Raw genomic sequence first — 136,865 nt, 5'->3', positions numbered from 1 at the left:
TTTTGGGAGGGTTGGACGGAGACAGGCAGTTCGCTTTGTTGAGGGGGAATGGCTCCCTGCTTCCATCTTGAGTCCACTTTCTGGAATGTTGCACATCAAGCACCCAGTCTATTTTGGAAGTCTCCAGTCCCTCTGGGTCCATGGGTCTGTATCCCACCGCTGCCACCATGTATGAAGTGGCTGCTCCTGACTGCAGCTCTCCCAGCTCATCCTGAGCATTTTGGAGGGTTGGACAGAGAGAGGCCTTCTTTTGTGGTTGTTGAGGGAGAGTGGCTCCCTGCTTCCATCTTGGGTCCACCTTCTGGAACGTTGCACATACAAGCACCCACTCGAAACACTGTGTCCTTGAAGTAGTCCAAGCAGTGAGCAGCAGTGGCGTAGGAGGTTAAGAGCTCATGTATCTAATCTGGAGGAACCGGGTTTGATTCCCAGCTCTGCCGCCTGAGCTGTGGAGGCTTCTCTGGGGAATTCAGATCGGTCTGTACACTCCCACACACACCAGCTGGGTGACCTTGGGCTAGTCACAGCTTCTCGGAGCTCTCTCAGTTTATTCAAGGAGATATATCAAACCTCATCCAGCACAAAGGATAACAATTAAAACTATTTAAAAGGGCACGCTCAAGGAAAATTGCCTCAAACAAGACACCAACCAAGAGAAGAAAAACAGGCTCTGCTAAATGCATCCTTCTTGCCTGCTCACTTCCCTCTCCCAGCTGTTCATAAGATTTTTTTTTCAAATGCCCAGCTATGGCCAAGCCACAGTTAGCAGCCAATTACCAGCTATCATCACTTAAACGAGAAATCTACTAAGTTAGCACCCTTCAGTTTAAAGGAATCAGTTCAACGGGTAAAAACAATTTCTTCATACTGGAAAGCACCCAGAGCAAATAGCTGGAGGTAGTGTAACTTCAACTTGTGGGTTCTGTGGGGCAGAACATGGAATGAGTTTGCAACAACAATTTTTTAAAAAACAAAATGGTTTACTTTCTTAACACATAACATATAACATCCACATTGAACATCACACTTCAAGGTCCTGTTCAGGTTGCATTTTCAAGTCCTTATATTTACAGTCTACTGATACTGCCAAGTCCAATTCTTCTTTGCAAGTGGGTTGGCTCCTGAAGACTCCAAGGGCTTGGTGAACAGGATTCAACATGAGGAAGGTTTCCAGGAGAACTGTCACCCATTACAAACACAAAAAGAAACCCTTAACAAGGTGTTAAGGGCTTATACAACCAAGGTCCGAGTCTGGTAGCCTTGTCTCCTCCAACTACATGAGGTCTGCTGCAGCCTCTTGCTGCTTTGAGTCTCCACCCCTTTCTGGGTCAACCCATTCTGAGCATGGGGGTTACAGTAGCATCACTTGTGCAGACCCTCAAATCAAGAAGGAAGAGAAGGATTCGCTGCTCCAAAGGCAGCACTGAGGGCCAGCTTAGGCTGCCCGGTCCACAAGGGGATGCCTGGGGGATCCTGTGAGGGGGCTTGCATGGCGCCAGCCCAGGCAAGTAAGCCAAGATGCAGACCAGCAAACAAAGTACTTCATTGCCCAGTGGAAATCGCACAAGAATGAGTATCTGCACGAACTGATCCTTGGTTGTCATTCCTGAACGCACAACATGTGTTGCAGCTAAGGGGATGTTCTGCGATTCATATCTTGTCTCTACCACTGGAGAGCCTTAGTGAAAGCATGCAGTCCTCTGCCCCATCTGCCATGGCTAGATTACTGTAATTTGCTCTACATGGGGCTTCCCTTGAGGTTGATCTGGAAGCTGCAACTGGTCCAGAAGGCAGCGGCGAGGTCCTCGCAGGGACCTCCGCAAGATCGTACATCTCTCCCATGCTTTGCCAGCTGCCCTGGTTATCGGTTGAGCTCTCGATCAAGTTCAGGGTTTGAATGTTTTAAAACCTTAAGTGGCCTGGAGCCCCCATATCTGCGGGACCTGCATCTCCCAATAGCTCCCCCCGGAGAGCGTTGCGCTCTTCTGGAAGTAACCTTAGAACATAAGAACATAAGAACAAGCCAGCTGGATCAGACCAGAGTCCATCTAGTCCAGCTCTCTGCTACTTGCAGTGGCCCACCAGGTGCCTTTGGGAGCTCACGTGCAGGAGGTGAAAGCAATGGCCTTCTGCGGCTGCTGCTCCTGAGCACCTGGTCTGCTAAGGCATTTGCAATCTCAGATCAGAGAGGATCAAGATTTTTAGACATAAATCGACTTCTCCTCCATAAATCTGTCCAAGCCCTTTTTAAAGCTATCCAGGTTAGTGGCCATCACCACCTCCTGTGGCAGCATATTCCAAACACCAATCACACGTTGCGTGAAGAAGTGTTTCCTTTGATTAGTCCTAATTCTTCCCCCCAGCATTTTCAATGAATGCCCCCTGGTTCTAGTATTGTGAGAAACCACCTTGTGGTGGTCTCCGGCCTCAGGGGAATCCAGCTAGCTTCTAGCAGGACCAGGACATTTTTGGGCCGGCCCCCTGCCTGGTGGAAAGCTCTGCCCTCTGAGATCAGGGCCATGCAGGATATGGTACAGTCCTTCAAAGCCTATAAGATAGAGATGTTCCACCAGCCTTATGGTCAAGGCAGCCACGGTCCTAACAGCTCACCTGACCCCACTTCCTTCTTCCTCCCTCCTTCCTTTCCCCTTCTGTTTTCATTGATTAGTCTGGGATTAGAGAGAAGAATACTAGAATTGACTTAGGTTTATTAATCTGTTATCCCTCGCTGGTAACGGAGAGTGAAATGCTGCCAAAGGGGGTTTTTTTTGTAAGTCATAAAGTTTTAATTATCCATTGGGAAGGATTTTGAATTTTATTAATGTTGATTTTATGTATTATGTATTGACTATGTGTAAGCCACCCTGAGCCCAGCCTTTGGTTGGGGTAGGCTGGGGCTGTAAATTTAAATAAGGTAAAGTAATACTGGGGTGCTGTGTGGTTTCCGGGCTGCATGGCCGTGTTCCAGTAGCATTTTCTCCTGACGTTTCACCTGCATCTGTGGCTGGCATCTTCAGGAAACGTCAGGAGAAAATGCTACTGGAACATGGCCATACAGCCCAGAAACCCCACACATCCCAGTGATTCCGGCTGTGAAAACCTTCACCAATACCTATTTACATTGTTTGTGTGATTTCCAGAAAGTCTTATTTGCGCCCAGAGGGCTGGATGGAGTCAGTTTTAGTTTGACAGTTCCTGTGCTCTTAATAATGGTACTAATAATAATGATGATAATAATAGTAAGAATATTATTATTACTATTATTAATACTAATATTATTATTGCTATTACTGCAATTGCTACTATTATTGTCGTTGTTGTTGTCAAGTATAAGCAATAGGATGGGGCATCCAATGAATAATACAATAGGGTCTGGGTTTCTGTAATATCAAACTTTATTAGTAGTTAAAATGCTTACAAAAAAGCAAAGGAAAAGATCAAAAACTATTTAAAAGTATTCTTAACATAATAATAATAATAATAATAATAACAACAACAACAACAACAACAACAACAACAACAACAACAACAGTTTGGATTTATACCCCCACCTTTCTGTCCTATAAGGAGATGCAGTATGGCTTACAAACTCATTTCCCTTCCTCTTCCCATAACAGACACCATGTGAGGTATGTGGGACTCAGAGAGTTCTGAGAGAACTGTGGCCGGCCAAAGGTCATCCAGCAGGCTTCATGTGGAGGAGTGAGGAAACAAACCGGATTCATCAGATTAGAGACTGACACTTAGGTGGAGGAGCAGGGAATCAAACCTGGTTCTCCATTTTAGAGTCCACCTGCTCTGAACCACCACACCACGCCAGCTCTACAATGTCATCTATATTGATTGTGAATAGTAAAAACAGTAAAAAGTCTTATAATAACAATCCACTAATTTTCAAAACCACTAACCGTCATTTTACTTTTTTTTTCTGTTTTACCCAAGTGGTTTCCAGTTGTCCAAAAAACTGCCTTGGAGGACTGGCGGAGGGATTTGGCCCCAGCAGGGGCTGTCAATTCAAGTTTGGAAAATTCCTGGAAATTTTCGAGGGCAAACCCCGCACAGGGCATGATTGGGAGAGGGGCATGATGTAGTGGTTAAGAGCAGGTCCACTCTAATCTGGGGGAACCAGGTTTGACTCCCTACTCTGTCACTTGAGCTGTGGAGGCTTATCTGGTGAACTAGATTAGCCTGTGCACTCCAACACACGCCAGCTGGGTGACCTTGGGCTAGTCACAGTTCTTCGGAGCTCTCTCAGCCCCACCCACCTCACAGGGTGTTTGTTGGGCAGGGGAAGGAGATTGTCAGCCCCTTTGAGTTTCCTTACAGGATAGAAAAGGGGGATATAAATCCAAACTCCTCCTCCTCCTCTTCTCCTTCTCCTTCTCCTTCTCCTTCTCCTTCTCCTTCTCCTTCTCCTTCTCCTCCTCCTCCTCCTCCTCCTCCTCCTCCTCCTCCTCATCATCATCATCATCCTCATCATCATCAGGGTGCCATAGAGCCAATTTCCTCCAGTGGAGCTGAACTCTCGTCATCTGGAGATAATTCCAGGCCCCACCAGGAGATTGGCACCCCTCCTTTACACCCCTGTAGCCGAGGGGAGGGGGAGCATCAGCCTCATGGACCCTAATGGAGTGATGCTGATTTGCACACAGGCGCATACTTCCTGGCGGCTGAGCGCCTGGAAGAGGCGGCTTTACAGGAACAGCCCTTTGCCAGCCCGCTTTGCTAGGAAATGCTCAGATTTTCTTCAATAATTAATGGGAGCCGAGCCCAGCCGCTGCTCCAGCGGGTGGGGGGGGGGGGAGTGCAGAGGCATTACCAGCAGTGGGCCTGCCTCCTCGCCTCCGTCTCTCCGCCGCCCCGTGCTCGCCTCGAAAGGCCAATGCTTTGGGGAACTGGGAATAGAATTAAACGCAGGTGCGTCTGCCTGGCTCATGGAGCCGAAGAATTACGGGGTTTTGGAGGCAGGAAGTGTCCAGCTTTTTCGGAGCTCTTTCCTGAGAAGTCGCAAAGAGGGAGGATTTTTAAATGTTCTCGGGTTTTTTGGCAAGAGGTTCTGGAATCGCTGCCAGAGAATCCGTCAGGACTGCCTGTTCCCCATTGCTCTTAAGCATGGTTAGCAGAGGTGTAGGGTTTTAGATGACCCATATTTATTCTTTTAGAAGCGCTCGCCGCAAGCCTAGGAGACAGAACCATATTTTTTTTAATGCCATGTGTTAGATTTGGGCAGAGAGGCATGCCCAAGTATCAAAAAGGTCAAGAAATAGCTAAAGGGATCACTAAATATAAAACTGCTAAGTATCAAAAACACGTGTGTGTTTATTACAAATTAAAATCATCTATATTTACAATAGCCTGCCTTATGTAATGAATATCACAAACACGGCCATACAACCCGGAAAACCCACAACAGGCTAATATCACAATTACAATACACAGAAAAGGCCTTTGGAACTGTATTGTCGAAGGCTTTCACGGCCGGAATCACTTGGGTGCTGTGTGGTTTCCGGGCTGTATGGCCGTGTTCTAGCAGCATTCTCTCCTGACGTTTGGCTTCATCTGTGGCTGGCATCTTCAGAGGATCTTTGGAACTTTGGAACTGTTTTTGACCCTTAAAACCAGATGTTTTCAGCCTACTGGCCTGCCTCAGTGGCACATAATTCATTTGCTCCAGACGAATAGAATTTACTATACTGTGGCACTGTAGGATTTTGCCATAGCAGAATTGGCATGAATGGCACATTGCATCATACTCTTTAAGAGGACATGATTTTTTGTGGAAGACCTGGGTGCCAATTTTAAACAATGCTCTAACAACCATAAAATTTCTTATAATTGTAATTTGTAGTCTGGTAGCTAAACACTGCATTACTGTATTAATTTTGACCACTGAGGAAATCCAGTGGACCAAAACGTGTGTGTTTTTAAGGGTCAATCAATCAATCAATCAATCAATCAATCAATCAATCAATCAATCAATCAATCAATCAATATGACTTTTATTAGCATAGTATAACAACAAATATATAAAGTTTTTAAGGGTCAAAAAAATGCCTACTAGGACCCTCCTGTGTAACCGTAATTATGAATGGGCCTTTAACAAGTATAGATGATTTTAATTTATCATAAATATATGTTTTTGATACTTAGCAGTTTTGTATTTAGTGGCCCCTTTAACTATTTCTGATCCTTTTGGGCACTTTATTCTAGTTTCGTAGAAAAGGGTTACGTTTGTTCCCCCTTCTTTGTTTGTGAGAGGCTAGATTTGAACACAGCTCCAATCGTAGGTCCTAACCTTTTCTTTCTGTGCTGGCTCCTGACACTTCTGAGGGGAGCTGGAAGGGGCTCGAAGCAGCAGCTCGGCCAACCCCGTGGAAAGAAAAAGAACGAAACAGTGTTTTTACAAAGAGCAGGATTCGAACTCAGTTGCACCTTAGCAACCAACAAGACTTCCAGGCAGTGGTGGGATCCAAACATTTTAGTAACAGGTTCCCATGGTGGTGGGATTCAAACTGTGGCATAGCGCCAATGGGGCTGGGCGGGGCACGACGGGGGTATGGCCAGGCATTCCGGGGGCGGGGCATTCCTGGGCGGGGCTGTGGCAAGGACGCAGCCGCTGCGCCGGTCCTTGGGCAGGAAACACATGCACGCAGGCGCAGGCTGCCACACATGCCGGTGCACCTCCTGCTAGACTGCTTCAAGTTCTGCGCGCTATTGCTGAGAGGAGGGGCATAACTAAGGCAAAAATCACGTGGCAAAATCACCAATTAGTAACCCCCTCTCAACACATGCAAATAATTAGTAACCTACTCTCGGGAACCTGTGAGAACCTGCTGGATCCCACCTCTGCTTCCAGGGTTTAAGCTTTCGAGAGTCAACGTTCCCTTTGTCAGACACGAGATGGAATGTGATGAAGTGAACTTTGGCTCACGAAAACTCATCAGCCGAAAATCTTGTTGGTCTTGGCCGCTCCACAGTCCCAGGCACCAAGTGTTTAGATCAGAATCGAAGCATCTCACTTTCTCCTGGCCACAAAGAGTCATGATTCAGGAGCAGAGTATCTGCTCGGCATGCAGGAGATTTCAGCTTCAGTCCCTGACGTCTCCGGTTACAAAAACCTGGCAAGAGGTGATGGGAAGGACCTCCACCCGAGACCCTGGATTGCTGCTGCTAACCTGAGCAGACAATACTGACCCCAGTGGGTCGACTCAGTAGGAGGCATCTTCAAGAGGGACCCACCTAGATTTATTCACTTCGGAAGGGGCCACAGCTCTGGGGCAGAGCAACTTCTTGGCGTGCGGTGCAGATTGTCTGTGATTCAATCCTTCCGTCCACAGTTTCCCATCCCTTGTCTCTGTGTGCAGAGAATGCACTTCTTGCGCCTGATGAAGTGGACCCATGTAAGTTTCTGATTCAGTGTGGCTCAGCGGAAGAGCATCTTCATGCCATACCAACAGTCCAGGTTCAATTCCCAGCAGGTCCAGTGACAAGGACCAGACAGTGGCAGATGTGAGAGGCATGGTGTAGTGGTTAAGAGCAGGTGGATTCTAATCTGCAGAACCGGGTTTGATTCCCCACTCCTCCACCTGAGTGGCAGAGGCTTATCTGGAGAGAAAGGTGGGGTATAAATCCAAACTCCTCCCCCCCTCCTCCTCCTCCTCCTTCTGACCCTGGAGAGCAGCTGCCAGTCAGAGTAAGCGATACTGACCTTGGTGGGCCATGGTTTGATTCAGTGTAAGGCAGGGGTAGGAAACCTTTAACACTCAAAGAGCCATTTGGACCCGTTTTCCATGGGAAAAGAAAACACTTGGAGCCGCAAATAATTTTTGACATTTAAAATAAAGATAACACTATATACATAGGGGTTTTTTTACCTTTACCCCGGGCTCAATTCTGAGAACACCGCTTGATGGATGCTCTCAGCCTGCTGCTGCCTGCAGGGCGGGCAAGGATGAAGCCGGCGGCTCGGCCTCGCCGGCCGCCGAGAAAGCACCCGCCCCGCTCCAATGGGGCAAGCGAGAGGGGAAGCCCGCGGCACGGCCCAGCCGACTGTGGGCAGTTGGAGCTCCCGTCCTGCTTCCTGCAGGGCGGGCAAGGATGGGGCCGGCGGCTCGGCTCGTGGAGCCACAGTGCAAGGGCAGAAGAGCCGCATGCGGCTCTCGAGCCACAGGTTCCCTACCCCTGCTGTAAGGCAACTTGTGTTGTGCTGAATTAGAGGGGCGAACAGTCTGTATTTCGCGCATTGCTGTGGGTCAAGGGAGGGACGAGACAGTATATAATAAAAAAAAGCTCTGTCCCAACGTAAGTTAAAAGGAGAACTGGGAATTAATCTGCCATTTCCTGGACTGTCTTTGTTCTAGGCTTCTCTACTTGTGTTCTAGTGCTTTGGGACAGAACTCGGTAGGCACTAGTACCCAAGCGGAGTATTCTAGAACAACCCGGGGAAGGGGATCATTTTTAGTGTAAACAATGCTCCGTCTACTTTTGTCTTTCTTTCCCCAGAGTTGCTGCGGTCCCCATTTTAACAGAACACAAATGTTGCTCTGCTTGATCAGACCAGCGGTCCATCTAGTACGGCATCCTACCCCAGGGGCGTACCACCCGGGGGGACCTATGGGGTCAAATGGCTCCAGGCAGAGGCCATTTAGTCACATGGGGGGGCAGAAAATCCTCTTGTGTATCATGGACCATTGTTGTGCTCAGATTTGTGAGCTGGGGCATGTTCTATCACAGTGATAGCGAACCTTTTCCAGACCAAGTGCCCAAATTGCAACCCCAAACCCACTTATTTATTGCAAAGTGCCAACACGTCAATTTAACCTGAATTCTGAGGTTTTAGTTTAGAAAAAACGGTTGGCTCCGAGACGTGCTTTACTCGGGAGTAAGCTTGGTGGTAGTTGGTGGCTTTGCTTTGAAGCAACCATGCAACTCTTCCAATAGGTGAATCAGTGGGGTTTAACATGAAACTCAGTGGGGTTTAACAGCACTTAACAGGGTTACCTACACTGCTTCCCCAAAACTAGGTCTTTGGTTTAATGCTAATAACCGAGCCCAGCAGCCCAGGCCAGCCTAGATGTGTGTGTGTGTGTGGGGGGGGGACTCTGTTTGGCTTGGCGTGCCCACACAGAGGGCTCTGAGTGCCACCTCTGGCACCCGTGCCATAGGTTCGCCACAACTGTTCTATAATATGATGGTGACTTTCAGATGAATTGGTGCAAAAACAAAAGTTGTTTGGTTGTGGTAGGGGAGGGCGGCAACCTATAGAGGGTGTGTGTGGAAAACTCAGATTTTGCACCGGGTTGCATTTTTCCTAGATTCGCCTCTGTCCTACCCTGTTGTTGAGATGTAGGATGTGTGGATCCTCATGGAAAGATCCCAAAGGCCTCTCTCATAAAGCCATTTTTCCATGTCATAAATTAGCCAAAGGTTTGAAGTCCAATTTCTCAATAACAAAGAATGATAGACCACTGATAGACTTTTTCCCCGCGTATCTGCCTAATTCCTGTTTAAAGCCCTTTTGTGTTTGCGGCCGTGACATCTGCTGGCAGTGAATTCCTCCGTTTAATTATTTGTTGAGTAAAGTATTTCCTTTGGTTGGTCTTGAACCTGTTGTCCATCACCTTCATTGGAGATGCCCAAGTTTGGTGTTATAGGAATGGGTGAGAGAAAATTCTCTTCACTTTCTCCACCTCCGTAATTGTATAAACCTCTATAATCTGTATCACTATTTCTCTGAATGGAAAAGCCCCAAACTATTTAACTTTTGTATTGTCGAAGGCTTTCACGGCCGGAATCACTGGGGCGCTGTGTGGTTTCCGGGCTGTCTGGCCGTGTTCTAGCAGCATTCTCTCCTGACGTTTCGCCTGCATCTGTGGCTGGCATCTTCAGAGGATCTGATGCTGTTGGAGCTAAGCAAAGTGAGAATGTTTCTCTTGCTCGCGAAGCTCTTCTTCCAATATGCTGTGTTCATACACCCTCCTCATAGATTTTCAATGTTCAATGCTGTGCTCTTGGGAACAATTTCTCCCCGCCAAGAATATTCATGTATTGTCGAAGGCTTTTTTTATTTAACTTTTCTTTGTGGAAAAGGTATTCTAACCCCGTTGGCATCTTGACTGCTTTTTTCTGGTGCTACAATGTCCTTTTTGAGAGAGGCTGACCGGAACTGTACACATAGTCTCATCGGGGGAGTGGGGCGAATCTGCTGATAGGGGCAGTGCAGGGCGAATTCGCCCCTCTACTAGCGTAAGTGCAGATTTGCCCTCCCTGGAACACTTTTCCCAGTGGAGGGGCGAATCCATGGGCGGCAGCTGCAGCCCTCCCCAGCAGTAAGATAACTGTGATCTGTAACTGTGATCTGTGAACGGTAAGATAAATACCTCCCCAGCGGTCAATGTGGCACCAATGCCCCTGCACCCCAGGTGTAGCGCAGGTAGTCTGGGGGCATGGCCAAGGGAGGAGCCAATGTTAGCTGGCTGCCTCCTGGCCTTTGTGGTTGTTGCTCTGGTGTCCGGGGCTTCAAACTTATGTCACTATAAAGGTGGCATAAGTCCACGGAGTCCAGTGGAGGCTTCCTGGCGGTGTGGAGGCTTTTTTGCATTTTAAGGCTCCCCATGCTGTTGAAAATCCTCTTTTGGAGCAGGGGGCCGGTGTAGCTGTTACGCCACGGGTGAGCACCCAGCCCATTGGATGGGGCTGCCCATGTTAGGTGTCAAACTCGCGCCCCTCCAGATGTTATGGACTACAGTTCCCATCATCCCCTGCCAGCACAAGCAATTGCTCATTTTTAATTGCTCGGACTTGGCATGATAGAACTGCCATATAGTCCATACATCTGAGGGACGCTGGATTAGTTTCAGTTTCATGGCACTAATGACAATGTCACCGCCTGGCCTGGATGGCTCCGGACCTAGCCTGATAAGAACGAAGACATAAGCCCGGCTGAACAAGCCAGCTGGATCAGTCACCATGACTAAGAGTCCAGGCTCTACTGTTATTAGCCCGCACTCCCAGTGGCACTTCCAGGGCTTGCACTCCTATGTGGGCCTAGCCAGGCAGGTGGTGAAATGGCTATGCAGCTCTTTTGTTGCTCCCCGAGCTGTTACCTTTGTGCCCTGTTAAACTGTTAAGGCATTTGCAATCTCAGATCAAATGAGCTCATCCAATGTCTGAATTGGCCCTGATCAATACCTGGATAGGGGGGACCAGCAAGGAATCCCAAAGTTGTTTCGCTGAGGCAGCCAATGGCAAACCACCTCTGCTCACCTCTTGCCATGGAAGCCCGACAAGGTCTTCGTAAGTTGCCTTCTGCTAAATGGCCCTTTTCACCACCTACAATATTGGCCATTTTCTTTTCAAGCTCTTTCCTAATTATTGCTAAAAAACGTAAAAACATAGGAGATGCTCTTCTGTATCAGACCAATTATCTGTTTGCAAGGCACATATTGACTCAGTACTAAGGCGGCCAGCATGAGGCCAGGGAGCTAAAATCCAGCGAGCAGATGGGCTGCTTTGATTTTCTTGAGATCTGGTGTCCAGTTGCTGGGCAGAGTCTTCGCTCGGCTCTGATTCAGTTCAGATCCGAACTCGGATCCCTCACCTTCACCTCCAGTACTGTTTACCTTTTGTGTATGTGTGTGTAGACGAGTTAATCCTACCTGTGTGAGATTCCTGTTCCACAACAGGCATGGCAAAATCGTGCGGTTTCTGCTATGCCCCGGTTGGAGTGACTCTTTCAGCAGAGAAAATCCAAATTCTTGGGCCTTTCAGTTTGCTCTGAAATCATTTTTCCCCTCCACTTTCTGGTGCCTCCGACTTTTAAAGGGTGAAATCTGAGACCGTAATAAATCCAGCAGCCTCCAAACATTTAACTGGTGCGTCTCAGGGTGATAAAATCGGGGTCACGTTTCTTGCATTTTGTCACCCCGCTGTTCTCCATGCAAATCTCTTGCAGCATTTCTCCCCTTTAAAATCCTCCCCCACCCCACTTCTCATTTCCCAGAAGGGCGTAGAGTTCAAACCGGTTATTTTCCTTTTGTTCCGTGCCCAGAGAATTCAGATGCAAAATGCTTTGACCACGTATAAACAATATCCGAAATCCATTTCTTTATTTACAGATGAAAACTTCTAAGTGCCTTAATGGACATTATTAATACAGGGATTCTGGAAATACCTCCAAATCTCCACTTTGGAGCTTTAAGGTGAAGTGGGGAACATGTGATTGATGTTACAGGAGTTCTGCAGTTTCCGAAGAGAAATCCATTCCACTCGCATGTATGTTTGCAAAATATCCTTGGCCAAAATAGCACTCAAAACATGCCAGCCCCTAAGGAAAAATATAGGATTTCTATACATTTTTGCGTTTTATTTTTTAGTGTATACTCCGTTCCACATAAAGATATTAATTCGGTCAGTTGAAGTGCAGCCGTTGAAAAAGTTGTATGCTTCTGCATTGGAATATAATCCCGAACGAATGTAAGAATTATCATTCATCTTCACACACTGCCTTTGTCAAAACCATTACTTTTTGCATTATTGAACATGGTGCTTTAATACAAGAGCATTTATGCCAAAATGTATTTTTACTTTCAGACAGATGGGGGAGCAGGAATAGGCAGGCGCTAGGACCCAGATGGAGCGTTCTACTACAAAGAAGGTCCAACATGCTTTATTTTGTGATCGAGGAAAATACCACTCTACTATCATCTTTCTGTGGAACAGAGTGTAGCAACACATTTATGTAAATGGCTGGAGAGTATCATATAACGAGAGTTGACCATCTCTGGTTGGGGCCTGCTGCTCTCCCACTTCAACTCCAGACTACAGGGCTCAATTCCTCTGGAGCCAATGGCCTTGTTGGAAGGTGGACTCTATGGCAGTACAGTGGTACCTCGAAAATCGACGCCTTCGATAGTCGTCGATTTCAGTAATCAACGATTGCCAGGCACCGATTTCCGCACTCAAAAATCGTCGGCCGCCTCGATTTTCGGCGGCCGCTTGAGGGTATTTGTAAAGCCGGTGTTGTAGCGTGTGACGCATAAAAATGGCATTACGCGACATTCGCATAGGAACGGAGTTGCAAACGGCGTTCGCTAATCTCCCGACAGATTAGCGGCGATTTTCGAGGTACCACTGTATACCTGATTGAAACCCCTCCCACTAGTGGTGGGCGTAAGGTGTTGCTGGGCCTGTTTGGCTTGGGGGGCAGGGTTTTTTTTGCCAGGCAATGGCCAATTGAAGTGTAGGATGCACAGGGCTTTAGTCCCTGTGTGTCCTGCATGCTAATTGGCTACGGGTTCGTTGTTGGACGTTCGAACCCTTAGCCAGTTATGTGTAGGGATATCAACAGGCTGATTGTGTTAAAAGGCTTGTGAGTTCCTTCTTAAGCAGTGGTGGGATCCAAAAATTTTAGTAACAGGTTCCCTCGCCAGCCCCCCCTCAGCAAAGGGGGCAGAGGCGTACCTAGGCAAACCTGAGCCCTGGGCAAAACCTGAGTTGGATTGCCCCCCCCATGGGCAGCCACCCCACCACGACCCCCCCCCCCATTTTTTTTTTGCACCAGGTCATTTCTAAATCATCATCCCATTATAGAAAATGCCCCAACTCACAAATCTGAACACAGCAATGGTGAAACACACAGGTTCTTTGATAGAGACTGGTGAGATACGAAAGGTACGAAAGGCTGAGAATCCATGGAATTGCAGTATTCCTGAAAGGGATTAACCCAGGTTCAAGGAGTTACATTTATTAGTCGCATAAGTGCATATATGGAACCTTCACGTTCAAAGAGCAGGACATGCCTCTCGGGGAGGCGGGGGTGGGAGATCGGAAAAGCGGACCCAGTTAGTAACCCCCTCTCAGCACACACAAATAATTAGTAACCCACTCTCGGGAACTGGTGAGAACCTGCTGGATCCCACCTCTGTTCTTAAGGTGTATATATTCTGAGTGATGCAGTTTGCTGAAGGAAATAAAACTTCTACAACAACATTCTCAAACATCATTATTTATAACTCTGTGACTAAACTGAACGAACCAAGTTATGATCTATGTGGAGGAGTGTGTTGGATATGCCGCAACTGGATACCAAACTTTTCTTGAGTGTTTTAAATTTCACTTGAGATCTTTGGTAAGCTGTTTGTTACAAACATTTGTTTTTTTCGCAGCCATGCAGGCTTTGAATAAATTGTTTGTGCTTTTCCGTCATCTGGCAAAGACTGTCCTGACTTCTCCTTCAGTTCTTTGTGCATGTTTTTGGAGTTGCTTCTGCAGTTTTTCGAGCATGGGGTGTTGCCCCCGGGCGCCATTTCCCCCCCGGTACGCCTCTGTTCAGATGGCGCCGTTCTGCCTGGCGCCCATTAGCATAAAGAAGAGTTTGGATTTATACCCCGCTTTTCTGTCCTGTAAGGAATCTCAAAGGCCCCTTCCGCACACGCAAAATAATGCATTTTCAAACCACTTTCACAACTGTTTGCAAATGGATTTTGCCATTCCGCACAGCTTCAAAGAGCACTGAAAGCAGTTTGAAAGTGCATTATTCTGCATGAGCGGAATGAGCCAAAGCTTCTTACAAACTTGTTTCCCCTTCCTCTCCCCACAACAAACACCTTCTGAGGTAGGTGGGGCTGAGAAAATCCTGAGAGAACTCTTGACTAGCCCAAGGGCACCCAGCAGGCTTCATGTGGAGGAGCAGGGGAACAAATCCAGTTCACCAGATAAGAGTCCGCTGCTCACGTGGAGGAGCGGGGAATCAAACTCGGTCCTCCAGATTAGAGTCCACCATTCTTAACCACTACACCACTGGCTCTCGTACCATCTGCTGGGAAGTTCTGCACTCTCTTCCACTGTGGCTTGTACAAAACGGAGATCATCGTGGTAGGGACCCAGTTAGTCCTGGGGCTTCCCTTTCCACTGGAGATGGTGTCAGAGGACATGATGGGAGCAGCTATCCCCTGTTTCGACAAGGCTTGGGTAGGAACATTTCGCATTAGGTTGTGCTTCAAACAACAATCCCCTCTATCTATCATCTATCTATCTATCATCTATCATCTCTCATCTATCTATCTATATCCATCTCATCTATCATCTACCCACTCACCCACTCTCAATCTACCTACCTACCTACCTACCTACCTACCTACCTACCTACCTACCTACCTACCTACCTACCTACCGATTGATTGATTGATTGATTGATTGATTGATTGATTGATTGATTGGTTGGTTTTTTATACCGCCCTACCCCCGAAGGGTATACCCCGGGCGGTGCACAACATAATTTCTACATATAGCATATACAAACAAAACCCCATTAGATTAAATTAAATTTAAATTTCAAAAAATTTAGAGAATTATTTTCTCACAAACAGCCGGCATGCCTTCCACATCTTCCATGCACCCACCTATCCTATGAGCTTTATCGCTGGACAGATGGGGAAACAAAACATCATGGTTGTATGTGGGAAGGTAATTTACCTAGGAGATTACACTGAGTGGGAATAGGATCTCTTCTTTCTCTTCTCAGGTGGGCTGAAGGCTGGGAAGAGAATTCACTTCATGTTTTTAAAGAAGACCTACTTCCCATCTTCTTTCTCCCGTCCACTTTTAACTGAAAGATGGTGGTTATAGCAACCGGTTTAGAAAGTCTGAAGGATTTATTGATTGATTAATTTTGTTATACTTATGCCCCACCCAATTTGTGGCCTAAGTCGGGCTGGGGGGCGGGGGCGCGCTTACAGACAGGATTAAAACAGCCACAATTTCAGCAATGTAAATTAATTCTAAAATCTAGTCCCTATATAGATGGTGAACGATTTAATAAAAATCACATCTTAAAATTGATACCACCCCATGGTGTAATGGTTAAGAGCAGGTGCGCTCTAACCTAGAGAACTGGGTTTGATTACCCGCTTGAGATGTGGAGGCTTATCTGGTGTACCAGATTAATTTGTGCACTCCAACACATGCCAGCTGGGTGACCTTGGGCTAGTGACAGTTCTTCGGATCTCTCTTAGTCCCACCCACCTCACAAGGGTTTGTTGGGGAGGAGGGAAGGGAAAGGCAATGGTAAGCCCCTTTGAGTCTCCTTACAGGAGGGAAAGGGGGGATATAAATCCAAACTCTTACTCCTACTCTTGTTGTTGTTGTTGTTGTTGTTGTTGTTGTTGTTCTTCTTCTTCTTCTTCTTCTTCTTCTTCTTCTTCTTCTCCTCCTTTTCCTTCTCCTTCTCCTTCTCCTTCTCCTTCTCCTTCTTCTCCTTCTTCTCCTTCTTCTTCTTCTTCTTCTTCTTCTTCTTCTTCTTCTTATTATTATTATTATTATTATTATTATTATTATTATTATTATTATTATTATTATTATTATTATTATCGGGTGGAGGGGGAGGGGTTATCAGCTCTGGACTGGATAAATCTTGGAGATTTGGGGGAAGACCTTGGGTAGGGGTGGGGTTTGGGGAAGGAAAGGACCTCAGTAGAGTTAACTGCCAAAGAGTCCACCTTTCAAAGTGGCCATTTCCTACAAGCGAACGGATGGATCTCTGTATTCTGGAGATCAATTGTAAGTCTGGGAGATCTCCAGAGGTGACGTGGGTTTTCTGGGTTGCGTGGCTGTGGTCTGGTAGTTTTTATTGCTGACATTTCGCCCACATCTCTGGCAAGGTACGTCACAGCGAGATGTGATTCTCCCCGTTCCTCTCACTGTGCTACGGAGAGAAACGCATCTCGTGGTGAGAAGCCCCGGAAGATGCCGGCCATAGATGCGGGCTAAACATTAGGATCAAGAACTACCAGATCACGGCCTCACTGCCTGGAAAACCCACCACAGCTGTGAAAGCCTTCGAAGATAAGTGGTTTGCTGAAGTTGTCAACCTCCAGACCGCAGGGAATCAATAACCGCTCCCCCCCACACACACAACCACACCATTTCTTCTACAGCCAAAACATGATTTGAAATCTAGAAAATCAAATCTTCATAATTATGAAATGTTGCAGTTGGTTTTCTGACTTGGTCATGGAGTTACCAGTTTTGGGGATGGGGTTGTGTGTTTGTATTGGTGCTCATAAACCAGCCAATGGCCGTGCATAAAATTGGGACCGTGCGAAGAGCTGAGCAGGTCATTCATCATCTCTCTTTTGACGGATTAATTGACTGTTTTTGAGGACGTTTGCATATGGCCCAAAGCTCAGGAGCTGCCCTTCTGAGAGACTGAAGGAGCGACAAGATCGCTTATGGTTACGTAAACAAAAGCTACCCGCTATGGCTAGACATGAGTGGTGAAGTTAATGCTCTCATTTCCTGCCGACAGCTTAGAATAGTTGAATCATAGAGTTGGAAGAGACCCCCAAGGGCCATCAAGTCCAACCCGCTGCAATGCAGGGACATACAATCAAAGCACTACTGACAGATGGCCATCCAGCCTCTCTTGAAAAACCTCCAAAGAAGGAGACTCCATCACCCTCCGAGGTTGTGCATTCCACTGCCATACAGCCCTTACTGTCAGGAAGTTTTTACTGATGTTTAGGTGGAATCTCTGTTCCTGCACCTTGAACCCATGACTCCTGGTCCTGGTCTCTGGAGCAGCAGAAAACAAGCTTGCTCCCTCACCAACATGACATCTCTTCTGCCCAAGATAATCCTGATCAATTGCCATTTTGGGGACAGGCTGGATTGGTCAGTAATCCTGGAGCTTTTTCACCTTTGTTTGGGCATAGAGCAGAGGTCGGGGGCGGGGGGAGGTAGGCAATTGTGAATTTCTCTCGTTAAGCAAGGGGTCGGACTAGATGACCCTTGAGTTCCCTTCCAGCTCTGTGTTTCTAGGTTTGTAAAATAACATGAATTCTATTATCAAGCAGTAACACATGGCAGGATCCAATCAAATTGAAACACAGCTGAGTCTGCAATCCTGTGCATGCACCATCATATGTAGTGGGATTTGCTTCTGTGTAAGCATTTGTAGGATTGCATTGCCTGAGGAGCCAGTATTTGAATATTTTCCACTGTTAAAAGCATCACCAAAAGTCATAATGGTGCCTGAGATGCTAGAAGAAGAAGAAGATCTTGGATTGATACCCCACCTTTCTCTCCTGTAAGGACACTCAAGGTGGCCTACAAGCTCCTTTCCCTTCCTCTCCCCACAACAGACACCTTGTTGAAGAAGAATTAGGACTAATAAAAGGAAACACTTCTTCGCACAACGTGTGATTGGTGTTTGGAATCTGCTGCCACAGGAGGTGGTGATGGCCACTCACCTGGATAGCTTTAAAAGGGGCTTGGACAGATTTATGGAGGAGAAGTCGATTTATGGCTACCAATCTTGATCCTCTTTGATCTGAGATTGCAAATGCCTTAACAGACCAGGTGATCGGGAGCAACAGCTGCAGAAGGCCATTGCGTTCACATCCTGCACGTGAGCTCCCAAAGGCACCTGGTGGGCCACTGTGAGTAACAGAAAGCTGGACTAGATGGACTCTGGTCTGATCCAGCTGGCTTGTTCTTATGTTCTTATGTTCTTATGTTCTTGTGAGGCAATTGGGGCTGAGAGAGTTCAGAGAGAACTGTGACTAGCCCAAGGTCACCCAGCAGGAATATAAAAGTGAGGAAACACACCTGGTTCACCCGGTACGCCTCCACCACTCAGGTGGAGGAGTGGGGAATCAAACCCGGTTCTCCAGATTAGAATTCACCTGCTCTTAACCACTATGCCATGCCGGTTCATGTTTTCCAAAGGAAGTATGCTTCTTTTAAGGAAGAGGAAAGAAAATAGCTGGACTTCAGCTGGATTAATTTGCATCCTGTATAAAATAATGGGGACAAAATGGGTGATATTTGGTGTTCCTCTGCCCCCGATTGCAGCTCCAAAGCGTGTTTTGGTCACGCTTGGACAGAAAGAGTCTGTTTTCATTTCAACCCAAAAAGATTTTTTTCTCAGTAAGTGAAGATGGAGTCCAGCTCTTGGATCTTGCTAACGGTTGCCTCCCTCCGCCTCGTCCAACTGTCTAACTGCAGAATTGTTGGGATCTGGCAAAGTCTCAGCTTGGATATATTCATATCTGGGTGGAGTGGGTGTGCTGTGGTGTTCAACGAGATGTCTGAGTGGTGAAGTGAGCACCGGGGCTTTGGGGGAATGCGTGTTTTGAAGCCAGAAGCATTGCAAAAATTCTTCAGAAGTGTCCTCAGCCGAGCTGTTCTGTTCCCCAAGCAAAAACTGTTTCTGGTGCCTTCTGCCCCGGTCAGAACAGAGTGGGAGAGTCACAAGCAAGGTTTAGCAGTTCAAATAAAAGGTTTAATATTTAGAAGAATGGAGACCCTAATTCCTCCCAGGGTCTGCCTAACATAGAGCACTTGCTTGACTGGACAGTAGAAGCTGTAGACTTTTGTTCTTTCTTTGGCTGCTTCCAGGAAAGTCCGTTTCTTTAAGTCCCTCGAGTCTTCATCTGGCTACTATTCTCTTTAAACCTCAACTTTATGCTCTCTTTACACCTCTGACATGACAAAATGCTGCTGCCTCCCAACTCCCGAGGCACCGTGTACTGAACTGAACAGACTGAACGGGGGGATTACCGGGTAAGAAAAAAAGACTGCCTCTTGGGAACCCTCTTAAAGGGACAGGGGCTAACTAAAATTCCCTCCCTTTGGAGACTATACAGAGGACTAAACCCATGCTAGCTATAGGGGTAACTGATACTTTACAGTGAAAATAATAAAGGCTTCTCGCCAGGTTTAATGTTATGCCTTCCTTGTTACATGGCAGATTTAATAAGCGAGAAAAGGCTAAAAGATTGTGCCCATGTAACGATGGCTCAGTTGAATCTCTGGCCCACCAATTACTACACTGTCTCAGATTCAAGGAAATCAGATCCACGTATGTGAATCTTACTCCTTTACATTTAACCCCATTTCCCCGATTTAATTAGATTACACTACTTGTTGGACAACCCTGATCCTTCTCTCTGTACGATAGTGGCAGACTTTCTCCTGGAAATTACTAAACGCCAGTAGATTTCCTTCGACCTGTATTGTATATGCTTTTTAATCTGTTTTAATCTGTTTTTTATTACTGTTGTACTGTTGTCTATGCCAATAAAGGCTTGCTTCTTGAAAAAAAATAAAGGCTTCTCTGGGGGCATGATACGAGCCGTTTCCAGCGAAGTGGTTTGTTTGTTTGGTTCAGTCCCCGTTACCCTGTTCAGGGCGGGTGCCAGCATACCCCAACATGGGGCAGCTGCCATATCCAATGGCTTCTGGTGGGATCCACAGCCACTGACCCCCTCCCACACACCCCCTTCCCTGCCGCCTGCTTGTACCCAGAAATCTTTGAGGAGGGTTTTCAAGTGGGAAGAGAACACAGAGGCGGATGATGGAAATGCAGGTGGAAGGAAGACCCCAGGGTGTGGGCGGGGAGGGGGGCTGCTGGTGGGCTGCTAGGAACCAGAACCCTTCAAAACCTGGAACCATCTCTGGCCCTCTTCAGATATTATAGTGAATGTGTATGCATGCTGTGTACAGCAGACGGTGAATTTTCCTTGCAAAACCCCCAGGTTACATGTGCGCAGTTGAACAGGTGAATGAAGCCCTGCGTGTATCCCAGTGCGTATCCAGTTTTAATTTGTGAAGTGAATGTGCATGGGGGTGGTGTCGTGGTTAAAAGCAGGTGGATTCTATTCTGGAGAACCAGGTTTGATTCCCCACTCCTCCACCTGAGTGGCGGAGGCTTATCTGGCGAACCCGGTGTGTTTCCACACTCCTGCCTGCCTGCCGGGTGGCCTTGGGCTAGTTGCAGTTCTCTCAGAACTCTCTCACCCTCACCTGCCTCCCAAAGTGTCTGTTATAAACCACCTTGAGCCTCCTCACAGGAGAGAAAGGTGAGGTTAAATCCAAACTACTACTCCTGCTACTCCTGCTCTTCTTCTTCTTCTTCTTCTTCTTCTTCTTCTTCTTCTTCTTCTTCTTCTTCTTCTTCTTCTTCTTCTTCTTCTTCTTCTTCTTCTTCTTCTTCTTCTTCTTCTTCTTCTTCTCCTTCTCCTTCTCCTTCTCCTTCTCCTTCTCCTTCTCCTTCTCCTTCTCCTTCTCCTTCTCCTTCTCCTCCTCCTCCTCCTCCTCCTCCTCCTCCTCCTCCTCCTCTTCCTCCTCCTCCTCTTTTGTACAAATAGGTGTATATACTTACATGCAGGTTGCACTTGCTTTCACTGTAAAATATGAACGGGGCTTACAACTTTTTGAAGAAGGCCACGCTGGTTTCCAGATTGTTTGTAGGCCTGATTCAGGGTGCTGGTTCCAAACCCGAAAGCTTTCAATGTTCTGGATCCTGAATATCGTGGCGGTGACAGACAGGGACATCAAGTGGCAACCAATTGATGGGATCCCCATAGAGTTTTCAAGGCAAGAAACATTTAAGGTGGTTTGCCGTTGCCTGCCTTTGGGTAGCAGCCCTGAACTGCCGTGGTCTTCCATCCAAATACTAACTAGGGCAAACCCTATTTCCGTGGTGGCAAACCTTTGGCACTCCAGATGTTATGGACTACAATTCCCATCAGCCCCTTCCAGCATGGCCAATTAAGAAGAGGAGTTTGGATACTGCCTTTCTCTCTGGATGGAGTCTCAAAGCAGCTTACAAACTCCTTTCCCTTCCTCTCCCCATAGTACAGTGGTGGCGAACCTTTGGCACTCCAGATGTTATGGACTACAATTCCCATCAGCCCCTGCCAGCATGGCCAATTGGCCAATTCCCATCAGCCCCTGCCAGCATGGCCAAGATCCCGCAGGGCCCTGACAGCTGGAGGGAGAGCGTTCCACCAGGCCGGGGCCAGAGCTGTAAAGGCTCTGGCCCGGGTGGAGGCCAGCCGCATCATTGAGGGGCTAGGGATCACCAGCAAATTGGCCTCTGCCGAACGCAGACACCGATTCGGAACATATGGGGTTGCTGTTCGTAGTGTGTACTCCTCTGGCTTTTATGTTTTGCTGCAACTTTTGTTCCCGTTTTATCATTTGTTTTATAGCTTTAGATTTTTACAGTGTGTGCATTTTAAATAGCTTTAAAAAAAGGAAAGGAAAGGAAAAACTCTTAAGTGTAAATTGCCTTGGGGATAATTTTGACAGAAAGGTGCTATACAGATATTGCAAACAAGTAAAATAAACGGATGAAAAGCCTTGTTACTAAACAGTCAGCGTGGTGAGGATTCCAGAAATCCCAAATGAACGCTTTAGAAAATAAGCATTTTTCACCCCCTTCTTCAAAACTCAGGCCCACAGAATCTGATTCTTATTCTTAGGAAGATAGTTTCAAAGAGTAGATCGTTGCGCTGCCGCCAGACGGCTCGATTTGACCTCAGAAACACTTTAGAGGATTTTCAAAGTATGAGCTTTCAAGAGTTGCTTCTTCCTTCAGGAAATACCCTGAAATTCCTGTTGGTCTCCCGAGTGCTGCTTGGCTCAAATCTAGCTGTTCCTAGGAAAAGTTTTTCAGCCCCACTGAAGAAGAAGGAGGAGGAGGAGGAGGAGGAGGAGGAGGAGGAGGAGTTTGGATTTATACCCCCACCTTTCTCTCCTGTAAGGAGACTCAAGGTGTCTTCCAAGCTCCTTTCCCTTCCTTTCCCCACAACAGACACCTTGTGAGGTAGGTGGGGCTGAGAGAGTTCTGAGAGAACTGTGACTAGCCCAAGGCCACCCAGCAGGAATGTAGGAGTGCGGAAACACATCTGATCCGCCAGATAACTCTCTGCCACTCAGGTGGAAGAGTGGGGAATCAAACTCCGTGCTCCAGGTTAGAATCCACCTGCTCTTAACCACTACACCATGGAATGCTGGTACAAGGCACAGAATTTAGCCTTAGGAGTGGTTTGCCTTCCATTCTTTTTCAACAGGCTAAGTTTCTAGTCCTCATTATCGACACATGTGCCATCGAATCACAACCGACTTGTGGCAACCCAAGCAAGGGTCTTTCAAGGCAAGTGAGAAGCAGAGGTGGTTTGCCATTGCCTTCTTCTGCAGAGTCTTCCTTGGTGGCCTCCCTTCCTTGGTGGCCTCCCTTCTTAGCTTCCAAGAGCTGGTGGGTCGGGCTCTACCACGCTGCCTTCCCTCCCCTTGGTTGCTGCCTGGAGTCTACAGGGGGAAAAACAAACCAGTTCCAGTTGTTGTGTGTTTGGGAGCATGCATGAAAGAGTGTGTGTGTTCAATGGTGGGAGCCGCACAGTGTACGAAAAAAGGATGCAAGCATGGAGCGATTGTCTCCATCCAAGTGAATGGAGCTGATGTTGCTGGCTGGGAGACTCCTGCAACTGCAGAAAACTGCTGCTCTGGGATGAGGATTTATGCCCGTGGTGGATAGCCAATTGGCCATGCTGGCAGGGGCTGATGGGAATTGTAGTCCATAACATCTGGAGTGCCAAAGGTTCACCACCACTGATCTAAGCCCTGTTGCTGGCCCTCCAGAATTTATAGGTTGGCTACTTTGTAAGACAGGATGGTGGACTAGATGGATCCCAACTGCTCTGATCCAGCAGGGCTTTTCTGATGTTCTGGTGCGCGTACTGGGAGCAAGAGCCGAAGCGGCAGGGATAATCCTTCTGCAGTTGGCACAGAAGACCAACAGGTGGCATCGTTTTATCAACCGTGCCCGGGAACGTCGCGTTTTAGACAAAACCAGGAAGTTTGGGGCCAAGCTTTGTGTGGGCAGGCGAAAGAGGGAGCCGCACGACGTCTAGGCAGAGCCACGTGTGCAGGGGTCCCTTCCCAATGCTGCTGAGAACACTGAAATGCCCCTTGACATTGAGAGCAGCAGTGGCGTAGGAGGTTAAGAGCTCGTGTATCAAATCTGGAGGAACCGGGTTTGAGTCCCAGCTCTGCCGCCTGAGCTGTGGAGGCTGATCTGGGGAATTCAGATTAGCCTGTACACTCCCACACTCGCCAGCTGGGTGACCTTGGGCTAGTCACAGCTTTTCGGAGCTCTCTCAGCCCCACCCACCTCCCAGGGTGTTTGTTGTGAGGGGGGGAAGGGCCAGGAGATTGTAAGCCCCTTTGAGTCTCCTGCAAGAGAGAAAGGGGGGATATAAATCCAAACTCTTCTTCTTCTCCTTCTTGCAGTGAGATGCATTCTTTTGCATCCTGCAGGAGGTACGGTGCAGCTCCACCCCTTGCGCATGAGACGATTTTGCAGGAGGGCGCATCTTTCAGAGCGCACGGACCCCTCTTTAGGGTGTCTGAAAGCATGAAGAGAGCACCAAGAGACCATGACTGTGAGCCAGTGCTCTCTCAGAAGTGGTTTTTGCTTTACATTCTCATTTTCAAACTTGTGGTGTTTTTGATTATTATTTTTTTAGATTTTTTTCATCTGTCTATCAATTGCCATCTATTGGCTGGCAGAATGAGATTGATCATCAATTTAAAAATAGACTTTTTGAGCAGAAATACTAATACCTTTTGAGCAAGGCACAGAGTTCCTGTTCACCTTTGTACTTTGGGATTATTCCCCGGAAGTTCTGTGTTGCCTTGTTGTGCCTGAACTAACTTTTTAATCGTAAACTCAGATGGGCGTTTTCAATAGCAAGATGCAATTCTTTTCCATCGTCACGACTTCAAGGCCGGTTCTCAAACGTCCCTCGGCACGATTGACATTGATCTTTCTGCCCTTCTTACACTGACTCCCTTGAACACATCTTGCTCTTCTGCCCTAAGTACAGAGGCGTAGCTCCAAGGGGAAAGAGGGGTGCGCAACGCACCAGGTGCGTGCCCCTGTGGGGTGTGGCAAGGGCATTCGGGGGCAGGGTGGGGGCAGAGGAGGCACCGAGCACTTTCTCCCCTTGCTACGCCTCTGCCGAAGTACAACAGCTTTAGGCCCGACTTCTCTGCCTTAACCTTGGTCGGGTTCTTGGACCTTCCTACTGATGCAAAAATGATTTTTTTTGCTCAACAATCCTGAGGCTGAAATAACTGAAACTGTAGCCAAATTTCTGCTGCGCATTTTAGATTAGGTTCCCTTGGCTTCTGTTCACATCACTCGCTCTGTTCTTGACTGGATTTACCTCTGTCCCTTGTCCCTGTGTTGTATATACCTAATAAAGGTATCTGGATCTGTTGACTGCCAGCGGATTCACCCTTCTTTGGTCAACAGATTTGATAAGATGTTGTAAATAGTGGCTTTAATGTATAGCTTTTTGTTTGTACAATAAGCCACCTTGAGTTCCATAAGGTAGAGAGGCAAACGATCAGTGTTTTTAATAATAAAAATAAAGTAAAGTAATAAAAATAAAGTAACGTCAACCTGCCACCAATTTTGAGCAACCTCAGCAAGGGAATTTCAAGTCGAGTGAGAAGCGGTGGTGGTTTGCCATTTCCTTCCTCTGCAGACTTTTCCTGGGTGGTCTCCCAATTACGTACTGACCTTACTTAGTTTCCGTGATCTGATGAGATCTGCCTTCCCTCCCAACAATCATAAATACATAATTTTAAATGTTGTATGAATTCCATATATATCGTTGTGCAATGCCGCTGTGTGTCCCAACTGAGGCTAAAGCAGTACCACGTTTTCATAAACGATCCCTAGTTTCTCAGGATGACTTTAGAGCCAAAGATTCAATTCCTCTTAGAGGACCCAGACCTTCTTTGCGTTTATCCTGTTTCTCGTTCCTTAGACACCGAAGAGAAGAGTTGAAGCGAGATGTTTTCACATATGGGTCTTATTTAAGTTTTATGGGGTTTTGGGGGAGGGGGAGAAATGGGGCCTATGGTTTTTGGTATGGGTTTAATGTGAGATGTATTGATTTATTGTAGAACAAAACTTGAGTCCTCAAAGACTAACATTTTCCAGGGTTTAAGCTTTCATGAGTCAAAACTTACTCCACGAATTACATTTTTCAGGAAGTTGATGAAAAATTATTGTCGAAGGCTTTCACAGCTGGAATCAACTGGCTGTTGTGGGTTTTCCAGGCTGTGTGGCCACGGACTGGTCGTTTTGGCCTCAAATATTTCACCGGCATCAATGGCTGGCACTTTCAGAGGCATGCCGTGGAGAGATACACTTCTTAGCAAGTAACAGAAACGCAAAGCACAAAGGAGTTCTTTGCTTTTCTGTTACTTGCTAGTTACATTGCACTCTAGATTGATACACTGAGATACACTTCTTAACCATGACATACCTCTGAAGATGCCATCCATAGATGCCGGTGAAACGTTAGAAGCAACAAGTACCAGGCCACGGCTACGCAGCCCAGAATAACCACAGCCGCCAGCCAATGAAGGAGGCTAAAGTATTCAAAACCAGGTTGCAGAATAAGTAAGTCAGAGACGAAGTTTGCGTGGAGTTGACTGCAAGTTCTTTATCGTTATTAGTTGCCAAATTTATTTTAATGAGGATGTTTTTTCCTGTTCTTGATATCATGTTGTTATTGTAAAAGCGGAATTCCTCCAGCCTGGAAGTTTTTTATGAGGCACAACTTAAAACTGGCAGCTCCCTAGCTCGAGGCGTTTGATTTCTGAAATGACTGCAAACATGATATTAGAAAATCTGTTCTTGTAAATGTTGCATTTTCGGTACACATTGAGATTTTTAAAATATATGATTATTTGCTTTTCCACCATAGAGTGCAGGATGCTACATGTGTCCAGATTGACTCTTTAATGGGATTAACTTTTGTTTGTTGCATGAAGTGAATACAGCTGTTTTATTTATTGTATTGTCGAAGGCTTTCATGGTTGAGAATCATTGGGGTTGTGGAGTTTTCAGGCTGTATGGTTGTAGCTTTAAGAGCATTCTCTCTCCCGATACGTTTCGCCTGCATCTGTGGCTGGCATCTGTTGCATCAGATCCTCTGAAGATGCCAGCCACAGATGCAGGCGAAACGTCAGGAGAGAATGCTGCTAGAACACGGCCATACAGCCCGGAAACCGCACAGCCCCCCAGTTTTATTTATTGCTTAACAAAGACACACGAGGCCAGTGTGGTTATAATATAACTTAATTTTGGATTCAGCATTTTCGGCTTTTGCACACTTTAGAAATCCATGTTTTGTTGTGATTCATTAGCTAGTAATGGAAAAGGCTAGCCTGATCTCATCAAATCTTGGAGGCTAAGCGTGGTTGGCCCTGATTGGAGGCAGCCAAGGAAGTCCCAGGTGCCAGAAATGGCAAACCACCTATGTTTGTCTTGTACTTTGAAAACTATATGGGGTCACCATATGTTGGCTGTGACTTCCCCACACTTTCCAGCCCCCATGAAGGATGCCCTCTCACTGGTATCCAATGATGTCAGCTTTTCATCCAGGTCATCAGACCTGACGTGAAATATCGTGTACAGTTCTGGGCACCGCAATTCAAGAAGGATTTTGACAAACTGGCATGGGTCCAGAGGAGGGCAACCAAAATGGTCAAAGGTCTGGAATCCATGTCCTAGAAGGAGAGACGTGGGGAGCTGGGGATGTTTAGTTTGGTGAAGAGAAGGTTAAGAGGTGACATGATAGCCATGTTTAGACATTTGAAGGGGTGTCTTCTTGAAGATGGAGCAAGCTTGTTTTCTGCTGCTCCAGAGACTAGGACCAGGAGTGATGGGCTCAAGGTAAAGAGATTCCACCTCAACATCAGGAAAAACTTCCTGACAGTCAGGGCTGTTCAACAGTGGAATGCACTGCCTTGGAGCGTGGTGGAGTTTCCTTCTTTGGAGGTTTTTCAAGAAAGGCTGGATAGCCATCTTTCAGGAGTGCTTTGATTGTATGTTCCTGCGTTGTAGGAGCCCCTGATATTCTTGGGGTCTCTTCCAACTCTATGGTTCTAATGGTTCAACTTTGAAAAATGTTGTGAAGTCTTTTTTGTTCTGCTGCTAGAGTTTAACCTGGCTACCCACCTGAAACAACTTGTATTCATGGTAGCTCTGTGCAAGAGAACCAGTTCTCTGCCATCCCGCACCAATGAAACTCTTTATATTGGTGCAACACAATAGTGTTCCTCCTGCTCTACATGCAGGTTGAGAGGCCGTGGTTTGGAGTCCGTGCACAAGGCCTCCAGTTCCATCCTTGGCATCAGATACCAGGGGAACCCTTCTGCCTGTTTGTATGGTAGACAGGATTTCTCACCCCTGCCTGAGAAACCATACTTGCCAAAACGTCTGAGGCCACTAGGGCAGTAGTGGCGAACCTTTGGCACTCCAGATGTTATGGACTACAATTCCCATCAGCCCCTGCCAGCATGACCAATTGGCCATGCTGGCAGGGGCTGATGGGAATTGTAGTCCATAACATCTGGAGTGCCAAAGGTTCGCCACCAATTGGCCATGCTGGAGTGCCAAAGGTTCGCCACCATCTGGAGTGCCAAAGGTTCGCCACCAATTGGCCATGCTGGCAGGGGCTGATGGGAATTGCAGTCCATAACATCTGGAGTGCCAAAGGTTCGCCACCAATTGGCCATGCTGGCAGGGGCTGATGGGAATTGCAGTCCATAACATCTGGAGTGCCAAAGGTTCGCCACCATGGCACTAGGGTCTGGGTGTCTTCTCTGGCATCTATCTGGTCAGCTGTAGAGAGTGAAGCATCTATGGGTTGGAGGGTGCCTATTCTTCTATTTGGGGCAGAATCTCCTATTCTGTAGATTTCCTGGAAGGGACCCTGGAATCCTTTTGTGTCCCGCCCCACTAGATATTTCCTTTACCCTCAGATTTATCACACGAGCACATGAAGTTTCCTTGTAATGAATCAGACCTATAGGCCATCAAGGCTAGTGTTTATGTATTTAATTATATTATTTATAGTCTGCCTTTCACACTGGGCCTCAAGGCCGATTGCGCAGAGCGAGTCAATAAAATCAGCAATCAGCAAGATGGGACCGGCCTCCCATGGAATGGCATTTCAGTCTTTATTGAGCCTCTGACTGCTTCCAGACTACTCATTGTTGATAGGAGCTGCGCTGGCTGTAGAGCAAGTTTTGCTTAGCTCTTACCTCCCCAGGTATGGAGGGCCTTGAATTTGACAGGTGGACTGGAAGGGCCTTGATTTTAGACCCACTAGTTCTGGAATTCCCCAGAATCAGCAGTCTGAGTGAGCCGTTTGCTCTTGGAAACCGCCTTCCCCTTCTCTTTGTTGATCTGCAGTGGCGTAGGAGGCCAAGAGTTTGTGGCTCCACCTGAGGGAATTGGAGCCATTCCCAGCTAAAATGCCGCCTGAGCTGTGGAGGCTTTTCTGGGGAATTCAGATTAGTTTGGGCACTCCCTGACATGCCAGCTGGGAGATCTTGGGCTAGTCACAGCTTCTCGGAGCTCTCTCAGTTCCTTTACCTCATTAGGGTGTTTGTTGTGAGGTGGGAAGGGCAAGGAGATTGTAAGCCCCTTTGAGTCTCCTGCAGGAGAGAAAGGGGGGGGATATAAATCCAAGCTCCTCCTCCTCCTCCTCCTCCTCCTCCTCTTCCTCCTCTTCTTCTTCTTCTTCTTCTTCTTCTTCTTCTTCTTCTTCTTCTTCTTCTTCTTCTTCTTCTTCTTCTTCTTCTTCTTCTTCTTCTTCTTCTTCTTCTGTGTGTTAGCCCCCCCCCTGATTTTTTCCTTTCTTGTCTCCTTTTTTAAATAACAACTGGATCTGCATTACATGAAGAACAAGATCTTCAATGCAGATCCATTACTGTGAATTTCCTTTTCTGTTCCTGTAATGTTTTGTGGATAAAATAAAAATTATTTTGAGGGGAAAAAACACAAGATGGGACATTCAGTAAACAATGAAATAGGGCTCAGGTTGCAGAGCCCGCCAGAAGTCTAAAAAACAGAACTGAAGTAAAGCATGAGTATTATCGAGGTACATTCAACCAAGCAAAACTACACTATCGAATCCAACAAAATATACACAGTAGTATAGACCACAGTGCCCAGTAATTTCCCCAAGTAATTCTGTCTGTCGTTTAGTACACTGCTTGTGTAGCAAAGCCTTCTGGAATAATTTTGCATTGTTTTGGGAAAGCCAAAAGAATGGGAGCCTTTCGGTCCTTCTCAGGGACACCATTTTACACTTGGGGCCACAACAAAGAAGAAGAAGAAGAAGAAGAAGAAGAAGAAGAAGAAGAAGAAGAAGAAGAAGAAGAAGAAGAAGAAGAAGAAGAAGAAGAAGAAGAAGAAGAAGAAGAAGAAGAAAGAAGAAAGAAGAAAGAAGAAAGAAGAAGAAGAGCAGGAGGAGGAGGAGGAGGAGGAGTAGGAGTTTGGATTTATATCCCCCCCTTTCTCTCCTGCAGGAGACTCAAAGGGGCTTACAATCTCCTTGCCCTTCCCCCCCTCACAACAAACACCCTGTGAGGTGGGTGGGGCTGAGAGAGCTCAGAAGAGCTGTGACTAGCCCAAGGTCGCCCAGCTGGCTTGTGTGGGAGTGTACAGGTTAATCTGAATTCCCCAGATAAGCCTCCACAGCTCAGGTGGCAGAGCTGGGAATCAAACCCGGTTCCTCCAGATTAGATACATGAGCTCTTAACCTCCTACGCCACTGCTGCTCCTGCTTCCCCAGCAACAATATTGGGTCCATTAAAACCCTCAGGCCCGTAACTGGGTCAGCAAAGGTCAGCTGAAACCACCAAAAGTGGGATGCATAGTGTCCTTCAAGACATTCCATTGGAAGTAGCATTGTCTGCTCTGACAGACAGCTGCTCTCCAGGGTCCTGGGCTGTGGTCTTCCACATTACCTTCTGCTGTCCTTGATCTCTTTAACTGGCGATGCCGGGATTGAACCAGGGACCAAGCAAACGCTCTACCACTGAGCCACAGCCCCTGCCTATTACATTATAGCCTATTTAGACTTCTTCATAAACATGGACGAAGCGCAAATAGTCAAACCTCTGTCGCTAAGGCTACTTGACATTGAAAATCAATTGCTTTCTACTCAAAACATGAAGGGCATTTTACCGGAGGGCTCCAACCCTCTTCCCTTCAGTAAAGGGCTACCAAGGTACTTTTACAATATATCTTCACCATATCTCCGACGTACCCTAATGCTAGCCCGAATAAACGCCCTACCTTCAGCAGTCCTGAGCGGCAGATTTCTCCAGATCCCATACCAACAAAGAACGTGTCCCTGCTCACAAAAAAAAAAGCCATCGAAACAATCGAGCACATCCTCCTAGACAATATATAGACCCATACACTGAGAACTATGCCAATTCACCAGACAAGGTTAAATCCTTCTTTCTGCTTTGTGATCAGTCTCCTCAGAGATCCCTAGACGTTGCCAAATTCCTGGCGCTGGCACAGCAGATTCGCCACAGATTTTAGTTTATTTATTTATTTATTGTTTTAACTGCTGGAAATGTTCGAACCTACTTATTTTAACTTGATTCTTCTCAACCTCCCTGTTGTATTTTAAACTTATGCCAATAAAAAGGTTGATGATGATGACATTATAGCCTCCAGTGTTACTACTATCATTCAGATACGTCAGGGGTACACGGATGAAAGTCCTTTGAGAAACTGGTGATATGACTTTAAGGATGTATTGACCTGTAATTGGGAAGTCACGGCCACCCACACAGCTTGACACACGCCACTGCCGCTGTGCCTTTTGAGCTCTAATCCTGACCATCTGGTCAGCATTCCTGAGCTCAGGGTTCAATCTTGATGACATTAGAGGAGGCTTATAAAATGTTCTTGCTTTGATAGGCCTTCCACGAGGAGTTATCTTTTTTAGCCTGATTTGACCCTGTTGCCATTGATGGATGTGTCCAGATTTGTTTGGTTTTGTGACCCAACTGCTTTTGAGCGCATGGATTTTTTCCCCAGTGTGTGACTTGTCCAGGGTGGTGCTTATTTACTTATTATTTTGATGTATTGTTGAAGGCTTTCATGGCCGGAATCACTGGGGTGTTGTGGGGTTTCCGGGCTGTATGGCCATGTTCCAGTAGCATTTTCTCTTGCTGTTTTGCTGCATCTGTGACTGGCATCTTCAGAGGATCCTCCATAGTTGCAGACGAAACATCAGGAGAAAATGCTCTCACAATACTAGAACCAGGGGGCATTCATTGAAAATGCTGGGGGGAAGAATGAGGACTAATAAAAGGAAACACTTCTCCACGCAACGTGTGATTGGTGTTTGGAATATGCTGCCACAGGAGGTGGTGATGGCCACTAACCTGGATAGCTTTAAAAGGGGCTTGGACAGATTTATGGAGGAGAAGTCAATCTATGGCTACCAATCTTGATCCTCCTTGATCTCAGATTGCAAATGCCTTAACAGACCAGGTGATCGGGAGCATCAGCAGCAGCAGAAGGCCATTGCTTTCACCTCCTGCATGTGAGCTCCCAAAGGCACCTGGTGGGCCACTGCAAGTAGCAGAATGCTGGACTAGATGGACTCTGGTCTGATCCAGCAGGCTAGTTCTTATGTTCTTATGTTCTTATGCTACTGGAACACGGCCATACAGCCTACTTATTATTTATTAACAAATTTAAACCCTGCTTTTCCACATGGTTCAAAGTGGCTTACAATAAAAGTTTAAAAAACGTTTCCGGTTAGAAATGTCTTTCGCATGTCTTCTGTTTGCTCTGGGTTTCTGGTTACCAGCAATGTTTTGGGGAGGGTGGGGGGTTCCCATTTTAAGTCAGAGTGTACCCCCTCCCTTCCCTCTCTAACAGTCTCTTTCTTACTCTCATTCCCTCCCAGTGGCATCGGACTGGCTCGGGCCCACTTTGAGAAGCAGCCGCCTTCCAACCTCCGGAAGTCCAACTTCTTCCACTTTGTGTTGGCCATGTATGACCGACACGGGCAGCCGGTGGAAATTGAGAGGACGTCCTTCATTGACTTCGTAGAAAAGGACAGAGTAAGTGGCAGGCCCAGGCATGGCTGCTCTCTCTTCCTTCTAAAGTTGTGAAGTCCTGGAGATTTGGAAGGTGGGGGGCAGAGACTGCAGAGTGGAGAGACCTCAGTGGAGTATAATACCATAGAGTCCGTCCTTCAAAGCAGTGGTTTTTTCCAGGGGAACCGATCTGTGTCCGGGGAAACTGATTTGTGGAGACCAGTTGTCATTCCAGGAGATCTCTTGGCCCTATCTGGGAGTCTTAGTAAACCACAAACTGAACGTGAGTCAGCAGTGTGATGCAGCAGCCAAAAAAACCAATGCGATTCTGGGCTGTATCAATAGGAGTATAGTGCCTAGATCGAGGGATGTAATTGTACCTCTCTATTCTGCATTGGTTAAACCTCACCTGGAATATTGTGTACAGTTCTAAGCATCACAATTCAGGAAGGATATTGACAAACTGGAACGGGTCCAGAGGAAGGCAACCAAAATGGTAAAAGGTCTAGAGTCTGTGCCCTACGAGGAGAGACTTAGGGAGCTGGGGATGTTTAGTTTGGTGAAGAGAAGGTTAAGAAGTGACATGAGAGCCATGTTTAGATATTTGAAGGGATGTCATGTTGGTGAGGGAGCAAGCTTGTTTTCTGCTGCTCCAGAGACTTTTGGACCAGGAGTCATGAGTTCAAGATGAAGGAAAAGAGATTCCACCTAAACATCAGGAACAACTTTCTGACTGTCAGGGCTGTTCGACAGAGGAATTCACTGCCTCCGAGTGTGGTGGAATCTCCTTCTTTGGAATTTTTTCAAGAGAGGCTGGATGGCCATCTGTCAGGAGTGCTTTGATTATGTGTTCCCGCATTGCAGGGAGTTGGACTTGACGGCCCTCGGGGTCTCTTCCAACTCTATGATTCTATCTGGAGGTGAGCAGTCTGACTTCCCTTCCCCTAACAGCTCCCTGGGCCAAGTCAGATGTGTTTGGCCCCTGAGGTGGATCTTGTTGAGTAAACATCGATGGGGTCTGTGGCAGCTTCATGGGCAAAGGCAATTAAATAATGGCTCGCTGCCAGGATCCACTTGCGTTCTGTTTTCAGTCACATTCCTGTGGAACCCCAGAAGTCAGCTGAAGAGAGGAGCATAAAAGAATTGTGTTCTGGATTCTTTTATATAGAAGGAGGAGGAGGAGGAGGAGGAGGAGTTTGGATTTATATCCCCCCTTTCTCTCCTGTAAGGAGACTCAAAGGGGCTCACAAACTCCTTTCCCTTCTCCCCTCACAACAAACACCCTGTGAGGTGGGTGGGGCTGAGAGAGCTCCGAGAAGCTGTGACTAGCCCAAGGTCACCCAGCTGGAGTGTGTGGGAGTGCACAGGCTAATCTGAATTCCCCAGATAACCCTCCACAGCTCAAGCGGCTGAGCTGGGAATCAAACCCGGTTTCTCCAGATCAGAGTGCACCTGCTCTTAGCCACTACGCCACTGTATGCTTTTTAAATTTGTGTTCTGTATCTTGTTCGTTTAAGGGAGATGTATACATCTCATTTCAGTTTTGCCAAAAATATTTAACAACAACAAAGTTGCTGGAGACTTTGGTTCAGAGTTAAGAAACTATTCAGTACTACAGCTAGTACAGAGATACCTTAAAAATACTACTACTACTACTACAGCTAGTACAGAGATACCTTAAAAATGTTGGTGCAGATTTTTCATGCTTTCTATCTACTGGTGCACCTTCCCCCACAATGTTTCAATTAAAGTGGACCCCCCGCCCCGGAGATTGGCAACCCAAAATAAAGCCCAGGATCACTAGGAAGAGATCCCACACAGCCACTGGGGCTGCTCTTGCCTGTCTTGAAGCTGTTACAAAACCCAGACACCCTGGAAGTCAGAAAGTGAAAGGAAACAAAAATTCATCAGCGTGGCGTAGTGGCTAAGAACAGGTGTGCTCTAATTGGGAGAACTGGGTTTGATTCCCCACTCTGCCACTTGAGCTATGGAGGCTTATCTGGGGAACTAGATTAGCTTGTGCACTCCAGCACATGCCAGCTGGGTGACCTTGGGCTAGTCACAGTTCTTCAGAGCTCTCTCACCCCTACCCACATCACAGGGTGTTGGGGGGGGGGGGGAGAGAAAGGAGATTGTAAGCCCTTTTGAGTCTCGTTACTGGAGAGAAAGGGAGGATATAAATCCAAACTCTTCTTCTTCGTTTAGATGCAAGAAAACAGGGAAGGAAGAATGATTTTTGCACGTCTAGTAAAACGAACTAGAGGATTGTAAGGCCCTTTGATTCTCCTTACAGGAGAGAAATGGGGGCTTATAAATCTAATAAATAAAATAATATAAATATAAATCCAAACTCCTCCTCCTCCTCTCCTCCTCCTCCTCCTCCTCCTCCTCCTCCTCCTCCTCCTCCTCCTCCTCTTCTCCTCCTCCTCCTCCTCCTCCTCCTCCTCCTCCTCCTCTTCTTCTTCTTCTTCTTCTTCTTCTTCTTCTTCTTCTTCTTCTTGGCTAGCATTTCTTTCCATACAAGCATTCACAGATCACAGTTTGCTTAATCAGATAGATCGGTGGTTTCCCAGCCCAGGAGTCTGCACCAGAACATTTGAGGGTATGTGAGAAAAATTGCATAATGGGCCTGCTAATACAGGGGTACGATTTTAGGGAAATGGGTCGCGAAGGGGTACGCGAGTGAAAAAAATCGCCATTGCCTGCCTCTGCACAGCAACCCAAAATTTCCTGGGAGGTCTCCCATCCATGTACTATCCTGGGCTGACCGTGCTTGGTTTCCTAGATCTGACGAGATCAGCTAGGCTGCGTTACCCAGGTCACCCCCCCCCCCCCCCCGCGACTGCCCTATACCTGATCAGAGCATCCGTCTCTCCAGCTGAGACCCGCCTGCTCTGCCGCTCCCAGGGGCCAGGCAGAGAAGAGATTTCCCCAACAGCTGCTAATTCGTTTTCGGGAGAAGCCGGGGTCTCAGCCAGGACCATCTGCAGGCAGAGCTTGCGCGTTCCTGCTGAGCTACGGTGCATCTCGAGGGGGCAGAGAGTGGAGCGGATGTCTCTGCAAACAGCTGGACCGCCAGGAAAAAAAATTCAGATGCAAACTGTGCCAGAGGTGGCTGCCTTAGGCTGGAAATATGAGGCGGGGCTCTGCTTTGCCCCTGAAGCGGCCGGCCTCGTCCCTCGGTCAGGCGGTGGAATCTGGAGGCAGAGAAAAGAGGTTATATGACAGAAGCTGGCAAGGGGCAGGCCGCAGCTGTCAGGTTCTGGGTTCGAGCCTTGATATCCTGCAAGCATTTTTGAGGCCGCCTAATCCGGCCAACAAAAAATCCCTGCAGCTTTGGGGGAAAGGCATTAAAACGGGGCTGCTGTTAACTATGGCACCGCAATTTAAGGAGGATATTGACAAGCTGGAATGGGTCCAGAGGAGGGCAACCCAAATGGTCAACGGTCTGGAATCCGTGCCCTATGAAGAGAGGCTCAGGGAGCTGGGGATGTTTGGTCTGGAGAAGAGAAGGTTAAGGGGGGACATGATAGCCATGCTTAAATATTTGAAGGGATGTCCTGTCGAAGAGGGAGCAACCTTGTTTTCTGCTGCTCCAGAGATGAGGACGTGGGGTAATGGATTCAAACTATAAGAAAAGAGGTTCCACCTAAACATTAGGAAAAACTTCCTGACTGTCAGGGCTGTTCGACAGTGGAATGCGCTGCCTCGAAGTGTGGTGGAGTCTCCTCCTTTGGAGGTTTTTAAAAAAAGGCTGGATCAGCATATGTCGGGAGTGCTTTGAGAAAATGTTGACAGAGAGACATTTTTCTCTCTTTCTCACAATACTAGAACCAGGGGGCATTCATTGAAAATGCTGGGGGGGAAAAAGAATGAGGACTAATAAAAGGAAACACTTCTTCACGCAACGTGTGATTGGTGTTTGGAAGATGCTGCCACAGGAGGTGGTGATGGCCACTAACCTGGATAGCTTTAAAAGGGGCTTGGACAGATTTATGGAGGAGAAGTCGATCTCTGGCTACCAATCTTGATCCTCTTTGATCTGAGTTTGCAAATGCCTTAACAGTCCAGGTGCTCGGGAGCAACAGCCGCAGGAGGCCGTTGCTTTCACCTCCTGCAGGTGAGCTCCCAAAGGCACCTGGTGGGCCACTGCGAGTAGCAGAGAGCTGGACTAGATGGACTCTGGTCTGATCCAGCTGGCTTGTTCTTATGTTCTTATGACTGCGTGTTCCTGCATGGCAGGGGGTTGGACCTGATGGCCCTTGGGGGTCCCTTCCAACTCTATGGTTCTATGATCTGGCTTGAGATACTCTCAGTGTATCTCTTGAGCTTTTGTTGAACGTATGGGAGCGGATGAAGCTGCCAGACGCTGAATCGAGCCCTTGGTCAATCAAGGACAGTATTGCCTGCTCAGGCTGGCAGCCGCTCCCCAGGGCCTCTACAGGAGGATTCTCTCCCATCACCTGCTGCCCAGAGACGCCGGGGATTGCTGCCTGCAGGCCGAGGAGATGAGCTACCCCCCAGCCACGGCAGCTCCCTGTCATTATCGCCGTCTGCCTCTGGGGCTGCTTATCGAGGTTACAGGACCGGAAAGAGATTTTAAATCAATTGAAAAATAAGATATCCGGTGGGGGGAGGGGGTTCCGATTGCAGGGAGACAGAAAAAGCCTCAGACGAGGGGAAACTGCTGCCGCCAGATGACCGCAGTCTGGGTGGACCGGCCACCCAGTGCTGATGCAGCCACTGAGGAGGACGGGGAATTCCAGCTGACCTCACAGCTGTCTGATGAGCGGAAGCAGAAGGCAGGATGCATTTTCCTTGGGTGCCAGCACTGAGCCGGCACACCGGAGCTCCGCCAGTCTGGGAGTCTGATCCTAGAGGGCCAGCTCAGCATGCGCAGACATGACGCTCAGCCAGCCGTTGGCCACGTGGTCGTCAGGTCGGAAGCAGGCTCCGTTTCCAGACCAGTACATCCGCAAAGCCAGCGTGGCGTAGTGGTGAAGAGCAGGTGGATACTAATCTGGAGAACCGGGTTTGATTCCCCACTCCTCCACCTGAGTGGCAGAGGCTTATCTGGTGAAGCAGATGTGTTTCTGCACTCCTACATTCCTGCTGGGTGACCTTGGGCTGGTCACAGTTCTGTTAGAACTCTCTCAGCCCCACCTACCTCACCAGGTGTCTGTTGTGGGGAGAGGAAGGGAAAGGAGCTCGTAAGCCACCTTGAGTCTTCTTACAGGGGAGACAGGTGGGGTATAACTCCAAACTCCTCCTCCTCTTTCTTCTTTCTCGCGGAAGAAAATCAGAGCATACTTGGAGTAAATAAATAAACAAAACAAAACATAGCTGTGGGCAGAGACAAGGATTTTAATGCTGAGAATGGCTTTAGAGAAGAAGAAGTTGGATTTATACCCTCCTTTCCCTCCTGTAAGGAGATTCAAAGGGTTCTTCCTCCTCCTCCTCCTCCTCCTCCTCCTCCTCCTCCTCCTCCTCTTCTTTTTCTTCTTCTTTTTCTTCTTCTTCTTCTTCTTCTTCTTCTTCTTCTTCTTCTTCTTCTTCTTCTTCTTCTTCTTCTTCTTCTTCTTCTTCTTCTTCTTCTTCTTCTTCTTCTTCTTCTTCTTCTCCGCCGTGAACTCAACATGGGTGGCCTTAAGCCAGCCTTCCCTCACTCAATCTCATTCTTCCCCCCAGTCTGCAACAGGGAGATGATGAGACTGACCCCCGTCCACTTATAGGGCCTTTGTGAGGATTGCAGACATAATATATGGGGAAAGGGCCATTTCTCTCTCCCTGTCCGTCCTTCTGTCTGCTTGCCCCATTTCTATCCTATCCTTCGTCAAGGAGCTCAGAGTGGTATACATCATTTTCCTTTCCTCCATGTTATCATCACAACAATCCTGCAAGGTAGATGTGGCTGAGAGAGTGAGGGGCCCTAAGGTCGCCCAAGTCGAACCGGGTTTAAAACCAGACTTGCCGCTCTTCTAGTCCCAACAAAATGCCATGACAGTGCTATCCATGTAATTATTATTACCAAATTACTACTATTTCTATATACCCCCGAACCCTTCAGGGGAGGGTGGCCAATAAACCCAATAAATAAATAAAATAAAATAAAATAGTACTACTACTACTACTATTATTATTGATACTGATGATGATAATACATCCCAGATAGAATTTCAGGACAAAGTTCTCCATCTTGTTGCTCTCCTCTTTCAGGAGCAGAATGGCGAAAAGACCAACAACGGAATCCATTACAGGCTTCAGCTGCTGTACAGTAACGGTGAGGACCAAGTGGGGGTGGTTTAAGACGAAGCCGTGCCACATCTAGAAAGCCTTCCTTATTTCAGAGTATTAAGAACACTCTGGGACCATCTGAAATCATATCAAGCAACAGAACACCATCCGAGTTGTACTTCGAGAAGCTCCTCATATCTGTATATAAAACAGCTTCTTTGCCACAGTACCAATATTCTCTCCTATTACCCTGAGGTGTTCAATAAAATCCCACTGTTTTATTTGTGGAACGTACAAAAAAAGGAAGAGTCTCTAGCATGGCCATTTATCTGAAGTTAAACAGAGTGAGCGTACGAGAGGGGGGGGCTTCTCAGTTCCCCAGTCTGGTTTAGATATACATTTATTTTAAATAAGTACAGGGTGCAGCAGTATAGAGGAAACCCCCAGAAGGAGTGCATGTGTGTATGTATATGTGTGAGTGTTTGTGTGTGTGTGTGTATGCGTGTATGCATGTATATGTGTCTGAGATACATTTGTAAATGTATTTGTATATATATGTGTGTGTATGTTATGTGCGTAGGTTTATATATATGTTTGTGTATATATTTGCGTGTGCGTGTGTGTGTGTGTGTGTGTGTGTGTGTGTATCTATGTATATGTATCCAGCAGTGGCGTAGGAGGTTAAGAGCTCGTGTATCTAATCTGGAGGAACCGGGTTTGATTCCCAGCTCTGCCGCCTGAGCTGTGGAGGCTTATCTGGGGAATTCAGATTGGCCTGTGCACTCCCACACACGCCAGCTGGGTGACCTTGGGCTAGTCACAGCTCTTCTGAGCTCTCTCAGCCCCACCCACCTCACAGGGTGTTTGTTGTGAGGGGGGAAGGGCATGGAGATTGTCAGCCCCTTTGAGTCTCCTGCAGGAGAGAAAGGGGGGATATAAATCCAAACTCTTCTATGTCTGTTTGTGTGTGTGTGTGTGTGTGTGTGTGTGTGTGTTTGTGTGTGCATATATGTGTGTATGTATATACATGTATATGTTATGTGTGTGGGTTAATATACACACACACACATACATACATGTATGTTTGTTTGTGTATATATTTGCATGTATATGTGTGTGTGTATATGTATATTTTTTGTATCTATGTATGTGTGTGTTTTATATGTATGTACGTACGTGTGTGGAGAGAGAGAGAAGGGGGGGGTACCCTTGGGTAGAAGGGAGATGGAAGAGATTTTATCCCTCGTGATCCCCTGCCTTTGCAATTCATCTAGAGCAGGGGTAGGGAACCTGCGGCTCTCCAGATGTTCAGGAACTACAATTCCCATCAGCCCCTACCAGCATGGCCAATTGGCCATGCTGACAGAGGCTGATGGGAATTGTAGTTCCTGAACTATCTTGAGAAACCCCGCAGGTTCCCTACCCCTGGTCTAGAGAGCAGGTAATCGACAGGTTCTCCAGAGGCTCAGATACAGGACCACAAGTTCCTTTGATCATCCCCTGCCAACATGATGCTGGCAGGGGATGGTGGGAACTGTAGTCCATAACATCTGGAGGGCTGCAAGTTTGACATCTGTGGTCTAGAGGACCATGAACCAGGAGGCATTGTCCCGTTTCCTCCCCTGCCTCATGCACAGAGTGTTGGGAAGAGATTAGGTCGCGGGACAGTCACTCTCTCTCCTTCAAGCACTTCTCGGATCATCTCTAAGTTTCTTCTGTCTCCCACTTCCCTTCCTCCACCCAGGGCTTCGGACGGAGCAAGACCTCTACGTCCGGGTTGATGCGAATTCCAGTAATGTCCAAGCAGGTAACAGCGTCCAGTGCTGGGGAGAGATGGCAGGGTGTGTCTCTGTGTGTGAACATTTGGGATCGGGCACATTACATTTGAGTAGGGTTGCCAACCGCCACCGAAGACCCGGAGACCTCTGGGGGTTGCAGCTGGACCTCCGGGCAGCAGAGATCAGACTCGCCTGGGGGAAATGGCAGCTGTGGAGGGTGAACGTGTGGCATAAGACCTGAGGCTGGTTCCCCCCTCCACAAACTGTGCCCCCCCCCAACCTCACCCCTAAATCTTGAGGAATTCCCCAATGTAGTTTGCAGTTCTACCGCACAGGTTCATTTCTTTTGTGAAGGTTTGCCTTTCCTGTGGGGAGAAGGAGAGAGAGATAGCTAACCCTTATCTCTCTGTTATTTATTGCTGGAACAGCCCCCCCCCCCCCTACACACTTCGCACACTATTATGGATATCTGTAAATTTTCCCTGGTGGTGTTAAAAACCTTTCCTGTAAGGGGACTCAAGGTGGCTTACAAGCTCCTTTCCGATTCCCTCTCCTGATAGTTGTGTTCAGGAGGAGAAAGGTTTCCCACCAGGGGGATTCCAGACTGCCCCACCTGGACTTCATTGGCCTAGATCAGTGATGGCCAACCTTTTCGAGACCGAGTGCCCAAATTGCAACCCAAAACCCACTTATTTATTGCAAAGTGCCAACATGGCAATTTAACCTGAATACTGGAGGTTTTAGTCCTGTGTAAGCAGCCTCGCCGCCTGTCTGCCCTGGCGCTTGCTCCAGTGCCTCCCATCCCACCTCTGCCTCCACTCCCACTCCGCTTGAGCAGGGGCCAGCCTGCTCTTAGCCTCCAGCAAGTCCCACGCCAAGCGACTGCTCTGTGCCCAGCTCTGTAGCATCTCTCCAGCCTCTCCTCTGTCTCTGCCCCCACTTTCGGGCAGCAGCCATCCGGAGCACAGGCACCAGGCCTGCCAGCCAAGTCCTCTCTGCTCTCCGCAGGGCGTCGTGCCTAAGCAGCCCAAGCCAGCCTAGATGTGTGTGTGTGTGGGTGGGGGCCGATTGATTGCTGCCCCACCGCATGATGAACCCTGTCTTGTAGCCAAGCTGCCCACAGAGAGGGTTCTCCTGAAGGTGTCACCTCTGGCACTTTCGGTGCCATGTGGGTTCGGCCATCACTGGCCTAGATCTCAGCAGAGCTGTGGAGAATTCCCCCTTTAAAATCGGCTCTTGGAGGAAGCGTCCCTCATGAGGAAGTTGGGGAACAGGTTGTCAGGGAGAAGGAACAGCGGCCATGAGATTATGGAGGTTTCTCTTGAGACCCATGCAAAGGAGGGTGTTTTCACATCCATGTAGGCAGAGCCCCGGTGATCAGCCCTCTCCTCCCAGGGACTGGGAAAATGTTCCACCACCATTAGCACAAGTCACTGGGGACGTTTGTGGCGGCTCAAGGGAGGCGCTTTGTTGCCTCTGGGTTGCCATTAGCACCCCAACACCTGCTTAGCACTTAAGTGCTGCAAGGTGCCAGGCCCTTAGTTAGAGACACAGAGTCCTTCTCCTTTACTCGGAAAACGTGCCCCCAACAGCGTGGCACCAAGAAACTTCCAGTTTTATCACCATCACATATTATGGTGATTTTTAAAAAATTGCACATATTATTTCCTTAAATTTTCTGCAAACAACCCTAACCCTTTCCCTGTCCACTCAGTTTTTCTGATATTGCCCACCAGAGAGTAGCCTGCTCATGGGACTGCCAACCTCCAGGTGGGGCCTGGAGCTCTCCTGCTATCTGATAGCAGTGCCCGTCTCAGACTGTGGCCTTCCCCATCGCCTGGTCCTTTCTAAGTGGAGATATCGCGATTGCAACTGGGGCCTTTTGCGTAAGAAGCAGATGCTCCACCATTGAGCTGAAGCCCCTCCCATAGATGAACACACAAAGTTGCCTTCTACTGAGTCAGACCGTTGGCTCATCAAGGTCAGCATTGTCAGGCTCTGGCTGGCAGCTGCTCTCCAAAGTTTCAGGCTGAGGTCTGTGTTGGAATTTCCAGCCGTGCTTGCATGCAGCAGCAGCAGCACAAGCAGCAGGGAATTCTGGGAAGCTGCATGAACATTCTAAAGCATAGGGGTCAAACTCACGGCCCTCCAGATGTTATGGACTACAGTTCCCATCATTGCTGCCAGGGGATGATGAGAACTGTAGTTCATAACATCTGGAGGGGTGCGAGTTTGACACCTGTGTTCTCTCAGTCATCATTCCCTGACTGAGAGAAAGGAGGTTTCTTATTTATTTATTAAATATATATATCAGATTTAATATACTGCCCCATCCCCAAAGGGCTCTGGGCGATGTACAACCAATAAAACAATCACATTAAATCATTATCAATAAAACAGCATTTTTAAATACCAGCCAAACACAATTAACAACCAGCCCCAACCTCCGTTTTAAAATCGGATGATGACATAAACAACGGACTCATCGGGCGGTCGGCATAATATGGACACGCCCCCAAGGTGGGATATGGGGCGCAGGGGACGGCACCAAACTCTTCTCTGTGTCCTGCTAACCAGTGCTATGTAAAAGTGACTTTGACTAAAGATACCGTATAAGCTTACTATCACAACCAAACTGTAACAAACGAGCCCTGAATGTAACAATATATATATGGTACTTTGTTGATATGTATATATGGTTTGGTTCTGGTGGGTTTTCCGGGCTATGTGGCCATGGTCTGGTGGATCTTGTTCCTAACGTTTCACCTGCATCTGTGGCCGGCATCTTCAGAGGTGTATCACAGAGAGAAGTGTGACTGGACATAGCGTGTAACAGACTTCTCTCTGTGATACACCTCTGAAGATGTCAGTGCGGTAAACCCTATGTTATGGCCAATTCAGATTATTTTTCCATCCCAAAGAAAATTCACCCATCACCTTCTTCCTGTGCTCCCCGAAACAACAGTTAGGGTGGTATGGCTGGAGAGGCAGCTCTGAGAGAGAAATCCCAGGTAGGGTTGTACCTCCACCGTGAGAATCTGGCCTCTGTCTCACATGCACGGGCCGAGAGTCAATGCCAAATGCTAGGGCTGTTCAACAGTGGAATTCACTGCCTCAGAGAGTTGTGGAGTCTCTTTCTTTGGAGGATTTCAAACACAGGCTGGATGAACATCTGCCGGGAGTTCTTTGATTGTGGGTTACTGCATTGCAGGGGGTTGGACTTGATGGCCCTTGGGGTCTCTTCCAACTCTTATGATTCTATGAAATGCTATAAAAAGTCTGGACCTTCTTCAATGGTCCCTGCCCTTCAAATTCTTTCTTTTTCCTCTACTCCGTCTTCAGGCTATCATCTACGAGGGGCAGGATAAGAACCCAGAGATGTGCCGTGTGCTTCTGACACATGAAATCATGTGCAGGTGAGCTGTCCTGAGCAATGCCAGGGGTTATTGAATGTTATTTGAATTTACCTTCACAGAGTACCCCTATGAAGCCAATATAAATTATATCTACAACCTGTGAGGCTGATGAAGCCATCGAAAAATGCGGATTAGGTGCAATGCGTTTTCCTCTTTGTGTTTAAAAGAATATGGACTTAAGAACATAAGAACATAAGAACAAGCCAGCTGGATCAGACCAGAGTCCATCTAGTCCAGCTCTCTGCTACTCTCGCAGTGGCCCACCAGGTGCCTTTGGGAGCTCACATGCAGGAGGTGAAAGCAATGGCCTTCTGCGGCTGTTGCTCCCGATCACCTGATTTGTTAAGGCATTTGCAATCTCAGATCAAGGAGGATCGAGATTGGTAGCCATAGATCGACTTCTCCATAAATCTGTCCAAGCCCTTTTAAAAGCTATCCAGGTGAGTGGCCATCACCACCTCCTGTGGCAGCATATTCCAAACACCCACCACCCGTTGTGTGAAGAAGTGTTTCCTTTTATTAGTCCTAATTCTTCCCCCCAGCATTTTCAATGACGTTCTCTTTATATTCTTACATTTAGTGGTTCACCAGCTTTAGAGTTATTATGCAGGATGTGAAAGCAATGGCCTTTACAAAGGCTCTGAGCATGCCTGAAAGATATTTGTAATCTGAGATCAAGGAGGATTGATTGGTGGAAGAGTAATCGACTTCTCCTCCATAATTCTGTTCAAGCTCCTTTCTAAAGTTGAGTCTGATATAAGGGAGCCATCTCATTCTTTCGTGGCAGCATATTCCAAACACCAATCACACGCTGCGTGAAGAAGTGTTTCCTTTATTGGTGTTTGGAATATGCTTGCCACAGGAGGTGGTGATGGCCACTAACCTGGATAGCTTTAAAAAGGGCTTGGACAGATTGATGGAGGAGAAGTCAATTTATGGCTACCAATCTTGATCCTCCTTGATCTCAGATTGCAAATGCCTTAGCAGACCAGGTGCTCAGGAGCAGCAGCAGCAGCAGAAGGCCATTGCTTTCACATCCTGCATGCGAGCTCCCAAAGGCACCTGGTGGTGGGCCACTGCGAGTAGCAGAATGCTGGACTAGATGGACTCTGGTCTGATCCAGCAGGCTAGTTCTTATGTTCTTATGTTCTTATGTTCTTATTAGCCCTAATTCTTCCCCCCAGCATTTTCAATGGATGCCCCCTGGTTCTAGTATTGTGAGAAAGAGAGAAAGACAGACTTATGCCTGTGCACAGTTTTGGACTTATCATTGAATACGTACAGAATACTTACCTGAGTGGATTCATATAAAATGTTGATGAACCAAGGTGGACTGAATATATTTATGTATATACATGGTTTCCCATTGATTGACTACTTCCCTTAAGGATGTTGAACTGATGGGAGAGTATGAACTAAATACTTACCTGAATTAATACGGATGACCCTGAATCTATTTGTTATAGTTAGGAAAAGAGATTCCACCTAAACATCAGGAAAAACTTCCTGACTGTCAGGGCTAGTGGAATGCACTGCCTCTGAGAGTGGTGGAGACTCCTTCTTTGGAGGGTGTTAAACAGAGGCTGGTCAGGAGTGCTCTGACGGTGTGTTCCTGCATTGCTGGGGGTTCGACTTGATGGCCCTTGGGGTCTTTTCCAACTCTATGATTCTATGTCGAAGTGCTGGGAAGGATGCAAAGAAAGAAAGGGAGGGAAGTTGCTCTTGCCGGGAGGGGCTGTGGCTTGGTAGAAGAGCCTTCGTTTTGCATGCAGGGAGGCCTTTCACTGCTACCTTTCACTGCTACCTGACTGGAAATGCCAGGGACCAAACCAATGACTTTCTGCATGCCCAGCAACTCACTGCCTCCGAGGGTGGTGGGGTCTCCTTCTTGGGAGGTTTTTAAAGAGAGGCTGGATGGACATCTGTTTGGAGTGCTTTGATTGTGTCTTCCTGCATTGGGCTTGATGGCCCTGGGAGTCTCTTCCAACCCTAGGATTCTCTGTTTCTCTGATTCTACCATTGAGCCACAGCCTCTCAGGTTTTCATCAGTGACCGAGTGAAGAAGTATTCCCTTTTGTCCACACTGAATCGATTGCCCATCAACTTCACTGGGCACCCCCAAGTTCTAGTCTCCCCCCCACCCCTTTCGCCCATTCTCGCTCTGAAGTGGCAAGCGGAAATTGTCGCAGACACAGAGCAAGGGGAAGTAAGAGTGGGAAGCCGGCTCCTCTTTCTGTTTAAAACAGAGCGCTGGTCTGCCCAGTTTTATAGGTCAGCACGGCCCCAAGAACGCCAGCTGGCCAGAGACGGGCCTGAGGTGCCACCTGCACCAGCCACGAACCACCTGGCGTGGCGAGATGAATCCGCCAAGGCCCAGAATGCAGCAGGTCAATCAGCGGAGCCGGAGCTGAGGCGAGCCAGTGGCTGGGAATCGGAGCTCGGCTGCTCCACGTTCCCTGGTGTCCCATTATCGCTTGCCTTGTTTACGACACAGGCGCTTGGTGTTTGTGCAAATTAGCCCGGCTGCCTGGGAGCAAACTTTCATGGCTAATTGCTCTCCAGAAACCGCACTAACGATCCCGGGGGCTAAGGGAATAGATAGCAGGGTGGGGGGGGAGGTGGGGGGGCACCCACCTCCCCAGCTCGGATTTGTTTGTGCAACCTGGGGCAGAATCACAGCTCCTGGGAGGATCGGAGAGCTCTCCGTTGTTTATCAGACGCGTTATTAATTATGTTTAATGCAATCCGTCTGGGAGGAGGGATGTCAAGCACTGTGAAGCCCGAGTCCTCGAGCCCGTTTTGCCAGACGTGCAAAAATCATTCATCCTTCCCTGCTTTCTTGCATCTAGAAGAAGAAGAAGAAGAAGAGTTTGGATTTATATTCTCCCTTCCTCTCCAGTAAGGAGCCTCAAAAGGACTTGCAATCTCCTTTCTCTTCCCCCACTCCCCCAAACACCCCGTGAGGTGGGTGGGGCTGAGAGAACTCCGAAGAACTGGGCCTAGCCCAAGGTCACCCAGCTGGCGTGTGTCAGAGTGCACAAGCTAATCTAGTTCCCCAGATAAGCCTCCACAGCTCAAGCGGCAGAGCGGGGAATCAAACCCAGTCCTCCGGATTAGAGCGCACCTGCTCTTAACCACGACGCCACTGCTGCTCCTATATGAGGATGCTGCTTATCCCACACCATGGTAATGCCTTTTCATTCAAAGTCACACTATGCTCAGCGCCTTTCATGCGCCGACGCTCTTGTAGTGAGTCTGGAAAACCTCAGTGTCCTTTCTGTGAGCCAGAAACCAACTTGGGTGAACCCACAGCCTGTCTCAGCACAAGGCAGCTTCATGCGTAAAGATAGTTTGCGTTTCAGAGGGTTCCTTCCGGTTCTCGACTTGCCACCCTTTTTGGCAGGATTCACCTGTTAATAACAGCTGCATGACAGAAAGGAACTCAACTGGTGTTTTTTCTTCCTGGTGTGGAGGTACTGAGGCTCCCCCGGTGGGATTTTACCCACAGCAAAAGCATCAGCTAGTGAGTGTAAGGACGTGCCCTTTGAACATGCTCGATGGCTGTCTGGAGGGGAACCAAAGGAGGACGAAGACCTCATTACATTATGAATAAAAATAAAAACACAATTGGTGTGGTGGGAACTAGTGAAGAACAATTGGACCAGACCCACCACACTCTGACTATTGGCCTAATGCAGACCTGGGCATTATACGGCCCGTGGGCCACATCTGGCCTGCCGGATGACCCTGACTGGCCCCCTCTGTCGCTGGGGAGCGAGGCTTTTCTCCGCAGAAGCCGGGTTGCCTTGGCTGCCGGCTTCTGCGGGGCTTTCAAGAGCGCCTCGCCCCCCTGCCTTTTGGCCCGGCCCTCCACAATATTTTCTGTTTCTTATGTGGTCCCATGGAAAAAATAATTGCCCACCCCTGGTCTAATGCCAATAATACAATAAATAAAAGTGTATACATTGAATCAAAACAAAGTGTAAGCCATTAAAGAAGCACTAATATATTACCATCAAGAATCCACATCCCAATAGAGTGAACCAAATCAAAGGAGGACACAACTGTGTGTCAGGGTAAGCGTCATAAGCATGTAGACCAGTTCAGAGGTTTCGTGGTCAGATTTCTGCTTCATCAGTGTCATTGTTGTCGCTTACCAAAAATGGGTACACAAATTCCAGACATTCTGCATCGCGTTAAATGAGAGATTCTCTGGTTTAAAGTGTCCCTTCGGTCTAGAAGAAGAAGAAGAAGAGTTTGGATTTATATCCCCCCCTTTCTCTCCTGCAGGAGACTCAAAGGGGCTGACAATCTCTTTGCCCTTCCCCGCTCACAACAAACACCCTGTGAGGTGGGTGGGGCTGAGAGAGCTCCGAGAAGCTGTGACTAGCCCAAGGTCACCCAGCTGGCATGTGTGGGAGTGGACAGGCTAATCTGAATTCCCCAGAGAAGCCCTCACAGCTCAGGCGGCAGAGCGGGGAATCAAACCCGGTTCCTCCAGATTAGATACATGAGCTCTTAACCTCCTACGCCAGCGTTTCCCAACTGGGGCTCCACGGTACCCTGGGGTACCGGGAGCATGCTGCTGCCCCCCCCCCCCCCCCCCCCCCACACCCCCTGCCTGGCCCCACTTACACTATCTATGATCCTATGAACTTTGCAGAATTAGGGCGGGCAACCTGGAAAAGGGGAATGACGTCAGGGGGAAAAGATGATGTGACTCATGGCTTTGCTATATGAACTGTTCCAGGGGGGTGGAGGCACAGCTAACTTGCTTTGAATTAATGAGAAACTTTTTTCATTCTCCAAGGGGGGCACGAGGGAGAGCGAGTAAGAAGCTGAAAGCACAAGAAAACAGATGCACGTTGCTTTTCTTGGCCTGGAGCTCTGGGGTGGCTGAGAGTTCCCTTGTTTTCTGTAATAATGCCTGCTTAGCATGTTGGCTCTGGGAGCTTGCCATGAACTCGGAAGCCCCGGGTTCAAAGGTCACCCCTGCCTTGAACGCAGTAGGTGGTCCTAGAGGGTACCGTGTTCTCTCAACCACAACGCTTCCCTCTGCAACACATGAGCATAAAATCTGGCTGGCCTCATAGGACTGATGTCAGAATTGTTGTATGAAGGTACTGTGGTGTAGTGGTTAGAGCACAGGTGTCAAACTCGTGGCCCTCCAGATGTTATGGACTACAGTCCCCATCATCCCCTGCCAGCATGATGCTGGCAGGGGATGATGGGAACTGTAGTCCATAACATCTGGAGGGCCGCGAGTTTGACACCTATGGGTTAGAGTGTCAGAGTAAAATCTAGGAGAACCGGGTTTGGATCCGCACTTTGCCATGAAAGTTTACTGGGTGACCTCAAGCCAGTCAGAGACTTTCGGTGTAATGTACCTTGCAGGGTTGTTGTTAGAATAGAATGGAGGACAGCCAAGCAACCTGCTTTAGGTCCATACTGGAGAGAAAGGCAGGCTAAAATGAGAATAAACAATGAATTAATTGAGAAGGGAACATCAGCCCAATACTTTGAGCCCAGGTTGAAAGGTTGCTCCTGAAATGAAGGCAGGGAACCTAAGAACATAAGAACTAGCCTGCTGGATCAGACCAGAGTCCATCTAGTCCAGCTCTCTGCTACTCGCAGTGGCCCACCAGGTGCCTTGGGGAGCTCACACGCAGGAGGTGAAAGCAATGGCCTTCTGCGGCTGTTGCTCCTGAGCGCCTGGACTGTTAAGGCATCTGCAATCTCAGATCAAGGAGGATCAAGATTGGTAGCCAGAGATCGACTTCTCCTCCATAAATCTGTCCAAGCCCCTTTTAAAGCTATCCAGGTTAGTGGCCATCACCACCTCCTGTGGCAGCATATTCCAAACACCAATCACACGTTGCGTGAAGAAGTGTTTCCTTTTATTAGTCCTAATTCTTCCCCCCAGCATTTTCAATGGATGCCCCCTGGTTCTAGTATTGTGAGAAAGAGAGAAAAATTTCTCTCTGTCCACATTTTCTACCCCATGCATCATTTTATAGACTTCAATCATGTCCCCCCTCAGACGTCTCCTCTCCAAACTAAAGAGTCCCAAACGCTGCAGCCTCTCCTCATAAGGAAGGGGAGTACTTTGCCACATTCTTTTGGTGGGACAGCCAAACTGCTTACAGGAAGTAAATCTCTCAGTGGAATCTATGGGCCTTACTTCTGAGTAAAAGGCTTTTAGGTAGGTCAGTTGTGTTATATCCAGGGATATTACACTGAGACTTCAAACCAGTGTGGTGTCAAGCAGAGCAGCTGCACTCTAATCTGGAGAACTGGGTTTGATCTCCCCACTCTGCCACTTGAGCTGTGGAGGTTTATCTGGTGAACCTGATTAGCTTGTGCTACTCCAACACATGCCAGCTGGGTGACCTTGGGCTAGTCACAGTTCTTCGAGTTTCCTCTCAGTCCCACCCACCTTACAGGATGTTGCCAGTGTGTGTGTGGGGATAGGAAAGGAGATTGTCATCCCTTTGAGTCTCCCCTTATAGGAGAGAAAAGGAGGATATAAATCCAACACTTCTTCTTCTTCTTTCAGCCAGCTGCATCCTTGAAGCCCAGATCTTTGTTGCTGTTGCTGACTCTGTCTTTCTCCCTTTCAGTCATTGTTACACAAGAAAAAGTTAGCGGCAATCGCAACGAGATCTCTGACCCCGCCATCATCGACAGGTAAGGTCCCAGACCTCATTCTCTTCAAGCCCTGGGATTTTGCAACTGTGGTGCTAAAAGTTGAGCTTGGTCGAAAGTACTCTGGAAAGCCAGACACAAAGAAGGAGTTACCTAGACTGACTATGGTTCAGTAGCCAAAACACATGTCCAGCCTTCAGAAACTTCTGGGTCCAGTCCCTGGGGTCTCTGTGGAAGTGGGAACGTACAGAACTCACCTGAAGCTTCATGGGCGATTCCAAGCATGAGTAAAATAGATTTGACCCAGAAGGGTACTAACCTTTGGTCAAAGCCATTGTTGTTCCCCACTGCAACCAGCTTGATCCCAGCCTCGAGGGTTGAATCAGTCATCCTCTGCCTCTTGGTCTGGCTCCAATTAAGCTGTTCTACGACCATTCTCATAAAACTGTTTATCCTGAATTTGCAATAGATAGCCTGAATCCATCTCCATCAGTTTCCTACCAGCATGGCCAATTGGCCATGCTGACAGAGGCTGATGGGAATTGTAGTTCCTGAACATCTGGAGAGCCGCAGGTTCCCTACCCCTGGTCTATCCCCACACACATTATTAAAAAAACTGCCACAGGAATGGAGGGACAAAGGTCGTGTTTTTTGATTGGCCGCTTACATTGGTACGCGGAAATTGTGCGCAGTTTGTGCGACCAGCCATCGCTTCGAACGCAAGAAAGTAGAGGGGGAAAAAAATTAGGCGTGATTTTCGCCGCGGCGGTTCTCCAGCTGTACGCATGCCCGAACACTTAGCTGTGATTGGCTGAATGAGGGACTCCTGGCACCAGAGATTCCGCACTTTACTGGAATCGAGCTGAGTTCGAGCGTGGTTCCCTGAAAAAGTAGTAGTTCCCAACTGGAGTAGGAAATTGGACCGTTACACAGGGTGAAGCTGGTACAAAACCACGTCGATCCCAGTGGTTGTGCGGAGCACTTAGGTCGAACGCAGCTCGAACTTAGGTTGATAACGCAAGTGCGGAATCGACCTATGAAGGTCCTGCTTAGAACAGGTAACTCTGGACTTGCATTCTGATACGAGACAAGGCTGGCTTCTCTGGAAGTCTGGCTCAGCCTTCTGGATTTCTCAGTTTTCCGCACCTGAGTTTTCACTCTTTATCTCCTGAAGGGCCAGAAACTTGTGCGATTTTCATTTTAAATTTTATTAAGAACATAAGAACATAAGCAAGAGTCTGCTGGATCAGACCAGAGTCCATCTAGTCCAGCTCTCTGCTACTCACAGTGGCCCACCAGGTGCCATTGGGAGCTCACATGCAGGATGTGAAAGCAATGGCCTACTGCTGCTGCTGCTCCTGAGCACCTGGTCTGCTAAGGCATTTGCAATCTGAGATCAAGGAGGATCAAGATTGGTAGCCATAGATCGACTTCTCCTCCATAAATCTGTCCAAGACTGTTCATCCCTTGCCTTAGCAGGACTTCCCCTCTTTTTTCTTCATTGCTGAGTTTTCTCAACAGTCTCTGGTGAGGAACTTTGTCAAAAGCCTTTTGGAAATCCAAGTAGACAATGTCCACTGGTCCCCCCTTATCCACATGCCTGTTTACACCCTCAAACAACTCTAGTAAGTTTGTAAGACAGGACTTGCCTCTGCAAAAGCGGGATCTTGGTGAGTTCCGCAGGGCTGTAAGACCGTGTTGTTCCACCGGGCCTTTGGAGTGTCCAGTCGCTGATGTGGTGCCCCCTCTCTGCTTTTGCGCTGTTACACCAGGGTGCCCCTCATATTGAGGGGCCCGCCGTTCCTCCTTTTGGGGGTAGGTTTTAAATGGGGGTTTTTTGGACGCCTCTTGCTTATTTATTTATTTATTTAATTATTAACCGCTGTTTTATATGAAGTTTTAGAATGTTTTATTGATTGTTAATTGGATGGAGCCTATGTTTATTGTGTTGTACGATTTGCTCCTTGTTCAATATTGTTTGAATTTTATGTTGTACACCGCCCGGAGCCCTTCGGGGATCGGGCGGTATAGAAATTTAAGAAATAAATAAAATAAAATAAATAAACAAGGAAGTCTAGGGTTGCTGTGCAGAGGAAGAGACAGCAAAGAAGGAGAGAAGGAGAGTTTGGATTTATACCCCACCTTTCTCTCCTGAAAGGAGACTCAAGGTGGCTCACAAGCTCCTTTCCCTTCCTCTCCCCACAACAGACACCTGGTGAGGCAGGCGGGGCTGAGAGAGTTCCAAAGAACTGTGACTAGGTCACCCAACAGGAATGTAGAAGTGCGGAAACACATCTGGTTCACCAGATAAGTCTCCAGAGCTCAAGTGGCAGGGCGGGGAATCAAACCCGGTTCTCCAGATTAGAGTGCACCTGCTCTTAACCACTACACCACACTGGCTCTCACCACCTCTGTCCATCCCTTGCCTTAAAAAATCTCTGAGGCTGTTGTATATCAGCCTAATGGCATTTTCCACCACCTCCAACTCTGGACAGAAGGTGGACCAAAATTCTGGCCTTCTAGAAGGGGTCTGGAGTTGTTTCTGGGTTGCATGGAGGAGGTAACACAACAACCCAATCTCCAAGTCTGAATCGAAACTATTTGTCTGCCTCTTTCCTGCTCCCTTTGTCGGCATTGTGTGTGTGTGTTTGCGCGTATGTGTGTGCACACATGTGAGTGCGAGTCACTTCCCCCATCTTTTGGACAATAGGGCCAACAGGATGAAAGTGGTCCTCCCGTTTCAGCACATCCCGGTGGCAGTCGGGGTGCCTTGATAACACATTGACATTTCCCGGGCTTTTGTCCGCAGCGATAGCATCGGCGCGGCTGCAAGAGGGGCCCGGTACGGCGGGAAGGCGGCCTGTCACTCAGCCCACCAGAGAGACAGCCGGTGGCCAATGGAAAAGAATAGAGATTGACAAGCCAGTGCGGAGATTAGGAGGAGAAGAATCAAACCCATTACAGCCTGTCTGGCCAGCCGCCATTGTGCGCTCCGATCTCTCCGCCGCTCCTTCGGCCACATCACAGGCACAAAGACGCAGGCGGGCAGGCGGGCACGCGCGCACGTTCCACCCCGGGCAGGGCCCAGGACAACAGAATCATCCCTCTGGAAGTTAAGCTTTGCTTGATTTGGTTACGGAGCAGGGACCCGGTCTGTAACAAACCAGGGGGCCATTGAGACTCTCTGCCACATGATGGGCTTGGACATGCTCAGACCTGTGGGTCAGTTTGGGCCAAATCATAACTGTGCCACAGACGGAGGGTCGAGCAGACCATAGGGGTATCACACCAGGGAACTGAAGCAAGCAGGCTAAGTGTGTGCTTACATTTTGTATTGTACCTCACCAGCGTGGTATAGTGGTTAAGAGCAGGTGGATTCTAATCTGGAGAACTGGGTTTGATTCCCCACTCCTCCACCTGAGTGGCAGAGGCTTATCTGGTGAACCAGGTGTGTTTCAGCACTCCTACATTGCTGCTGGGTGACCTTGTGCTAGTCACAGTTCTCTCAGAACTCTCTGAGCCCCATTTACCTCACAAGGTGTCTGTTGTGGGGAGAGGAAGGGAAAGGAGCTTGTAAGCCACCTGGAGTCTGCTTACAGGAGAGAAAGGTGGGATATAAATCCAAACTACTTCTGATGGCTTTCACGACTGGAATTACCTGGTTGTGGGTTTTCCAGGCTGCATAGCTGTGGTCTGGTAGTTTTTGCTTCTAACATTTAGCCCATATCTGTGGCTGGCATCTTCAGTGGCATGCACCACACTGTGCCACCGAGAGAAACACATTTTACTGTGACGTGCCTCCAAAGATGCCAGCCGTAGATATGGGCTAAACGTTAGGAGCAAAAACTACCAGGCCACGGTCGCATTATCCGGAAAACCCGTGACAGCCAATGGTATGCCTTTTCTCTCAAGGGCGGGGGCATGATCCCCAGTCCTAAGATTGTGTCTGATCTGAAGAGGAAGCAAACCGGAGGATTGTCGAGCTTCCTCCCTTAACGCTTGGAACCAATTGCCCCGGGATGTTGGTTCTACTGCCCCCCACCGAATCTGAGGCTGCCTGTCTCCATCTTCTCTATTTTGGTTGGGCCTGATCCACTGATAACATCGCGGGCCCTACCTACTTCCTCCCTTCCTTAGCCTTGGTTCGGGCGCCTGTTTCAACAATTTTGTTTAACATATTTCTGTTGTTTTAATTTATTGCTGCATGGGTTTTAAGGGATTTGAATTTTATATTGTTGATTTGCTGTTCGCTAGAACAGCCGTGTTGTGAGCCGCCTCGAGCCCTTCGGGGATGAGGCGGCCTATAAGTAAGTAAGTAAGTAAGTAAGTAAGTAAGTAAGTAAGTAAGTAAGTTAGTTAGTTAGTTAGTTAGTTAGTTAGTTAGTTTGTTTGTTTGTTTGTTTGTTTGTTTGTTTGTTTGTTAAATGAATGAATGAATGAATGAATGAATGAATGAATGAATGAATGAATGAATGAATGAATGAATGAATGAATGAATGAATATCCCACTGTCAACAATTACGTAAGATTTATTTATTGAAATGTCAAAGTTAATGGAGTGAACACTCAGGGAGTTAAGAGTCATGCAGCCCAAAGTTTGGCTGGTCATTTCAGACCCCTACAACATTGCGAGCCTTCTTTTCCACGGCCTTGTTTGTGTGCCTCTCCTGTGTGCCCCGTCCTTCTCCATTTTTCCTCCCCCTGGCAGGTTTTCTGCCCATTTCCCTCCACCCCCTGCAGAGCAGGCCTACTCCCGACCTTCCTTCCGAAGGCCCTGTTAAGAATATCCTAACAGCCCAGCTGAATCTGACCTGTAGAGAAGAAAAAGAAGAGTTGGATTTATATCCCACCTTTCTCTCCTGTAAGGAGACTCAAAGGGGCTGACAATCTCCTTTCCCTCCCATGCAAAAACCACCCCTGGGTGTGAGGGGTGGGAGTGGGAGGACTGAGGAGGAGGCTCCGAGAAGCTGTGACTAGCCCAAGGTCTACCAGCTGGCATGTGTTGGAGTGCACAAACCAATCTGGTTCCCCAGATAACCCTCCACAGCTCAAGTGGCAGAGCAGGGAATCAAACCCGGTTCTCCAGATTAGAGCACGCCTTCTCTTAACCACTATACCACGCTGGCTCAAAGTCCCGGTGGATTTTTGCTTCCTTTCACTTTCCAAGGTGTCTGGGTTTTGTAACAGCTTCAAGACAGGCAAGACTAGCCACAGTGGCTCTGTGGGGTCTCTTCCTAGTGATCCTGGGCTTTATTTTGGGTTGCCAAAGAACCGTGACTAGCCCAAGGTCACCCAGCTGCCATGCGTAGGAGTGCACAGGCTAACCTAGTTCACCAGATAAACCCCCACAGCTCAAGATAAACCTTCACAGCATAGGCTGCTCCTTTGGCTGGTAGAGGCTCCGCCGGCTGAAGGAGCAGCCTGGTGGGGCAGGCCCAAGGGGATGGGTGTGGGGTGCGATTCTGCCCCCCCCCATCCCCCACGCGACCAGCTGGCCTCTGGTCTGTGTGTACCATTCTCAGAGGGCAAGTACTGATCATTTCAGAGTGGAACTGTGCTGAATTCAGTAGGGCAGCCGCTTTGATTTGAACCCGGGAGAACTCTAGCAAGATTTTCAGGGTATGATCTTTTGAGAGTGTTGGATAAGGGGAGCTTTGGGTCTCAAAAGTTTACCCACCAAACGTCTCGTTCATCTCTACCGCGCCACTGGACTCCAGTCTAGCGTCTGCAGGTGGTTGCTTGGTGGTGGCAGGCAGAATTATTTTTCCCGTGGAAACTGCCTCAAAAGCCTACGGCTGACAGACCGGTGGGCTTTTAAATCTATAAATAAAACATGATCACAAGGTCAGAACTGCGGTCGCCCCAACGGCCAGACGTCGGGGATTTGCAGTTGAAGGGGAAGCCGTGCGGTCCGAGAGTCTGTTGGCAAAGCTCAACAGAGTGTAAGGACATTAGAGCAGCATGTCAGATCAAACCGGGGGTCCATCTAGGCCGGCGTCTTGTTTTCAACAGTGGACAGTCAGAAATGAGAGGGAAGCCCGTAAGAGAGGTCGCTGCTTCCCGGTTTCTGATAATGAGAACTTCCAGGGCTCTGAAGCTGGAGATCCTATTTGGCTACTGTATCTATCAGCCTATGGAGGAGGAGGAGGAGGAGGAGGAGGAGGAGGAGGACATAAGAACATAAGAACTGGCCTGCTGGATCAGATCAGAGTCCATCTAGTCCAGCACTCTGCTACTCGCAGTGGCCCACCAGGTGCCTTTGGGAGCTCACATGCAGGAGGTGAAAGCAATGGCCTTCTGCTGCTGCTGCTCTTGAGCACCTGGTCTGCTAAGGCATTTGCAATCTCAGATCAAAGAGGATCAAGACTGGTAGCCATAGATCAACTTCTCCTCCATAAATCTGTCCAAGCCCTTTTTAAAGCCATCCAAGTTAGTGGCCATCACCACCTCCTGTGGCAGGAGGAGGAGTTTGGATTTATATCCCCCCTTTCTCTCCTGCAGTCTCGATGGAGGAGTCGGCGTTTCTACTACCCTAGCCTTTCCCTTCTTGGACTGCCCTCCCTGTTCTGTCTACCTGTTGGAGGTAGTGATGCAACTCACCAGGAGGGCAAACTGGTCTGCCTGTGTTCTCAGTGGCAGTGGAGGAAAGTGTTTTCAAGTCACAGATGACCTGCGGTGACCCCATAAGGTTTTGAAAGCAAGAGATGGGCAGAGGTGGTTTGCCGCTGCCTGCCTCTGCAGAGGTGGTTTGCCACTGCACTGCTGTCAAGCCCCAGCTCTGTGGACCAATTCAGACTCTGCAACTGGGTTTAGAAGCCTTTGTTGATAGACAGCGGTCGGCCAGAGGAAAGAAGCCAGTTCTGAGAACTGCCTCGAATAACCCAAGAATATCAAACCCCCTTTTGCCTTTTCCCCTCCCAAATCCACACCTCCATCCCACACTGCCCAGAGCCAGTGGTGTAGGTAGGGAAAATGGAGCCCGGGGCAAACTCTGAGTTTTCGCCCCCCCCCATGGGCCCCCATGCCCTACCTCCCTGTCCCTCACTTACCTTACCTGGCGGCAGGGCCTGGTGGGGCGGGGCTAGGCAGGGCCATGCTCAGCGGCCTCCACCAGCCTTGGTGGGGCCGTGCAGGGCAGGGTACCTGGCAGCAGCCTCTGCCAGGCCGGGCATGGTGAGGGGGGGAGGAGGAAGGGTGTGGGGGTGATTTCCCCCCCATATGACCCCAATGGCATCCACCTGGGGTGCCTGTCCCCGCCCCGCCCCGTGGTAGCTACGCCACTGCCCACAGCTCTACAGAAAGGAATGCAAGACAGACTCAAGGTCAGGAACACAGAGATAAAGTTGCCACTTGGCCCCAGGCACGTTGACCTTGTCACCCTAGCCAAAAGCAAAAGTAAGTTTCCGTCACCATATCTGTCTCTCCCACCCACCCACCCACCCCTCCGGTGTAGTCCTGATGGATGCCTGACAACTACCTGCCTCTGTCCGGGCCTTCCATAGTTGTCTCCCATCCAAGGACTAACCAGAACCGACCTTGCTCAGCTTCCGAGGTCAGACAAGAGTGGACTCGGCTGCGTTCTTCTTGCACCAAGCCTGGCCCTCGATGATGGCCTGTCCGTGGGTTGTGGTCCAGCAACATCTCTCAGCATTCATTCCTTCGTGGGTAGCCACGGTGGAAGATGGGGGGTCCCTTGGCCCACACCCTCCTCTCCCTCATCCTGCCTTCGTCCCCCTTCGGTCCCGAGATCTCCCCCTTCGTTCCTCGACGCCCAGCCCCACTGGTTTAGAGAGCCCGATAAGTGCCCTATCAACATGTTAATCAAATTACTTAGGAGCTAAAATTGACGCTTTTCATTAATTATACAAGATTATTCTAATTGCAAATTCAAATTTATGCGCTCGGAACAGAAGGTGTTCAGCAGCGTGGCTGGGAATTTGCATATTAAATGGGGAGAGTGGTGCATTATGGATGCTAATGTATGCACATTGTCTTTATTTTTAACTCCCCGGGCCTGCATGCACGGCTGCCGCTTAAGGAGGTGAAGGCGTCCGACGTGTGTTTATTATTATATCTTTCTCTTGTCTCTTTGGCGAAGTCAGAGGCACCAGAGGGGAGGGCAGGGGCTTGAGAGGGGTGGGGGGGGAAGGGGTTGTTAGATCACTGTCAATCTCGTATTGGGGAGGGGTACGCACTTATCTCTCTCTTTTCTTCTTCACCCTCTCTCTGGCTATATATACATACATATATATACCTTTCCTCCGCCCTTTCTCCATTCCTTCCTTTCCTTGATTACCACCTGCAAGGAGATCAGGAAACCCACCCAACCGGCATGTGAAGTCAGCCGCTCTCGTTCCTCGAGATGGTTTTACTTGTGCGATTAATCTCCAAAGTTGTGCTTTGTATTGTCGAAGGCTTTCATGGCCGGAATCACTAGTGTGTTGTAGGTTTTTCAGGTTGTAAGGCCGTGTTGCAGTCCTTAGGAGAAAAGGCTACTGGAACACGGCCAGACAACCCGGAAAACCCACAACACACTAAAGTTGTGCTTATTTGTTTGGGGGGCGGGGGCAGAAAAAGAGTTTGGCTCAAGTATTCATTTTTGTTCGGGTTCTATCCATCCCTCTGCACGTTTTCGTGTCACCTTTTCTCCAGATGCTTAGAGCAAGGGGCACCATTCTCCATTTTCTTCTCAATGATGCGGCTGGCCTCCACTCGGGCCAGGACCTTTACAGCCCTGGCCCCTGCCTGGTGGAACACCCTTCCTCCAGCTGTCCGGGCCCTGCGGGATCTTGGTGAGTTCCGCAGGGCCTGTAAGACGGAGTTGGTTGAAAGTGCCCCCCCCCCCCTTTCATCCCCATGGAAATTTGGGTTCATTATCATCTACAGAACCCACCCTTTCTTCTCTCCTCTTGGGAGGGTTTAAGAAGGATTTTAACAGGCATTGTTACATATTAATTGCTGCATCTTAATTTATATTATTGTATTTGATTTTATGTTTATTTGTATTTGAATTTTATGTTTTTCACCGCCCAGAGCCCTTCAGGGATTGGGCGGTAAATAAGTTTGAAAAATAAAATAAAATAAAATAACAACTCTGCAAGAAAAGTTATGGAGTGTGTGTGTGTGTGTGTGTGTGTGTGTGTGTGCTCTCTGTGTGTGTGTGTGTGTGTGTGTGTGTGTGAGAGAGAGAGAGAGAGAGAGAGAGAGTGGCCCAAAAGCCGCCCAACACATTTTCTGTCTGTGTGAACCAACCTCTCCACACTCCTAATCTGACATGCTAACCATTAGACCACACTGCCCCTGTGCTTGGGATTTGGGCTGCGTTTTCTGCATATAAAAACAGCTTGTGGGTCTGCTTGTTTTCCTGCAAATTTGCCGCGTTTCTGCAGTTTCAGAATTCTGCCCAGTCTTCCAAAGGCTGTGCAGCATTTTCATTTCCTTCAAAGAGGCTTCTAGTCCTCATGGGGGCAACCTTTAGTTTCGAATGGCTCGATCTGAGAGCCAGCGTGGCATAGTGTTTAAGAGAGGCTGAGAGCCAGCATAGTGTGGTGGTTAAGAGCAGGTGAACTCTAATCTGGAGAACGGGTTTGATTCCCCACTCCTCCACCTGAGCGGGGGACTCTTATCTGGTGAACCAGATTTGCTTCCCCACTCCTACATTCCCGCTGGGTGACCTTGGGCCAGTCACAGTTCTCTCAGGACTCTCTCAGCCCCACCTACCAAGAGAATACCTTGTGAGGAGAGGAAGGGAAAGGAGTTTGGAAGCCACCTTGAGTGAGTCTCCTTAGAGGAGAGAAAGGGGGGTATAAATCCAGACTCTTCTTCTTCTTTTCATCCTCTTCTCTATGAATATGTGCCAGTGAGGCTGGGCTACGTTAGATCAACGCTGCCTCTGCATTAGCACCCGCGGTGGTGACTAACTGCTTAAAACAGGCAGAAGCCAAAAGGTAGGAGGGAACCAAGAGGTGGACAAAAGGCCCCTTCCGCACACGCAAAATAATGCGTTTTCAAACCACTTTCACAACTGTTTGCAAGTGGATTTTGCTATTCTGCACAGCTTCAAAGAGCACTGAAAGCAATTTGAAAGTGCATTATTCTGCATGTGCGGAATGAACCATTGACAAGGGATAAGCAGGCAGGAGACAGGCCGGTGGAGAGAACTGATGTGTTTAGGGACAGCCAAAGGCTTGTGGAAATGAGTGCCGGAAGGGACCGGGCAGGGCAAATAGAAGGAGCCGGGAGGGAAGAAAACAGGCTGGTTTCCTGCCATGAATCCCCGTCCCTTTTTATCAGCTTGTTATTTGTCTTCCTGCCAGGATACCCAAAGCGGCGTCCAGTCAGACTTAAACATAGCAAAGGGCGCGTGAAAAGGGAGCAGCGCAGCGCAAGGAGATGCGCTAAAAATGGTTCAGGCCTCCCTGAACCATTTTTATACATCTCGCTAACCATGCTAACATACTCCGCCCGCTTTGCTATGTTTAAGTCTGACTGGACGCCGCTTTGGGTACCCCTCAAATACGGCGCATCGGCCATTCAGCTTTATTTCTTGCAGGGCTTGTGTGGAACCTGGGCCCGGGGGCACCAGAGCAGGCAGCCTAGGCAGTGGCGTATCTACCTAGAGACAAGGGGTACCCCTTGTGCCCGGGCGCCACTCTTCTGGTCTCGTGGGGGGCGCAAAATCGCCCCCCCCCACATGACCAGGAAGTCCTGCTGCCTCGTCGTTTGCAGTGCCTCGACCCCATCTGTGTCAGTTGAGGCACGCAAAAACGACGAGGCAGCAGGACTTCCTGCTGCCTCCAAGCGGCCTCAGCCCCACCTTGGACAGAAGAGACTGGAGGTCAGAAGAGACTGCAGGCTGCCGGTTGGGAGCCCAGCTGGCAGGGGGAGTCTGTGGGGGAGGTGGCCACCCTAGACCTTGCCCATGTTGACATGGGCGGGGTCGAGGGCAGTGGGGGGTGTGGAGCCTGGGGTCATCAGGGGGCGGAGCTGGGGTGGGGGGCAGAGCCTGGGGGGCATCCTGGAGACCATTTGTCTCCGGGCACCATTTACCCTGGGTACGCCTCTGAGCCTAGGAGTTCTGGTCCATTCCAGGATAGCTCACGTGTGCCGCTCTCATAGGCAACACACAGGCTCCCACAAACTCAGCTTTAAGCGTGCCTCCAGAGACCCCCAATCCAGGGGCGTAGCATTACAAAAGGGCCCCCGGGACCACCCCCTGCTCCACGGGGAGATTGGGGGTGGGCCATTTCATGCTGGTCTCGGCTTCCACAGTGCAATGCTAGAGCCAGTCAGCTCCTGGTACTGGCCTCAGGCCCCTTCCGCACATGCAGAATAATGCACTTCCAATCCACTTTCACGATTGTTTGCAAGGGGATTTTGCTACTCCGCACAGTAAAATCCAGCTTCAACGTGCATTGAAAGTGGATTGAAATTGGACTGAAAGTGCATCATTCTGCGTGTGCGGAAGGGGCCTCAGGGAAAGTTGGAGTTCTCCACGTGGAGATCGGGGGTGGGGCAAGTTGGCTGGCCCCCCCTCCCAAGCTCCACATGGAGATCTGGGGCTAGGGCAGTGGTGGCGAACCTATGCCATGGGTGCCAGAGGTGGCACCCAGAACCCTCCCTGTGGGCACGCGCAAACAGAGTGCCCCCCACACACACATCTAGGCTGGCCTGGGCCACTGGGCTCGATTATTAGCATTAAACCTAAGACCTAGTTTTGGGGAAGCAGTGTAGATAGCCCTGTTAAGTGCTGTCAAACCCCACTGATTTTCATGCGAAGAACGAAAGCGCGATCCTTTACCTGGGAGTAAGCTCGGTTGCTGGCAATGGGGCTTGCTTCTGAGTAAACCCTCCATTGGAAGAGCTGCACGGTTGCTTCGAAGCAAAGCCACCGACTACCACCAAGCTTACTCCTGAGTAACGCACGCCTTGGAGCCAACTGTTTTTTTCGAAACTGAAACCTCAGCATTCAGGTTAAATTGCCGTGTTGGCACTTTACGGTAAATAAGTGGGCTTTGGGTTGCAGTTTGGGCACTCGGTCTCGAAAAGGTTCGCCCTCACTGGGCTAGGGGGAGGGGCGAGCCCCACTTGCCAGCACTCAACTGTGCCCCTGCCCCACACTCAACAGGAAGTATTGGGCTGGGACACAGTTGCAAGTGGGGGGGGCACAACCCTGCAATGCACCCCCAAGGAAAGGTGTCTGGGGCTCCAGCCCCCATCGCTATGCCACTCCCCCCGTCCCCCTTCTTTTAAAAGGGTGAAACATCACACAAATTGGGCCTCAGGTTTGCCACTTCCAAGAGTAGGGCCGAGGGGGGGGGGCAGGATTTGGGGAGAGACCTCAGCGGGGTAAAATGACCTAGAGCCCACCTTCCAAAAACAGGAGGTTAAGAGCTTGTGTATCTAATCTGGAGGAACCGGGCTTGATTCCCAGCTCTGCCGCCTGAGCTGTGGAGGCTTCTCTGGGGAATTCAGATTGGCCTGTACACTCCCACACACGCCAGCTGGGTGACCTTGGGCTAGTCACAGCTTCTCGGAGCTCTCTCAGCCCCACCCACCTCGCAGGGTGTTTGTTGTGAGGGGGGAAGGGCAAGGAGATTGTCAGCCCCTTTGAGTCTCCTGCAGGAGAGAAAGGGGGGATATAAATCCAAACTCTTCTTCTTCTTCTTTCCTCTGCAATCTGGAGATCAGTTTCAGAGGACGGCCACGTGGGCCTGTAGTCGAACAGCGAGATTTGAACCCAGTAGCACCTTACAGACCAGTGAGATTTCCGGGGGGGGGGGGGCGGTATGAGCTTTTGAGAGTCAAAACTCCCATCCTCAGAAATCGGCTGTAATTCCAAGAAGTCTCCAGGCCCCGCCTGGAGGCTGGCAACCCAGTGCTTTGAGCCTTTGTGCCTCTTGGCTCTGCAGCCATGCAAGGCAGGGGGTCCGCGCCTGATTGGAGCGAATTCTGCCTCTCTCCTCCTCCTCCTCCTTCCCGGCCTCTCTGGAGTGCGCACGGCTCGGCTGCCACCCATCAATTATGGATGCTAGGATGACAATTATAGGACCCTACACAAGCGTCCTAAATATTTCATCAGCTCGGAAAGCTGCTGGGGAAAGGGTTGCACTCTCCGGCTGCGGTCCGTTTTTTCGGGGGCTGCCGCCGGTCTTCTCTCCCCCTCCCCTTCTTTCCATCTCCTTCCTAGAGATCCTTGGGCGTGGGGCGAGTGTCCTGGGCCAGCCCCTGGGTCGCGCCCCCCCCCCCCAGATTACTGTGCCAAAAACCAAAGGGTGTGTCCTGGGACCAGAGGCGTATCTAGGGGAAATGTAGCCTGGTGCAAAATCTGAGTTTTCCGTCCACCCCCCCTGTAGGGACGGCCGCCTTCCCCCGCCACAACCAAACAATGTTTTTTTCCACCAGCTCATGTCTTCCGGGAGGAAGGAGGAGGGGTGCGGGAGGCGATTTTCTGGCTCCCCCCATGTGACTAATTGGCCGCAGCCCAGGGACATTTGACCCCGTATGTTCCCCTGGGCGGTACGCCCCTACCTGGGGCACCTGAGAGTGATACCCACCACCTGAGTCCCTTTATAGTGTTCGAGGGATACCAGGAGGTCCAGTGATCATCCATTGTGAAGGGCCAACGTCCTGTGGGATCGTGCCTTGTAGAATAAGGTTGCCATCCTCCAGGTGGGGACTGGAGTTCTCTGGGATTAGAACTGCTGTCCCGGTGACAGAATTGCCCTGGAGAAGATGGCTGCTTTGGAAGCTGGGCGCTCTAGCATTACACCCGTTGTAGCCCTCCCCTCAGGCTGCACCCCCAAAGTCTCTTGATACTTCCCAAGCCAGAACTGTCAACTCTTGACAATGGGGAAGGCTCTCTATTCCCTCTACCTTGTGAAGAAGAAGAAGAAGAAGAAGAAGAAGAAGAAGAAGAAGAAGAAGAAGAAGAAGAAGAAGAAGAAGAAGAAGAAGAAGAAGAAGAAGAAGAAGAAGAAGAAGAAGAAGAAGAAGAAGAAGAAGAAGAAGAAGAAGAAGAAGAAGAAGAAGAAGAAGAAGAAGAAGAAGAAGAAGAGGAGGAGGACGAGGAGGACGAGGACGAGGACGAGGACGAGGACGAGGAGTTGTTTGGATTTATATCCCCCCCTTTCTCTCCTGCAGGAGACTCAAAGGGGCTTACAATCTCCTTGCCCTTCCCCCCTCACAACAAACACCATGTGAGGTAGGTGGGGCTGAGAGAGCTCCGAGAAGCTGTGACTAGCCCAAGGTCACCCAGCTGGCGTGTGTGGGAGTGTACAGGCCAATCTGAATTCCCCAGAGAAGCCTCCACAGCTCAGGCGGCAGAGCTGGGAATCAAACCCGGTTCCTCCAGATTAGATACACCAGCTCTTAACCTCCTACGCCGCTGCTTCTCTTCCAGAGCCTCACAGGGGTGAGGCTCTGGAAGAGGCATGGGGGGTGGAATGGCACGTGGTGCTAACAGAGGCACGGGGGCGGTGTGGAATGGCACGTGGGGCCACACCTGCTCCGGCCACCACCACCACCCTGTGCCTCCCCACCCCCGGAGGATCCTTTGGTACCCCTGTGAGGCTCTGGATTGCAGCTGGAACTTGTATTAGGCTGGAGCAGTTCATCCCAGTCTCCTGGCTCCCCCCCTCCCCCCCCCCCCCGCGCCATCTCCCCCTTCCCTTGGGCTCACATATCTCCAGGGTTAGAATTCCCTGATTGATCGGTCTCTGCAGCAATATAGCCCATTAGCTGCCTCAAATGCAGCTGGGGATCAGTTACCGATCAATACCCTCTTAAGCGGAGAAGGCTGCTTTCTCTTAAAGGGGCCCGCACGGCGGCCGGGGATGCGAATAAAGGAAGAAGGCGTCTCGGTAGCTCCGGCCTCGTGCCCAGGATTTGGGAGGGTGCACAAAGACCTGGAAATGTGTGTCTGACTCAACCATCGAGCAAGCTTGCGCATCTGTCCTTGTAGTTGTATTGTGTGTAGTTCTGGGCACCGCAGTTCAAGAAGGATATTGACAAGCTGGAACGGGTCCAGAGGAGGGCGACCAAAATGGTCAAAGGTCTGGAATCCATGCCCTACAATGAAGAGAGACTTGGGCAGCTGGAAATGTTTAGTCTGGAGAAGAGAAGGTTGAGAGGGGACATGATAGCCATGTTTAGATATCTGAAGGGATGTCAGGTTGGTGAGGGAGAAAGCTTGCTTTCTGCTGCTCCAGAGACTAGGACCAGGAGTGATGGGTTCAAGGTGAAGGAAAAGAGATTCCACCTAAACATCAGGAAGAACTTCCTGATGGTCAGGGCTGTTCGACAGTGGAATTCACTGCCTTGGAGTGTGGCGAAGTCCAGAGGTGGGATCCAGCAGGTTCTCACCAGTTCCCAAGAGTGGGTTACTAATTATTTGTGTGTGCTGAGAGGGGGTTACTAATTGGGTCTGCTTTTCTGTTAGAAATTCCATTACGTCCAAAAATCATAAAGTCCTGTTGTTTCCTATGTGGCTGGTTAGCGAAGGTAGAAAACGGGATCATTCTCCCTGTTGGGCTGTTATAAAAACATGTTTTAGAAATATGGTAAAGTTCCTTGTTTAAGGAAAGTATCCTTCTTTTGATTTCTAGAAACAACATTAAGTATTTGGAAGTATTAAGTATTTGACAGGCAGTCGATTAGAGGAGACGATTGGCAGTAGACGATAGGACTTGCTACATTGAGTTTAAATTATGGACAGAAAGATACCAGCTGGAAATTAGGAACTTTTTTTTACAGTAAGAGTTTTTTACAGTAACAGAGAAATTATTGATGCCCCGCCCCCGGAATGCCCGGCCACTCCCCCGTCGTGCCCCGCCCAGCCCCATTGGCACTACGCTACTGTTTGAAACAGGTGGGAACCTGTTACTAAAATGTTTGGATCCCACCACTGGTGAAGTCCCCTTCTTTGGAGATTGTAAAGAGAGACTGGGATGACCATCTGTCAGGAGTGTTTTGATTGCATGTTCCTGCCTGGCAGGGGGTTGGACTTGATGGCCCTTGGGGGTCTCTTCCAACTCTATGATTCTGTGAAAAGGAGGTGGCTTCAAATGCTTTAGCAGACCAAAGTCTGCGTGGCTGATGTTTGCTTTGTGAAAATGCCTGGAAAATCTGATCTGGGATCTTGTCACTTCTCCTCCACATTAGCCTGCCGCTTCTAGACTGAATCTGTGGTGCAGGATCCGGCCCTCTCAATAACTGCATTGTTCTCTTGTGTCTCCCCCTAGATTTTTCCTCAAGTTCTTCCTCAAATGCAACCAGAACTGCTTAAAGAATGCCGGGAACCCCCGAGACATGCGGCGATTCCAGGTGAGACTCCAGCCGCTCAGAACCGGCCACGCTCCTGTCTCATTCCTTGTGGCCTTCCTGTGTCTTGAAGCTCGCTTCCATGCGTCAGATCTGTTTTGTTCTTCCTTGGAGATCAGCAGATCTCCGGGGAAGGGGAAGAAGGGCAGGCCCAGAGTGTGGTTTTGGTGCAGGGGCATTTTGAGTGTTCCCCAATACAAAATTGAAGAGGGGAGGCGAACTCTGAAGGGCAAAGGGCCTAGAGTTTTGGGGTCAGAACCTGCTTTCTGAATATACAGCTATCAGTCTGTAACATATTCCTCAATATCTCTCTATCTGTCCACCTATCTGTCTATGGCCCCTTCCGCACATGCAGAACAATGCACTTTCAATCCACTTACACAATTGCTTGCAAGTGGATTTTGCCATTCCACACTGTGAAATCCAGCTGCAAAGTGCTTTGAAAGTGGATTGAAAGTGCATTATTCTGCATGTGCGGAAGGGGCCTATATCTACCTGTCTGTCTGTGTATGCCCATTTATCTGTATCTCCACAATAGGCTTTTTCTATCTGTCTGTCTGTCTGTCTGTCTGTCTGTCTGTCTACTCATGTACCCGTTTGTCCGTCTGCCTGCCTGTCTGAGTTTGTCTGTGATATTTGTGTGGTTTTCTCTATGTCCTTTTTCGGCCCTGGGATTATACCTATGCATCTACCTTTCTATATAGCTATGTGACTATTTCTGTCAGTCTGCCTGTGTATATCTCCTTTCTCTACCCCCACCCCACAGAATTCAATCTGTATGTCTATAAATCTGCATAAGTGTTTCTGTCTGTCTATCACATTTTTATCCCACCTTTCCTCCTTCCAAGAAGCCCAGTCTGCTTGCCTCTGTTTCGTTCTTTGTGAGCCCATCAAGACTGAGATAGGGCAGCGGGCCTGAGACCACCCAGTGAATTTCAAAAAGCGGTGTGAGAGACTTGAACTCAGGCCTCCTTTCCAGTCCTAGTCTGACTCTCCGCCCACTATACCACACTGCTTCTCTGGCATCTGGAATCGAATCCAGAGACAAACTGCCTGTTGATGCAGCTGCTAGAGGTATAACTTGGAACCACCTGGCCCTCACCCGTTAACAGACAGACCTATTCTATGCACAGGGCAGTCCAAAGCAGACCTCAAACGCTGAATTGTTTGGCCAGTGGGCCGCCTTGCCATCTGAGCTCTCCAAACCAAATTAAAAGAGACGCTATGTTTTGGGTATATTTTGGGTATACAGTTTGCCCAGTCACGGCAGCGTGATATTGAGTACAGTGAAGGCCCTTTCCTCACGGGCAGCTGGGGTACGTGAGTCCGGTGTGGCCCCGGGCCCTTCTCACGGCTCCAGGCGGGCGGCCCTGGAGCCAATGCAGCTGGCCAATGGAGGCGCATCTGTTGTTATTGTACCCGCCTCTCCCAGCTGCATAGCAACGCAGCCATCCGTGGACAAGCCCCGCAGCTATACAGCCGCAGAAGGCCATTGCTTTCACCTCCTGCAGGTGAGCTCCCAAAGGCACCTGGTGGGCCACTGCGAGTAGCAGAGAGCTGGACTAGATGGACTCTGGTCTGATCCAGCTGGCTTGTTCTTATGTTCTTATGTTGGGGAGGGCAAAACAAATAAGGCGTGGCCGAGTAGCGCACCTCCAACCCGGCCTTTCTAAAAAGAATAGCTGACAGCACGATTCCCGTTTACGCCGGGTTGGGGCAGAAAAAACCGGGGCAGACCCGATGCAGGGGTGGGAACTATGCGAAGTTCCTGCCCACAACGGGTTACATCCTGTTGTTATCCCATGTTAGAGGGCCTGTGCGGAAAGGGCCAAAATCTTTCCTCCAAAGAAGTAAATTGCAAAAAAGGGAAAACTTACATTTATTCAAGTAGATTCTGTTCACATTCTTGTTGCAGTTGAAAGAAACATAGCAATCCTAATCTAAAGAATGCATTTTGCTATACAAGTAGCCAGCTAATCCGGTGTTATGTGAGTGCAAGTATGAAATATTTGCATCTATAGGAGAGACCTGTTAAAGTGTCTGACTCCAAGCAGGTCTGTGTGGAAAGTGAGACAAAGGACAATGGCTACTGAGAGAGGAGGAGGAGGGGTCAGAGGGCAGCTCCCAGGTATGGACAAGGAGAGGAACATCCCACCAAGAGATAACACTTGTAAACATAGAGAGATTTAGCCCCCGCCCCAAAGTGTCCAGGCATGCTGAGTTGCTCTCACTCCAACACTGGGTTCCTCTGATTCCATCTTTTGACTCTTGTTTTCACCATCTGGTGGTATCCAGGGACTTTTTGCACAGCGGGAGGTCTCCATTTTGCATGTCCATCCAGGTGTGACCGAACCCGATTCCAAAATTGTCGCTGAGCTGAATTTATTTATTTAGAGGATTTTTTTGTAAGCCGCCTTTCTCTGAGACTGGACTCGGAGCGTATTGCAAAGATAATTGAGAAATGCAATTTTAAAAAAAGAAATCTATCGAAACAAACCGAAGACGATGATGAAAAAATTAAGCGTCGTCGTCAAAAATGTACCTGGCAGAATCTCTGCAAGACAGACGCTTTCCTAGCCACTTCAGGAAAACTGTTGTGTAAGACAGGAGTGAGTGTGGGAAAAGCCCTTGACCTAGCTGGACCTAAGTAGCCGACACAGTTTCTGGTCCCAAATCATCTCCTTTCTGGTGCTATTGAAAGATTGTTTGATTGATTATATTTACCGCACTTACACCCTGGTTTTCTTCCCAGTGGGAATCCAAAGTGGCTTATATCTTCCTCGTCTTCTCCATTTTATCCTCTCCACAACCCAGTGAGGTAGGCAGAGAGAGGGTGACTGGCTTGTGGTCACCCTGTGAGCATGCCTGGCAGTGTGGATTCGAACCTGGGTCTCCCTGATCCTAATCTGATCCTGTAACCTGCATTTTTCCCCAGTGGGGGCTCGAGCAGCTTACGTCATCCTCATCTCGATTTTATTCTCATAATAACCCTGCAAGGAAGGCTAGATGCAAAGTGTGTTCCTGGCGCAAGGACACCCGGCAACCCATGGCAGAGTAGCAGATTCGAACTTGGGTCAGCGGGGTCTTAGTCCTGAACTCTAACCACTATGCAACGCTCTCATCTAAAACCTAATTGGTAAGGTAGGGGGATCTGCCTGGGCCAGACCCTGTCTGTATTCTTTTGTACAGCCTCCATGACCCTGCGGTTGTTCAGAGTCCGCAGAGGCCATCCCCAAGGGGGCCACGGCTCCCACTGTCCTCCGAGCCCCTTCTGCCTGCTCCATCATCGGGGTGGGGGTGCTCCGCTGCTCTTCCAGCCGCCCGCCCGCCCGCCTGGCACCCGCGCTATGCAAATCGGCATGGCTGTTAATCATGTAAAAATGTCACAATTACCATATCGTTATGAGTGGAAACTGATGATGAAGCCACGTGGCAGTCGGCACGGCTTGATGCCTGCGGAGGCTCCTCCTTGCCCACCATCCAAATGGGGACTCTTCCACCGCAGGGTTGCCAGCCTCCAGGAGGGGCCTGGAGTTCTCCTGGAATCCCAACTGACCTCCAGAAGACAGAGATCAGGCCCCCCTGGGAGAAAATAATAATAATAAAACTGCAAAGATTGTCATGCCCTTATATAAAGCCGTGGTGCGACCGCACTTGGAGTCCTGTGTCCAGTTCTGGTCGCCGCATCTCAAAAAGGATATCGAGGAGATAGAAAAAGTGCAGAGAAGGGCAACGAGGACGATTGAGGGACTGGAGCACCTTCCTTATGAGGAGAGGCTGCAGCATTTGGGACTCTTTAGTTTGGAGAGGAGACAGCTGAGGGGGGATATGATTGAAGTCTATAAAATGATGCATGGGGTAGAAAATGTTGATAGAGAGAAATTTTTCTCTCTTTCTCACAATACTAGAACCGGGGGGCATTAATTGAAAATACTGGGGGGAAGAATTAGGACTAATAAAAGGAAACACTTCTTCACGCAACGTGTGATTGGTGTTTGGAATATGCTGCCACGGGAGGTGGTGATGGCCACTAACCTGGATAACTTTAAAATGGGCTTGGACAGGTTTATGGAAGAGAAGTCGATCTATGGCAGGGGTAGGGAACCTGCGGCTCTCCAGATGTTCAGGAACTACAACTCCCATCAGCCTCTGTCAGCATGGCCAATTGGCCATGCTGGTAGGGGCTGATGGGAATTGTAGTTCCTGAACATCTGGAGAGCCGCAGGTTCCCTACCCCTGGGATAGACGGAACATGGTCGTAGAACAGCAGCCAATTGGAACGGAGCGGCAAAGAGGCAGAGGATGATTCCGCCCTCCGAGCTGGGATCAAGCTGGTTGCAGTGGGGAACAACAATGGCTTTGACCAAGGTTAGTACCCTTCTGGGTCAAATCTATTTTACTCATGTGCGGAATCGCCCATAGAGAAGCTTCAGGTGAGTTCTGTGCCCGTTCCCACTTCCTGAGACCCCCAGGGACTGGACCCAGAAGTTTCTGAAGGCTGGACATGTGTTTTTGGCTACTGAACCATAGTCAGTCTAGGTAACTCCTTCTTTGTGTCTGGCTTTCAGAGTACTTTCGACAAGCTCAACTTTTAGCACCACAGTTGCAAAAATCCCAGGGCTTGAGAGAATGAGGTCTGGGACCCCTTACCTGTCGATGATGACGGGGTCAGAAGGCGTCTCGTTGCGATTGCCGCAGCTTTTCTTGTCGCAACAGCGGCTGAAAGGGGGAGAAAGACAGAGTCAGCAACAGCAACAAAAGATCTGGGCTTCAAGGATCGCTGGCTGAAAAGAAGAAGAAGAAGTGTTGGATTTATATCCTCCTTTCTCTCCTGTAAGGAGACTCAAAGGGGATGACAATCTCCTTTCCCTATCCCCCCCCCCCCACACACACACACAACAAACATCCTGTAAGGTGGGTGGGACTGAGAGAGCTCCGAAGAACTGTGACTAGCCCAAAGTCACCCAGCTGGCATGTGTTGGAGCGCACAAGCTAATCAGGTTCACCAGATAAACCTCCACAGCTCAAGTGGCAGAGTGGGGAATCAAACCCAGTTCTCCAGATTAGAGTGCAGCTGCTCTTAACCACGACACCACACTGGTTTGAAGTCTCAGTGTAATATCCCTGGATATAACACAACAACTGACCTACCTAAAAGCCTTTTACTCAGAAGTAAGGCCCATAGATTCCACTGAGATTTACTTCCTGTAAGCAGTTTGGCTGTCTAAAGAATGTGGCAAAGTACTCCCTTCCTTATGAGGAGAGGCTGCAGCGTTTGGGACTCTTTAGTTTGGAGAGGAGACGTCTGAGGGGGGACATGATTGAAGTCTATAAAATGATGCATGGGGTAGAAAATGTGGACAGAGAGAAATTTTTCTCTCTTTCTCACAATACTAGAACCAGGGGGCATCCATTGAAAATGCTGGGGGGAAGAATTAGGACTAATAAAAGGAAACACTTCTTCACGCAACGTGTGATTGGTGTTTGGAATATGCTGCCACAGGAGGTGGTGATGGCCACTAACCTGGATAGCTTTAAAAGGGGCTTGGACAGATTTATGGAGGAGAAGTCTGAAGTCCCTTTCCCAAGACCTGGCGTCCCTGCCCAAATCTCCCGGAATTTCCCAACCGAGAGCTGGCCACCCTACAAGCGAGTCCATGCCCTTGGGCATCCAGCGCAGGTTTCTATGACGAGAGTTGACAGGAGAACAGCACGTGGACTGAAATGTGGGCTTTACTCACCATTATGCTCCTTTGGTGTCCCGTTCTCCAATATCAACTTGCCAGCGTGGTCTGGTGGTTAAGAGCAGGTGCACTCTAAACTGGGGGACCGGGTTTGATTCCCCGTTCTGCCACTTGAGCTGTGGTGGAGGCTTATCTGGGGAACCAGATTAATTTGCGCATGCCAACACACACCAGCTGGGTGACCTTGGGCTAGTCACAGTTCTTTGGAGCTCTCTCAGCCCCACCCACCTCACAGGGTGTTTGTTGGGTTGGGGGGGAGGGAAAGGAGGTTGTAAGCCCTTTGAGTCTCCTTACGGAAGAGAAAGGGAGAGGGGGATATAAATCTCTTCTCTTCTTCTTCTTCTTCTTCTTCTTCTTCTTCTTCTTCTTCTTCTTCTTCTTCTTCTTCTTCTTCTTCTTCTTCTTCTTCTTCTTCTTCTTCTTCTTCTTCTTCTTCTTCTTCTTCTTCTTCTTCACGTCACAGCCATTTCTATTGCGGGCATCCCTGATTGGTGTGTCTCTTTTACATGATTTTAAAGCAAATGTATGCCATTTACGTCCGTTAGATGCTTAAATAAGTTTGCATACATTTAACGTGCAAAAAAAATCAGCATAAAAGAACAGGGGAAAGGGCTGTTTGATTGGTGCAAAGGAGTGAGCTTGGATCGGGGGATTTTCGAGTCGAAAGTACAGCAGGAGGAGAAAGTCACAACGAGCTCTCGTACTTTTCATCCACGAAAAGTGATCTGTTTCGGGCACAGGAAACAGGGCTACCAACTCCTAGCTGGGAAATTTGTGGACATTTAGAAGTGGAGCCTGAGGAGGACAGAGTTTGAGGAGAGGAGGAATGTTGGTGGGATATTATTTGTTTGTTTGTTTGTTTGTTTGTTTGTTTGTTTGTTTGTTTGTTTGTTTGTTTGTTTGTTTGTTTGTTTGTTTGTTTGTTTGTTTGTTTAATACGGCAAAGGTCACAGCTGTGCCATGAACCGTAACTAGAAGAAGAAGAGGAGCAGTTTGGATTTATACCCCTTCCCCTTTCCTGTAAGGAGATTCAAAGGGACTGACAATCTCCTTTCCCTTCCCTCCTCACAACAAACACCCTGTGAGGTAGGTGGGGCTGAGAGAGTTCCAAAGGACTGTTACTAGCCCAAGGTCACCCAGCTGGCGTGTGTGGGAGTGCACAAACTAATCTGGTTCACTGGATAAGCCTCCACAGCTCAAGTGGCTGAGCGGAGAATCAATCCCGGTTCTCCAGATTGGAGCGCACCTGCTCTTAACCACTACACCATGCACAAAGGGCCTCAGTTGTCCGGAGATCAGTTGTAATTCCAGGAGATCTCCAGGTTGGTCCCCCTGATTTAGAAACTCCCTCATTTGCAAAGTGGCAGCTTTCGCTCTTTTGATTTCCTCACTGTCGTAGGATCGCAACCTCCATGGGGCCTGAGTGCTTTCTAGGGGGAGGGGGGGTTCCTGAGGTTTCCTCTGCACAGCCCTGTTTGTGGCTCTCGGTCAGTGTTCAGCGCTGGACCGGCCTCGCTTCAGAAACAGAACTGTGCTTTGTGCTTCTTCCACAAACTTTGTAAAGTACCCGGTGCGTTGATGGCAGCGCCGAATGAATCAATAATGCATTAAAATTCACACGTTGCCCTCTCAAAGCAGATCCACATAGCATCAAACCCTCCCGCCGTTCATTAGCTGTTGGGAGAAGGGAGAAAGCACTCTTGCTTCCAACAGCCAGTACCAAGGGGCTTCGCATGAAAGAAAGGGCCCTCCCCCGGCACTCTCGTGGGCCACAGAGGGGGAGAGTTCTTGAAACATTAATGTGAGCCCATCGCTCTCTTCTGAAGCAGCCACACTTGACCACAACTAAGCTCCCCTGAGTAGACCTGCAGAGGATTTCTCTTCCCTCCATCCCTGGCTGCTTTCTTTCTTATTTTCTTTCTTTCTTCCATTCTTTCTTTCTTTCTTTTTTCCTTCTTTTGCATATGAGAGGGTTCAAAATCTTTATTCTCTTCCCTCCATACTGGGCAGCCAGCCTTCTTTCTTATTTTCTTTCTTTCTTTCCTTCTTTCGCATATGAGAGTGTTCAAAATCTTTATTCTCTTCCCTCCATTCTGGGCAGCCTTCTTTCTTTCTTTCTTTCTTTCTTTCTTTCTTTCTTTCTTTCTTTCTTTCTTTCTTTCTTTCTTTCTTTCTTTCTTTCTTTCTTTCTTTCTTTCTTTCTTTCTTTCTTTCTTTCTATCTTTCTTTCTTTCCTTCTTTCGCATATGAGAGTGTTCAAAATCTTTATTCTCTTCCCTCCATACTGGGCAGCCTTCTTTCTTTCTTTCTTTCTTTCTTTCTTTCTTTCTTTCTTTCTTTCTTTCTTTCTTTCTTTCTTTCTTTCTTTCTTTCTTTCTTTCTTTCTTTCTGCACATGAGAGTGTTCAAAATCATTCTTCTCTTCCCTCCATCCCAGGCTGCCGCATTTCTTTCTTTCTCTTCCCTCCATCCCAGGCTGCCGCATTTCTTTCTTTCTCTTTCCTCCATCCCGGGCTTCTTTCTTTTCTTTCTTCCTTTCTTTCTGTATATGAGAATGTTCAAAATCTTCCTTCCTTGCTTGCTAAGAAAAGACTGCTGCTCAGGCACCAAACACTCTCTGTAGAGCATGAGTAGGGTGTTGGATCAGATTAATAGCCCATAGAGCCCAGTGTCCTGTTTCATGTAGCTTCCAGATGGATTGGGCCCACCGCAAACCTAAAAGCAGGGCACAAAGGCTTTGCCCTGTTCTCCCCTGACCCCCCACTCCTGACATTTTTATTGAGAGGGTCCCTGCCTATAGACATGGAGGTTACATTCAATTAAGCCCACTAAACGTGTAGTTCTTAACGGCATTCTTCCACCCTCCTCATCTCTATGATCCTGACCTTGTTTATCCCCTTGTTTACACCAGCATGGTGTAGTGGTTAAGAGAAGGTGGATTCTAATCTGGAGAACCGGGTTTGATTCCCCACTCCTCCACCTGAGTAACAGAGGCTTATCTGGTAAACCAGATGTGTTTCCGCACTCCGACATTCCTGCTGGGGGGCCTTAGGCTAGTCTCAATTCTCTTTGAACTCTCTCAGCCCCACCAGAAAGATGGGGTATAAATCCAGACTTTCTTCTTCTTTTGTCTGATTTTTTATGAAAAAGACATGCCAGCAGGAAATTTCCTCTGACTAGTGTAACATGTAGTTTAGTCCCTTGCCTTACTAGAAGAAAGGAATATAAAAGCAGCCCAGACCTTGAAGGGCAGCATTATAGAACCATAGAGTTGGAAGAGACCCCCAAGGGCCACCAAGTCCAACCCCCTGCCATGCAGGAACACACAATCAAAGCACTCCTGACAGATGGCCATCCAGCCTCTCTTTAAAAACCTCCAAAGAAGAAGAAGAAGAAGAAGAGTTTGGATTTATATCCCCCCTTTCTGTCCTGCAGGAGACTCAAAGGGGCTGACAATCTCCTTGCCCTTCCCCCCTCACAACAAACACCCTGTGAGGTGGGTGGGGCTGAGAGAGCTCCGAGAAGCTGTGACTAGCCCAAGGTCACCCAGCTGGCGTGTGTGGGAGTGCCCAGGCTAATCTGAATTCCCCAGAGAAGCCTCCACAGCTCAAGCGGCAGAGCTGGGAATCAAACCCGGTTCCTCCAGATCAGAGTGCACCTGCTCTTAGCCACTGCTCTTAGCCACTATGCCACTGCTGCTCCACAGAGACCCCACCACAGTCCTAGGAAGTGCATTCCACTGTCGAACAGCCTGTCAGGAAGTTTTTCCTGAAGTTCAGGTGGTTAAGAGCACCTGGTCATGAATTATCAAAGAAGTTTTGGGGCAGAGACCGCCTTGTAGCACAGTACCGGGACCCCCTCTCCAACAGGTGGAGCAACCTGAGCTACACAGCATGAAAGAGTTACATCCTCCATCTCCTCTCTCTTCAGGTTGTGGTGTCAACGACAGTCAATGTGGACGGCCACGTCCTCGCTGTGTCTGACAACATGTTTGTCCACAACAACTCCAAGCACGGGCGTCGAGCACGGAGGTTGGATCCCACAGAAGGTAGGTTCCTTTCAGGGACGCAAGACCAGATTGGGTCCCATCCAGCCAGACGCCTCTGGGGCTTTTCCGCATCATATGTTGCTGGCATCAGATTGAATATTCCTGTGCTTGGAGGTTCCATTTATCTATTTTAGCTAATAGCTGTTAATAAGCTGATCCTCCTTGAATTTTCATATCCCACAAACGCTTTGGCTGGATCAAGGAACAGTCTGTTTAGTCCAGCCTTCTCTCCCTCCAGGTAACTGTGGAAACTCATAAGCCATGGATAATAGACTTTTTTTCCTTTATAGTTCAGTTTATTAGATTTAATATGCCGCCCCAGAGGTTTTCTGTCCTCTACATGGCCACCCGGCATTCCAAAGTCTTACCGAAAGCCTCAGTATCTCGTAGCGAACCATTAAAAATCCCCCCTTTCTCTTTTATAGCAAACCCCAGGCTACAGTCGTTAATTGGTTTAATCAGCAAATTAATCAGCTAAAATTAGTTGCTTAGTCAGCTGAGACCAATTTTAGAGCAGGAAATTGCAAATCCATGGGAGGAGGAGGAGGAGGAGGAAGGACCACCTTCGTTTGTGTTTGGGGCAGGTTTTGGTGTTACTGTGATGTAGAACAAAGAAGGGAAATGTTTCTTTTGGCCAGCGAGGAAGAGCTGAGAGGTACAGCATTGGCACCATCATCTTTAAAGGTGCCGTTGTTAAGCTTCTGGAAGCCGAAAGAACTAATTGAATGCCTTGAAGGTAGACAAAGAAATTGGTGGATCCTTCTGGTTATGAATTTGTTTTTTTATTTTTATAATTTAGATTTACTAAACCGCCCACCCCCGAAGGGCTCCGGGCTATGTACAATAAAATACTTCAGCTAAAATACATCATAAAATTTTAAAAGCCACAGCAACCCCCAACTTAGACTTAAATTATCACTTTCATTCCCTCTACTTTAGCCACGCAGCTTGACGATTGATCTCTGTTCAAAGCAATGAGAATTTTAGTAGCGCGGGGACAAAAATTCAGTGCAATCTCTGTGGGTTGGTGCAACTGTTGTTACGATTGAGCAGCTACTGGGACCTCTGCTGTCCTTTTAGTGCGGAAAACACTCATCTCCCTGTTTGTTGAAAAAGGGGCAGCAAACGTTAGACTACCATTCCCGCTTGCAGAAAGCTAGCACTTCATGGAGGAGGTTTCTGACCAGCTGTTTCCATGCATATCCCTGCCCAGGGACTTTGGTGATGAGCAAATAATAAATTTACAGAAAAAAATACATAAATAAAGAGCTGATTGGCTAGCCCCCCCTGTTCACTCCATTGCAGACAGGTATCCAGCCAGCAACCACATATGTGCCTCCTGACTGAATGTGCCTGTTTCAGTGGCTCTCTCCTGATTCTTGGGGTTCATCTTTTTGTCTCAGTGCTTTTAGGGGTTAACAGAAAGCCAAGTTACGCACCCAGAAACCTCACCTAGTCTTCTCCTGAGACTTCTGTCCAGAGAAACCGGCTTTATTTATAGTAAATATATATAGAAAAATCTTTATAGGAAAATACAGTGCATATTTATAGGAAAAATATCTATCTTATTTCTTTTTCTAAATCAGTTCTATCCGTAACCATGTGATTATTATCTAGAAAACTGATTGGTTCCTAAGGATGAAATATCCGAGGCATGTACAAATAAGCCAAATGAATTACATCTTTACATCTGATATGGCAAGATAAGGCCAACCCTCAACTCCTGACATCTACTAAAGAGCAATTCAGCTGACTTTTCTGTAACTGCTTTACTTAACTGTCCAAGGTGAAAGTGGAAAAGGGATTGAGATCTTGGCTAGCTTGCAAGCTCAGCAAGAAAAAGTGAGGCCTCTTTCGCACATGCCGAATAATGCACTTTCAATCCACTTCCAGTGCACTTTGAAACTGGATTTTACTGTGGCCCCTTCCACACATGCCGAATAATGCACTTTCAATCCACTTCCAATGCACTTTGCAGCTGGATTTTACTGTGGCCCCTTCCACACATGCAGAATAATGCACTTTCAATCCACTTCCAATGCACTTTGCAGCTGGATTTTACTGTGGGCCCTTCCACACATGCAGAATAATGCATTTTCAATCCACTTCCAATGCACTTTGAAACTGGATTTTACTGTGGCCCCTTCCACACATGCAGAATAATGCATTTTCAATCCACTTTCAATGCACTTTGAAACTGGATTTTACTGTGGCCCCTTCCACACATGCAGAATAATGCACTTTCAATCCACTCCCAATGCACTTTGAAACTGGATTTTACTGTGGCCCCTTCCACACATGCAGAATAATGCACTTTCAATCCACTTTCAATGCACTTTGCAGCTGGATTTTACTGTGTGGAATATCAAAATCCACTTGCAAACTACGGTGAAAGTGGATTGAAAGCGCGTTATTCTTCATGTGCGGAAGGGGCCCCAGTGATGCCATCACTAACCTTTAGTAGCATTCCATGGCGCTCTGGACCCTAGAGTTTTGCTCTGGTCTCCCACTGCAAAGTGAGGAAGGAGGGGATGGTCAGTGGCTCGGTGGAAGAGCATCTGCTTGACATGCAGAAGGTCCTAGGTTCAATCCCTGGCATCTCCAGCTGGAAGGACCAGGCAGTCAGAGATGTGAAAGACCTGAGGCCCTGTAGAGTGGCTGCCATTGCTGGCCTCAATCTGTAGGTTTGCCTCCCGCTGCCTGATTAATTCTGTGCCGCTCTGAAGCTATCACAATGCCTGTTTTGTATCTCGTTCCCTCCATTGTACATCAGTCCTCTGTTTCCCCAACTCTTCCTCCCCCACCATCCGTGTCTGGTGGATCCCATTCTCTTCCTGTTGTGCTCGCTCACCCCGGTCCCTGATTCTCTGCCTTGTCTCTCCCCTTCCCATCTAAAGCCGCCACCCCCTGTATCAAAGCCATCAGCCCCAGTGAAGGATGGACCACGGGAGGCGCCACTGTCATCGTGATCGGGGACAACTTCTTTGACGGGCTGCAGGTGGTCTTCGGGACCATGCTGGTGTGGAGCGAGGTGGGTCTTTAGGGACTTGTCCGGACTAATGCGCTTGGCCTTCTCTGTAGGGCAGGTGTCCGCAACCTTTGGAGCCTGTGGGCAGCTTTGGGATTTCTCACCGAAGATGTTGGGTGCAGGCTCAAAACGGCTGCCCCAGAAGGAAGCTCTGCCACAAAATGGCCACTGCAGGAGGTGGAGCCAACCACAAAATATCACAGAGTTACATTTTACATAATTACAGTAGTAACTCTTCAACATTTCAGTGAGAACTTCTGTGTAACAGGGTGCCTTTTAAAATGACTATGCTGTTTTACAATATTTTCTTTGATACACACATCTTGCCTTCATGCACAAAGTAGAAGAAGAAGAGTTTGGCTTTATACCCCACCTTTCTCTCCTGTAAGGAGACTCAAGGTGGCTTATGAGTTCCTTTCCCTTCCTCTCCCCACAACAGACACCTTGTGAGGCAGGTGAGGCTGAGAGAGTTCTGACAGAACTGTGACTAACCCAGGGTCACCCAGCAGGAATGTAGGAGTCCAGAAACACATCTGGTTCACCAGATAAGCCACTGCCACTCAGGTGGAGGAGTGGGGAATCAAACCTGGTTTTCCAGATTAGAATCCACCTGCTCTTAGCCGCTACACCACGCTGGCTCTCCAGTGAAGATCCTTGTGTTATGGTGGCAGCTGCTGCCAAAGAAACATTCTTCAAAATCTGCAAGATCCAACCTGCAGTGGCCAATCAAAAGCCATACTGGGCAAAGGGCCCACCCAGCCCCGCCCACTGTCTGAAAACACTTGGTGGGTGCCAGGGATGGTGTTGGGTGGCATGGGGCCCACGCGCTCTACCTGGGAGACACCCCCCCCCCCCCACAGTAGGGAATCAGTGAATTGTATCAGGGAGGCTAAGAATCACCGCATCCCAATCGAAGCGCAGTTCTCCGGATTCTTTGGGAGAAACTGTAGCAGATGAACTATTGAATTATTGATTGCCTTTTTAACCTCCTTTTGAGCTGAAGCCTCTTCCAGCCAGGAATATAAATATAATTAAAATGGGCTTAGGGAGGCCGCTCTTTGTGCCTGGGTCCGGGCGCCACAGAGGGGTGCATCTCTATGTCTTCTGCTCGCTCTGGTCCCAGGAATGACAGCTAGTGACTGCAGAGGGGGGCTGGTCTCCACGGAGGGAATGCAATCACTCCCCTGATCGAACGGCAATTTGATCGCCGGTTGCGAGCGGCGTCCTCAATCACTCGGAAAAAAAATGCACCCCGCGCATTAGGTTTACCATAGAAATAAGGCCAAGGTGCATGAGTCCCTCAGAGCAGCTGGAGAGGGCCATTTGGTGAAGGGGTGGGGGGGTGAGTTAGTCCCTGGTAGTAGGATCATTTCCATCCCTGGATGGAACGGTAGGATCATTTCCATCCCTAGATGGCACGGTGGAGGGTCAGAACAACAAACTTTGCGCTGTTCAGAGGCAGCAATTTGCTTGTTGCCAGGGGCTAGTGGGAGCCATCTTGCCAATTGCAAAACCATGATATTGGTTTCTAGTTTACTTCCAGGTATCCCAAACTGCTGATTTTACAGCACTTCATGGCCTAGGACAGCGATGGCGAACCTTTTTGAGACCGAGTGCCCAAATTGCAGCCCCAAACCCACTTATTTATCGCAAAGTGCCAACATGGCAATTTAACCTGAATATTGAGAAGTAAGCTTGGTGGTAGTCAATGGCTTTGCTTTGAAGCAACCGTGCAACTCTTCCAACGGGTGAATCACAACCCTAGGAGGGCTTACTCAGAAGCAAGCCCCATTGCCAGCAATCGAGCTTACTCCCAGGTAAAGGATTGTGCTCTAGTTTAACAGCGCTTAACAGGGTTACCTACACTACTTCCCCAAAACTAGGTCTTAGGTTTAATGCTAATAATCGAACCCAGCCTAGATGTGTGGAGGGGGCACTCTGTTTGCGTGTGCCCACAGAGAGGGCTCTGAGTGCCACCTCTGGCACCCGTGCCATAGGTTCACCATCACTGGCCTAGGATCTGCACCTATCCCTCCTGTTTCTCCCCATCTTCCCTCGGTCCTGGTTACGGTTTTCCATCTTTCAACTTCTGGCGATTCCCCTGTTTAGGAAGAGCTAGATTCGAGTCTAGTTCGCACTTTTGAGACTAATAAGATGTTCAGAGTGTCGGCTTTCAAGTGTCCGTGCATCGTTGTCTGCTTTGACTCTTGAAAGCTCTGACCCAAAAAGTTTTCAGGTGGTCCCAGACACAAATCGGGCTCTTCTGCTGTAGACCAACATGGTGGTGTCAGGGGGATTTTATAGGGTGATTGAGATGCATTCCTAACCCAATGTAACTGCTAAAAGATATATGTATTTAATTTATTTATTTATTTAGACTTCCTTGGTGGTCTCCCGTCCAAATACTGGCCTGAGCCAACCCTGCTTAGGTTTTAAGAACTGTCAAGATTGGGATAGTATGTGCTATCATGGTCTCCTCCTTCTCCCATGCTGCCTCCTGGTTGCTTCCCCTCTGGCATACTTCCTTCTAACGACTGTCTTCCCGGTCCCCTTCTCTGACAGCTCATCACGCCGCACGCAATCCGGGTGCAGACCCCCCCGCGGCACATCCCTGGTGTGGTCGAGGTGACGCTCTCCTACAAGTCCAAGCAGTTTTGCAAAGGCGCACCGGGACGCTTCGTTTACACTGGTAAGGGAACGCGGGGCAGAGGGGCGCGCGCGTTATTTATGCATTTATTTTGATTTAGCTTATTTATACTCTGCTTTTCAGAAGGCGTAGGGCAGTGGTGGCGAACCTATGGCACGGGTGCCAGAGGTGGCACTCAGAGCCCTTTCTGTGGGCACGCGTGCACAGAGTCCGTCATGTGGAGGGGAGGAAAATCACACACACACCCCACACACACACACACATCTAGGCTGGTCTGGGCGCAATCATTTACCTGGGAGTAAGCTCGATTGCTGGCAATGGGACTTGCTTCTGAGTAAACCCTCTGAGGGTCGTGATTCACCCATTCGAAGTGTTGCACGGGTGCTTCACCAAGCTTACTCCTGAGTAACGCGTTTGTAAACTAAAACCTTAATATTCAGATTAAATTGCTGTGTTGGCACTTTGCGATAATTATGTGGGTTTGGGGTTTCAATTTGGGCACTCGGTCTCAAAAAGGTTCGCCATCACTGGCGTAGGGTGTATAGAAGGTATAGCACCATTTGCATGCTCTCATTGTGTGCTGGAGCAGGACCCAGGTTCTGTGATCTTTCAGCTGTGCTTACTGGGGGAGGAGGGAGAGAGCTCCCTCTTCCCTTCCCCCACCCCCACCCGCCGTTCTCCATTTCCAGCTCATGAATTATCTATGCATATCGATCTGCAGCAGAGAAGCTGGGTGGGGAAAAACAGGGAAGAGGGCAATTGATAGAGACCCTCCCCCCTTGGCTACCTCTTCCTTCTCCCAACTCTGCCCACCCTTCATACTCATCCTTTGCCTCCAAATCTCCACAGATCCCACCTTTCCCAGTTGCTGGCCCTAAGGTTGGCCAGCTCAGGGAGGGGGGTGGGGATCAGAGGTGGGATCCAACCAGTTCTCACCACTAATTTTTTCTAAGTGCCAATTACTAATTTTTTGGTCACTAATTTTTTCTAAGTGCCAAGAAGGGGTTACTAAAGCAACCTCCCTGCCCAATAGGGACTGGAGGGGCGTGTGTGTGGCGGCACCACTGTTTGAATCCCACCACCATCGGAACCTGTTATTAAAATGTTTGGATCCCACCACTGGGGGGATACCTGTAGATTTGGTTGTTGAGGAGACCTGAGAAGGTAAGGTTTGGGAAGGGGCAAGACCTCAGCAGACACATTGCCCTAGACTCCCATCCTCCAAAGCAGCCATTTTCTCCAGAGAAGATGATCTCTAACCTCTGGGGTCAATTGAAACATCAATCTCAAGGTCCCATCTGGAGGTTGGCAACCCTAGAAGTGAAATAAAGATGTGCAGCTAAGGTATTCTTCCTCACCTCTTAATAACCTCTAAAGTAGGCAGCACAAATTAACAACAACAACAGCAGCAGCAACAACAACAACAACAACAATAATAATAATAATAATAATAATAATAATAATAATAATAATAATAAAACACAATGAAAATTACAAGCATTCCCTGATGCACACTATTTCAGACCTCACACTCCCCCTCCTCACATTCCTCTTCCTCCACCCATCCCTACACAGCCCCAACCACATCACCACGAAACTGCGGAGTTCAGCATCGCCACATCTCTAGAATAGAAGCTGTCTCTGAGCCTATTTGTCCTTGTTTTTATAATCCTACATCGTCTGCCAGATGGTAACATTTCAAAAAGAGAGTATGCTGGATGAGATGGGTCCTTCAAAATATTCTGAACTTTCTTTAGGCAGCAGGAATTATAAAGTTCTTCCAAAGAGGGGAGAGGGCAGCCAATAATCCTCTGGGCAGTAGCAATCACCCTATGGTGATCCTATCTGCCACTGTGCAACTGGTGAACCATGAACACTTTCTATGGCACAGCAGTAGAAGGTCACCAGCAGGTTTTCATTCATTTGTTGTTTCCTCAAAAGTCTCTGCTGGGCCTTCTTAACCACCGCGGAAGTCTGAATGCCCCAATTACATATTGGGGATGAACCAAACTGTTGCTCAGGTGATCCCTGCAAACTTCTGTGGTACCTTCCCCAAGTACAGGCCCATGAACAGAAATGTCTGGGGTGGGGTGGGGGGAGCATCAGCTTAGAGGTCCCCATAAGACCTCAACAACTTAAAGGCCCCTTACGGACATGCAGAATAGCGCACTTTCAATCCACTTTCACAATAGTTTGCAAGTGGATTTTGCTATTCCACACAGTAAAATCCAGCTGCAGAGTGCATTGAAAGTGGATTGAAAGTGCCTTATTCCGCATGTACGGAAGGGGCCAAAGTCCGGTCTTCTAGTACTGGGAAGTCATCCACTTATACTAGAGAGTGGTCGAATGCTTTTTAATATTTTTCCTTCCCACCTAGGCAAGCTTTGTTCTCTGGATCAGGCCAAACCACTCTCTCTTCCCAGCAGCCTCCAAGAAGTCCAACACTGGCCTATGGTTCTCACTGGTAGACTTACCCTGAGCCCGGAAGCTCTGTTTAGCTTTTTCAGCCCAGTGAGAATTCACAGAGCCGTTCGTCCCAAACGCTTCTGGTAGAGTCTGTGTGTACCTAAGTGCTGGAAAGTCGCAGCTAATTTACGTCAACCATATCAACAGACTTTCAAGGCAAGTTGGAAGCAGAGAGGGTTTGCCTTCGCTGTCCTCTGCGCAGGCTTCCTTGGTGATCTCCCTTCCAAAGGAGGGGGGTGGCTCAGTGGCAGAGCATCTGCTTGGTATGCGGAAGGTCCCAGGTTCAATCACAGGCACCTCCAGTTAAAAGGACCAGGGACAGTGAAAGAACTTTGCCTAAGATCCTGGGAAACAGCTGCCAGTCAGAGTAGACAATACTAACCATGATGGACCAAGGGACGGAATCAGTAAATGGCAGCTGCATGTGTCCACACCGCCCCCGCTTCCTTCTGGGATCTAACAAGGTTAGGCTGCACCACCCTGTCTTCCCCGTTGTGGATTATAGCTTCTGAATTAAAATTGAGGATTTTTCCTACAGAGACAGTGTGGCGTAGTGGTTAAGACCAGGTGCACTCTAATCAGGAGAACTGGGTTTGATTCCCCGCTCTGCCACTTGAGCTGTGGAGGCTTATCTGGGGAATTCAGCAGCAGTGGCGTAGGAGGTATTAGTTGTGAGGGGGGAAGGGCAAGGAGATTGTCAGCCCCTTTGAGTCTCCTGCAGGAGAGAAAGGGGGGATATAAATCCAAACTCTTCTTCTTCTTCTTCGTCTTATTTGAGGAACTAGACTAGCCTGTGCACTCCAACACATGCCAGCTGGGTGACCTTGGGCTAGTCACAGCTCTTCAGAGTTAAACCAGCCCCACCCACCTCACAGGGTGTTTGTTGTGGGAGTGGGGAAGGGATAGGAGATTGTAAACCCCTTTGAATCTCCTTACAGGAGAGAAAGGGGGATATACATCCAAACTCCTCCTCCTCCTCCTCCTCCTCCTCCTCCTCCTCCTCCTCCTCCTCCTCCTCTTCTTCTTCTTCTTCTTCTTCTTCTTCTTCTTCTTCTTCTTCTTCTTCTTCTTCTTCTTCTCCTATTTTACAAAAGCAGAGTATTCAGAGAAGAATGCTTTTGAATCGGGCATGAATACACATCAGTGCAGAGACCAGCCATTTAAATCCCTCTATACCTCTGGGATGACGGCAGCCGGTCTTTGCACTCACACCCCACCGCCTTCATGCCCCAGTGCAGAGGCATGACATTCAGCCGACGGAGAACAGTCCCGCTGGTCAGAACATCTCTGCCCCATCCTCCTCCGTCCCTGGAGCACAACCTCGTGGCAGGATCCGTGTCCCTTTCCCCCCTTCGTGCACAAATAATCCTGTGTGCCGTGGCCTGTGAAAGGCCTACTGGTGGGGGAACAGGGAGAAAATCAATACCCATTACTGGCGCACGAACGGCTGCCCAGAACTGGGGTTTGCAGCATATGTTTACGCTAAATCAGGCAATCTATCTTCATCTCAGCGCCGTAATGAAGCGCCAATCTGGGGGTGGGGGGGGGAGGGAGGGAGGGACCCCATGCTTGCTAGATGACAGGCAGGTTAGGGGGCATCCCGGATCGACTGTTTAGGAGGGAGGTGGGGCAGGGAGAAGTACGGTGGGGGGGGGGGGGAGAAGCGGAAGAGAGAGGTATGTGCCGGGGATGGCTAATGCTGTTATCTAGATGCCAGGTGGGAGGCCGCCGGCCCTACTTCGGCCTCTTTGCCGGGTGGGGCTGTCTGGGGGGCTTTGGGCTTCTTTGATTTAAAGAAAGAGAATTGAGAAAAAGAAGACGAAGAGGGTCTTGTCTGCTGAGTGGCTGGAGATTGAAGCAATTTGATTTAGCACTTTGCAGGAGCGTGTCAGGGGGCAGTTTCACGTCCCAACCTGGATTTCTCAAAACAAGGAAACGGAATCTTCCTGCTGCCTTAAATGCTACCAACATTTTATTCTGGCATAAATTGGTGGGGACTAACCCTGCTCCTACCCTGTTTCCCCGAATATAAGACATCCCCGGAAAATAAGACGTAGTAAAGGTTTTGCTGAAGTGTGAAATATAAGGCATCCCTCCAAAGTAGGGTGGTGAGAACCACAAAGGATTGCGAAGAGCTCCAAGCAGACCTTGATAAATTAGGTGAGTGGGCCCAGAAATGGCAAATGCAGTTCAATGTAGCAAAATGTAAAGTGATGCATATAGGGGCAAAAAATCCAAACTTCACATACACGCTACAGGGGTCAGTGCTATCAGTCACAGACCAGGAAAGGGATTTGGGAGTCTTAGCTGATAGTTCCATGGGAAAGTCAACTCAATGCATGGCAGCTGTAAAAAAGGCAAACTCTATGCTGGGGATAATTAGGAAAGGAATTGAGAATAAAACTGCAAAGATTGTCATGCCCTTATATAAAGCAGTGGTGCGACCGCACTTGGAGTACTGTGTCCAGTTCTGGTCACCGCATCTCAAAAAGGATATTGAGGAGGTAGAAAAAGTGCAGAGAAGGGCAACAAGGATGATTGAGGGACTGGAGCACCTTCCCTATGAGGAGAGGCTGCAGCGTTTGGGACTCTTTAGTTTGGAGAGGAGGCGGCTGAGGGGGGATATGATTGAAGTCTACAAAATTATGCATGGGGTAGAAAATGTTGACAGAGAGAAATTTTTCTCTCTTTCTCACAATACTAGAACCAGGGGGCATCCATTGAAAATGCTGGGGGGAAGAATTAGGACTAATAAAAGGAAACACTTCTTCACGCAATGTGTGATTGGTGTTTGGAAGATGCTGCCACAGGAAGTGGTGATGGCCACTAACCTGGATAGCTTTGAAAGCGGCTTGGACAGATTTATGGAGGAGAAGTCGATTTATGGCTACCAATCTTGATCCTCTTTGATCTGAGATTGCAAATGCCTTAGCAGACCAGGTGATCGGGAGCAACAGCTGCAGAAGGCCGTTGCGTTCACATCCTACATGTGAGCTCCCAAACGCACCTGGTGGGCCACTGCGAGTAGCAGAGAGCTGGACTAGATGGACTTTGGTCTGATCCAGCTGGCTTGTTCTTATGTTCTTATGTTCTTAAAGTAAGACGTGGCAAAGTTTTTGTTTGGAAGCATGTCCGAAGAACAGAACACAGAAAAATAAGACATCCCCTGAAAATAAGACATAGCGCATCTTTGGAAGCAAAAATTAATATAAGACACTGTCTTATTTTCGGGGAAACACGGTAGCTCATGTAAACATATGCTGGAATAAAATGTTGGTAACCTATAAGGGATCACTTACTTATCCAGGGAGTCCCTTGCTGGTTTCTCGATGTGAATAAATTTGCCTTTATTTCTTATGTCCTGCTTTCTCCCCACAACTGGGCCTCAAAGCGACTTAGAACATCCCCTCTATTTTCTCACAAGAGTCATGTGGGATAGACCAGGCTAACAGTTTCTGCCAGGCCCAAGGTCACCCAGCAAGCTTCCATGATAGAAGTGGAGATTCGAACCCAGGGTCCTCTGAACCCTAATGTTCCATAGACATTGAATGGTGACTCAAGGCACCACCCCAGACTGTGTGGATTGTCTCATCTGATACCTAAAGGGACGGGGCAGTATAAAAGTCTAATCAATTCAGTTACCCTCTTGTCCTTTCCCTATCCAACATACTAATAAAGGACTAACAGGACAAATAAAAGGAAACACTTCTTCACGCAATGTGTGATTGGTGTTTGGAATATGCTGCCACAGGAGGTGGTGATGGCCACTAACCTGGATAGCTTTAAAAGGGGCTTGGACAGATTTATGGAGGAGAAGTCAATCTATGGCTACCAATCTAGATCCTACTTGATATCAGATTGCAAATGCCTTAGCAGACCAGGTGCTCAGGAGCAGCAGCAGCAGAAGGCCATTGCTTTCACCTCCTGCATGTGAGCTCCCAAAGGCACCTGGTGGGCCACTGCGTGTAGCAGAATGCTGGACTAGATGGACTCTGGTCTGATCCAGCAGGCATGTTCTTATGTTCTTATGTTCTTAATTATATATATATTTCCGTTGCTCCTTCACTAAAACTCACATGTACCCACAAGAAGTAGACTAGACTGAGGGTATATTCCTTCTCCCTGTTTCCAGAGAATTCTTGGAAGGCTGATTCTGTGAGCAGGGCTGGGGGGCTTTGCAGGGGCGTACTGCCCACTGGGACATGTGGTGTCACATGTCCCCAAGCGCATGTCATCTAATCACGTATGGGGGTTCCGGGCCTGGGCCATACTCGCTGGCTCTGGGCGGTAGACCTGGGCGCCTTTGCCAACCTGGCGCTCCGCCGTGAGATCGACAGACAGCTCGATCTCTGCCCCCACCCCTGTATCTTGGGAAAACGGAGGAAAACTCAGAATTTTTGCCCCGGGCTCCATTTTCCCTAGATACGCCTCTGGGGCTTTGTCAGAGAACAGCCATAACAATTCCACGTGAAACCATTTTAAGGGTGAAGAACAACAGTCCTCAGAGAGACAACTGGGTTAGTAAACTAAAGGAGGGAATGGAAACGGAGGGTGGGAGGGAAGGAGCAGCAGTGGCATAGGAGGTTAAGAGCTTGCGTATCTAATCTGGAGGAACCGGGTTTGATTCCCAGCTCTGCCGCCTGAGCTGTGGAGGCTTATCTGGGGAACTCAGATTAGCCTGTACACTCCCACACACACCAGCTGGGTGACCTTGGGCTAGTCACAGCTTCTCGGAGCTCTCTCAGCCCCACCTACCTCACAGGGTGTTTGTTGTGAGGGGGGAAGGGCAAGGAGATTGTAAACCCGTTTGAGTCTCCTGCAGGAGAGAAAGGGGGGATATAAATCCGAACTCCTCCTCCTCCTCCTCCTCCTCCTCCTCCTCCTCCTCCTCCTCCTCTTCTTCTTCTTCTTCTTCTTCTTCTTCCCTGCTGCGTCCCAATTCTACCTTCTCTCCACGACTCTGGCTCTGAGTCCGTCAGGTGAAATGAAGTTAAGTTGCCCCTTGACCCAGGATGGTTCGGATACATGCGCGCATCACTGCTTGTGCATCATTTCTTTTATTTATTTCACTTATTTAAAACATTCAGGGTCCCCAGGGCAGCCCGCTAAAAAAGTTAAAACATTCAAACCCAAACCACATTAAAATGTGCAACATATAAAAACACACAAACAAACCATACCCGAACTAGGGAGGAGGGCCAATAACATATATTAGGGTTGTGTCAAAGGAAACAGAACCCTCTTCACCTGGCTGGCGGAAGACACTGATAGCCAGAGATGAATGAATCTCCCTGGGGCATGCACGTAGATAAGGGCGGGGGGGGGGGGGGGGTCTCGGGTTTGGAAAAAAAAAACCATTCATGTCCGAAGCTCCACCCACCCGTTTGTGGGTTTTTTAAACGCTTTAGTGCTTTTCGGTTTGTGGCCTGCAGGGGGCGCATTGTTTGGGCTAGCAGCAGCACCAAACTTTCAGGGATTGTTTGGGGGAATCTCCTGATGATACTACTGGGTATGGTGAACTCCCAAAGGGGGTGCCCCCATCCTCCATTGTTTCCAATGGGAACTAATAGAAGATGGGGACTACACCTTTGAGGGTCCATAACTTTGGACCCCCTGAACCAAACTTCACCAAACCTGGGATGCATTATCAGGAGAGTCTCTTATTGATACCACCCAGGTTTTGTGAAGTTTGGTCCAGGGAGTCCAAAGCTATGGACTCCCAAAAGGGGTGCCCCCATCCCCCATTGTTTCCAATGGGAGCTTAGGAGATGGGGCTACACCTTTGAGGGTCCATAACTTTGGACCCCCTGAACCAAACTTCACCAAACCTGGATGGTATTGTTAGGAGAGGCTCCTAAAGGTACCCTGAAAGTTTGGTGCTTCTAGCTTAACCATTGTACCCCTGACAGCAGGCACCCCCCAGATTTCCCCAGATTCTCCTTTTAAATCCACCCCCCTTGGGCCAGGGGCGGGGCTTGGGGAGGCGTGGCCATGCCCTGGGGCCGGTGGGAGTGTGGCCCCACCCCGACCCCCCCCTAAAAAAATCTATATCTACGTCCCTGCCCTGGGGAGGGAATTCCAATGTTGCAGCCATGGAGCGATAAAGATGCTGTCTGAGGTTTGAATTTCAAGGAAGTAATAGTGGCTAACTCGGGCACGATTTCATCAGATCTCAGAAGCTAACAGGCTAGGCTTGGTCAGTATTTGGACGGCAGACCACCGAGGAAGTGCAGGGTTGCCTCACAGAGGCAAGTGATGGAAAACCACCTCTGAATGACTCTTGCCTTGAAAATCCTACGGAGTCGCCATAAGCTGACCGCGACTTGGTGGCACTTTTCACACAACCGTAGCGTCGGGAGGACGACATGGAGGGTGCGTCCGCATCGGGCAGAAAAAGATGCTCCCCTCCACAAAGGAAGCCGCAGCAAGTAGGGCAGAGATGAGCAGAGAGGGGGGGAACTCATCTGAGAGGAAGCACTTTTAAACTTCAGTCTGCAGATATCCTAGGTAGCCTTTCCCCACTCGAAGCGATCCCCCCTATGCCGCGTGCTGCTCTCAGTGCGCGGCATCCCTGGCGCACGCCCGGGCATCCCCACGACCCCACGCTTTGTGCGGGGTCATCAAAAGGTGCCGTTTTCTCCAGCGCCAGGAATGCCGCGCGCTGAGGGGGCGCGACCGCGGCAGCGTCGGGGCGGCTTTGCTGTGGCCGCCCCTGTCGTGGGGAGTGCCCAAGGACCCCTTGCTACTTGAAGAGAGTAGCACGGGGCTTAAGGTAAGTGGGGAAAGGCCCCTAATGTCCCATGCACACTTTGAGAGACTTCCCTTATATGTAGCCTTCTGGGACTTTATCAGCTTATGCAGAATGGTCCCTTAGACCTAGCCCATATATCCCAGGTTAGATAAATGTGCATCCTAGAATATTCCCCGGCATTCTCTGTTTCACAGAGGGATTGCTGGGTAGAAAGATTCCTGCAGAAAGCACCCTACCATGGAAGGTGCTGGTCTTGCCCCTGAGAACAGATGTGGACTCCAGAATTTGGATCTACAGGTCTCAGCAGAAACTTAGCAACATAGTAATGTAAAGCAGGAAGGGACCTTGTGGATCATCTAGTCTAACCCCCCTACACAACACAGAGAATTCAATATTCTCGCTCTCCCAATGACCCCTGCTTGAAAAAAATCTCCAGGATCCCTGGCCAATTGGCCTGGAGGAAAGTTCCTTCCTGGGCCCAAAGTGGTGATTAGCATCACCCCGGGCATGTAAGAGAGTGGAAATAATGAAAGGAAAGGAAATCAGTTGGCCCCTGGGCTACACGCCACATTTTAATCTTGCAGAGTTCTCTGTGTTTTCAAACAAATTCAAAATCTGGCATCAGGAGTTGGAGCAGATTTCTACGATATGTATAAATTGCATGTGTGATATAGAGCTCCCCCCCCCCCCAACCGCTGCAATTTATCCTGCTTCTTATGAGCTTTAATGAAAGTACTTCTCAGATCTGGGCTCCGGTACTCTTGGGTGTATTTTTATAATCCTGAGCAGTAGAGACCATTTTAATGAGGTATGGCAATCTACCGAATTGGCCGTGATCGGTTCTTGGGTAGTGGTAGAGAAACATACAGAGTCCTGCTTATTAGAGGCGCATGTCAGAAGGCGGACGAAATCTTATAGCTGCTGTAAAGGGTTTTGCTACAAACACCACCTCATTTTGGCCTGCTACAATTCCCATCCACTAGACCAGTGATGGCGAACCTTTTCGAGACCGAGTGCCCAAATTGCAACCCCAAACCCGCTTATTTATCGCAAAGTGCCAACACGGCAATTTAACCTGAATACTGAGGTTTTAGTTTAGAAAAAACAGTTGGCTCTGAGGCGTGCGTTACTCGAGAGTAAGCTTGGTGGTAGTCGGTGGCTTGGCTTTGAAGCAACTGCGCAACTCTTCCAACGGGTGAATCACGACCCTAGGAGGGTTTACTCAGAAGCAAGCCCCATTGCCAGCAACTGAGCTTACTCCCAGGGAAAGGATCGCGCTTTAGTTCTTCGCATGAAAATCAGTGGGGTTTATCAGCGCTTAACAGGGTTACCTACACTGCTTCCCCAAAACTAGGGTCTTACGCTTAATGTGGTTAATAATCGAAGCTCTGAAGCTGCCTCCAGGCCTGAACGCCTAGGATGGAGTGGGGGGCCACTCAGTGCAAGTGGGGCCTTCCACAGAGAGGGCTCTGAGTGCCACCTCTGGCACCCGTGCCATAGGTTCGCCACCACTGCACTAGACCCAGGGGTGGCCAACCTATGATGCGCCAGATGTTCATGGACTACAGTTCCCATCAGCCCCTGCCAGCATGGCCAATAACCTCTTCTTTCTCTCCACCCCTAGCTCTGAATGAGCCAACTATTGACTACGGGTTCCAGCGCTTGCAGAAGGTGATCCCACGGCACCCAGGGGACCCTGAACGCTTACCCAAGGTAGGGATCTGTCCGCTCTTTCCAGATTTTGGCAGCCATCGTGACAAGCAACATCTGCTTTGCAAGAAGTCATTTGTAAGTCAGTTCAGGTTGGCCTGATGAAAAATGAAGGGCTCTAGTCCGTTTTGCTGTTGCTTTTCGCCTATATTTAAAGAGCTGTTCAGAAGGAGCACACATTTTCATTCCGGAAACACTCAGAATGTGTGGATTTCAGAGGGGAGAAAAACGAGGTCCGCTTTTTAAAATTATAAACCATAAAAACATAGGAACCCTGCTGGGTCAGAACTGTGGTCCATCTAGGCCCCTTCCACACATGCAGAATAAAACGCTTTCAATGCACTTTGCAGCTGGATTTTATGGTGCGGAATAGCAAAATCTAGCTGCAAACAGTTGTGAAAGTGGATTGAAAGGGCATTGTTCTGCATGTGCGGAAGGGGCCCTAGTCTGCCATCCCATCTTACACAACTCCTCTGGAAGTCCTTCGAAAGGGCCCAGAGGGGCACTGGGATTCACAGGTACACTGAATGTGGAGGTTCGTTTTAGTCACTCACAATGGCTCGGTGCGGCTGATGGACCTGCCCTCTGTTGGTCTGTCTAATCCTATTTTTAAAGCTGTCTCTAAGAACATCAACATAAGTGCCTACAAATATAAGCCGCATGACCCCAGTTGATAGTGGTTTGGTTGTGCACTTGTGTCGATGTATTTATTTGTTAAAGGCATTTGTATACCACTTTTCCCTAGTTCTGGCTCAAAACCATTCTTTGTTGTTGTTGTTTTTAAAAAAGAACAGTTTGGATTTATATCCCGCCTTTCTCTCCTGTAAGGAGACTCAAAGGGGCTGACAATCTCATTTTCTTCCTCCTCCACCATAATAAACACCCTGTAAGGTAGGTGGGGCTGAGAGAGCTCCGAAGAACTGTGACTAGCCCAAGGTCACCCAGCTGGCGTGTGTTGGAGTGCACAAGCTAAACTGAATTCCCCAGATAAGCCCCCACAGCTCAAGTGGCAGAGCGGGGAATCGAACCCAGTTCCTCCAGATTAGAGTGCGCCTGCTCTTAACCACTACACCACACAACAAATGCATGTAGGCATCTCTTTATGGGGGTTCCTTTAGAGAGGGCCCCTGTAGAGCACTTGATTTCCATGTAGAAGACCTCCAGTGGAAAAGATCTCAGGCAAAAAGGCTTGGGCAGCTACTGCCAACTTGTCTAGAAGCAACTTAGCCACCAAGAACTAAATGTGCTGAGGATCTGGGGCCAGCTTTGGGTGACGGGCAGCCACTTCGACAGCTTTTGAGAAGGCTAGAGACCCGGTGCCAGATTAAGAAGGTCCGGTTTGAAATCCCACTCAGCCATAAATCTCACTTGACCTCGCCATTCCCTCTCAGGCTAGCCTACCTCACAGGGTTGCTGTGGGATTAAAATGAAGGATGGGAATACCTCATCCGCCATCAGTAGATGCATTTGCATTTATTTAGTCGCATCCTGCTTTTCTTCCCATCGTTGTGAGTCAGCGCAGTTTTTGACTGTTGTTCCTCCTTCCTTCAATTTCTCACAACGACAACCAATAAGGTAGGCCAGGATGAAGGAGGAGGAGGAGGAGGAGGAGAAGAAGGGGAGGAGGAAGAGGAGGAGGAGAAGGAGAAGGAGAAGGAGAAGAAGAAGAAGAAGAAGAAGAAGAAGAAGAAGAAGAAGAAGAAGAAGAAGAAGAAGAAGAAGAAGAAGAAGAAGAAGAAGAAGAAGAAGAAGAAGAAGAAGAAGAAGAAGAAGAAGTTTGGATTTATATCCCCCCTTTCTCTCCTGCAGGAGACTCAAAGGGGCTGACAATCTCTTTGCCCTTCCCCCCTCACAACAAACACCCTGTGAGGTGGGTGGGGCTGAGTGAGCTCCGAGAAGCTGTGACTAGCCCAAGGTCACCCAGCTGGCGTGTGTGGGAGTGCACAGGCTAATCTGAATTCCCCAGATAAGCCTCCACAGCTCAGGCGGCAGAGCTGGGAATCAAACCCGGTTCCTCCAGATTAGCTACACAAGCTCTTAACCTCCTACGCTACACCACACTGTCTGCCAAACATAGCGTCAATCGAGCCGCCATGTTTCGGGGCACTTTGTTTTTGGGGAACAGCAGCAGAAACCACCACAGAGGAGTGGCTTCACCACAGATAGGATCGGGTGTGCCGGACAAAACAGACCCCTGGCGAGAACTGCCACCAGGGTCTGCGCACCAGGCTGGGCCTCTCCGGGGACCGGACTAATGATGACGGACACAGGCCTCAGATGTGAAGGGCAGGAGGGGATTGGCCCCTCATGCCAGACAGCGACAGGCGTCTCTCTCGATCGCTGGCACGCCAACCCCTCCATTAGTCCTGCGTCAGTTCGGACGATCTGTTCCTTTGTTTCCCTCGCTCCCGCCGTCTTTGGCAAAGAGCAGCAAACGTCTCCAGGCCGAGAGCAGCTGTTGCCGAGAGGGAGTGCCTCGAGATGGAGAGTGACAGCGGGAAGCGGGATCCAAATTGGAGCCATTTATCACGGCCTGACAGCCGGTCCCTGCTGCTGCCCGCTGCCTGCCGCCACCAGGGCAGCCTTTGCGCCTGGCTCCCGGTACTTGTGGCAGCACTTAATTTCGACACCGAGGGTGCGTTGGTGCTTGTGCCGTGGCCCGAAGCATCCTCGGGAGCCGCTCCTACTGTCCAAGAATGCCAGCATCAAACTGTCAAGGCTGACGAGGAATCCTCTCTCCGATGCCCGTTGCGTCCAGATTCTTGCAAACAGGGCAAGAGGGTCGTCAACGTGTCTGGGGGAGGGGGTCACCCCAACTGCTCAGAATGAGAAGGCAAGCAGGTATTGGTTGGAGGCAGGTGGGGCCTGAAGATCTGGAATTGGAGGAGGAGGAGGAGGAGGAGGAGGAGGAGGAGTTCGGATTTATATCCTCCCTTTATCTCCTGTAAGAAGACTCCAAGGGGCTTACAAGATCCTTTCCCTTCCCCTCCCTTCACAGCAAACACCCTGTGAGGTGGGTGGGGCTGAGAGAGCTTGGAAGAACTGTGATTTGCCCAAGATTACCCAGATGGCTTGTGTTGGAGTGCACAAGCTAATCTGGTTCCCCAGATAAGCATCCACAGTTCAAGTGGCAGAGCAGGGAATCAATCCCGCTTCTCCAGATTAGAGCGCACCTGCTCTTAACCACTACACCACAGGTGTCAAACTCACGGCCCTCCAGATGTTCATGAACTACAATTCCCATAAGCCCTTGCCAGTATTGCCGGTGCTCATGTTGGGAGGGACTGATGGGAATTGTAGTTCATGAACATTTGGAAGGCCACGAGTTTGACACCCCTGCACTACACCATAGCTGATCTTCAAGGGTTCAGCAATGGACTCTATGGCAACATACCCTGTTAAGGACCCTTCCACAGCTCCATACCCCAAATGTCCAGGAATTTGCCAAGATGAGATTGCCTAAGCGGCCGGTGCCCGCTGGCCTCTCTCCTCCTGGCTGGGGTGGGCAGTGCCAACAAGAGAATCGGGTATTTAAAATTCTGCAATTCACAATTTCTCCTCTAACAGACATAAAATGTTATTGTTATATACCCCAGTGATTTTTTTAAAACCTGCATAAAATTACCATAGGGTGTGTTTAGAGACTCCAGCGCATTACAACGGTGTGTTTCAAAAAGGCACATGACAGTGTCAAAAATATTATACAGCTTCCCCAGAGAACCCTTAGATTTTGAGGCTTTGGGCTTCAACCTGCCGAGTCTAGTGGTAAATCCAGCACTGTAACCGTGCGGCTTTTGGGATCTGCAGCATCGTGACACAGAGCGCATCTGCGAGGAAATCTCTGCCCCAAAGGAACCGTTCCCTCGCTGCAGGGCAGAACAGCAATGTATAATCGGCCCCACTGAAGTGTACAGACCCCCTCCAACAGGGAATTTCCCTGGGAAAGGTGGGCTTTGACAGAGGGCTCCTTTCCCACCCTGGGAAAGCTTTATTAATTGTGACAATGGACCTCTGTATCTGCTGGATGGCTCATCAAGCATTTCTCGCTGTCTTTACCAAAGCCTTTTGGTATGGGGCGAGGGCGATGCCACCTGCTTCGCTTCATTCATCATAAAGTTATGTTACTTGTCGACCTGATTCGAGCTAGCGCGATGAAGCAGGACGCCTCCCTTCTCTCACGCCCCGCCCCCCCCCCCACACACCCATGCATCATGCAGAGCTGACAACAGGTATACATGGAAATCGTATGCGCCCTTGCCTTTAACTCCATCCTGGCCAGGACAGTGCAAAACAGAAGGATACTGTACATATCTTCTTCTTATCCCGTAAGTGTTCGGTGGGAGTTGGACTTAAAGCATCCAGGGGAGTGGAGAATAGAATGAAATGACTCTACAGTCATGATGTTTAGAAACTTCTGTTTTTATTATTTTCTTTTAAAGCATGGGCAGAATTGCAGGATATATTATTATTATTATTATTATTATTATTATTATTATTATTATTATTATTATTATTATTATTATTATTATACACATAACAACACAGCACAAGTGTCTGGAATTCATCTCTGAATATCAAGTCCTTCCCAAGGACCTAGGATATCCGAGGTATTTGCGTAGAATATGTGCAGTTCCTAGAAGTGCTGCTTTCTGCAGCATGTGGACTGATGTTCTGTCCAAGTTTAGGCTTTCCAGATGTTTTTATTATTATTATTATTGTGGTTGTGGTTGTGGTTGTGGTTGTTATTGTTATTATTAAGAAGGAGGAGGAGGAGGAGAAGGAGGAGGAGTTTGGAGACTCAAAGGGGCTTACAAACTCCTTTCCCTCCCCCCCTCACAACAAACACCCTGTGAGGTGGGTGGGGCTGAGAGAGCTCAGAAGAACTGTGACTAGCCCAAGGTCACCCAGCTGGCGTGTGTGGGAGTGCCCAGGCTAATCAGAATTCCCCAGATAAGCCTCCACAGCTCAAGCGGCAGAGTGGGGAATCAAACCTGGTTCCTCCAGATTAGAGTACACCTGCTCTTAACCACTACACCACTGATTTATTACATTACATTACTGCTTTTGTACTCCCTTTTTTCTTGAAGATCTAAAGCGGTTAGAATCCCAGGGTTTCTAGATTCAGGGACAGCACCCTATCAGTTTCGTCAGCATGGCCAATTGGCCATGCTGGTAGGGGCTGATGGGAATTGTAGTTCCTGAACATCTGGAGAGCCGCAGGTTCCCTACCCCTGGGCTAGGGGCAGAATAGCCTTTTAGGAAATAAACTAAACTTGTTAGACTTTCAGAAATAGTTAATTTTTCAGAAATGGCCTTTTGGAGAACAAAATTTGAGATCTCACGGCTGAGGCACCATTAGTGTTAGGAAGTGCTCCTCTCGAGGGTTTTCAAGGCAAGAGATGGTTCAGAGATGGTCGCCACTGTTTACGCCGGTGCATAGCAGCTCCTGGCTCTTCCTGGCACGTGGTCTCCCAACCAAGTCCCGGCGATCATGGCCATTGAATCCAGGTTTAGCTTTCGAGCTTCGAAGAACCTGAGCTAGCTTCGGGTAGGCCAGCCTTCAACCTGTCCCAAATCCAGCTCAAGGCTTATCAAACAATGGTGCAAAGTGCCTTTGCAATTGCACCAGCAATTTCGCCCATGTTAGTATCGGGAATATACCAGGGCAGCCCTCGAATTCTTAAGAACATAAGCCCGAAGCCCGCATGCCGCCAGCGTTCACCAGACCAGAGTCCATCTTAGTCCAGCGTCCATCATCTGCCACTCGCAGTGGCCCACCAGGTGCTCTTGCTTCCCACATGCAGGATGTGAAAGTGCCAATGGCCTCTGTGGCTGTTGCTCCTGTTAACTGGACTGTTAAGCCATTTTGCAACTCCTCAGATCAAAGCAGGATCAAAGGATCTTCACGGTCTCGCTCGGCCCAGCTGAGTCTGCTCCCCTTACCCACCTCGGGTTATCCCCATCTAAAATCCATGTGCATTTCCGCCCGTCCGCCCTCCCTGCTCGGGGCATCTCTTCAAACGGCCGTACATAAACCTCGGCTCCAAATCCCAAGGGTTTCTCTCCTCATGCCCTGGGGTCGTGTGGAAACGGCAGGCATTATCACCGTCAGCCCTGCCTTCACGACTCCTGGGCAGAACCCGGTTGCCGCTGGAGCCGTAACCAGCGGGAAACACCCGCGAGTACGGGTGATCCCCAGGGCATTGGTGACCCGCAAAACCGCCACGATGCACCATGCCGTTTGCCTGTCTAGTTCTCGTCCTTGCATGTCTTCTGTCTATTCACTCGTCCAGCGCTGGACCTTGTTTTTGCTTGCTAAGATAAGGTGACCAAGTGCCTCTTTTGGCAGGACACGCCCGGTCCGGCAATGTGTCCCACGCCCCGCTGGGTTCTTAAAATTGTCCGCCATTAGGCCAGTGCCCAGGTCCGTTGGCGCCTTCCTGCACGTCCGTCCGGTGCACTGCCTTTATGCGGCGCCCCCCCGTTCTCGCCTCTGTTTCTCGGGCTTTCTCCCTGTTTCCCTGTCTGCAGTTTAAAGGCAGTGTGCCTCCCGCGGCCGCGCAACCGCTCTCGCGGTTACAGGAGTAAAAATCTGGTCACCTTATTCTAAGATCAGATGAGACTGGCCAAGCACAGGACATGCAGGTCAGCATGAGGCATGAATGGTCTTCTTTACCTCTCCAGAGGCATGAATGTGCACCTCACTTGCGCTGCTGTGATGGGGCAGACAACTCCGTTCATCCAGCCTCATTAGCTCTAGTTCGCCAGGCTTCAAGAGGCTCTTTGCAAGCTGGTTATTATGGGATTAGATGCCCCTTGTGTCCTATTAATCCTCAGCATCTGGTAGCAGATTTAACAATGACTGTCCCAGCTGATGGCCACAGAAAGACACCCCTTTTCCATTTCAAAGATACTCCTCCCTCCCTCGCCTAATCCTTTTAAATGTTTCGTTTAGAACTAGGCTGGGCTAAATAAATGGGCTTTTTTTAAAGGAGAGGTTTGTTCCAGTGAGGGAAGTAATTTTTTTCACTTATGGTCAAGCAGGTTTCCCACGCTTTTCTGTTGCTTAGGCGAGCAAGAAAACTCATCAAACTTAGAAAACTTGCTTAGAAAACTCATCAAACCTGTTTGACTATGATTAAAAAAAAGAGCTCGGGCCAGGAGAAGCAAAGCCAGCTGGGTGACCTTGAGCTAGTCACAGTTCTTCCTAGCTCTCTCAGCCCCACCCACCTCACAGGGTGTTTGTTGTGGGGGGGGGGAGGGAAAGGAGATTGTAAGCCCTTTTGACTCTCCTTACAGGAGGGAAAGGGGGGGTATAAATCCAACTTTTTCTTCTTCTCTAAAGCCATTCTCAGCATTAAAATCCTTGTCTCTGCCCACAGCTATGTTTTGTTTTGTTTATTTATTTACTCCAATTATGCACTGATTTTCTTCCGTGAGAAAGAAGAAAGAGGAGGAGGAGGAGTTTGGCGTTATACCCCACCTTTCTCCCCTGTAAGAAGACTCAAGGTGGCTTACAAGCTCCTTTCCCTTCCTCTTCCCACAACAGACACCTTGTGAGGCAGGTGGGACTGAGAGAATTCTGAGAGAACTGTGACTGGCCTAAGGTCACCCAGCAGGAATGTAGGAGTGCGGAACCACATCTGGTTCACCAGATAAGCCTCTGCCACTCAGGTGAAGGAGTGGGGAATCAAAAACCCACTTCTCCAGATTAGAATCCACCTGCTATTAACCACTACACCGTGCTGGCTCTCTGGAGGGCGGGGCGGGGGGGGCGCTGATGGACCACCTAGCTATTGTGTCCCTCTCCTCCACTTGCCACTTTCCCTCAGGAGCAACTGGGTGTTTTATGTCACCTCAGTGGGAACTAAACACACACTAACAGGCCTGTGTCCCCACCCCCCCTACCCCCTCCAATTGCTCCATTACCGTATTGATCGGGGAGATATTGCAGAAGACAGAAGAGCAAGCGCCTCTGATTGCCGGCACTTAGCTTGACAGCAATCCGATAGCCTTGGGATCCTGATGTACGGCCTGCAGCTGGCAGGCAGCGTCTCTTGGTGGGGAGGGGGAGGACTGTGGGGGGGGGGGGCAGCACCAAGAATCAAATGGAACCAGGCAGCCTCTTGGTCAAACAGCTGGCCGTGTCTGAGGGGCCATCGCAGGAAACGTTTCCGGGAGCCCGGGCAAGGGGTCTCAATAGTAGCTGTCAAGTCAGTGAATGGTGTAGTTGTCAAAGTGTCGGACTAGAATCTGGGAGACCCAGGTCTGAATCCTTACTCTCTACCCTGGAAGCTTGCTGGGTAGGGATGCCAGTCTCCAGGTGGGGCCTGGAGATCTTCTGAAATTACCATTCATCCCTAGGCTACATAGAACTGTTCCTCTGGAGCAGGGGTAGGGAACCTTTAACACTCAAAGAGCCATTTGGACCTGTTTTCCATGGGAAAAGAAAACACTTGGAGCCGCAAATAATTTTTGACATTTAAAATAAAGATAACACTGTATATATTGGGTTTTTTAACCTTTTACTCCGTTCATTCTGAGAAGCGCATGGATGTGTCCGCCCTGCTGCCTGCAGGGCGGGCAAGGATGGGGCCAGTGGCTCGGCCTCGCCGGCCGCCAGGAAAGCACCCACCCCGCTCCAATGGGGCAGGCGAGAGGGAAAGCCTCTGCAGGGCGGGCAAGGATGGGACCAGCGGCTCGGCTCGTGGAGCCGCAGTGCAAGGGCAGAAGAGCCGCATGCGGCTCTCGAGCCGCAGGTTCCCTACCCCTGCTCTGGAGCAAATAGCTGCTTTAGGGGGTAGATTCGTTATACCCTTCTGAGAGCCAGCGTGGTGTAGTGGTTAAAAGCTGGTGGATTCTAATCTGGAGAATTCAGATTTTGCACCGGGCTACATTTTCCCCAGATACGCCTCTGCCGGTTCTAATCTTCCAAAGAGTGGGACAGTTGGGAGTGTGAGTCAGCCCCCAAAGTGAATTGCAGCAAGAATCAACAGATCTGCAGTGCATTTGGCTTGGGATGTTTTGCTGGGACCAAGGAGCGGGTATGTGAGAGAAAGAGGGAGCTGAAACGAGACACCCGGGCCTTGAGCGTTTCCCACACACTTTTCTGTGGAGTCCCCAGCTAGCTCTTCGGCTGCAGCCAGCATTTCTCAGCCGCTCATAAATCAGCAGAGAGGGGTGCTGACCTACAGCCCACTGCATCACTGGCGCATACAGACACGCTTGGAGCCAGCGCATGTAAAGTTGTTCAGTAGCTATTGAGAAGTGTGTGTGTGTGTGTGTGTGTGTGTGTGTGTGTGTGTGTGTGTGTGTGAGAGAGAGAGAGAGAGAGAGAGAGAGAGACATGTTTTCTAGAGGAAATGGGCCTACTGCCTAGTTGAGAACATTTCCAAATCTGATGCATGGAGAGGCTTACGAAGAAAGATCTGTCGGATCTGTGGAGGCATTTTCACATGTGCTCCTTTGTCAGAAGCCAGCTTCATGGCATAACCACACCCAAAGTACACTGTTATTGTCGGAGGCTTTTACAGCCGGAATCACTGGGGTGTTGTGGGGTTTCCGGGTTGCTTGGCCGTGTTCCAGTAGCATTTTCTCCTGACGTTTTGCCTGCATCTGTGGCTGGCATCTTCAGAGGATCTAATGGTACTAAAGCAAGTGGAGTATATATATAAAACAATACTCTGTTATTGTTTTTGCAAACGTTTCCGGATGTCTTTAAAAAGCCTTCAATTTTCAGTGCTCTTGAAAACGTTTGCTGTTGTGCCTAGAAGGGAGTCTGTTGTCCTTAACTAGAGGAATCCCTGCTGCTTGCAAAGGATTGTCTTTGGGCCTCCTCTTGCCCAGCTTGAAGTGAAGGTGACTACGAATATGTCCATCACGTTTCAGTCACAAAGCACAACCTGCCCTTCAGGGGAACTCAAGTGCCCCCAACAAGGAACCTTTAATAAGTATCGGGGGAGTCTGGGATCCATTTGCTTGGTGCTCACTGCATTCAATATGGGATCCCTGATTGGGTAGAGTTAATCATGTGACTGATGCAGGAAGGAGGAAGCAGCAGCAGCAGCGTGGGGCCACCAGTTTTTGGTTGGGAAATACCTGGAGATGTGGGGGTGGAGCCTGCAGGGGGTGGGGTTTTTGGAGGGGAGGGGCCACAGCAGGATATGATGAAATAGAGTCTGTCCCACACAGCCTTCTTCTACAGGGGAATTGATCTTGGTCATCTGGAGGTCAATTGTAATAGCAGGAAATTTTCAGGGTAGCCCCATTAAAAAAAGCAGCAGGCTTGTTTAAGAACATTCATCCAGTCAAAGCATTTGAAGGTGATGGTGAGGGAGATTCTACCCCAAAGAAATTGCCACTTGCTTTCCCAAAAAGATGGAAACAGGGGTGGGGGGACACACACATTTGGTACAGCTCCTAACAATGACGCACAAAACAATATTGGCTGCAGCAGGCCTGCAATTTCTCTTCCAAATCCTCTCCCTCATGAAAAGAAATCCCCCAACAATGTGCAAAAGTCCAAATGGGCAGAGGAGAAAAGAGATTGCAAGGCTGTAGCCCCCATCAACAAATTGATCCTTTCAACCCAGAAGATGTTGTTGGAGTACATGCTGAAAAATTTAAAATGCACATACAAACGGCCAGCATTCATTGTGCATATGGAAACAATTACTCTCAAAGTATTGTCGGCTATTAGCTTTCACGGTCGAATCATTGAAGTTGTGGAGTTAAGGAAAGCGGTCGAGTATTCTAGTAGGTATTCTCTCCTGATCGCCGGGCTTCGCATCTGTGGCTGGCATCTTCAGATGCAGGCGAAACGTCAGGAGAGAATGCTGCTAGAACACGGCCATACAGCCCGGAAACCACACAGCACCCCAATAACTCTCAAAGTTACAAGGGTCAAAATACAAATAAGCTAAAAGAAGAAAACCAATTGCACCAATGGCAGTACTTCTGATAATTATGCCTAAAGACAACAATATATAGTTCTGTGCTTCTTCAAAACTTTTCCCATGCATCATAGTCATTCTGCATCGCCGTAGCTTCTTGACTTATTATTGACTTGAGCTCTTATTATAGGTTATTAAGAGTTTATAAGATATAAGTTAAGGATGGTTATATTTGGCATTTACTTAGAATATTTGGTAGCTTTGTTGAAACGTTTACTTTTTCTTATATGGATAGACAATTTACAGATTAATGTACTGCATATTTTTCTTTTGTTTTCTTTTGTTTTCTTCCTTGTTTAACCTTTCTGGTCTCTTCCTCTTCTTTCTACCATCTATTATCTTTTCTCTTTTTCTATCTGTATTCTTTTTATTTCTTTACTATTCCTGACGACTTTTGAATTGTTATTCAGACTGTTGTTTTCTTTTTTTGTTATTCATGTTTGTATTTTTGGAAATTAATAAAGTTTTGTATTTTTTTTTAAAGATGAAGCGTGGTATTCAGTTCACCCCAATGTTCATAACACAACAATTAGAGGAACTAATGGTCGTCTCCAGTGGTGGGATTTAAATAATTTAACAAGCGGTTTACAAGCACCATTTTTACAACCGGTTCTGCTGAAGTGGTGAGAACCGGCTGAATCCCACCACTGGTCGTCTCCCTCTGACAAGTTCACATATATGCCCTGGCCTTGTTTGTGCATGCTCTGGTTGTTGAAAACATTTAAATGCCCAAACTTGTAATTCCAGTCCACACGCTCCCACTCTTACAGCAAGCCAAGCTCTGGGTGCAGAGCAGACTTGCCAACTCCCAGGCAAGGCCTGGAGATCTCCCACAATTACAACCGCTCTCCAGACATGGAGATCAGGTGACCTCAATCAAATGGCTGCCGTGAAGGGTGATCCCTATGGCATTATACCCCACTGAAATCCTTCCCCTCCCCCAACCTTCCTGCTCTGCAGGCTCCACCCACAAATCTCCAGGAATTTCTCAACCCAGAGTTGGCAACCCTTGTGCAGTGAGAGAAACGACAACACTCAGTTTGGGAGGGCAACAGTTTGGGCCAGTTTGTAGACTTTTCCGCTGCATGGTCAGCGTAGTGAGTGTTGTGGGAGGAGTGGTGATCTGGGTTCCGATCCCTGTTTCTGCCAGGAGATCTTGGGCCCATCCTAAACTATCAGCCTGGCTGGCCTCACAAGGTGGCTGCTGTGAGACAGTGGAGAAGGGCAAAGAGAAAAGCAGGATGCGCGTCAGTAAACGCCAAGACATATTCCAAGATCAGCTTGGGGAAAAGGCAGGTCTGGCAAAAAGGCGGTGGCTGTTTTCCTCCCAGGACCAGAGAAACGGGACATTCAGCATCTCGGCTGTCTCTTTTCTCTTACAGGAAGTGCTACTCAAGAGGGCGGCTGACCTGGTGGAAGCGTTGTACGGAATGCCACACAACAACCAGGTAGGTGGGCCGGCCCTCCGCCTCCAGGCTGCATTCGGAAGTTCTGGGGGCAATCCAGATGGACAGCTGATGGGGGGGGGGTGTTTGCAACCAGTGTCTGTGGGGCTGGAAAATGGCAAATCCTGTCCTCTGCCCCACCCCATGATTCCTTGGAGTCATTCCTAATCCAAATTGGGGGGGGGGGGCTGTTCTGGGAAGAAACGGGTATGGTTTGGCAAAGGACACTCCCCCTCACTGCTTGCCCTTGTGGACATCTTCCTGACCCCCCTCTCTGCCACTGCAGTGGAGGTGGAATCTATGGTACCCCACTAACCCCCCCCCCCAATCGCACCCTCCTCAGGCATTCCCCCCCCTCACAAATCTCTGAGAAGTTGGCAAACCAGGTTAGCCACACCCAGCCTGGTCGGCTTCTGCAATTCGTCCCTTTCCACATGTTTGTAGTCTAGAATCATATGTAGGAAAGTAGCGGTTCCAGATGTTACTCCAGGGTTAAGGGATTGTTGGTTTCATCAGCCCTCTGCCAGTATCGCCACTTGGCCATGCTGGCAGGGGCTCGATGGGAAATGTAGTCCATAACATCTTTGGAGTGCCAAAGGTCTCTACGCCACCACTGGTCTAGACAATCAAGTGAGCCAAGATAGACTGGTCGGTGATCTGTGCTTAAACGACTGGGGAGTGGAGACCCGGCGGGTGGGGGTGGGGGTGGGGAGACGGCGTGGTATGAAAATCTACCTTCCCAAACAGTCGTTTTCTCCAGGGGATTCGATCGATTTTTTGGCGATCAGCGTGGTTCCGGGAGATCTCCAGGCCGCACCTGGAAGTTGGCCCCCCTGGTGACTGAGCAATGAATTGTGAAGTGACACATTCAAATTTCACCTCTGATTTGATCCCACTGGGGAATTTTAGGCCGGTGGCTATCCTGCCTGCAATATGGGGAGGGAAGGTAGTAACATTCCTGACCCTATGAACAGGGCTTCCACGCGGAGGATCCAGGAGGTCATCTGTGTTTGAAAGCGTTTAATGTGAAGTGTAACTCTTCGTGCCACCCAAGCCTCTGAACTCACTGTCCCTGGCCTACTGTAGGGGAGGGCCGTATGCAAGACGCCCCAGGTTCAATTCCCACCATCTCCAGTTGAAAAGACCAGGCCTCATTCAGTATAAGGCAGCTTCTAGGGCAGTGATGGCGAACCTTTTCGAGACCGAGTGCCCAAATTGCAACCCAAAACCCGCTTATTTATCGCAAAGTGCCAACACGGAAATTTAACCTGAATACTGAGGTTTTAGCTTGTAGAAAAAAATGGTTGGCTCCGAAAGCGCATCGCTACTCAGGAGTAAGCTTTCTGGTGGTAGTCGGTAGTTTTGCTTTGAAGCAACCGCGGTGCAACTTCTTTTCTCCGACGACCGTGAATCAATGCACTTAGCAGAGGGTTTTGCAGACCTTGCAGCAAGCCCCATTGCCAGCAACTGAGCTTACTCTCTGGTAAAGAATCGTGCTTTAGTTCTTCGCATGAAAATCAGTGGGGTTTAACAGCGCTTAACAGGGTTACCTACGCTGCTTCCCCAAAACTAGATCTTAGGTTTAATGCTACTAATCGGTAACCCAGCTGGACCAGGCCACAGCCTTAGATGTGTGTATGTGGGGGCACTCTGTTTGCGCATGCCCTCTGAGTGCCACCACTGGCACCCGTGCCATAGGTTTGCCACCACTGTTCTAGGGTAATGCCAGTGGCCGCTTTGGGGTCAGGGAGCAATTTCCCTCCAGGCCAGGTTAGCCAGGGATCTTGGAGGTTTTTTGTCTTTCTCTGGGCATAACTCAGGGGTCACTGGGGGCGAGGCTGGAGGAAGTAATTGTGAATTTCCTGCGTTGTGCAGGGGGGTGGATTAGATTACCCCTGAGATCCCTTCCATCTCCACATTTCTATCTTTGAAAACCTTTCCACCAGTTAGGTCTGTGCATGTAGCTTCAGCTGCTCCGCACAGATCGCAGTATCCGTGGTGGAGAACCGAGGATACTTTCCAGCGCCGCCTCCTTGAGTCATACCAGGCATTTTATGTCCCTCAAAACCCTATTCTTTTGTCAGTAATTATTTCCATATTTTGGACCTGCTTGGCTCCCCGCTCACCTTCTCTCCCCCACCCCCCTAACCTTGCAGGGAGTAGGCTGGGCCCAAGCAAGGCCCTGGCTGCTAGGCACACATCTGTTTGTCATTAGGAATTCCTGCACCGTTGAGTAACGGACTTCCAGCGGCCCCATCCGCCCGGCACCCCCATAACTGGGCCCAGCCGGTGTTTTCACGGCTCAGTAGCGGTTAGCTCCACCTGGACGGATATTGCTGCGGTCTCGTGGAGGCGTCGGGTCAGGCCGCCACGCATGGGAGGGCGCTACTGCGCCAGAAGCTTTGCGAGTTTTTGTTTTGCTCGCCGAGTCCCCTCCTTTGCTCTCCCCTTTCCTTTCCCAGCACCGAAATTTCCCCCAAGTGTGACATCCAGCAAACCTCAGTCCTGGGGTTGCCAACTCTGGGTAGGGAAATTCCTGGAGGTTTGGGGGCGGAGCTTAGGGAGGGCTGGGGGAGGGACCTCACTGGGGTACAGCGGCAAAGATTCCACCTTCCAAAGCAGCTGTTTTCTGCGAGAAACTGATCTTTGTAGTCTAGAGATCAGTTGTAATTCCCAGAGATCTCTAGACTCCACCTAAAGGTTAAGATCAAAGTAATTTAATACTAGAACCAGGGGGCATCCATTGAAAATGCTGGGGGGAAGAATTAGGACTAATAAAAGGAAACACTTCTTCACTAACGGTGTAAGATTGGTGTTTAAAGATGCTGCCACAGGAGGTGGCAGGATGGCCACTAACCTGGATAGCTTTAAAAGGGGCTTGGACAGATTTATGGAGGAGAAGTCGATCTCTGGCTACCAATCTTGATCCTCTTTGATCTGAGATTGCAAATGCCTTAACAGTCCAGGTGCTCGGGAGCAACAGCCGCAGAAGGCCATTGCTTTCACATCCTGCAGGTGAGCTCCCAAAGGCACCTGGTGGGCCACTGCGAGTAGCAGAGAGCTGGACTAGATGGAGTCTGGTCTGATCCAGCTGGCTTGTTCTTATGTTCTTATGTTCTTATGTTTAATTACACCAATGCGTACTTATACTCACTTTCTTTATCTTTATCTTTATTAACCTTTAATAGGCATAGATAGATCAAGATTTACACAGACACATTCTGCAGTCTCAAATATAGTTCAATAGCAAGAAAATAGTCCACATAACTTGATGGTTGACTTCAAGGGATTCAGATCACTTCAGATTTTTTAAAAAAGAGATAGCCAGAGCAAATGCCAGCAAATACCCCTACACAGCAATGTAAAAATACAATCTAATATAAAATTGCAATATGAATAGATCTGTTTAGCGAGTTAAAAGCAAAATAATACAGCAATAGGTATCCTAGGTAACCTGCCTTCCATAGGTAACCTGCCTTCCATTGAGGACCTGTATACTGCACGGGTCAAAAAAAGGGCTGTGAAAATATTTACTGACCCCTCGCATCCTAGACATAAACTGTTTCAACTCTTACCCTCTAAACGTCGCTACAGAGCACTGCACACCAAGACAACTAGACATAAGAACAGTTTTTTCCCGAATGCCATCACTCTGTTAAACAAATAATTCCCTCGATAATGTCAAAACTATTTATTATATATTTATTATATAATTACTGCACTACTTTTTTCATCATTCCTATTACCCATCTCCTCCCAATTATGACTGTATGACTATAGCCTGTGCTGACATTTCATTTTATTTTATGATTTTACATTTTATGTTTTTATTACTATTGATTGTTTCCTGATTGCTTACTAGACCTATATGACAATCATTAAGTGCTGTACCTTATGATTCTTGACAAATGTATTTTCTTTTATGTACACTGAGAGCATATGCACCGGAGACAAATTCTTTGTGTGTCCAATCACACTTGGCCAATAAAGATTCTATTCTATTCTATTCTATTCTATTCTATTCTATTCTATTCTATTCTATTCCTACCATGCCTAAATATTAGACAGTGTGTATCAGTTAGGTTGGAGAAGATACCTATCTTTTATGAGAAGTTCTACATTTGTTTTATGTATCATTTTGATTCTGTGCCAAATAATAATGAACCAATTTGGTTTAGTGTGCTGGTATAATATATTTTTTAAAAAAACAGTTAAAAGTTATAAAATAGGAATAAGTTAGCTGTCAGGTATAGAGCTACCATACATGTTGTATGAGCATTGTCATCTCCAAGAAGAAAACGTACGGCAACAGTCGGGTTAGAAATTTTCCTCGCCACTTATACTTATACTCACTAAATGAGTAATAGTTAAACCAATAATAAATTTAAAAAATACAATTCTATCTTTGTTCTATCTTTGTTCAACTCATTATTAATACAGTTCAACAGGTAAGCGTGCAGGCTGTTTGGCTATAAAGCCTCCAGATTTGGTTGTTATTTCGATGGTTCTTTTTCAAGCCGTTCTGTAAAGTACAAAACCAAGTATCAACGTATATTCGAATACATACATCCTACTTGTTTTTGCAGTTTTCATAATAAAACCCCCAATCCTGTTGAACTATAATAATACCGTGTTTCCCCGAATATAAGACAGTGTCTTATATTTGGGTGCTGTGTGGTTTCCGGGCTGTATGGCCTTGTTCTAGCAGCATTCTCTCCTGACGTTTCGCCTGCATCTGTGGCTGGCATCTTCAGAGGATCGGATGCTACCGTGTCCCCGAATATAAGACAGTGTCTTATATTAATTTTTGCTCCCAAAGATGCGCTATGTCTTATTTTCAGGGGATGTCTTATATTTCTGTGTTCTGTTCACAAGGCATGCTTCCAAACAAAAACTTTGCTACGTCTTACTTTTGGGGGATGCCTTATATTTCGCACTTCAGCAAAACCTCTACTACGTCTTATTTTCTGGAGATGTCTTATATTCGGGGAAACAGGGTAGTATGTTGAGTTGTTACCGAGAGATCAAAGGTAGAATTGTATTTCAGTTTATTATCGGTTGAAATATTACTCATTTAGTGAGTATAAGTATGCATTGGTGCAATTACTTTGTTCTTTACCTACCTGAAGTTTGGCAACCCTTTTCAGTCACCCCCCCTCCTTCTTTGGAGATGGGAGTGACGGACTTTGGCCGAGGCCTGAACGCGGGCTTTGTTCTTTGCCTGACTCTCATCCCCGCGTGAAAGCCAGGCTGGGAATTCTGTGCCGTGGCCTTGATCCACATGCAAAGTGATGTCTGGTTTTATAGACTCATAAATACACCTGCATGAGGTCAAAAGAGGTTGCCAGGTGTACCCCCACCCCCACAACCACTGGTGGGGCATGGCGAGTAGAGTGGCCAGATTTAGGTTGGGAAACTTGGAGATTTGGGGATACAGACTGGGGAGGACAAAGACCTCAGTGAGGTACAGAGCCATAGAGCCCACCCCCACCCCCCAAACCAGCCGTTTCCTCCAGGGAAACCGATCTCGGTCATGTGGAGATGAGCAGTACATTCTAATTTGGAGAAATGAATTCAATTCCCCGCTCCTCCATATGAGCAGCCAACTCTCATCTGGTGAATTGGATTGATTTCCCCGCTCCTCCACATGAAGCCTGCTGTGTGACCTTGGGATGGTCACAGCAAACTCTCTCAGCCCCACCTACCTCACAAGGTGTCTCTTGTGGGGAGAGGAAGGGAAAGGAGTTTGCGAGTCACTTGGAGTCCTTACAGGTGGAGAAAAGCGGAGTATCAATCCACACCTCGCCTCCTCTTCTTATCATAGAATCTTAGAGTTGGAAGAGACCCCTAAGGGCCATCAGGCTCCACCACCACCACCACCCCCCCAAAAAAATCTTCAGGTATTTCCCAACCTGGAGCTGCAACCCTAGTATGAGCACCTGGATCATGCGGTGTGGAGGGAGCATAAGGGATTTGCACAGGAGCTCCTTCCTGATATGCCAAAGCAGACGATCACTGGCCGTCCATTCCGAAGTGATGCCCCCGAGAACATAAGAACATAAGAACAAGACAGCTGGATCAGACCAGAGTCCGTCTAGTCCAGCTCTCTGCTACTCGCAGTGGCCCACCAGGTGCCTTTGGGAGCTCACAGGCAGGAGGTGAAAGCAATGGCCTTCTGCGGCTGTTGCTCCCGAGCACCTGGTCTGTTAAGGCATTTGCAATCTCAGATCAAAGAGGATCAAGATTGGTAGCCATAGATCGACTTCTCCATAAATCTTTCCAAGCCCCTTTTAAAGCCATCCAGGTGAGTGGCCATCACCACCTCCTGTGGCAGCATATTCCAAACACCAATCACACGTTGCGTGAAGAAGTGTTTCCTTTTATTAGTCCTAATTCTTCCCCCCAGCATTTTCTAAATGAATGCCCCTGGTTCTCTTAGTATTGTGAGAGAAAGAGAGAAAAATTCTCTCTGTCAACATATTTCTACCCCATGCATAATTTTATAGACTTCAATCAGTATTCCCCCCCCCCTCAGCCGCTCTTCCCTTCCAAACTAAAGAGTCCCAAACGCTGCAGCTCCTTCTCCCTCATAAGGAAGGTGCTCCAATCCTAAATCATCCCTCGTTGCCCCTTCTCTGCACTTTTTTTCTATCTCTTCAATATCCTTTTTTGAGATGTGGGCGACTCAGAACTGAACACAGTACTCCAAGTGCGGTCGCACCACGGCTTTATATAAGAGCATGACAATCTTTGCAGTTTTATTATCAACTCCTTTCCTAATTATCCCCAGCATAGAGTTTGCCTTTTTCACGGCTGCCATGCATTGAAATAGAATAGAAGAATAGACAGAATAGAATCTTTATTGGCCAAGTGTGATTTGGACACAGAATATTCCGTGCATATGCTCAGTGTACATAAAAGAAAATACATTTGTCAAGAATCATGTAAGGTACAGCACTTAATGATTGGTCATAGGCCTCAGTAAGCAATCAGAAACAAATCAATAGTAATAAAAACATAAAATGTAAAATCATAAAATAAAAAATGGAAAATGCACAGGCTATAGTCATACAGTCATAATTGGGAGGAGATGCATGAGGAATGATGAAAAGTAGTGCAGTAATTATATAATAAATATATAATAAATAGTTTGACATCGAGAGGAATTATCGTTTAACAGAGTGATGGCACCGGAAAACTGCCCATGTCTAGCTGTCTTATGCAGTGCCTGTTACGCTTAGAGGGTAAGAGCTTGAAACAGTTATGTCCAGGATGCGAGGGGTCAGTAGTACCCTTTTCACAGCCCTTTTTTTGAATCTGCAGTATACAGGTCCCTCAATGGAAGGCAGGTTAGCAGCAATTGTTTTTTCGTAGTTCGATTATTCTCTCAGTCTGTGTCGATCTTGTTAGCTGCAGAACCAAACCACACAGTTATAGATAGGCAGATGACAGACTCCAATGATTCTCTTGCAGAACTGTATCAGCAGCCTTGGGCAGTTTGAGCTTCCTGAGTTGGCTTATAGAAAGAACATTCTCTTTGTTGTGCTTTTTAATGACATTTTTTGATATTAGGTGTCCATTTTGTGCTCATGAGATATGATGGAGCCTAGAAACCTAAAAGGTCTCTACTGTTGGATACTGTGTTGTCTAGTATTGTGAGAGGAGTGTAGGATGGGAGGGTTTCTCCTGAAATCTTACCACCATTTCTCAATGGGCTTGCCGTGTTCAGTTCTATGATTTGTCTCAGTGGCACTAATGAGGCTAGCTTTTCGTCTTAACCTCCTCGCCTGTATGTTTCATCGTTGTCTCAATGAGACTGCATTGCTGTATCATTGAGTTGACTTTCCCATGGAACTATCAACTAAGACGCCCAAATCCCTTTCCTGGTCTGTGAGAAATCTTCATGGAAACTCGTGACCACAGCTCATGCTCTATTTCCTCCCAGGACATCATCCTCAAACGGGCCGCGGACATTGCAGAGGCCCTGTACAGCGTCCCACGCAACTCCAATCAGCTGAGCTCCCTGGCCGGGAACCACGGCCACTCGGGCATGATGGGCGTCAACTCCTTTGGGAGCCAGCTGGCCATCAACATCAGCGATGCCCAGGGCTCCGAGCAAGGTGGGCGACAGCTGAGTCTCAAGCCAGGTTGCTGAACCTGGGACATGATGCCCACCAATTTGGGGGTGTGCTCTGGGGAAGGCCCGCCACAGAATCAACCCTCCAAAGCAGCCTTTGGTGTAGTGGTTCAGAGCAGGTGCACTCTAATCTGGAGAACCAGGTTTGATTCCCCGTTCTGCCGCTTGAGCTGTGGAGGCTTATCTGGGGAACCAGATTAGCTTGTGCACTCCCACACATGCCAGCTGGGTGATCTTGGGCTACTCACAGTTCTTTGGAGCTCTCTCTATCCAATGAGCTGCTGGGCTGAAGCAACCTCCTCTCCTGACCCAGTTCATCCCGGCCCCACCTTTGTGTCTCATCCTGAGCCCCATGGTTTCTTCCAGCGGGGTATAGTGGTTAAGAGTGGTGGACTCTAATCTGGAGAACCAGGTTTAATCCCCCACTCCTCCACAGGAGCAGCAGGCTTTTATCTGATGGTCCAGAATTGTTTTCCGACTCCTCCTCATGAAGCCTGCTGGGTGACCTTGGGCTACTCACATTTTTCTCAGAACTCTCTCAGCCCCACCGACCTCACAAGGTGTCTGTTGTGGGGAGAGGAAGGGAAAGGAGCTTGTAAGCCACCTTGAGTCTCCTTACAGGAGAGAAAGGCGGGGTATAAATTCAGATTCTTCATCTTCTTCCAGTATTTTTGTTGCGGGGTGCCCATGCAATGACATGTGGGTGTGATATGGATACGATGGGCAGAAAGAGCTCTGCTATTTTACACGGTTCGAATCTCTCCCCCTCTCCATGCAGGGTACACGCGCAACACAAGCAGCGTCTCGCCACGAGGTTACGTGCCCAGCTCCACCCCGCAGCAGAGCAACTACAATACCATCACGTCCAGCATGAACGGTTACGCAGGCGCTGCCATGACCGGCCTCGGCGTGCCCGGTTCACCCAGCTTTCTGAATGGCTCCACTGCCAACTCCCCCTATGCCAGTGAGTCTCTGTTGCCAGTCATTTTCTTTGTTTCCAAGTTGAATCTCTAGTTCTACAAAGTGAAAGTTTCTAGTCCTCCTGATTAAGGAGATGAGCTGGGACACGCTCAGCAGCCATGATTGGATTGGGGCACATGAGTCCCGATGATAGAAGAGGAGGGCTTCTGGCCTTGGGGGAGACCGCTCTCCTTCCTGATAGCTAGGAGAAGCAGAGATGATCACACAAACCAGGATGGTCGTGTCTGTGTTTTCCACGATGAAAGATAGCTCCACAGTCCTATGCTGTTATCCCCCACCCCCACCACCCACCACCCCTGATGCTCAGTGGGAATTCTTCTGATTGGCAATTAGAAGGTTGCTGGTTCAATTCCCCGCATTTCCAGTTAAAAAGGATGAGGTAGGAGGTGATGAGAAAGACCTCCACCTGAGACCCTGGAGAGCCCCAGGGGAGACCCATGGCTCAGTGGTACAGCATCTGCTCTGTATGTGGAAGGTCCCAGGTTCAATCCCCAACATCTCCAGTTAGAACGACCAGGCCGTAGGTGATGAGAAAGACCTCCACCCGAGACCCTGGAGAGCAGCTGCCAATCTGAGCAGACAATAATGGCTTAGATCAATCGGCCACGCTGGCAGGGGCTGATGGGAATGGTAGACCATGAACATCTGGAGAGCCACAGGTTGCAGACCCCTGGCTTAGATGGACTGATGGTCAAATTCAGCACAAGATTATATCCAGGGATGAAAAAGCGTTACTCACAGTCAGAGATATGACCAGTGGGGCTGCAGGGAGGGCAAGGGGCAAGAAGAGGGCAGTGGCATACTTGGCATGCAGAAGGGCCCTGGTTCAGACATGGCATGGCCAGTTGAAAGGATCAGATTGTGGGTGGGGCAGAAGACCCCGGGGAGCAGCTGCCAGCCTGAGAAGACAGCACTGACCTTTATGGGCCAGAGGTTGGATTCAGTTGAAGGCAACTTCTTTGGGGTTCACGGGACAGGCTTGGATGGGAAGGCTGAGCTGTCCTTTCCCCGGGCAGTGTGCCCCGCTCTCCTGTCCATGCTGCATCCGTCCCTGACCAGTTTCTGCCCTTCTTGCCTGGCAGTCATGCCCTCCAGCCCGCCACTGGGTGCCTCCTCCATCGCAAGCTCCTCCACGCCAGGAGGGGTCTTCTCCTTCTCCCCCGTCAACATGATCTCCGCCGTCAAGCAGAAAAGCGCCTTCGCTCCCGTGGTCCGGCCGCAAACCTCCCCGCCCCCGACCTGCACCAGCGCCAACGGGAACAGTCTCCAAGGTGAGTCAGTCCCACGGCCCCCGACACACAGCCGGGGGGGATTTCTGGCAAGCCAAAGTCACCCAGCATGTGGAGGATCGGGGAATTGAACCCACTTTACCAAATTGGTATTTGGTAGAGAACCTGCCACTCATGTGGAGGAGTGGGGAATCAAACCTGGTTCTCCAGATAAGAGTCCGCCGCTCTAGATCACTACACCGTTTTGGCTTATATTATTATTATTATCATCATCATCATCATCATCATCATCATCATCATTATCATTATTATTATTATTATTATTATTATTATTATCATCATCATCATCATCATCATCATCATCATTATCATCATCATCATCATCATCATCATCATCATTATTATTATTATTATTATTATTATTATTATTATTATTATTATTATTATTATTATTATTATTATTATTATTATTAATTACATTTAATAGACCGCCCTACCCCCGAAGGGCTCAGGGCGGTTTACAAAACAATCAACATTTGAATACAGCAAATAGTTTCAATTAAAACAATAAATCAATTAAACATTAAAACACTAGCAGCAGTGATCTTCCACAATTGAAACAAATAGATGTTGTCTGGCATTAACCTCCTGGGAGGGGACAGGCCGATATTCAATCAGCAGATGACAAAGCTGTAAGGAGCACAGCCTAGGCCAGTGATGGCGAACCTTTTCGAGACCGAGTGCCCAAACTGCAACCCAAAACCCACTTATTTATCGCAAAGTGCCAACACGGCAACTTAATCTGAATACTGAGGTTTTCGTTTAGAAATATTGGTTGGCTCCATGGCGTGCGTTACTCAGGAGTAAGCTTGGTGGCAGTCGGTGGCTTTGCTCTGAAGCAACCGTGCAACTCTTCCAATGGAGGGTTTACTGAGAAGCAAGCCCCATTGCCAGCAACCGAGCTTACTCCCAGGTAAAGGATCACGCTTTAGTTCTTTGCATGAAAATCAGTGGGGTTTTAACAGCGCTTAACAGGGTTACCTACACTGCTTCCCCAAAACTAGGTCTTCTAATAATTGAGCCCAGAGGCCCACGCCAGCCTATATGTTTGTGTGAGGGGCACTCTGCTTGCTTGTGCCCACAGAGAGGGCTCTGAGTGCCACCTCTGGCACCCGTGCCATAGGTTCGCCACCACTGGCCTAGGGTTGTCAACTCCAGGTTGTGAAACTCCTGGATATTTGTGGCTGGAGCCTAAGTATGGCAGGATTTGGGGAAGGAAGGCCTTAACTCTGAGGTTTACCCTTACAAAAAAAATGGGGGGTAAAGGGGTGGACATTCAAGATGTTAAGAGGGGAGGGATGAATCATTCCTGGCACCTGCTCCTTTGAGCCACAGCCTGGAGCAGGGGTTTGCAACCTGCGAGTCTCCAGATGTTCATGGACTACAAATCCCATCAGCCCCTGCCAGCATGGCCAATTGGGCGTGCTGGCAGGGGCTGATGGAAATTGTAGTCCATGAACATCTGGAGAGCCGCAGGTTGCCATCCCTTGGCCTGGAGGAAGCAGCTTCCCTTTTGCAGCAGAAATGACCGGCCTCGTTGTCAGCTGAGGTGGGCCCCAAAGTCGATCTTTACTCTTTCTGGATAGCTTCTCGCCCTCGCTTTCCCCTCGACCTCACTTGCTCTCGCTTTCCCTCTTGTTTATATGTGTTTGCTTTCTTCCTTTCTTTCCTTCCCTTGCCCTGGGCTGTCGTTTGCTGGGTCCCGCCAAACAGACCAAACCTTTGAGGACTCAGACAAGTTTCACACGCCATCTCGGTCGCTCCAGGGACTGGCTTATTCCTAATCACAGTATGTTTCTTTTCTCGTTCTCTCGCTTCCGCTTCCGCTTCTCCCCTCCCCCTCCCCCCTTCCACACCTCTCCTTCTCTTTGCCTTCCTCTCACCGCAAGTGGCCACAACACCCTGCCAAAGGTCTTTGCTCAGGTTCTGGTCAGCCTTGGGTACGGTCAGATCTGCTGCTCCCTAGAGTGGAGGTTCTAGCAAGGGCTGAGCTTGAATTCAAGAGCTGTGCAGGGGCATTGTTGGCCCAAGCCTCTGTCTCTTGCCTACCACTTTGGGCACCGCAATTCAGGAAGGATATTGACAAGCTGGAACGGGTCCAGAGGAGGGCAACCAAAATGGTCAAAGATCTGGAATCCATCTATGCCCTACGAGGAGAGACTTAGGGAGCTGGGGATGTTTAATTTGGTGAAGAGAAGGTTAAGAGGTGACATGAGAGCCCTGTTTAGATATTTGAAGGGATGTCATGTTGGTGAGGGAGCGAACTTGTTTTCTGTTGTTCCGGAGACTAGGACCAGGAGTAGTGGGTTCAAGATGCAGGAAAAGAGGTTCCACCTAAACATCAGGAAAAAACTTCGTGTCGGGGCTATTCAACAGTGGAATGCACTACCTCAGAGGTTGTTGGAGTGAAGTCTCCTTCTTTGGAGGTTTTTAAAGAGAGGCTGGATGGCCACCTGTCAGGAGTGCTTTGATTGTGTGTTCCTGCATGGCAGGGGGTTGGACTGGATGGCCCTTGGGGTCCCTTCCGACTCTATGATTCACTCCCCAATGCGACCTTCTTGACATGCTTCGCTTCCATGAGGGCCGCGGTGCCTACTTCACAGCAGTGTTCATGGAGAGGTGCTGTTCTTTCCCCGCGTCCCAGCCCTAAGGCTTAAAGCAGAGGACCCCAACGTGGGACCCGAGGGCACCAAGGTCCTTACCGAGGCCTTTCCTGGCTCCCGTTAAGTCTTTCAGAACATAGACTGGGCCAGGTGGGACTTTTCCTCCAGCAGCAACTGGAAACATAGTGGGACTGGGCCAGCAAGGCTTCGGATTGACCAGGGGTCTTCAAACTATGGCCCTCCAGATGTTCATGGACTACAATTCCTATCAGCCCCTGCCAGCATGGCTAAGTGCTTGAGACTGATGGGAATTGCCAGTTCATGAGCTATCTGAGGCCTGGATGAACCCCCCCCCTAGAGATGACCGTTGGAAGTGTGATGGGTTGTGCATATTTTTTAAAAAGAATGTTGCTCTGGCTGCAGTTGCCTTCACAGCGCAAAGATCTCCACTGTGTGACTGGAGGTAAGCCACTGCAGCTCCATTTTGTTACTGGCTCCGCCTCCTGTGGCAGCCATTTTGTGGCTGTGCTCGTCATGTTAGGTCAGAACTCCAAATGTTCTGGCTGGCTCAAAAAGATGTGGGGACCTCTGGGCTAAAGTCTCCCCGGCTGGCGGAGCGTGCAGAGGAGAAAGACTCAAGTGCAAACGGTCTCTTTCCGTACGGGAGGAAGGGAGGGTAGAAAGCAAGTTGGTAGCCCAGGCTCTTGCCCTAGAGAGGGCTACAACCCAGACTGAGCTACAACCCAGACTGAGCTACAACCCAGAAAGGCCTCTGATGCGAATCTCGCCTCACACAGCAGCTCGGCTTGCCAACCTCCAGGAGCGGCCTGGGAATCTCCCAGAATGACCGCAGGTTTCCAGATATCATCAGTTTGCCAGGAGAAAATGGCAGCTTTGGAGGGTGGAGTCTATGGTGGTAGGCCCTGCTGAGGTCCCTTTGCAAGCCACGCCCTCCTCAGGCTCCACCCCCAGATCTCCAGGAAATCCTAATTCAGAGTCCTTCCCCATTTCCCCGCAAGAGCAGCCGTTTGGGGGAAACTGCCAAGAAGTGGCAAAGCGCTCTTTCCCGTGGGACGGGTCTGTGCCATTAACCAAGCGGGGAGATGCTCACACCGATAACCAAAGCGTTGTTCAAGTGCCGCCTCTGGTTCTGAAAGCATTTGGCCGCATACTGTCATTCAAAACATCTGCACCGTGGGAGCAAACCTGTCCAGTAAGAAGGCCAAACTTTTGTAGAGCCCATGATGCAATTCACCACAGAGCAGGGGTCTGCAACCTGCGGCTGTCCAATTGGCCATGCTGGCAGGGGCTGATGGGATTTGTAGTCCATGAACATCTGGAGACTCACAGGTTGCAGACCCCTGCCATAGAGAGTCAACAGGGTTCTGGAGCTCTGGAGGCAGAGCTAGAAAACTGACAGCTGCTCGACAGGGGTGCGACGCCATAGAGCCCAGCCTCCAAAGCTGCTATTTCTTTCCAAGGGGGAACTGATCTTTGCCGTCAGGAGATCAGTTGTCATTCCAGGAGATCTCCAGGTCCCACCTGGAGGTTGGCAATGCATGTTCTTTCTCTCTCTCCCAGAGGGTGACCTGCATGTTCTTTTCTCCACAGCCTTGTCTGGCCTCATCGTGCCGCCCATGTGAGCCGGGGATGCCTACTGAGCCTTCAGGAAGGACGGACCAACGGACTGGTGCTTCCCCTCCCCTCGGACTGAAAGGGTGCGGGCGCTGCTCCTGAAATTTGGAGTCTTCCCCAACTCCTTCTGACTCGGCTGCATTATCTACGCGTCGCTCCCCCTTCTGGTGGGAGGTTGAAATGCAGCAGTACAAGCCAAGGGTTGTACTGAGGTTATCCTCAGCCGTGGCCGGAGGTTTTCAACCAATGAATGGCGGGGAGGGGGCTTTGTCCTCAAGGAGGATGACGAAGTTGGGGCTGGATGGGGGTGTTTGGGAGGGGGGGTAACTCTGCACTGCCATTCTTCCCTCTGGGAGTTTCGTTTGCATCCTTCTCCGCCATCTCTCGCTGCTTTGGTTAACGGATCATGAGCAAAAAGATCCCATCACCCCAGCTGGCTTCCCACTCAGGTAGATTTGGTCCCTGCCTCAAATGGAACATTCCCTTTGAAAAGTGACTGGCTTGTAGCTCTCTAGACCCCCCTATCCCACTTGAGAGACGTCTCTTTGGGAAATCAACCCTGTGCGCCGGGACTCCTGGGCTCTTTCTTCCTGGGGCCTTGGGTACACATCCCAGGAAACGAGAGAGTGATCAGGTGGAAGTACAGGAGATCCCCTCTCTATTCCTAGAAATCCCCCGCCCCTCCACCCCAGCAAGATGACTTCCATTGGCATCAACTCCCACTTGCCCCATGGTTCTAGCCAAGTTAGAGGTTGCTTTTGAATGGAGGAATAAGGATTTCAGGAAAACAGAATCACTGTGCCGGAAATTATCTCCTATTTCTCTCCGCGCCCCATCTCTCCTTCTCTGCCCTCCAACCTCCTATCAATAAACACAGATGGAATCCACCAGTACAATTGGGCGTGGCCGGAAGCAGGAGTCCCCAACATGGTGCCCACCTACACCTTTTCTGGCACGTGCCAAGCGCTTGTGGGGCTAGGCGGGCCTTTTGCCCAGCAAGGCTTCTGATTGGCCACTGGAGGTTTGATGGACTGGGAGGATTTTTTTAAAAAAATGTTGCTTTCTCATCAGCTGCTGCCGCAGCACAAAGATCTCCACTGTATCAAGGAACATAAGAACATAAGAACATAAGAAACAAGCCAGCTGGATCAGACCAGAGTCCATCTAGTCCAGCTCTCTGCTACTCGCAGTGGCCCACCAGGTGCCTTTGGGAGCTCACATGCAGGAGGTGAAAGCAATGGCCTTCTGCGGCTGTTGCTCCCGAGCACCTGGTCTGCTAAGGCATTTGCAATCTCAGATCAAGGAGGATCAAGATTGGTAGCCATCGATCGACTTCTCCTCCATAAATCTGTCCAAGCCCCTTTTAAAGCTATCCAGGTGAGTGGCCATCCCCACCTCCTGTGGCAGCATATTCCAAACACCAATCACCCGTTGCGTGAAGAAGTGTTTCCTTTTATTAGTCCTCATTCTTCCCCCCAGCATTTTCAGTGGATGCCCCCTGGTTCTAGTATTGTGAGAATAAGCCATGGCAAACCATTTTGTGGCTTGCCGCACCTCCTGCGGCGGCCATGTTGCATCCATTTCGTGGCTGCGCCTGGCATTCCGTGGCAGAAAGGTGCCCGTGGGCTCCAAAAGGTTGCAGACCCCCGGCCTGCAGCACGACAGTCAACTTAGACCGTGGCAAGGAAACCCACTTCCTGGTACCACTGCAAACTCTTCCGTAGGCAGCATTGCCCAACAGCACCTGTTTCCGTGTGCTCGGCCTACTTGCCATCCTGTAGGAAACGGCTAACTCCAGTTCACCCAAGGCCTGCGTAGAAGACATCGCTGGCTCCTGAGTTAACCTTTGTTGGAATCCCGGCAACGCCCCTCCATCCCAACCTTGGCTGTCTGCCCTTCCCAGCTGTTCCAGATGTTGTTGTGCCCACCCACAGATTCCCAGGAGGCCTTTCCTCCACTCTCTTCCGCCTCGCCCCATTGACAACCACGCTACCATTGTCTCCGGTTCCTGAGAAGAGAATAGGGACGAGTCAACACAGCACTCAGACTGAAAGCTGAGTTTTGTTGGGCAAACACTTACTGGGGCTTCTGTCCTGGGCTGGCCTCACAGATGCCGGCATTGTGAACATCATGAGACATGTGAGCTCTGTGCCAGCAGTTAGTAGCAACATAGATCACGTTCCTTCCTCATCCAGGTGTGCCTTCCCTTAATACGGAAGCCCTGGATTTGCCGGATGATCCGTCCAATCCACACCCTTGCCAATAGCCACATATCCATTGCAGAGAGTCTTCTTGTTTGGCACATGAAAACAATCCCCATGACCAGGAAGCTCACCAGAGTAAAAGAGAGGAGAGAACAGGAAACTCAGTTTTTTTGTGCCTGTTGGTTCATGTAAATGTTAGCAATAGAAGGCCCCTTCGTATCTTTCCTGTACTCTGTCTCACAAAAAGATGTTAGTCGATGGTATGTTCCTCCGCCACAGAACTCAACGTGCCTGGCCTTCTTTGTTGTAGAATTCTCTGCCTGGGTCCCAGTGCCTACCTAGACCAGCCCCCTGCCCATCCATTTGAAAGGTTGATGACAGTCGTTCAATGAACTATAAACGCTCTTGTTTCAAAGTACCGTGTTCAATAATGCACAAAGTAATGGTTTTGACAAAGGCAGTGCATTAAAAATGAATAATAATTCTCATACTCGGTGGGGACTATATTCTAGTGAGGAAGCACACAATTTTCTCAGCTGTTGCACCTCTATTGATTGGGTTAACATCTTTGTCTGAGACAGAGTATAGAATCCCTCTCTTCCCTGAGCAGAGAGAAGACTAGAGTATAAGAAGATGGCGAGATGCCGTTTCTCCTACGGTTATTCTCCTTGGATAGACTTGCTCTGGCAACTTCTGCTGGGTTTATGCCCCTTAAGAACATAAGAACAAGCCAGCTGGATCAGACCAGAGCCCATCTAGTCCCGCTCTCTGCTACTCGCAGTGGCCCACCAGGTGCCTTTGGTAGCTCACATGCAGGATGTGAACGCAATGGCCTTTTGCGGCTGTTGCTCCCGATCACCTAGTCTGTTAAGGCATTTGCAATCTCAGATCAAAGAGGATCAAGATTGGTAGCCCCTTCTTGTCTCAAGGCATTCCCCCCCAAGAATCCTTGGAAGGGTCATCTTGAAATCCCACGGTCCCTGCCCAGTTCTGCAAGCTCCATGGCTCAATAGTAGAGCATCTTCCTAGAATGCGGAAGGTTCCTGGTTCAGTCCCTGGCAGGGGTGGAGTGAGGGACAACTGTGTCCAGGGCACGCATGTGCCCTGCGCTGCTCCTACATGGCACACCCACTCGCTGGAATGCCATTGCCTCCGCACTGGCGCCATAAAGTACGGGTAACTGCGCAAATGACGCTGGTATGGGTATTGGACGATTGCCGGTGGACGAGATCAAACTGTTTAATGTGGCTCAATGTCCCTAGGGCATCACGGGAAGATCCCAGCTTCAGTTCCTAGCATCCCCTTGACCAGGGAGTTGGTGATGTGAAGTCCTCGCAGCTGAGACCCGGGAGAGCTGCTGCCCGCCAGAGTAGGCAGTTCTGACCTTGGTGGACCAAGATACGGCAGCGCCATTTATGTGGCTCTGTGGCTCTGCTGGGCATGCGGAAGATCCCAGCTTCAGTTCCTAGCATCCCCTTGACCAGGGAGTTGGTGATGTGAAGTCCTCGCAGCTGAGACCCGGGAGAGCTGCTGCCCGCCAGAGTAGGCAGTTCTGACCTTAGTGGACAAGATACGGCATACATTGGCGCTTACGCCAGCTCCTGTGGCCCCTGCGCAGGCATCTGCTGTTTAAAAGATACAGCTTCAGTTCCTAACATCTCCATGACCAGAGTTGGTGATGTAAGTCTTAAAGCTGAGACCTGAAATGGCTGCCAGTGTCAGTGGACAATTCTGACCTTGATGGACCAAGATACGGCAGCGCCATTTATGTGGCTCTGTGGCTCTGCTGGGCATGCGGAAGATCCCAGCTTCAGTTCCTAGCATCCCCTTGACCAGGGAGTTGGTGATGTGAAGTCCTCGCAGCTGAGACCCGGGAGAGCTGCTGCCCGCCAGAGTAGGCAGTTCTGACCTTGGTGGACCAAGATACGGCAGCGCCATTTATGTGGCTCTGTGGCTCTGCTGGGCATGCGGAAGATCCCAGCTTCAGTTCCTAGCATCCCCTTGACCAGGGAGTTGGTGATGTGAAGTCCTCGCAGCTGAGACCTGGGAGAGCTGCTGCCCGCCAGAGTAGGCAGTTCTGACCTTGGTGGACCAAGATACGGCAGCGCCATTTATGTGGCTCTGTGGCTCTGCTGGGCATGCGGAAGATCCCAGCTTCAGTTCCTAGCATCCCCTTGACCAGGGAGTTGGTGATGTGAAGTCCTCGCAGCTGAGACCCAGGAGAGCTGCTGCCCGCCAGAGTAGGCAGTTCTGACCTTGGTGGACCAAGATACGGCAGCGCCATTTATGTGGCTCTGTGGCTCTGCTGGGCATGCGGAAGATCCCAGCTTCTTCAGTTCCTCGCATCCCCTTGACCAGGGAGTCGGTGATGTGAAGTCCTCGTGAAGAGGTCTCGAGACCGGAAGGCTGCTGCCCGGCCAGAGTAGGCCAGTTCTGACCTTGGTGGGACTAAGACACGGGCATAGCGCCATTTATGTGGGCTCTGTGGCTCTTGCTGGCATATGGAAGATCCCAGTCAGTTCCTAGCATCCCCTTTGACCAGGGAGTTGGTGACAAAGTCCCTCGCACTGATATCTGCATGCTGCCTCAGCCAGAGTAGGCAGTTCTGACCTTGGTGGACCAAGGATCTGACTGAAGATACGGCAGCGCCATTTAGGGAGGGTTCGTGGCTTCCTAAATCCTCTCGATCTGTAGAAGGCCCCGTGCTCAATACCAGGTAGCAGGTGGTACAGAAGACTTCTGTCTGCCTGAGACCCTTGGAGAGCAGCTGTCAGTCAAAGCAGGCGATACTGACTGACGGACCAAGCATCTGACTCAGGATGAGCAGTTTCATGTGTTGGTGTGAGCCAGAGCCATTTCTTGAGCTATTCTGAAGTGAAAACACACCCCAGTTTGGGGAGCATGTTTGTGTCCCCCACCCCCACCCCCAAGTCTGTCTATGAGTGGCACCAAAACTCAGGGCAGAGAGAGTCCCGAAGAACTGTGACTAGCCCCGGGTCACCCAGCAGGAATGTAGGAGAGCAGAAACACATCTGGTTCACCAGATAAGCCTCTGCCACTCAGAGGAGGAGTGGGGAATTAAACCCGGTTCTCCAGATTAGAATCCACCTGCTCTTAACCGCTACACCACGCTGGAAATCAGCAGGAGCAAGTCCATCCCTGGCAGGAGGGCTTGTGCCCCCAAGCTGGATTCGTTTTCAAAGTGGAAGGTGGGGGGACTTGGTGAGAAGGCATTTACCAGCAACAAGTGGGGAGCAGAGGGGCAAGCAAGGCCCCCAGTTGCCCCTTCACTCTGCCAATTGCAGTGCCAGCCCCAAACTTAAACCTTAGATGCAGGGAGATGCCCTCTAGTTCTTCAGTCCAGCCCGAAAACCTGGATCCCCAAAGTTGGTTAGATTTGCCCCCTGGCCACAAAATCGGGACCCCCAAAGTTGCTTTGCTTTCTTCGCACAGCCCAAGCGACAGGGGGAAAGAGAGGCAGGCAGGAAAACAGGGGGCTTCCTTCTTTGCGGTCCGCTCAGACACTTGTTAAAGAGCGCAGCTGCAGAGGGCTTTGGGGGGCACTCACGAAAACCCCACGCAAAGCTGTCGCCCACCCCAGAAGTGGGATGAAGACCAAAAGGAAACCGAAAAACCACTTCCCCGGGCGATTCTCAAAAACAAACTAATTCACGAACCAACTTGGGGGAGTTTTATAGCAAGGAAAACCCTCATTTCTATGTTTTTTTTTCCACATTTCATTTTAAGATTTTTCCTCCTCTAAGTGATCTCAGATCTTGACAAACTGCAGGTACGCCGATTTTTTTTAATCACTTATTTTTTTAAAAGGACATCTTTTTTAAACTGAAACGATACATTGTGTTTTTTAAACTTTTTTTTTGTAAAAAAAGAAAGAAAAAAAGAAAACGGGATTCAAACGCCGAGGCTGAATTTGGCCAGTCGCTCTCCTCAAACGGCCTCGGTAAAATCACTGGGAGACGCTTCCGCTGATTTCAACAGGCCCAGTTCAAGAGAACCGCCTGTCGGGTCAGATCCCAGAATTTTTAGGGCATCCTCTTTCCACCTCCCACACTTATTTTTCTAACATTATTTCTAAGTGGGTATAAGGGAAGTGAAATTTTGTAAATAAAGATTACGGGAAACAAATGGCCCCCCCGAAGTTGGGATTTCCTCCCACCCGCCGGGGTTTTTATTCACTGTGTATTTATCTTGTCGTACGGAGAGCTGTTCTCCTTTCTCATGATTTCTTTGGTATATATATTTTTATTATTTTTTACATTGTCTGTCGTGTGTCCTGTGACAGCTGTTGTACAATAGCTATGTTGATAAATTCCTGGCTGCACTGTTTTTTCAATGTAAGCACATGTAAATGAACTATTACCTTCATTTCTTAGGAAACGGGCCCTAGAATATATATATATATACCTCCTGCATTTGCCTTTCAAAAAAGTCCCATTTTTTTGTACTCCCCGTCTTAGTCTCGCAAGCCGAAAGATGCTGGGTGCCTTTTCTCCATCACTGCCCCCCCTCCCTCCGTGGCCACAAAGGAAAAGAAGCAGAGGTGGGACCTACAAAATTGTCACCCTGCTGTGGTGGAACAGACCCACTTTGCCCGGCAGGCCCTAGTCCACCCTAAGCCTCTACCAGGGGTTGCCACCTTCTCCTGGAAAGGGCTTGCTTTCTCTCTGGGTAAACCGCTGCCACCACCTGGCCATTAGAGGAACTGCTGCCCACTGGGGAGGGTCAGGGCTCCCCAGCCTTCCTTGCAACTCTGAGGCCTAGCCTCTGTTTCCCCTCTCCTGGGTTCCTCAGGGCAGATGGGAGGCCCCATAGGAGTAGCTGCTGGCCAACTGCCCGCCTTCCTCCTGGTGCCCTCCTATTCCGATTGGCCATGCTGGCAGGGGCTGATGGGAATTGTAGTCCGTAACATCTGGAGTGCCAAAGGTTCGCCACCACAGCGATAGCGCATCCACAATGGTGGAGACGTAAGCGGTACAGAGAACTGTTCCCCACATCTGGGGTTCAAAAGTATTTATTAACAACTAGTGAGGCCCGGCCACGCGTTGCTGTGGCAATTGTCCTTCTCATCACAGTCCGCAACCCACACAGATGTCCATGCAGGTCCAATGGTCCGCAGTATAGCCTTGTGCAAAAGAAGCGGAGCCAGTAGTGTTGGTTCGCCCCCACCCCGCGGATTTTCTTAGAAGAAAAAGGCAAACTCCAGTTCGCTTTTAGTAAAAGAGAGCTGTGGCAAATATGCGTGAGAAAGTGGGTAAGTGGTATTTGGAGGGCAGAGTGAGGATGAGCTGGATGTGTGTTGTGTGGTAGCAGTGGGTGAGCACAGAGAGTCTGCGTGTGAGGGGGGGGACCCCACCTGACGTCTCACACGGCAAAGTGTGTATGTGTTTCACTTCCACTCATATTACCTAACAGTATTACCTATTTACTGTTTTCACTGCTCATCTCTGCCCATCTGCACGGACATCCTAAGCCCTCAGGCCACAGACAGACAGGCTGCACGAACATTCTAAGGGTGACAGTTAAACACAGCCAGCTTCATGGCCTGGTGCGCCAGGAAAAAGACGTTTTACCTGGCTCAGGTATGGACTTTCGGCGATTTGAAGGGCCGATTACCTGCCCAGAATGGGGAGGGACGTCCTGTGAAAATTTGGGGGCGATCCGTCCAGCCGTTTCGGCGTTAGGGTGTGACTAACAAAGTCACTGTTAGCTTTTTATAGATAGATAGATAGAACGGTTGCAAGTATGTTTTAGCACTGCACCAGATCGAGCAAGGGTTTCCAAAGCAAATGAGATATAAATGCAATTCCTCTATCCCTTTCTCTATACGTACTCTACTTGCTGTTATAATAGGGTCGGCTCTTAAGCTTAGAAGGTTACAATCCTCACAGAGTTCCCATTACCTGGAAGACTGGTCAGCTCCGTGGGCGAGCACATGGTCCCAAAATGGCTGCTCTCTCCAGAGCCCAGGCAAGAGGTCTGCTCCCTTCAGTGGCCCAACTAGGAGAGATTTCCCCTCCCTGCTCCCAGGAGTTTTATCAGTTCCCTGGCCCACCCCTTTTTGACCTGGATTTGTCTGGGTCAAGGAATCTTTTCCCCCCTAGGTCAGGTAGCATTTCCCAATGTCCTTTTAGCATTTTTAAGTCCTCCAAATCTATGATACCTGCTCAGAGAAGGGGAGAAAAGGGGGGGGGAGAAGGAAGGAGCCATTTCCTCACACTTGGAACAGAGAGGTCCCACCAGAGAATCTCAGCCAAAATATAACGGTGGCATCCTCTGAAAATGCGTCAAGATGCTCTTCATTTATCCACCGCTTTTTCCCCCAGTGAGGAACCCAGGCACATCACACTCTCCTCCATTCTATTCTCACAACAGCCCTGTGAGGTGGGTGGGGCTGAGAGAGCTCCGAAGAACTGTGACTCGCCCAAGGTCACCCAGCTGGCCTGTGTTGGAGTGCACGAGCTAATCTGGTTCACCAGATAAGCCTCCACAGCTTCAAGTGGCAGAGCGGGGGATCAAACCCGGTTCTCCAGATTAGAGTGCCTCTGCTCTTCGCCACGACGCCTCGCTGGCTCAGGGGAGAAAGAAAAGGCAGTACTAGTCTTAATAGACCAACGGCCTCACAAGACAGTTGCCACTAGTTAGAGAAAAGGTGTGGCTCAATGGCAGAGCATTTGCTCGGCGTTCCGAAGGTCCCAGGTTTGATCCTCGGCATCTCCAATTGAAAAGACTCGGTTTGAGGTGATTCAAAAGGCACTTTTCTGCCTGACACCCCGGAGAGCAGCTGCCAGTACATAAGAACATAAGAACAAGCCAGCTGGATCAGACCAGAGTCCATCTAGTCCAGCTCTCTGCTACTCGCAGTGGCCCACCAGGTGTCTTTGGGAGCTCATGTGCAGGAGGTGAAAGCAATGGCCTTCTGCGGCCATTGCTCCCGAGCACCTGGACTGTTAAGGCATTTGCAATCTCAGATCAAAAAGTTCAAGATTGGTAGCCATAAATCGACTTCTCCTCCATAAATCTGTCCAAGCCCCTTTTAAAGCTATCCTGGTTAGTGGCCATCACCACCTCCTGTGGCAGCATATTCCAAACACCAATCACACGTTGCGTGAAGAAGTGTTTCCTTTTATTAGTCCTAATTCTTCCCCCCAAATAAGTCAGTACGATACTGACCATGATGGACCGCTGGTCTGATTCAGAATAAAGCAGCTTCCCGTGTGAGAAAGTTCGAGGAAGCCGTGTGTCTGGTGTCATGGCTGGTGACTTTATTCCGGCATCCGATTTCACAGATCAGAGTCCCCTCCCTTTTGTGAACTTCAGTTGGCCGAGGGGGAAAGAGGACGGGAAGGCCGGCGCGCCCTCTAAGAGGTACCCTCAGCCCGGTTGCTGTGCCAACCACAAAGCAACACAAGATGAAGCACCGTGACCCGAACAGCAGCAATTAGTCATAATTGCATCTGGCAGCCTTTGGTTCCAATTGTATACAATCTGCCCTCTGCGTGTGTGAATCGGTCAACTGGAGATTTCAGGTGAAGATGCCACTCCATTAATCCGGCTACCCTTCGGGAATATATAAATCCATGCTGTGCTGAGATGCATGGGCTCAGGTTGCAGGCTTAAGCACCCGAATAAGTGATCGTTGACTCCACCCCGCTTGGCCAGACCTCGCAGGAGAAGAGGAGGGGTTGCCAGCCAACAGGTGAATCCTAGACCAGTGGTGGTGGACCTATGGCACGGGTGCCAGAGGTGGCACTCAGAGCCCTCTCTATGGGCACTTGCAAACAGAGTTCATCATGTGGGGGTAAATTCCCCCACACACACACACATATCTAGGCTGGCCTGGGCCACTGGGCTCGATTATTAGCATTAAACCTAAGACCTAGTTTTGGGGAAGCAGTGTAGGTAACCCTGTTAAGCGCTGTTAAACCCCACTGATTTTCACGCGAAGAACTAAAGCGTGATCCTTTACCTGGGAGTAAGCTCGGTTGCTGGCAATGGGGCTTGCTTCCGAGTAAACCCTCCTAGAGTCATGATTCACCCATTGGAAGAGTTGCATGGTTGCTTCAAAGCAAAGCCACCGACTACCACCAAGCTTACTCCCGAGTAACGCATGCCTACCACCAAGCTTACTCCTGAGTAACACACGCCTTGGAGCCAACCGTTTTTTCTAAACTAAAACCTCAGTATTCAGGTTAAATTGCCGTGTTGGCACTTTGCGATAAATAAGTGGGTTTTGGGTTGCAGTTTGGGCACTCGGTCTCGAAAAGGTTTGCCATCACTGTGCTAGACCCTTTCTGCACATGCAGCATAATGCCGTTTCAATCGCCTTTCAATGCACTTTGCAGCTGGATTTTGCTGTGCGGAATAGCAAAGCCCACTTGCAAACAATTGTGGAAGTGGACTGAAATTGCATTATTCTGCGCGTGCGGAAGGGGCCCTAGAAATAGCCCAGAACTACAGCTGCTCTTCAGACAATAGAGATCAGTTCGCTTGGAAAAAACGGCAGCTTTGGGAGAGGGAATCTATGGGACCGTATCCTCACTGATCTCTCTCCCCTTCCCAGGGGCCATTCCCCCCCCCCCCCAAATCTCTAGGAATTCCCCAACTAGAACCAGCATTTTACTTAATATGGCTCATGCTGGCAGAAAACACAGATGGACCCCCTCAGTCTTATGTGGATGGAAACTTCCATCTACACAGCCAAGCTGGCGTTTAGAAGAGGCAGCGTGGTGTAGTGGTTTAGAACGATGGACTCTAATTTGGAGAACTGGGCTTGATTCCCCACTCCTCCACATGAAGCCCGCTGGGTGATCTTGGGCCAGTCACGGTTCTTTCAGAACTCTCTCAGTCCCACCTGCCTCGCAAGGTATCTGTCGTGGGCAGTGGCATAGCACCTGGGGGTGGGTGCGCCGCTGCGGGGGTGTGGCAAAGGCGTTCCGGGGCGTGGCAGGGGCGCAGGGTTCACGCGTGCCCCGGGCGCATTCCCCCTCACTCCACCCCTGGTTGTGAGGAAGAGACAAGAAGGAGTTTGCAAGCTCCTTTGAGATTCCTTACGGGAGAGGAAAGCAGCATATAAAAACGAAATTTTTCTTCTCCCAGAAGTCTCCCTGCTCTCATCAACCTGAGGTTCATAGGAGGATACCTTTTCCACCAGCCCACATGGGTGGGGCCAGGCTGTGATTGGTCGATGGGGAGGAGAAAGCACTCTGCACATGCTCAAAACAGCTTACTGCTTTGGTAGTTCCCCAACTCGTGCTCAGCCAAATGCTATCACTGAAAATAAGCTCTGTATTGCAGTTCAGATGCCATCTGAGCAAAGTCACTGCAAAGTCACTGCAAAACAAAGAATCTTGGGCAAATTTCTTGGGGTGCCTGGAAGGGGTGTATTTTTAAAGCTAGTGACACCAAATTTTCTGGGTATCATCTGTTATTCTTATGATGCCACCCAAGTTTGGTGAAGTTATGTTCAGGGGGACCAAAGTTATGGTCCCTCAAATGGGTAGCCCCCATCTCCTGTTAGCTCCCATTGAAAACAATGGGGATGGGGGCACCCCCTTTGGGGGTCCATAACTTTGCTGCCCCTGAACCAAACATCACCAAATTTGGGTGGTATCATCAGGACAGTCTCTGGATGGTACCCTGAAAACACACAAAGCGACTTCCCTGAGAATGTTGGCTATTTGCGTGACCAAATGGAAGCCCAGGGACATAGGGTACCCCCTGTCCCTAGGCAGGAACGCCACTGTCAGATGGGCCTTGGCTTAATGGAAGGGCATCCTGACGGAAGCTGCCAGATTTTTTTTTTTTGGCGGCTGGAATCCTGTGCCATTCATCTTGCCCTGGGCTCCAAAGATATTCCAGTGTGCCATCTTGAACCAGGGCAGCTTCTGTTTGCAACGATGGGCCTCAAATGCATATCTCGTTGGCCACTACATTGCAACCATCTCTCAAGATTCTAAAGCAGGGATGTCCAACCTTGGCCCTCCAGATGTTCATGGACTACAAGTCCCATCAGCCCCTGCTGGAGAGCCAAGGTTGGACATCTCGTAGATGGTTGTGGAGGGTTTTCCGGGGCTGTGTGGCCGTGGTCTGGTGGATCTTGTTCCTAACTGTTACACGGTGTGTAACAGACTTCCCTCTGTGATACACCTCTGAAGATGCCAGCCACAGATGCAGGCGAAACATTAGGGACAAGATCCACCAGACCACGGCCACACAGCCTGGAAAACCCACCAGAACCAGTTGAATCCAGCCGTGAAAGCCTTTGACAATACATCCCTGTAGATCTTCTTCTTCGAGAATCACCAGCTAGCCAGAAATGACCCGCACACTTCCAGCCTGTTCTCGCACCATTATCAGTAGCTGGATTTTTTTAAAAAAAAAGGTAAATCCACAGCATGAGCAGAAGCATGCTTACGAACTGATGCCTTCCGGCCAAGCTGCTCTCAAAAGCAGATGACTGTGAGCCAGCAATCAAGTTGGCAACCCAGCCGGATATCTTCCCCACCTCTGCAATTCACCAGTGCTTGAAATGCGTTCCGTGCGCTCCCACAGATGTTCCATGCGCACCCACGCAAGCCCTAGAGGCAGCAGGAAGAGGATAGAAGTCTGTGCAGAGATATGTCCGGTTCGAGGCGAGGTCAGGCACGGGGCTTGGTCAACGGGAAGATTCCAGAATGTTTCAGCAAAGAAGACAAACGGGGGAGTGAATGGGAAGGGGTCCAGAGAGAGGAGGAGGAGCTTGCTGGATCCAGGAGGGGATCTGCCAACTGGATGAGACCCAGGGAAAATTTTGGATGCAGCCTTATGTCTGCAAGGCAGGACAGTCTACTAGCTTTCCAAATCACCATCCCGTTGTTTTTTATTATTATTATTATTATTATTGTTATTATTATTATTATCATCATCATCATCATCATCATCATCATCATCATCATCATCATCATCATCATCATCATCATTATTATTATTATTATTATTATTATTATTATTATTATTATTATTATTATTATTATTATTATTATTATTATTATTATTATTATTTGGGTGCTGTGTGGTTTCCGGGCTGTATGGCCGTGTTCTAGCAGCATTCTCTCCTGACGTTTCGCCTGCATCTGTGGCTGGCATCTTCAGAGGATTTGATAGTAGGAGTGGAAAGCAAGTGGAGTATATATACCTGTGAGGTCAAAAGGTGAGGCCCTCTGAATAGATAAACCAACCTGGACACAGAATATTATTTGAAAACACAGAAATTCTGGACCACTCTGACAACCACTACGTCAGTCTACACAGAAAAGCCATTGAAATTCACAAGCACATGGACAACTTCAACCGGAAGGAAGAAACCATGAAAATGAACAGAATTTGGCTGCCAGTGTTGAAAAACAGTGACAAATCAGCTCCACACAAACACAGGACCACTGTAGACAATATCAATCAAACAAAGACCAGGATACTTCTATTCAGATCCATTCACCTATTGGCCTTGCTATCTTCATTGTTACTCCCAGGCTTCAGACTTCTTTGTGACTCACATACCAGGCTACTCTATTCAGAGGGCCTCACCTTTTGACCTCACAGTATATATACTCCACTTGCTTTCCCAACATCAGATCCTCTGAAGATGCCAGCCACAGATGCAGGCGAAACGTCAGGAGAGAATGCTGCTAGAACCCGGCCATACTGCCCGGAAACCACACAGCACCCAAGTGATTCCGACCGTGAAAGCCTTCGACAATACATTATTATTATTATTATTATTATTATTATTATTATTATTATTATCATCATCATCATCATCATCATCATCATCATCATCATCATCATCATCATTATTCTTATTATCATTGACATCATCATCTTTTTCCTTTATTTATTTATTTATTTTATTTATTTATATTTTAGACTTGTAGGCATGCCTCTTCCCGAAGAAGGGCTAAATTGGCTCCCAATATAACTGTTTCCAACAACAACTCAAAAATAATATAACTTAACAAATTTACAAAATTCCAGCAACAATCAGACATAATTTTAAAACAGCTCAACAATATAACTATTCAAACACTTCAAGCGGTTCAAACCGCTGCAGTCTAACAGTTTAAAAACAGTTCAAAACAGTTTAAAACGAAGTTTAAAACGAGGCGCCCAATCCCAAAGCTAAAGGAGAGGAAAAGATAAACAGTAAGAAAGAGAGAGAGAGGAAGAAAGGGGAGGAGGAACGAAGCCGGGCCCAGATGGAATGCGACAATGGGCCGACGGGTTGGCAGAAGATGAAAAAAATTGGCTGACCTCAGTTTAAAATCCGGCTTCCTACGGTCAGTGGGGGGGCAGTAAAGACACATGACCAGCCTCTCCAAAGGCCCGATTGGACATAACGACTCTGTTTTGCAGGCCCTCGCGGAACTCCCCAAGGTCCCTTAGAGCCCGAACTGATGGAGGTAGAGCATTCCACCAGGCAGGGGCCCAGAGCGTAAAGGCCCTGGCCGGGTCGGAAACCAGCATCGTCGCGAGGCTAGGGGTCACCAGCAGTTCTGCCACCGCTGGCCCGTAATGGCCTATGTGGGACATAAAGGGGAGTGATCGCGGTCCAGCAGGTATAAGGCCCCATGCGGCCCGTAAAGGCCTTAAAGGTTATTCACCCAACACCTTGAAGGCGATCCGGAACTCCCGCAGGGAGCCAGTGCAGGAATGACATAGCACCAGGGGTGATATGATCCGAAATAATCACCCCCCCCTGTCAGAAGCCGAGCAGCTGCATTCTGGACCAGCTTCAGCTTCGGATCAAAGCATGAGGAGGCCAGCGATAAGCGGTTACAGTAATCCAACACCGGTACGGACGTCATGGATCACTGATGGCCAGAGTCGGGCGGAGAAGATAGAGGAGCCAACACGCGGCGCCTGGCGAAGATGAAAAAAGCGCCAACCTACAGGTTACATGGGTCACCTGGCTCTCCATTGATTAAGGCAGAGTCGAAGCCCGGACCCCAGGCTCTGCGGGCCAGGGATGTCGGGGCCAGAGCGACCCCTTCCAAGATAGGCGGCTGGAATTCCCTCGGTCCCTCCCCGGCAGCCCAGCCCGAGAGGACCTCCGTCTTTGTTGGATTGAGTTTTAACCTACTCTGCCTCAACCAACCAGCGACCGACTCCAGACAATGCTGTAGGAAGCTGCTGGGGCAGAGGCAGCGCCCCTCTCCATCAACAGAATGAGCTGGGTGTCATCCGCATATTGGTGACAAACCAGCCCAAAGCTCCGCACCAGCTGAGCAAGGGGTCGCATGTAGATATTAAATAAAAGCGGGGAGAGTAAGGCCCCCTGGGGAACCCCACAACTAAGTGGAGCCCTTTGGGAGGCCTCATCCCCGCACCACACCTGCTGACCCCATCCCTTATTATTTCAATTTATTCCCTGCCCTTAACAAATAGTTTCAGTTTTAGCCAACTGAGATGAAACCATGCTCCACCCACATTCAATTCTATTCTATTTTACATTTATTATTACACCACAGTCTCAGGACAGGTTACAATAAAACATGCAGCATTAAACTGATGACAGTAAAAACACAAGAAAACACAGTATTTTCTTTTTAAAAACACACACAATAAAGCCCCATTTTAAAAAGAAGAGTCTGAATTTATATCCCCCTTTCTCTCCAGTAAGAAGACTTAAGGGGGCTTACAAACTCCTTTCCCTTCCTCTCCCCACAACAACAGACACCTTGTGGGGCTGAGAGACGTCCGAAGAACTGTGAGTAGCCCAAGGTCACCCAGCAGGAATGTAGGAGTGGGGAAACAAATCTAGTTCACCAGATAAATTAAACCTGGCACTCCAGAATAAGAACATAAGAACAAGCCAGCTGGATCAGACCAAAGTCCATCTAGTCCAGCTCTCTGCTACTCGCAGTGGCCCACCAGGTGCCTTGGGGAGCTCACATGTAGGATGTGAACGCAATGGCCTTCTGCGGCTGTTGCTCCCGATCACCTGGTCTGTTGAGGCATTTGCAATCTCAAAATTAGAGTCCACCTGCTCTTAACCACTACACAATAAAATTGCATTCTGAAAACCCAGACACAATCTAAAATCTC

General features: G+C 48.9%; 1 protein-coding gene and 1 non-coding gene across 2 annotated transcripts; both read left to right on the top strand.

The window, feature by feature from the left end:
- Nucleotides 1-20,124: 20,124 nt before the first annotated feature.
- On the top strand, nt 20,125-121,799 carry LOC125439656 (transcription factor COE1-like). Its single transcript, XM_048508773.1, has 17 exons — nt 20,125-20,387; nt 32,601-32,757; nt 38,950-39,013; nt 40,712-40,774; nt 44,088-44,104; nt 46,329-46,620; nt 50,782-50,848; nt 67,048-67,129; nt 76,800-76,917; nt 79,815-79,948; nt 82,508-82,634; nt 93,434-93,522; nt 105,854-105,919; nt 113,862-114,036; nt 114,832-115,017; nt 116,117-116,305; nt 120,538-121,799. The coding sequence occupies exons 1-17, from the start codon at nt 20,125-20,127 to the stop codon at nt 120,567-120,569; spliced, it is 2,121 nt and encodes a 706-aa protein (XP_048364730.1). The 3' UTR covers nt 120,570-121,799.
- Nucleotides 79,445-79,521, top strand: TRNAV-GAC. Its single transcript has one exon. It is a non-coding gene; the product is annotated as a tRNA-Val (tRNA).
- Nucleotides 121,800-136,865: the final 15,066 nt, after the last annotated feature.

Source organism: Sphaerodactylus townsendi, linkage group LG10 (genome assembly GCF_021028975.2).
Source record: "Sphaerodactylus townsendi isolate TG3544 linkage group LG10, MPM_Stown_v2.3, whole genome shotgun sequence".
In the NCBI taxonomy this organism is placed as follows: Eukaryota; Metazoa; Chordata; class Lepidosauria; order Squamata; family Sphaerodactylidae; genus Sphaerodactylus; species Sphaerodactylus townsendi.
The sequence above is the reverse complement of the archived record's forward strand: the minus strand, read 5'-3'. Positions and strand labels throughout refer to the sequence as shown.

What these genes read in the sequence shown, in the direction of transcription:
- LOC125439656 (XM_048508773.1), top strand. Translation starts at nt 20,125, where the DNA reads ATGATACGAGCCGTTTCCAGCGAAGTGGTTTGTTTGTTTGGTTCAGTC. An exon ending in GGTGGAAGGAAGACCCCAGG is followed by an intron (nt 20,388 to 32,600) that starts GTGTGGGCGGGG and finishes ATTCCCTCCCAG; the next exon opens with TGGCATCGGACTGGCTCGGG. An exon ending in CAACGGGAACAGTCTCCAAG is followed by an intron (nt 116,306 to 120,537) that starts GTGAGTCAGTCC and finishes TTTTCTCCACAG; the next exon opens with CCTTGTCTGGCCTCATCGTG.